Below are 120,000 nucleotides of genomic sequence, written 5' to 3'. Positions count from 1 at the left end.
AGGAATGAAGGGCATCCTCAGTAACTCATGGTAGGTTACTGTATATATACTGTATATATATATACTGTATATATACAGTATATATATATATATATCTACTACTACTACTACTATACCCCTATCCCTACACCTTACCTATAAACTATACTATATATACTACACTATGTTATATACCCCTATCCTTACCCTTATACTATATTATACTACACTACAACCCAAACTATGGAGGAATGAAGGGCATCCTCAGTAACTCATGGTAGGTTACTGTATATATACTGTATATATATACTGTATATATACTGTATATATATATATATATATATATATATATACCCCTTATCTACTACTACTACTACTACTATACCCCTATCCCTACACCTTACCTATAAACTATACTATACTACACTACAACCCAAACTATGGAGGAATGAAGTAACTCAGTAACTCATGGTAGGTTACTGTATTAATCCCCTATACCTTTAATAAATCACTATAAATGCTGTTCAGGTGAAGGGGAACTAAGGATGATATTTTACCAGGATTCCTGTGGGATGGGAGATATTTTTTTAATATTGTGATAATTATTACATTTGTTTTTATTAATAGTGATAATTATATTATATTCTTTTATTAACTCTTATTGTGCCTATCCCGAACTAGTTCGGCTTTTTAAAAAAATCTTTTTTTTGTATTTTTTTGTATTTTTTTTTTTTTGAGCCGGGCCGTCGGCCGTCATCTGTTTACACGGCCCGTGAGAGCGCTGCGCCACCGATATTTACCATCCACTCCAATGCAATCCAGGATCTTTAGAGCTCATTTTCTCTGTTCCAAGCATATCCATGAGGTGTGCAAGGTTTAATCATGGCTAAATCGCCGAAAATAGGGCTTCTAAAATGCTTGGTAGCCAATAGCTAACTTCAAGCTAACTTCATCCTGTCCCTGTTCATGCACAAAGGAAAGTGTTCTGGTGCATCATGGCTGCGCACGGCTTGTGCATATACAACGCTTGTCTATGGTGGATTCTATGGCCATTGGGCGCCCTCTAGTGGTGAAAAGGTGGCACAGAAAGGGTTAATATTGTGATAATTATTATATGTTTTTATCAATATTGTGATAATTATATTATATATGTTTTATTAATATTGTGATCATTATATTATATATTTTTATTAATATTGCGATAATTATTACATCATGAGTTTCTGTTAAAACTCTTTCTCTCTCTGTGACATCACTGTGACATAACAGGAAGAGGCGGTACCATAGCAGACGGATCCAGAGAGACGTCAAGAACAAAAGCCCCCTGATTGGTGGAGACAGCCTGGGCCACACCCCTCCCTACACACACACGCACTCTGGTACACACACACACACACACACACACACACACACACACACACACACACGCTCTGGTACACACACAGACACACACACACACACACACACACACACACACACACACACACACACACACTCTGGTACACACACACAGACACACACACACACACACACACACACACACACACACACACACACACACACACACACACACTCTGGTACACACAGACACACGCGCGCGCGCGCACACACACACACACACACACACACACACTCACACTCACACTCACTCTCACTCTCACACACACTCTCTCTCTCTAATTAATCAGAGGCCTCAGCGAAGCCTCCGTCTAAATTTTCATCCAGGCCGCCGACCACGATCTCTTTCCACCGGCCCGTAATCGGGTAACGCCGCCGCATCGCGCCGCCTAATCCAATACATTCTCACATATTTAGAGATCATTTTCTCTGAACTGTGTTCCTATGGAAGCGAAAAAGTTTTTTTTTGCGGCTAAATAGCCTCAAATCGGGCAAAAAAAAAAGCCTATAGCCATCTGTTAACTCTCTTCATCCGGGTCATGTTCAGTCCACTGGTCAACGGGTCCCCGTATGTTACAGCGGTGGCCTATGGGGGAATGTCTGGCACTTTGGCGGCCTCTTGTGGCCCTTGGCAGTCAACAAGTTAATGGCGAGAGTGTAGTTTTAAATTGATATGTATTTACATTTTTATTTTATTTTTTGCTTTGTCATGATAAATAGGAACATTTTGGAACAAAATGGAGTGAATACACAGTGAATATGTGTTGAAATGATAAAATAAATCGCTATATGGATTACTAGTCTTGCATAGACGTCTCCTGCTAGACACTGCATTGTGCGGTGATGCGCGGTACGGCCACGATACGGTACGGCACGGTCATAGCGAGTTCGATGAGTATAATGAATAAGCTTAAACAAACTAGTTCACATGAACGATATCGATGTAACTAAGAGATTCGATTGGTACATATATACAATTAAAATACATTTTATGTTGAGGGCGAGATTATAGTTCCACAACTTCCTGGTCATTGCGAGTCACCCAAGATGCACTGCTCTCTCTCTCTCTCAATTCTGTTAATTCAATTCAAATATGCTTTATTGGCATGACAAGCATTCTTTCTCTCTCTCTCTCTCTCTCTCTCTCTCACTCTCTGGTTGTAATTGTAACTAAAGGTTTCTCTCTCTCTCTCTAATGGTAACTAAAGGTTTCTCTCTCTCTCTCTAATGGTAACTAAAGGTCTCTCTCTCTCTCTCTCTCTGGTTGTAATTGTAATTAAAGGTCTCTCTCTCTCTCTCTAATGGTAACTAAGGGTCTCTCTCTCTCTCTCTCTCTCTCTGGTTGTAATTGTAACTAAAGGTCTCTCTCTCTCTCTCTCTCTCTCTCTAATGGTAACTAAGGGTCTCTCTCTCTCTCTCTCTCTCTCTCTCTCTCTCTCTCTGGTTGTAATTGTAACTAAAGGTCTCTCTCTCTCTCTCTCTAATGGTAACTAAAGGTCTCTCTCTCTCTCTAATGGTAACTAAGGGTATCTCTCTCTCTAATTGTAACTAAGGGTCTCTCTCTCTCTCTAATGGTAACTAAGGGTCTCTCTCTCTCTCTAATGGTAACTAAAGGTCTCTCTCTCTCTCTCTCTCTCTCTCTCTCTCTCTAATTGTAACTAAAGGTCTCTCTCTCTCTCTCTCTCTCTCTCTAATGGTAACTAAAGGTCTCTCTCTCTCTCTAATGGTAACTAAGGGTCTCTCTCTCTCTAATTGTAACTAAGGGTCTCTCTCTCTCTCTAATGGTAACTAAGGGTCTCTCTCTCTCTCTAATGGTAACTAAAGGTCTCTCTCTCTCTCTCTCTCTCTCTCTCTCTCTCTCTCTCTCTCTCTCTCTCTCTCTCTCTAATGGTAACTAAGGGTCTCTCTCTCTGGTTGTAATGGTAACTAAAGGTCTCTCTCTCTCTCTCTCTCTCTCTCTCTCTCTCTCTAATGGTAACTAAAGGTCTCTCTCTCTCTCTAATGGTAATTAAAGGTCTCTCTCTCTCTCTAATGGTAACTAAAGGTCTCTCTCTCTCTCTAATGGTAACTAAAGGTCTCTCTCTCTCTCTCTAATGGTAACTAAAGGTCTCTCTCTCTCTCTCTCTAATGGTAACTAAAGGTCTCTCTCTCTCTCTCTCTCTAATGGTAACTAAGGGTCTCTCTCTCTGGTTGTAATGGTAACTAAAGGTCTCTCTCTCTCTCTCTCTCTAATGGTAACTAAAGGTCTCTCTCTCTCTCTCTCTCTAATGGTAACTAAGGGTCTCTCTCTCTGGTTGTAATGGTAACTAAAGGTCTCTCTCTCTCTCTAATGGTAACTAAAGGTCTCTCTCTCTCTCTCTCTCTCTCTCTCCAGGTGACATCATCGAGGAAGAGGAGGAAGATGATGAAGATGACATGGAGTCAGACGACCGCACGGTGGAGTTCAAAGGTCAGAGGTCGGCGGGGGTCAAGCTGAGGTCGCGGAGGTCAAGTTCAGGGTCAGACTCTTCAGAGATGGACTACGACCTGGAACTGAAGATGATTGGTCTGTCCCCCAAGACCACGCCCCCCAAGACCACGCCCACCAAGAAGACCCTGAAGATGACCATGTATGCAGACCAGCTAACCAGGTAATTAACACTGATTAATATCAATATAATGACCAGCTAACGAGGTAATTAACACTAATTAATATCAATATAATGACCTGCTAACGAGGTAATTAACACTAATTAATATCAATATAATGACCTGCTAACGAGGTAATTAACACTGATTAATATAAATATAATGACCTGCTAACGAGGTAATTAACACTAATTCATATCAATATAATGACCTAACGAGGTAATTAACACTAATGACCTAACGAGGTAATTAACACTGATTAATATCAATATAATGACCTGCTAACGAGGTAATTAACACTGATTAATATCAATATAATGACCAGCTAACGAGGTAATTAACACTAATTAATATCAATATAATGACCTGCTAACGAGGTAATTAACACCAATTGTAGGCTCCCTAACCATTCAGCTATGGAATGGGACAACCAGGGGCTCTGGTTCCCCAGGTGGCTCCCTAACCATTCAGCTATGGAATGGAACCTGGGACAACCAGGGGCTCTGGTTCCCCAGGCGGCTCCCTAACCATTCAGCTATGGAATGGAACCTGGGACAACCAGGGGCGCTGGTTCCCCAGGCGGGCTCCCTAACCATTCAGCTATGGAATGGAACCTGGGACAACCAGGGGCTCTGGTTCCCCAGGCGGCTCCCTAATCATTCAGCTATGGCCGCCCCTAAAGGACGAAGGTGCGTCGTCTCAAGTGGACTTGTAGTGCGGTATGCTATGTATTCCCGTAGGAATTTTTTGCTAAAATTGTTTTTTTTGCTGTTTTGGCTTCTATAGGGACCAAACCCCTCCCTCATTTCCTGTGGGCGGGTCTCTTCAGTTTTGGCCCTATTCGGCCTTGTTTTCCCAATTTCCCATAGGATTTTTTTGCCCAAATTGATTTCTTTTGCTGTTTTGGCTTCTATAGGGACCAGACTATCAGAAAATGACGGGGGTCACATTTTCAGACCCCTCCCTCATTTCCTGGGGGCGGGTCACTTCAGTTTTGGCCCTATTCTGCCTTGTTTTCCCAAAATTGCTGTTCTGGCTTTCTATAGGGACCAAACTATCAGAAAATGATGGGGATTACATTTTCAGACCCCTCCCTCATTTCCTGGGGGCAGGTCACTTCAGTTTTGGGCTCTATTCAGTTATGTTTTCCCAATTTCCCAGAGGAGTTTTTTGCAAAAATTGTTTTTTTTTGCTGTTTTGGCTTCTATAGGGACCGAACTATCAGAAAACCTATTCACCTATGTATTCCCATAGGAGTATTTTGCTAAAATTGATGTCTTTGCTGTTTTGGCTTCTATAGGGACCAAACTATCACAAAATGACAGGGTTCCAATTGTCAGACCCCTCCCTCATATCCTGGGGGGGAGTACTTTACAGTACTTTATAAACAACTTCACAGTATATTCCGAGGCTATTCAATAGTTTAGGTAGGAACAGTTCAAGTGAGGAGGATGGGGTAGCATTTATACTTATGTTATTATTCTTGTCAAATACAGGATCTATTCTTCATCACTGTTATCTATGTCCTCCCTTAAGGCTCATTCCCACTGGGCCAGATAAACAGATACAAAAATATCTTTCTCCATTCAAGTGGATGGTAAGATACAGATAAAATAAAATATCTGTCTCAGATATTTTTTATCTGTGTCTTACCATCCACTTGAATGGAGAAAGATATTTCTTTATCTGTTAATCTGGCCCAGTGGGAATGGGCCTTTATACTGTTGGCAACAAAGTCTGCAGTCCAGTGCCATAGCACTTGCAGAGACTGACTGTCCCTTGCAACCTGCTTTGCAGCCAAATATGATGAGCTCAAGTATTGCCTTTGGAGCAGGGAGGGCAAGACACCTGACTGGAACATACCCTCTCAATTCTCTTCAATTGGTGGAAGCTCAGAGCTCAGGACAATTGGACATCGGTGTCAGCAGCCTCTTCGATGTGTGCACCTCCTCAAAATCATGTCCCTTGATGAAGGTATCATATATGACAAAGAGCACGAAAGAACTGTCCCTTGAGAAATACTCAAGCAGTCCCTGGCCTAACATGTCAACTTCTCCTTGGTTGATCACACAGTCAGGAGTTCCTTGATGGACATAGTGAGCTTCATCTCTGGATGAAGACTTCGTATTTTTTAATGACTGATCCATATACAACTAATATTACCTATCAAAGACAACTCGACCCTCAACATAGCCAGCCATCATCGTTATGATTCGTTTTGCTGAATGCATCCTGAAGATCTGACAGCTTTTTGTCTTTTTCATGTTCTGAAGCACACCCATGGCATCAACAATAAGAACTTTGACAGAATAATCGTCCTCCGTCAGATCATGCTATGGGACACATGGAAGATCTTCCTACAGGGGCTCTGCCCTGGCATCTTCAATTGAATGCAAAATCTGAACCCCCTCATTTTCTGACAGTTTGGTCCCTAAAGAAGCCAAAACCGAAAAGAAGAAAAATAAAATCTATGGGAATATAGAGCCGAATAGGGCCAAAACTGAAACCCCCCTCCCTGCCTCAGGAAATGGGGGAGGGGTATGAAAATGTCAACCCCGTTATTTTCTGATAGTTTGTTCCCTATGGAAGCCAAAACAGAAAACAGAAAACAAAACATTTTTTGCAAAAAAATCCTATGGGAAATTGGGAATGCATAGCCGAATAGGGCCAAAACTGAAGTGACCCGCCCCCAGGAAATGAGGGAGGGGTCTGAAAATGTGACCCCCGTAATTTTCTGATAGTTTGGTCCCTATAGAAGCCAAAACAGCAAACAAATAAATATTAGCAAAAAATACTATGGGAAATTGGGAATACATAGCCGAATAGGGCCAAAACTGAAGTGACCCGCCCCCAGGAAATAAAGGAGGGGTCTGAAAATTTAGAAGCCAAAACTGCAAAACAATCAATTTTAGCACAAAAATCCTACGGAAGCTGTATTTTGGACATAGCATACCACACTATTGAGCTGTATTTTGGACATAGCATACCACACTATTGAGCTGTATTTTGGACATAGCATACCACACTATTGAGCTGTATTTTGGACATAGCATACCACACTATTGAGCTGTATTTTGGACATAGCATACCACACTATTGAGCTGTATTTTGGACATAGCATACCACACTATTGAGCTGTATTTTGGACATAGCATACCACACTATTGAGCTGTATTTTGGACATAGCATACCACACTATTGAGCTGTATTTTGGACATAGCATACCACACTATTGAGCTGTATTTTGGACATAGCATACCACACTATTCAGTAGCGAAGTGTGATGTCACTTCCGTGAAATGTCGCCCTCTACGGGGTTCATGCTGGTATTGTTTTGTATTCAAATCGCCATTGGGGAATTTGCGATCACCGCATATAAGAACTGTGTTAAAAATATAAACACACCATGCTCTCGGATTGACCCAAATGGATATGAAGCATCGACTAAGGTGGAAATGTACAGATTTACCCAAAGAGTAACACAATAAACGCTAGAAACGAGTTACACAGGCTATATCAGATATGAATGAATATCATAAACTATGCAGAACCCCCCTGCTGACAGAAACGCGCACATGGTGTGTTTATTTTTTTAACACAGTCCTTATATGCGGCGATCGCAGATTCCCCAATGGCGATTTGAATACAAAACAATACCAGCATGAACCCCCTAGAGGGCGACATTACGCACAAATGACGACATGGCTTCGTTTCTCTATTGAGCTGTATTTTGGACATAGCATACCACACTATTGAGCTGTATTTTGGACATAGCATACCACACTATTGAGCTGTATTTTGGACATAGCATACCACACTATTGAGCTGTATTTTTACCACACTATTGAGCCACATGAGACTTCCGCCGAGCGAGCAAGACCTTAATAATCATAATAATAATTATTTATTTTTCAGCAGCTCGGCGAGGAGTGACAGCCGATTGGCCGGTGGGCTGCGCAATAGGATTGGAGGGGGCGGGGACTCAGAGCCCACGGCCAATGAGACGGCTCCTAGCGCAGTGACGGACATCAGGCAGCTGCTGGAGGAGAAGAGACACCGACAGCACCTCCCTGTGGCCAAGACAGGAACTACAGGTTAGATATGCAGCTATACCCATCTGAAAGGACCTTTTATACAGTATTACCTATCTGAAAGGACCTTTATACAGTAATATCTATCTGAAAGGACCTTTATACAGTATTACCTATCTGAAAGGACCTTTATACAGTAATATCTATCTGAAAGGACCTTTATACAGTATTACCTATCTGAAAGGACCTTTATACAGTAATATCTATCTGAAAGGACCTTTATACAGTATTACCTATCTGAAAGGACCTTTATACAGTAATATCTATCTGAAAGGACCTTTATACAGTAATATCTATCTGAAAGGACCTTTATACAGTATTACCTATCTGAAAGGACCTTTATACAGTAATATCTATCTGAAAGGACCTTTATACAGTAATATCTATCTGAAAGGACCTTACAGTAATACCTATCTGAAAGGACCTTTATACAGTATTACCTATCTGAAAGGACCTTTATACAGTAATATCTATCTGAAAGGACCTTTATACAGTAATATCTATCTGAAAGGACCTTTATACAGTAATATATATCTGAAAGGACCTTTATACAGTAATATCTATCTGAAAGGACCTTTATACAGTAATATCTATCTGAAAGGACCTTTATACAGTAATGTCTATCTGAAAGGACCTGTATACAGTAATATCTATCTGAAAGGACCTTACAGTAATACCTATCTGAAAGGACCTTTATACAGTAATATCTATCTGAAAGGACCTTTATACAGTAATATCTATCTGAAAGGACCTTTATACAGTAATATCTATCTGAAAGGACCTTTATACAGTAATACCTATCTGAAAGGACCTTTATACAGTAATATCTATCTGAAAGGACCTTACAGTAATATCTATCTGAAAGGACCTTTATACAGTAATATCTATCTGAAAGGACCTTACAGTAATATCTATCTGAAAGGACCTTTATACAGTAATTTCTATCTGAAAGGACCTTTATACAGTAATATCTATCTGAAAGGACCTTTATACAGTAATATCTATCTGAAAGGACCTTTATACAGTAATTTCTATCTGAAAGGACCTTTATAGCAATATCTATCTACCAAGACAGGTCAGATATACAGCAATATCTATCTGAAAGGATCTTTATCTATCTACCTGGACCTTTATATTTAGAATAAGCTTAGTGAAAAACACTCAGAATGCATGGCAGAACATTACCAAATATGGACAATAATTCTGGTTAATTAAGCTTGATTTGATTTGATCAGATGCTAGGCTTGTTGATTAAATATCATTGATTGATTGACAGATGTCAGTGTGATTGATTGATTGACAGCTGTCAGTGTGATTGATTGATTGCCAGATGTCAGACAGCGGCTGGGGAAGAGGCGGTACCATGAGAGACGCTCCAGCTCCCCGGACACGCCCCCTCCACGGGAGCCAATCAGAGACGTGCACAGCAGACTGGGCGTGGCCAGCCAGGAGTCCAGAGGCCTGCACTCCGATTGGTCCAAAGACAGGAAGACAAGTATGTTGGTTGTTCTGATTGGTTCAAAGGCAGAAAGTATGTGTTCTGATTGGTTCAGAGACAGGAAGTATAAGCAGGAAGTATGTGTTCTGATTGGTCCAGAGACAGGAAGTATGTTGTTGTTTACATGGATTAGAGCCCTGCACGGGCCTGAAATGTGGGGCCCGGAGCGGCCCGGCCCGGCCTGGCCCCGCCCCTGGCCCGTGGAATTAAGGCCTGGCCCGTGGAATTAAGGCCTGGCCCGTGGAATTAAGGCCTGGCCCATGGAATTAAGGCCTGGTCCCTGGCCCATTTGGTGCCGCTATTTAAAGCCCGGCCCGAAGCCCATTAACTCATTATTTAATTATATTTCCATGCGTGGCTTTCACTGCTGCGCGCTGCAGCTACACTCTCAAGGGGAGTCCATACTAGCCTGGCGGGGCCCGACGTTATCTGTGTTCATTCCTTCCACAGTATAAGGTCTGGCCTTTAGCCTATTGGCAGCTTGAAAAGTGGGCGGGAGTACTTGCCTTGACAGACAGACTCCTCTAACCAATCACCATCTCTCAGCCAGTCGGAAGAACGGCAAACAAACACGTCTTTTCGGCCGATAAACTCCACTAGCGCATCCTCCGTGTTGCTTTTTAATTGTTGTAATTGATTCCAACTCTGAAATAACTGCACTTATTGGTTGTTTTATGGTTAGAGCGTTAACTGTTACACTTTTTGCATCGCGAGGGCAGCCATTGTTGTTTTGAAAATGCTGCAGCCTGCAGCATGCATCTACGTCACCGTCTACACATGGACCAATCAGGGAAATCTTTTCACTTGTTGTCAGGAAGACTACGTTTGTTGTGCGGAAGCATAGTGCGGAAGCAGTCACTGATTGGCCCAAATCACAGAATAATCGGTATACTCGCTGCCAATCAACGGAAGTCCAGACGTTATACTGTAACCCGCCAGGCTAAGTCCATACTGCCACCGACCACCGAAATGTGCGTCGGAAAGGTCCGGTTCAACTACAAAATGACATCTCTTGCAACTTCTGAAAAGGATTACTCCTAATTCGAGTTCGGAAAGCTGCACGCACGTCGGCAAACGTGCGTGCGTGAATGTGCTATACAAATAGAGCGATGGTGTTGGCAACGTTCCAACGCTCTTTAGAATGTGCCATACAAATAGAGCGATCGTGTTAGGGTTAGGGTTAGGGTTAGCCCTAACCCTAACCCTAACCCTAACCCTGGTGACTTATCGTTCCACTGAACAAACTCAATGCTGCCCCCCGCAGGTCGTCTGTGGAGTCGCCTGGGAGCCGGCGACATCACTTCCTCTTCCTCCTCCAAGCTGAGCAGCAGGAAGGGGGAGGAGCCAGAGAGGAAGCAGGAAGTAGCAGAAGAACAGGAAGAAGGCGAGGAAGACTCTCGGCTACAGAGGTAATTTAGAGACCTATGACATCACAGTGTTGTGACATCACATTCCGTCCTTGTCCCTTGTATGCCCATATATGGAGATCCCTGATGTCATCAATATTAGGCTCATAGCTTGGAATGCCGAGGGATTTGCACTAAAAAGTGTGCATTTACGCTGATGGTCACTTCCAGCACTTTGTTGGATAGCCGAATCCCACAATGCAACGCGCCTCCACCATTCAACTCGTTGTAAATGAAAACAACATCCATAAAAGAGCTCTCTAACTTGTTTGGTGGCACAGAGTTTAATTGTAAGGTGTTTTAGGGTAGTATTTAGTTTATAAACGTCTTAATTAACATTTTGACAGCCGTATGGAGATGCCCATATTAAAACCGTTTTATACCGGACATCTGAGCAAGGATGTCTCAGCGGCGCCGTAATTTACCGTACTGGGTCATTAAAAACGAAATAAAAGATTTGTATCCGAAAATCGGCGATCGTCTAACCTTCCCTAGTCACCGCTCGTCCATCGATAGCGCATGGCTCCTCTGACATGAAGCGGAAGTGACGTCCGGTCCTTTCCCTGTAATAGCTTCCCAGCTCCCATCCATTTTCTGTTTAGACGATAGCGCTAGCGTAGCTGGAGTGCTGGGGGCTAAGCTAGCGAAAATGTTCATATCGACTGTAGAGTCATACTTGGATTATTTGAGCCCACATTTACGTGAACGGATCGCGCACGCGAAACGCACGGGGAGAAGATGCCTCGGTCGAAACCGCCACTCTAAGCCAATGCAGATTGAGGAATTTCGCTGGGGACTGTGGTGAGAATACAACAGGGATCGCGTGATGGTTATGGGGGATGAAGACTACGTGATATAGCGCTGAAGGTCTTGTAAAATGTATGCGGTTCAGATCATAATATAATAATAGAAATTTCACGGCTAATCTACCAACAAGCCATTCTATTTCGGCTGGCGAAGTGTTAATCATGACAGCCTATTTAAAAATATGCCGCGGTGTCGTCGGAAGGTTCTGAGATCCGTCGTGTCTGGTCTCGGGGCGGGCAGCTCTACGCATGGAATCCCTCTGAAGGCAACCATATGACTGACATATGATTTGTTGTTGTGGCTTAATTAGTCTCGCGTAGCCAGACAACTATGCCACAATCTCTGAATGCTATATAGAGTCTGGAACAGCAGCTCCCGAACGGCGAGTATCGAAAACGGGCATTACCGTTCAATAAAATATATTTTAAAATGTCATTTCTGCTAAGCAGCAAGCTAAACATGCTTATATGATTTTTATTTATATAATGATAAATATGTGTGATGTGAGACGGAAACGGAAGTGACGTGGGGGCTTCACTTCCACTTCATCTTCGCACTCATCATTTCTTCCCCGGTCTGCCAGACTGTATGCTGGGAGCATTTGACCAAATCGCGGAGGCAACCATCTGGCCACGCGAGACTATGGCTTAATTAACAGGTGTTTTGTTGTCTTAAGAGAATATTTGGCTTGTAGCTTTCACAACTTGATGTAAATGTCATTGTAAACAGGATGTGATGTCATTGTAAACAGGATGTGATGTCATCGTAAACAGGATGTGATGTCATTGTAAACAGGATGTGATGTCATCGTAAACAGGATGTGATGTCATTGTAAACAGGATGTGATGTCATCGTAAACAGGATGTGATGTCATTGTAAACAGGATGTGATGTCATCGTAAACAGGATGTGATGTCATTGTAAACAGGATGTGATGTCATCATAAACAGGATGTGATGTCATTGTAAACAGGATGTGATGTCATTGTAAACAGGATGTGATGTCATTGTAAACAGGATGTGGGGAGCCATGATCAGCAGGAAGCAGCAGAGTCATGCTTCCTCCTCGGCTCCGCCCCCCAGCAGGAAGGGGCGGAGCCGACTGGACCTGCTGCCGTCGCTGCAGATCCAGATCAGCAGAGAAGAGGAGAGCAGCGACTCTGACTGATCTACAAGACCTCCTGATGATCTACAAGACCTCCTGATCTACAAGACCTCCTGATCTACAAGACCTCCTGATCTACAAGACCTCCTGATGATCTACAAGACCTCCTGATCTACAAGACCTCCTGATCTACAAGACCTCCACCCACTGATCTGCAAGACCTCCCATCTGGTGTTCTGAATTCCAATACTAAACCCCTTTACCATTTAGAATTATTCATGCTTTAACTATTGAACAAATAGCAGCTATTTTTGAAAAATCATGATTTTGTTTTTGCAAGTCTTTGGATATATCTGAGTAAATATTAGCTCTGGTCCAAAGCGTTAGAGGAGTTCTCCCTAACGCTATTGTCGTCTACCTCCGCACCTCCTTGGCAAAACCGGAAAACCCTCTCGTCTGGTCCGAAAATAACAAACTATTTCGCTACTGACCAAAACAAAGGTCTCTGTGTGGAGTTGAAAGCTTACTCTACTTAGTGGACGCAGTCTGGGCCCCCCACCACATGCTTAAAATACATTTACTCTACTTAGTGGACGCAGTCTGGGCCCCCCACCACACGCTTAAAATACATTTACTCTACTTAGTGGACGCAGTCTGGGCCCCCCACCACACGCTTAAAATACATTTACTCTACTTAGTGGACGCAGTCTGGGCCCCCCACCACCACACGCTTAAAATACATTTACTCTACTTAGTGGACGCAGTCTGGGCCCCCCACCACCACACGCTTAAAATACATTTACTCTACTTAGTGGACGCAGTCTGGGCCCCCCACCACACGCTTAAAATACATTTACTCTACTTAGTGGACGCAGTCTGGGCCCCCCACCACACGCTTAAAATACATTTACTCTACTTAGTGGACGCAGTCTGGGCCCCCCACCACATGCTTAAAATACATTTACTCTACTTAGTGGACGCAGTCTGGGCCCCCCACCACCACACGCTTAAAATACATTTACTCTACTTAGTGGACGCAGTCTGGGCCCCCCACCACACGCTTAAAATACATTTACTCTACTTAGTGGACGCAGTCTGGGCCCCCCACCACACGCTTAAAATACATTTACTCTACTTAGTGGACGCAGTCTGCCCCCCCCCCCCCCCCCCCCCACCACCACACGCTTAAAATGCATTTATAGGGAGAAATGAAAATGAATCCACCGGATGGAGACACTCTTCCTGGGTTGAACACCCAACGAGACGAATGCTCTGTTAATGCGGTCCTCTGACCTGCGCGGCAGCAGTGAGTTGGTGCCGTGATGGCCACCACAAATAGTAACAAACTAGAAGAAATGAAGTCTCCATCCGGTGGAATATTTTTCATTTCGACCTATAAGTGTATTTTAAGCCTGTGGAGGGGGGTCCAGACTGCGTCCATTAAGTAGAGTAAGCTTTCAACTGCTTACCACTGATACCTTTAGTTTTGGTGAAACCGTTTTTGTTGTTTTCGGACCAGACGAGAGGGTTTTCCGGTACGGAGGCAGAGGAACAAAGCGTTAGGGAGAACTCCTCTAAGGCTATGGACCAGAGCTAACTAATTATAGTGTATACTTATCTACTCTGTCAGATGCATATCTGATATATTTATCTACTCTGTCAGAGCTAGATATAGTAAATATTAGCTCTGGTCCATAGCGTTAGGGAGAACTCCTCTAAGGCTATGGACCAAAGCTAACTAAATATAGTGTATACTTATCTACTCTGTCAGATGCATATCTGATATATTTATCTACTCTCTCCCAGCGCTGGGATTTCTGATAAACACGTCTGACGTGAGATTACAATAGCAGTCTGTTAACGACTGTTAACTTTGGCCTTATAATGTGAAGTCAACAAGATGGTCACCAATTCCACTGTAACACAGCCATGCTGGGAGGAGGCGTTAAGTATTGGAATTTAGAGAGAGAGAGAGAGGGGGGGGGAGAGAGAGAGAGAGGGGGGAGAGAGAGAGAGGGGGGGAGAGAGAGAGAGGGGGGGGAGGGAGATAGGGGGAGAGAGAAGGGGGGGGGGGGGGGGGGGGAGTCCTACCCACACTTGTGGTCTTCTTAAAGGACCATCTGTGTTCATACAACCTTTATGTGTTTAAACAGAGAGAGAGAGAGAGAGGGGGGGGGGGGTTCATACAACCTTACTGTGTTAAACTACACTCCTCTTTAACCAGTGTACACAGTTAACAGTGTTAACCCCCGAGATGCCATGGGTTAAAGGAAATTTACGTTTTATTTTTCTATCATATTATTCACCTCTTAATTAATTTGGGTAAGGGTTGTCTATGTTATCTAGACCAAGGGTCTTCAACAGCGTGTCCGGGACCCCCAGGGGGTCCTCCACATCTTTGAGTGATTCCTATATCTTTTATTTTAACCACTTGAACTCTAATGTCCATATTCTGAGAATGTAGCCAAAAATAGAAGATCTACAAGCTCACAACGTCTCGCAGCGTGAGGCGTTGTGAGCTTGTAGATCTTCTATTTTTGGCGAAGAGCTTTAGTGTATTTGGTGAAAAAGAGCAGACTAAGTACAGAGTGAAAGGTCAAGTTTATTAATTAGTATTGTAATTAATAAACTATTCAATTATTAATAAGGTATTCAAGTGGTTAAATATCTGAAAACACAAATTGACATGAATCCAAAATACACTGATGATTGGGCTGTCAAACAATGAAACTATATGGAATCTATGAACAGGTTGTGGGGGTCCCTGCTTCATCTCTCTCAACTAAGGGGTCCTTGGCCTGAGAACGTTGAAGACTCCTGGTCCAGACACTTTGTAAACCACTTCAGAAGAATGTGACAAACAAAACATAATAATGAATAATGCATTTGTTAATTTCAGGCATTGAACTTATAGATCTATTTTGGGGAATTATTTTGAATGTATGAAAAAAAAAATACATGGAAAAGATTACGACAGTGCTTTAGTTATGTTACCATAATTCCATTCTGAAATGTTAAAATCAATCTATCATGTAGAACATCTGTCTTACAGTCACAGTATTATTGTTTTCATACGATTACAATGTAAACAACACAGTAAACTGTAAAAGCAACTACATGTAAACGAGTCGTATTATTAACCCCTGTACTTCCACATTAAAATACTCAATATTCATTTTAACTCAGAGTGTACAAATGTAACCAAATGGACCCTCTGTGTGCACTCTCAGTTCTAAATGGATGTTAAAGTGATCCCTGATTTGTAAGCCATGTAGGCCTTAATATGTTATAATAACCCTCTTTAACCGAAATATACCTTTTAAAACACTTGGAATATATTCCTTTGAGAGAAAAAAAGTTATATGTTCAACCCCTGGGGGGAGCCATTGCACTGTTCGTCGTCGCATGCAGTGATGACGTAGGCAATGCATTTTGGCTGGTCGGGCCCATAGGTTTAATATGGAACGTCAAAACAACGTTCTCTTTACAATATTTAAAACATTGTCTTGAAGCTCAGATTAACTGTAGTTAGTAGTTTGGTGCTTTTCTGTTCTGTTCATGTCAAGTAGGATGTTTTGCCGTGCCTGTAAGTGTTTAATTCAACATCTAAAACCTGTTTACACCGCCATTTTAAATGGGCCGACCAGCCAAAATGCATTGCCCAAGTCATCACTGCATGCGACGAACAGTGCAATGGCTCCTCCCAGGGGTTGAACATATAACTTTTTTTCTCTCAAAGGAATATATTCCAAGTGTTTTAAAAGGTATATTTGGGTTAAAGAGGGTTATTATAACATATTAAGGCCTACATGGCTTACTAATCAGGGATCACTTTAACTGCAAATCATGGAGATGAGTTGGAGCTCAATTCCAACAAGCATCAAGTGTTTTGATCATTTTGTTTTGTTTTATCTTTTCATTTTGTTTTATTTGATAAAGAAAAAAAATATATTTTAGTTTTACATTTTGTTTTGGAGCGATGATGTCATGATGATGTCATCCTGTTGTTTGTTGGTGGTTTCCTCCAGTCACATGACCAAACAGCCAATCAGATCACTTGACAGATGAGTTGAACTTCCTGTTTCAGATTAAAATAACTTCCTGTTTCAGATTAAAATAAAATAAAACGTGTTTTTTTTTCTATAGTTTTGTATCTTTTTGTGATGATTGGACTTCTTGAATTTAATATGATTTGATATGAATTTATATGATTTTCCAAAAGATGAATAATAAGTTGGTGTAAAATGTTTTATATCTTCCTGGAAAAGTGCTACAGCTTGACATGGAGGTTCCTCTGGAGTAATTAAGTGTGCCTGCCATGCAATGCAATGGCAAAACACTTATTAGTGTGGTAGTTCTAGGGAAACTTTATTAGTGTGGTTGCACACTATAGTTCTAGGGAAACTTTATTATTCTTTTTCTTTACTTACTAGAGTAACCAAAAGTTTGGCACGCTCCCACAGTTTTTGCACCACACACTCGCGCCATATGTCAAATCGACCGGCTTAATCGGGAATCGTGTGCTATTACTTTTCTAAGAGAAAAGTTGTATCGTTTAATTGTTATTAATTTATTAGTGAATTAATTTTCCCCATTGACTTATAATGGGAATCGCAAAAACTCACATTCAATATTTTTTTTCTCTCAAACCATAGGGGCTACAGTTTCAAAACTTGGAGAGGAGATTTATAATGATATCAAGGATTACATAAAAAATAATTTCGTCAGTTGGCCTCATGGTGGTGCTATAACAGTCCACTTTACGTTTTGGCCTGTAACTCTTGAACCGTAGGTCGGAAAATTAAAATTCATTTTTCCCTGGATTCCTTGGGTCATGACGCATCTCCTCATATAGGCCACGCCCATTTGCGTCAGGATAGATTTTCCGCCATTTTGAATTTTCTTCAAAACACACTTTTTGCTCCTTTTCCTACATATTTTCTCCAAATGTCACAGAAATCGGTACACATGATCTATGGACTCATGCGATAAACATATTCAAACGATATTTCGATAGTCCATACCGTTCTTCCGTAACAGGGTTCCAAAGTTAGCGGGAGGAGCCCATTTTGTAAGAAGTAGCCATAAATCACAAACGAAACATCCAGTCAACACCAAATTTTAACCACAAGTGGCGGGCGCTATACTGAACATATACCCAAAAGCATTTCCACTTTGACCCATAGGGGGCGCCACAAACGCGCAAAACGTAACCGTTTCATGCCAAAACGTGTTTTTCAGGGGAAACGACCCTCTCAAAACGAAACACAAACGATCTCGGGAGCGACGCGACAACGTAATCGCCTTGCGGAACTTGTGGGAGGAGCCTATTTCTTAAAAACAAGAAACCATATCCTTACTTCAGCAACGCAGGATCCGACCGGCACCTTTTCTAATCGCGCGTCGCACGGCCCCCGCGCTATCCGTCCCGACGTCGTCTCCCTCGGACCCCTGCGTTTTGCTCAGGGTCCCGGCGGCGCATCCCCACGACTCGTTCTTCTTTACTTACTAGAGCGGGGGTCAGCAACCCGCGGCTCTAGAGCCGCATGCGGCTCTTTAGCGCTGCCCTAGTGGCTCCCTGGAGCTTTTTCTAAAATGTATGAAAATGGAAAAAGATATATATATATATATATTATATATTTATTTTTTGTTTTAACGATTTTTTTATCATCACTGTCGGGCAGAAACCTTGCATGTATCTCCAAGTTTCAAATTTGTATGTTTTTTTTTTTTTGCAAAGTAAAGCCCTGCTTCATCATACAAGACTGACGCACAAAAGTAGTGAAAACAGCAGATCTACAAGCACACAACGCCTCACGGTGCGAGGCGTTGTGTGCTTGTAGATTGGCTGTTTTCGTTAGTTTAGTTCATTTTTTAAATGATAAATATAAAACGAAATTTTGGACATACAAGGTTTCCACCCGACAACGACGATATATAAGGCTTTTATAATTTTGTGCGGCTCCAGACTGATTAGTTTTGTTTTTTTTGGTCCAATATGGCTCTTTCAACATTTTGGGTTGCCGACGCCTGTACTAGAGTAACCAAAAGTTTGGCGCGCTACTCCTCCCACAGTTTTTGCACCACACACTCGCGCCATATGTCAAAACGACCGGCTTAATCGGGAATCGTGTGCTATTATTTTGCTAAGAGAAAGGTTCTAAAGTTTAATTGATATTAATTTATTAGTGAATTAATTTCCCCATTGACTTATAATGGGAGCCGAGTTCAAGTATTTTTCTCTCGAAAGGTCTTAACCCTTTCAAAGCCATGGGGAGCCCCTTAATGTTAAAATCGTACTATATCGGACTTCCTAGGGGGGGAGGGGCAGCCAATCGTACTTTCCCGTACTTTCCCGTATTTACCGAAATAAATGATTTTCATCCGAAAATCGGCGATCGTCTAACCTTCCATAGTCACCACTCGTGCATTGATAGCTCATGGCTGGGCTGACATGAAGCAGAAGTGATGTCATTGGCCTTTCCTTTTCCAAGGCATATTCCCCCATTCGGTTACTGTCTGTACCCTGGTGCTTCTACAGCAGCCATGCTAGGGGCTATGCTAGCGAAAATTTTCAGTTCTGCTTTTGAGTCACACATGGATTATTTGCGGGGACATTTACGTGAAGGGATCGCGCACGCGAAACGCACGGGGAGATCGATGATCGGCCAAAACCCCCATTCTATCCCAACGGCGAACCAGATAATCACGGTGAGCTAATGACCTGGGGGGGAAAAAAAAGAAAAAACAACGGCGCTGTCCAAGAAGGAGTGGCGGCGGGCTCATGTTTATAAACATAATATTATGTCTCAGGTCACAATACAATAATAGAAATTTCACGGCTAATCTACCAACCACCATTCTATTTCGGACGGCAAAGTGTTAAGGGCTACAGTTTCACAATTTGGAGAGGAGATTCAACTGAAAAATAATTACATCGATCGGCCAGATGGTGGCGCTATAACAGCCCACTTTACATTTCGGCCTATAACTCTCTAACCGTAGGTCGGAAAATTTTAATTCCTTTTTCCATGGATCCCTTGGGTCATGACGCATCTCCCCATATAGGCCCCGCCCATTTGCGTTAGGATAGATTTTCCGCCATTTTGAATTTTCTTCAAAATACACTTTTTGCTCCTTTTCCTACACATTTTCTCCAAATGTCACAAAAATCTGTAGACATGATCTCTGGACCCATGCGATGAACATATTCAAGCAATATTTCGATAGTCCATACCGTTCGTCCGTAACAGGCTTCCAAAGTTAGCGGGAGGGGCCCGTTTCGCAAGAAATAGCCATAAATCATGAACGAAACGTCCAGTCAACATCAAATTTTAACCACAAGTCGCGGGTGGGATACTCAACAAATCCCCAAAAGCATTTCCACCTCGACCCATAGGGTGCGCCACAACCGCGCAAAACGTAACCGTTTCGTGCCAAAACGCGTTTTTCAGGGGGAACGACCCTCTCAAAACGAAACACAAACAATCTCGGGAGAGACTTGACAACGTAATCATCTTGCAAAATATGTGGGAGGAGCCTAACCGTATCCTTACATCAAGAAAGCAGGATCCCAACGGCACCTTTTCGAATCGCGCGTCGCACGGCCCCGATGGTATCCGTCCCGACGTCCTCTCCCTCGGGCCCCGGCGTTTTCCTCTGGGTCCCGGAGGCGCATCCCCGCCGCTCGCGCCGGGGCGGGGCGGGCAACCACACTCGCAATTTCACAAATTGCACATTTTCTAGTTGTAATCCGCCATACACTTATGTTGCAATGATTTTTTCTCTTCAATGTCTCGCGTTGCCATGGTTACCATAGACTTCCATGTAATTGTGCAAGTGTGTAAAAAGTGCACGCCCATGCCTAGATGATGCACCACGTGTGTAGATGCTGTTCACAGCTTTCAAACAAAAAAATCCGCTTGGAAATCCGTTCAGGCATTCATGATTTATCAGCCATTATGTTTTCTTCAGATGTAAACAAACATGGCTGCCATGTTTGAAAGAATGGGTTGGTATGGGGGTTAAACATGCAATTTCGCGATCACGATCATGCCTAATACATTTCTGGAGGTCCAAAAAAAATTTTTGAAAAAAAAAAATTTGAAAAAAAAAAGTTTTTTTTTTTCAAAAACGGCCCAAACTCGGGAAACTCGGGGTTGGCACAGCACTAGTACCAATACAAACTCGGGAAACTCGGGGTTGGCACCATATGTGTTAAGTCAGTAAGTAAGTAATGTTCTTGCAAATTTTGGCACGTAATAACTGCCACACAATTTACGCCACCGCCGCAATATATACATCAAAACGTGCGGCTCGGCCGGGAATGGTGTGCTATTACTTTTCTTTCCGATCCGCCTTACCATTGCGACGTAATTCGCAAAAAACGACGCCCAAAAACCCCATTGACTTAGAATGGGGGAAAATTTGGCACGTAATAACTGCCGCACTATTTACGCCACCGCCGCAATATATACATCAAAACGTGCGGCTCGGCCGGGAATGGTGTGCTATTAATTTTCTTTCCGATCCGCGTTACCATGGCAATGTAATTCGTAAAAAGCTACGCGCAAAAACCCCCATTGACTTTGAATGGGGAAAAAAAAAAAAAAGGAACTTTGAGCCACATAACTGCCATACTTTTGCCTAGCAACGTCATTTTTTAAACTTTAAAATGCACACACAACTTTCGTCTTTTTCCAGCCAATAGGGATGAGCTGTAATTCATTAAGCCCCACCCCCTCTGTAACAGGGAGTGCCCTTCGCCAAACAGGAAGTGCCTCTACATCTCATGAACCGTTTGTCGTAGAGACGCGTGGATGGTGTCATGTGACTTGATTAAGAGTCCTTAACCTTAATTGGGGCCCTTTTCGCCAAACAGGAAGTGCCCCTCACCAAACAGGAAGTGACCCTTTATCTCATGAACCGTTTGTCGTACAGACGCGTGGGTGGCGTCAAATGACTTGATTAAGAGTCCTTAACCTTAATTGGGTCCTATTTTGCCAAACAGGAAGTGCCCCTCACCAAACAGGAAGTGACCCTTTATCTCATGAACCGTTTGTTGTAGGGACGCGTGAGTGGTGCCATATGACTTGATTGAGAGTCCTTAATCTTAATTGGGGCCTATTTGGCCAAACAGGAAGTGCCCCTCGCCAAACAGGAAGTGACCCTATATCTCATGAACCGTTTGTCGTAAAGACGTGTGGGTGGTGTCATATGACTTGATTAAGAGTCCTTAACCTTAAATGGTGTTTCCTTTGCCAAACAGGAAGTGCCCTTCGCCAAACAGGAAGTGCCTCTATATCTCATGAACCGTTTGTCGTATAGACGATAATGTTAAAGCTAATGCAAAAAATGCTAATGTTGAAAAATCTAAGGCTAATCTAACGCTAATGCTAACTCCAAATATCTAACGCTAATGCTAACACCAACCGCTACACAAGATTGCACACACTTGGCGAGCTGCAGGCACACTTAAAATTTCTTAGAAATGTTCTTTTCTAGTTATTATTATTATTATATTATTATTCATCAGACTCTCCATTTACACACTTGTAATCAATGGGTTTAATAGAAAGATAGGGTGATGGTGCGTTAAGCCCAGATGCTGGACAAACGGCAATACAAGAGAAGAATAGAGTCCACAACATTGGTATATTCAACTCTGTTTCATTTCTTCACCATTTGGATCCGTTTGGATCTTCTTCAGGAATAGTATGACTACCATACTATACTTATACTACTAGTATAGTAGTAGTATAATAGTATGGTAGTATACTATACTTATACTACTAGTATAGTAGTAGTATAATAGTATGACTACCATACTATACTTATACTACTAGTATAGTAGTAGTATAATAGTATGACTACCATACTATACTTATACTACTAGTATAGTAGTAGTATAATAGTATGGTAGTATACTATACTTATACTACTAGTATAGTAGTAGTATAATAGTATGACTACCATACTATACTTATACTACTAGTATAGTAGTAGTATAATAGTATGGTAGTATACTATACTTATACTACTAGTATAGTAGTAGTATAATAGTATGACTACCATACTATACTTAAGTATGACTACCATACTATACTTATACTACTAGTATAGTAGTAGTATAATAGTATGACTACCATACTATACTTATACTACTAGTATAGTAGTAGTATAATAGTATGACTACCATACTATACTTATACTACTAGTAGTATAATAGTATGGTAGTATACTATACTTATACTACTAGTATAGTAGTAGCATAATAGTACGGTATACTATACTTATACTACTAGTATAGTAGTAGTATAATAGTATGGTAGTATACTATACTTATACTACTAGTATAGTAGTAGCATAATAGTATGGTAGTAGTATAGTATAATAGTATGGAGCAAAAAAACAGAGCTGAGTATACCAGTGTTGTGGACTCTATTCTTCTATTTAATAGAACGATCCCTTCTGGAATTATGTCTAGTTGTGGGCGAGCACACATATGTTATCTTCATTATTTATCTTTTAGCGAGCACACGTATGTTATCTTCATTATTGTCTCCACCAGCCGAAGGCAGGGGGAGAGTATGTTTTCGCCCCTGTCCATCTGAGCGTGCGTCCATCCTCCGAGTTTTTTACCAGCTAATCTCCTGCGCCGTTGGCCCGTTGCTGCCAAAATGAGCACACACAATCCCGAACATTCCTATAGCAACCACACTAACCAGAACATTCCTATAGCAACCACACTAACCAGAACATTCCTATACTAACCAGAACATTCCTATAGCAACCACACTAACCAGAACATTCCTATAGCAACCACACTAACCAGAACATTCCTATAGCAACCACACTAACAGAACAGAGCATTCCCTATAGCAACCACACTAACAGAACAGAACATTCCTATAGCAACCACACTAACCAGAACATTCCCTATAGCAACCACACTAACCAGAAGAGAACATTCCCTATAGCAACCACACTAACAGAACAGAACATTCCCTATAGCAACCACACTAACAGAACAGAACATTCCCTATAGCAACCACACTAACAGAACATTCCTATAGCAACCACACTAACCAGAACATTCCTATAGCAACCACACTAACAGAACAGAACATTCCCTATAGCAACCACACTAACAGAACAGAACATTCCCTATAGCAACCACACTAACAGAACAGAACATTCCCTATAGCAACCACACTAACTAGAACATTCCTATAGCAACCACACTAACAGAACAGAGCATTCCCTATAGCAACCACACTAACAGAACAGAACATTCCTATAGCAACCACACTAACCAGAACATTCCCTATAGCAACCACACTAACCAGAAGAGAACATTCCCTATAGCAACCACACTAACCAGAACATTCCCTATAGCAACCACACTAACCAGAAGAGAACATTCCCTATAGCAACCACACTAACAGAACAGAACATTCCCTATAGCAACCACACTAACAGAACAGAACATTCCCTATAGCAACCACACTAACAGAACATTCCTATAGCAACCACACTAACCAGAACATTCCTATAGCAACCACACTAACAGAACAGAACATTCCCTATAGCAACCACACTAACAGAACAGAACATTCCCTATAGCAACCACACTAACAGAACAGAACATTCCCTATAGCAACCACACTAACTAGAACATTCCTATAGCAACCACACTAACAGAACAGAGCATTCCCTATAGCAACCACACTAACAGAACAGAACATTCCTATAGCAACCACACTAACCAGAACATTCCCTATAGCAACCACACTAACCAGAAGAGAACATTCCCTATAGCAACCACACTAACAGAACAGAACATTCCCTATAGCAACCACACTAACAGAACAGAACATTCCCTATAGCAACCACACTAACAGAACATTCCTATAGCAACCACACTAACCAGAACATTCCTATAGCAACCACACTAACAGAACAGAACATTCCCTATAGCAACCACACTAACAGAACAGAACATTCCCTATAGCAACCACACTAACAGAACAGAACATTCCCTATAGCAACCACACTAACCAGAACATTCCTATAGCAACCACACTAACAGAACAGAACATTCCCTATAGCAACCACACTAACAGAACAGAACATTCCCTATAGCAACCACACTAAACAGAACATTCCTATAGCAACCACACTAACCAGAACATTCCTATAGCAACCACACTAACAGAACAGAACATTCCTTATAGCAACCACACTAACAGAACAGAACATTCCTATAGCAACCACACTAACCAGAACATTCCCTATAGCAACCACACTAACCAGAACAGAACATTCCCTATAGCAACCACACTAACCAGAACAGAACATTCCCTATAGCAACCACACTAACCAGAACAGAACATTCCTATAGCAACCACACTAACAGAACAGAACATTCCCTATAGCAACCACACTAACCAGAACATTCCTATAGCAACCACACTAACAGAACAGAACATTCCCTATAGCAACCACACTAACAGAACAGAACATTCCCTATAGCAACCACACTAAACAGAACATTCCTATAGCAACCACACTAACCAGAACATTCCTATAGCAACCACACTAACAGAACAGAACATTCCTTATAGCAACCACACTAACAGAACAGAACATTCCTATAGCAACCACTCTAACCAGAACATTCCCTATAGCAACCACACTAACCAGAACAGAACATTCCCTATAGCAACCACACTAACCAGAACAGAACATTCCCTATAGCAACCACACTAACCAGAACAGAACATTCCTATAGCAACCACACTAACAGAACAGAACATTCCCTATAGCAACCACACTAACAGAACAGAACATTCCCTATAGCAACCACACTAAACAGAACATTCCTATAGCAACCACACTAACCAGAACATTCCTATAGCAACCACACTAACAGAACAGAACATTCCTTATAGCAACCACACTAACAGAACAGAACATTCCTATAGCAACCACACTAACCAGAACATTCCCTATAGCAACCACACTAACCAGAACAGAACATTCCCTATAGCAACCACACTAACCAGAACAGAACATTCCCTATAGCAACCACACTAACCAGAACAGAACATTCCTATAGCAACCACACTAACAGAACAGAACATTCCCTATAGCAACCACACTAACCAGAACATTCCTATAGCAACCACACTAACAGAACAGAACATTCCCTATAGCAACCACACTAACAGAACAGAACATTCCCTATAGCAACCACACTAAACAGAACATTCCTATAGCAACCACACTAACCAGAACATTCCTATAGCAACCACACTAACAGAACAGAACATTCCTTATAGCAACCACACTAACAGAACAGAACATTCCTATAGCAACCACACTAACCAGAACATTCCCTATAGCAACCACACTAACCAGAACAGAACATTCCCTATAGCAACCACACTAACCAGAACAGAACATTCCCTATAGCAACCACACTAACCAGAACAGAACATTCCTATAGCAACCACACTAACAGAACAGAACATTCCCTATAGCAACCACACTAACCAGAACATTCCTATAGCAACCACACTAACAGAACAGAACATTCCCTATAGCAACCACACTAACAGAACAGAACATTCCCTATAGCAACCACACTAAACAGAACATTCCTATAGCAACCACACTAACCAGAACATTCCTATAGCAACCACACTAACAGAACAGAACATTCCTTATAGCAACCACACTAACAGAACAGAACATTCCTATAGCAACCACACTAACCAGAACATTCCCTATAGCAACCACACTAACCAGAACAGAACATTCCCTATAGCAACCACACTAACCAGAACAGAACATTCCCTATAGCAACCACACTAACCAGAACAGAACATTCCTATAGCAACCACACTAACAGAACAGAACATTCCCTATAGCAACCACACTAACCAGAACAGAACATTCCTATAGCAACCACACTAACAGAACAGAACATTTCCTATAGCAACCACACTAACCAGAACAGAACATTCCCTATAGCAACCACACTAAGTAGAACAGAACATTTCCTATAGCAACCACACTAACCAGAACAGAACATTTCCTATAGCAACCACACTAACCAGAACAGAACATTCCCTATAGCAACCACACTAAGTAGAACAGAACATTTCCTATAGCAACCACACTAACCAGAACAGAACATTTCCTATAGCAACCACACTAACCAGAACAGAACATTCCCTATAGCAACCACACTAAGTAGAACAGAACATTTCCTATAGCAACCACACTAACCAGAACAGAACATTCCCTATAGCAACCACACTAACCAGAACAGAACATTCCCTATAGCAACCACACTAACCAGAACAGAACATTCCTATAGCAACCACACTAACAGAACAGAACAGAACATTCCCTATAGCAACCACACTAACCAGAACATTCCTATAGCAACCACACTAACAGAACAGAACATTCCCTATAGCAACCACACTAACAGAACAGAACATTCCCTATAGCAACCACACTAAACAGAACATTCCTTTAGCAACCACACTAACCAGAACATTCCTATAGCAACCACACTAACAGAACAGAACATTCCTTATAGCAACCACACTAACAGAACAGAACATTCCTATAGCAACCACACTAACCAGAACATTCCCTATAGCAACCACACTAACCAGAACAGAACATTCCCTATAGCAACCACACTAACCAGAACAGAACATTCCCTATAGCAACCACACTAACCAGAACAGAACATTCCTATAGCAACCACACTAACAGAACAGAACATTCCCTATAGCAACCACACTAACCAGAACAGAACATTCCTATAGCAACCACACTAACAGAACAGAACATTTCCTATAGCAACCACACTAACCAGAACAGAACATTCCCTATAGCAACCACACTAAGTAGAACAGAACATTTCCTATAGCAACCACACTAACCAGAACAGAACATTTCCTATAGCAACCACACTAACCAGAACAGAACATTCCCTATAGCAACCACACTAACCAGAACAGAACATTCCTATAGCAACCACACTAACCAGAACATTCCTATAGCAACCACACTAACCAGAACATTCCTATAGCAACCACACTAACCAGAACATTCCCTATAGCAACCACACTAACAGAACAGAACATTCCTATAGCAACCACACTAACCAGAACATTCCCTATAGCAACCACACTAACAGAACAGAACATTCCCTATAGCAACCACACTAACAGAACAGAACATTTCCTATAGCAACCACACTAACAGAACAGAACATTTCCTATAGCAACCACACTAACCAGAACAGAACATTTCCTATAGCAACCACACTAACCAGAACAGAACATTCCTATAGCAACCACACTAACCAGAACATTCCTATAGCAACCACACTAACATGAGTCACAAGGAATCCACTGGGAGATTAATTCCATCCTACTATTTACATTCTCTGACTGTGACCTGCTGGGGGCCGTTTCACCAAACCTAAATTAGGGCTAAAGCCTGGCTTTATCAGCTATCCTGACTTTAGTAAGCCTGAGTCAGAGCTGAATCGGTTTCATGAAAGCTAAATTATCTTGGCAGATTAGCCCCGCCAGTTAACCTGGATATGTTAAGCCTGAACTCGGTTTCATGAAGGTTATCCCACCTTAGTTACCATGGAGATTAAAGGTGTATTCAGTGATAATGAAAGTGGCCGGGGGTCATCTTGTCACAAGCGTGGAAATGTTTAGTTTTTTATAGATTTTCTACACCATTATAATGTTCTCGTTTTGATCATTAGACCCAATCACTGAATATCGGTAGGCCTACGTCTCCAGCTTCAGGATATGTATGATACTGATTTACTACGAGACTGTGGCATTTATTTTATGAGTTCAGTAGTTTACAATCTAGGCATTTAGCAGACGTTCTTAATTCAGAGCGACTGTGGTTCTCAAAACTTTTATTTTGACCATCATAACTAAACATCATAACATAACTACGGCCATACTCTACCCTGATTGGTCGAGGACTGGCTGGCCACCTCTGAAAACGGAATCTAGCTATGCTCGCAACACGGGCCATGGTGGAAGTCCTTATATGGTCAGCACACATTCTAGTGAGGAGAATGAATGGAAAATGTACCAATTATATTTTTATTTGAATTAAATACAATCACTGAATATACCTTTAAGCTGTGAAGCTAGCCTGCTTCGGACCAGGCTAACAGCCAAGATTTGTTAATCCAGTGCCATTTTGTTCAAGTTTTGTGAAATAGCTGTTAGTCCAATGACTCCAATTGTTATTACTTTTTCAACAATTAATTCAAAACCTATGTAGACTATGTACAAAATTCCACGCGCCAGACTGGTTCACCGCCCAGTCCCAGCAGAGTAGTTCCGGGGCAGCGGATTGAGTGACCCTATCTTCCCCTGATAGGACTGACCGTGCTACTGGGACGTAAGTCGGGACTTGGTCACCCCGACTGGGTCACCTGTTGGGAGGGTGTATGAAGGATGACAGAGGGGCAAAAAATAAGCAAAAAAAGGGGGAAAAAAAGAAGCGGAAAAAAATCACACACTTGATAAATAAAAATAATCTCAAAGGTCTCCACCTCTGAACTCATGTTTCTCTGCTGTAGTCTTATGTTAACATATAGATCTATAGATCTGTTGTTCTGCTGTAGTCTTATGTTAACATATAGATCTATAGATCTGTTGTTGCTCTGCTGTAGTCTTATGTTAACATATAGATCTGTTGTTGCTCTGCTGTAGTCTTGTGTTAACATATAGATCTGTTGTTGCTCTGCTGTAGTCTTATGTTAACATATAGATCTATAGATCTGTTGTTGCTCTGCTGTAGTCTTGTGTTAACATATAGATCTGTTGTTGCTCTGCTGTAGTCTTGTGTTAACATATAGATCTGTTGTTGCTCTGCTGTATTATGTTAACATATAGATCTGTTGTTGCTCTGCTGTATTATGTTAACATATAGATCTGTTGTTGCTCTGCTGTATTATGTTAACATATAGATCTGTTGTTGCTCTGCTGTATTATGTTAACATACAGATAGAATGTAGTTTTCCTCCTTTACAAATGTCTGCTTCTTGACCATGTGGTCATATTGTTATGCCATGCGGTCTGTAGATATACTCCTGAATCTGTAACCTCCACACTCTCCTATCTAACATGAGGGTCTAGAGCTCTAAAACCTCCACACTCTCCTATGTAACATCAGGGTCTAGAGCTCTACAGTGTTGTTAGCTAAACCCTCCACACTCTCCTATGTAACATCAGGGTCTAGAGCTCTACAGTGTTGTTAGCTAAACCCTCCACACTCTCCTATGTAACATCAGGGTCTAGAGCTCTACAGTGTTGTTAGCTAAGCTGTCGCGCAGCAGTGCATCTACGTAGGTGCTGCTTCTTGCCTTTCCTGGCTTCCTGTCATAACAATATTCTTGTTATTATGTTGTTGCTGCTGCTGCTTGGTTTCCTGAACACACTCCTGTGCTCCTGTTGTCTTTTCCTCCTCTAATGGTGGTGAGCTCTTGGTTTTTCAGTTTCTTCCGGAACCAACCCGTCGTCCTCTGCTTTCTGTGGCGGCTTCCTGTTGCCGCCGGCCGTCTCCATGGCAGCCAGCTCCCAGCGGATGTCGTGTGGGAGTCCGGACGGCTCCAGGCTGTACTGCGTGACGGCCAGCTTGCACAGCGTCTTCAGACTAGGACTTAAGTCCAGGATGTAGAGGTCGCCGGGCGTCTGCCGGCCTCCAAAGAGGACGATGCGCTGGCCCACGGCGCAGCAACACATCCAGGACATGTAGCAGGGACCTTTCCCTTTAGGCTCCACCTTCTTCCAGGAGCTCTCGGGGTTGAACTTCCACAAGTCGTTGAAGTTGTTCCCGCCGAAGATGTACAGCTCTCCGTTGTAGGCGAAGGCTGACTGGCCCCGCCTCCCTTCTGGGAGGAGCCGCGCCGAGGGCGTGGCCAGCCAGCAGTTGGTCTGCGTGTTGAACGCTCGGATGTCGTTGTAGTGGCCATCGTCCCCGCGGCCCCCGAACACGTACATCTTCCTCCCGATGACGGTGGCCGAGTGCCACTCGGAGGCGGGCGCCGGGCAGCCCTGGGTGTTGATGAGCGACCACAGCATGGTGGCCGTGTCCAGCCGGTAGACATCGTTGGTGTATCCTTTCAGCAGGTTGAAGCCTCCGAACACGTACATGTTCCTCTCCAGGACGCAGGCCGAGTGGCCGCAGCGCGCCTCGGGGACCGTCCCGGACACCCGGGGGTTGAACCAGCGGTGGGTGTCCACGTCGAAGGCGTAGAGCACGTTGCACTTGTCCCCGTAGATGGTGAGGCCGTTGTCCACCTCCTCGATCTCCGTGTTCACGATCCCCCCCCAGATGTAGATGGTGTCCTCCAGCAGCACGGCTGTGTGGCACATGCGCATGGGGACGTCCAGGGGGCCCTCGCGCCACGCCGGGGGGCACAGCCTGGTCCAGCGCAACGACACAGTGTTGAAGACGTGGACGTCCATCTTCTTGGTGTGGTTCTCCCCGTAGCAGTGGCCCCCGAAGGAGTAGACCTTCTGCCCCACTGCCACCGCAGCGTGAAGGAACCTCCGCGGGCCTTTCAGGTGCACCGTCCAGCACAGCATGTCATGTGACCTGTCAGCTGACCGTAGACGATTCTTCACTTCAACTCTCTTCTGTCCCGGTCGCACATCCACGACGTTGATATTGGTCACGGCGGCACAGCCGCCACGAGAGGCTCAGCCAATCATGGGGCAGCTGTGGCTCAGGAGGAAGAGCAGACCGTCCGAAGATCCGTGGGTCGGCGGTTCGAATCCCGGCCACTCCTGTCTTCACAAGGCCGGGCAGAGGGATCTGGAGGCCCCAGGCAAAGTCCCTGGGTCGGGACCCATATGCGGGTCTCAGACCAAATTCTAGGGGTCGCGAGTAAATGCCCCTTTATGTTTCGTTTTCTACATTTTGGTTTTTAATTGTGGGCTCACCTGAAAGGCGAGAACACGGTGTTAACTTCATTATTTATTTATCTATCAAGTTCCGCCCGACAGTACAAAGGCAGGGCCCTCAGCCAATGAGGTGCAATTGGAAATTGTCGGAAAAACATCTGGGAGTGGTGTTAGCTGGAGTATTGGTTGAGTTAGCAATCAGCACGCTGCAGAATAGTCATGAGCGAGCCCACACTGTTTTGTAGGAAAAGTATTTCTATAGTTTTAATGTCATTGGCCTGGCTGTCATTGCAGTGCGTACAGTAGAAGCAGGAATGTAATGCATGTTGAGGGGCTGTCATTGCAGTATGTACAGTATGTACAGTATGTACAGTATAATAGTAGTAAAGTAGTAGCAGGAATGTAATGCATGTTGAGAGGCTGTCATTGCAGTACGTATATATAGTATAGTACAGTATAATAGTACAGTATAATAGTACAGTATAATAGTACAGTATAATAGATGTAATGCATGTTGAGCAGGAAACGTGTATTGAATGTGAAAGTGTTTTGTGAATCCTCTTAAAGTAGGTTATAATAGTATACTATAATAGTATAATAGTATACTATTATGAAGTTACAATGGTAACACTTTCACATATTGAATGTGAAAGTGTTTTGTGAATCCTCTTAAAGTAGGTTATTTCTTCCCTCTGCTGTAGTCTTATGTTAACATATAGATCTATAGATCTGTTGTTCTGCTGTATAGTCTTATGTTAACATATAGATCTATAGATCAGGAAACGTGTATTGAATGTGAAAGTGTTTTGTGAATCCTCTTAAAGTAGGGTTAGGGTTAGGGTTAGGGTTTACCCTAACCCTAACCCTTGAATGTGAAAGTGTTTTGTGAATCCTCTTAAAGTATAACAGTAGTAAAGCAGTACAGTAGTAGCAGGAATGTAATGCATGTTGAGGGGCTGTGTATTGTATAAACGTGTATTGAATGTGAAAGTGTTTTGTGAATCCTCTTAAAGTAGGGTTAGGGTTAGGGTTAGGGTTTACCCTAACCCTTTGAATGTGAAAGTGTTTTGTGAATCCTCTTAAAGTAGGGTTAGGGTTAGGGTTAGGGTTTACCCTAACCCTAACCCTTTGAATGTGAAAGTGTTTTGTGAATCCTCTTAAAGTAGGGTTAGGGTTAGGGTTAGGGTTAGGGTTTACCCTAACCCTAACCCTAACCCTTGAATGTGAAAGTGTTTTGTGAATCCTCTTAAAGTATAACAGTAGTAAAGCAGTACAGTAGTAGCAGGAATGTAATGCATGTTGAGGGGCTGTGTATTGTATAAACGTGTATTGAATGTGAAAGTGTTTTGTGAATCCTCTTAAAGTAGGGTTAGGGTTAGGGTTAGGGTTTACCCTAACCCTAACCCTTTGAATGTGAAAGTGTTTTGTGAATCCTCTTAAAGTAGGTTATTTCTTCCCTGATGAAGGCATTAAAGGGATATTTCACTTTCAAAAAAACTTTTGGTAATTTTATTATCTAATCAGGCCTGAACAGTTTTTAATTTGCTTCAGTATTTAGATATTTGATGTAAATGTTATCAGGCTCTCCAGGCCCAGGGCCCCTCCGCTTACACACTTACCATTGTAACTTCAAACTCTATTTTAACCACGATAGATTCATTAAAAACAACCATTATTTGTTCTGTTAACTCATACTACCCTCCTAATGATAGATTCATTAAAAACAACCATTATTTGTTCTGTTAACTCATACTACCCTCCTAATGATAGATTCATTAAAAACAACCATTATTTGTTCTGTTAACTCATACTACCCTCCTAATGATAGATTCATTAAAAACAACCATTATTTGTTCTGTTAACTCATACTACCCTCCTAATGATAGATTCATTAAAAACAACCATTATTTGTTCTGTTAACTCATACTACCCTCCTAATGATAGGTTCATTAAAAACAACCATTATTTGTTCTGTTAACTCATACTACCCTCCTAATGATAGGTTCATTAAAAACAACCATTATTTGTTCTGTTAACTCATACTACCCTCCTAATGATAGATTCATTAAAAACAACCATTATTTGTTCTGTTAACTCATACTACCCTCCTAATGATAGATTCATTAAAAACAACCATTATTTGTTCTGTTAACTCATACTACCCTCCTAATGATAGATTCATTAAAAACAACCATTATTTGTTCTGTTAACTCATACTACCCTCCTAATGATAGATTCATTAAAAACAACCATTATTTGTTCTGTTAACTCATACTACCCTCCTAATGATAGATTCATTAAAAACAACCATTATTTGTTCTGTTAACTCATACTACCCTCCTAATGATAGATTCATTAAAAACAACCATTATTTGTTCTGTTAACTCATACTACCCTCCTAATGATAAATTCATTAAAAACAACCATTATTTGTTCTGTTAACTCATACTACCCTCCTAATACGTTGTTCTGTTAACTCATACTACCCTCCTAATACGTTGTTCTGTTAACTCATACTACCCTCCTAATACGTGAGCTGGCCAACCAATCATCAAGGACCATGATATACGAAAGAAGAAGCTGGCTGTGTGTTTTCAATGATTATTGTAATCTTTTTATTGAAAGAATAATAATGGGTGTTTTTTAATGAATCTATCATGGTTAAAATGGAGTTTGAAGTTACAGTGGGTGTGTGTGTGTGTGTGTGTGTGTGTGTGTGTGTGTGTGTGTGTGTGTGTGTGTGTGTGTGTGTGTGTGTGTGTGTATCCATTGCCTAAACTGTGATCCTAGGCGCTACTCTCCCTCTTCACACCTGGTAAGAGCCCTGAACTGAGCTCTGAGGACTAGCAGTGAACTGAGCTCTAAGGACTAGCAGTGAACTGAGCTCTAAGGACTAGCAGTGAACTGAGCTCTGAGGACTAGCAGTGAACTGAGCTCTGAGGACTAGCAGTGAACTGAGCTCTATAAGGACTAGGAGTGAACTGAGCTCTGAGGACTAGCAGTGAACTGAGCTCTATAAGGACTAGCAGTGAACTGAGCTCTGAGGACTAGCAGTGAACTGAGCTCTGAGGACTAGCAGTGAACTGAGCTCTGAGGACTAGCAGTGAACTGAGCTCTGAGGACTAGCAGTGAACTGAGCTCTGAGGACTAGCAGTGAACTGAGCTCTAAGGACTAGCAGTGAACTGAGCTCTAAGGACTAGCAGTGAACTGAGCTCTGAGGACTAGCAGTGAACTGAGCTCTGAGGACTAGCAGTGAACTGAGCTCTAAGGACTAGCAGTGAACTGAGCTCTGAGGACTAGCAGTGAACTGAGCTCTAAGGACTAGCAGTGAACTGAGCTCTGAGGACTAGCAGTGAACTGAGCTCTAAGGACTAGCAGTGAACTGAGCTCTGAGGACTAGCAGTGAACTGAGCTCTAAGGACTAGCAGTGAACTGAGCTCTGAGGACTAGCAGTGAACTGAGCTCTATAAGGACTAGCAGTGAACTGAGCTCTGAGGACTAGCAGTGAACTGATCTCTGAGGACTAGCAGTGAACTGAGCTCTATAAGGACTAGCAGTGAACTGAGCTCTATAAGGACTAGCAGTGAACTGAGCTCTGAGGACTAGCAGTGAACTGAGCTCTATAAGGACTAGCAGTGAACTGAGCTCTGAGGACTAGCAGTGAACTGAGCTCTGAGGACTAGCAGTGAACTGAGCTCTGAGGACTAGCAGTGAACTGAGCTCTATAAGGACTAGCAGTGAACTGAGCTCTGAGGACTAGCAGTGAACTGAGCTCTGAGGACTAGCAGTGAACTGATCTCTGAGGACTAGCAGTGAACTGAGCTCTAAGGACTAGCAGTGAACTGAGCTCTGAGGACTAGCAGTGAACTGAGCTCTATAAGGACTAGCAGTGAACTGATCTCTGAGGACTAGCAGTGAACTGAGCTCTGAGGACTAGCAGTGAACTGAGCTCTAAGGACTAGCAGTGAACTGAGCTCTGAGGACTAGCAGTGAACTGAGCTCTAAGGACTAGCAGTGAACTGAGCTCTGAGGACTAGCAGTGAACTGAGCTCTAAGGACTAGCAGTGAACTGAGCTCTGAGGACTAGCAGTGAACTGAGCTCTGAGGACTAGCAGTGAACTGAGCTCTAAGGACTAGCAGTGAACTGAGCTCTATAAGGACTAGCAGTGAACTGAGCTCTATAAGGACTAGCAGTGAACTGAGCTCTATAAGGACTAGCAGTGAACTGAGCTCTAAGGACTAGCAGTGAACTGAGCTCTATAAGGACTAGCAGTGAACTGAGCTCTGAGGACTAGCAGTGAACTGATCTCTGAGGACTAGCAGTGAACTGAGCTCTATAAGGACTAGCAGTGAACTGAGCTCTGAGGACTAGCAGTGAACTGAGCTCTATAAGGACTAGCAGTGAACTGAGCTCTGAGGACTAGCAGTGAACTGAGCTCTGAGGACTAGCAGTGAACTGAGCTCTAAGGACTAGCAGTGAACTGAGCTCTAAGGACTAGCAGTGAACTGAGCTCTAAGGACTAGCAGTGAACTGAGCTCTGAGGACTAGCAGTGAACTGAGCTCTAAGGACTAGCAGTGAACTGAGCTCTAAGGACTAGCAGTGAACTGAGCTCTGAGGACTAGCAGTGAACTGAGCTCTAAGGACTAGCAGTGAACTGAGCTCTGAGGACTAGCAGTGAACTGAGCTCTAAGGACTAGCAGTGAACTGAGCTCTGAGGACTAGCAGTGAACTGAGCTCTAAGGACTAGCAGTGAACTGAGCTCTAAGGACTAGCAGTGAACTGAGCTCTGAGGACTAGCAGTGAACTGAGCTCTGAGGACTAGCAGTGAACTGAGCTCTAAGGACTAGCAGTGAACTGAGCTCTGAGGACTAGCAGTGAACTGAGCTCTGAGGACTAGCAGTGAACTGAGCTCTATAAGGACTAGCAGTGAACTGAGCTCTAAGGACTAGCAGTGAACTGAGCTCTATAAGGACTAGCAGTGAACTGAGCTCTATAAGGACTAGCAGTGAACTGAGCTCTGAGGACTAGCAGTGAACTGAGCTCTAAGGACTAGCAGTGAACTGAGCTCTGAGGACTAGCAGTGAACTGAGCTCTGAGGACTAGCAGTGAACTGAGCTCTAAGGACTAGCAGTGAACTGAGCTCTAAGGACTAGCAGTGAACTGAGCTCTAAGGACTAGCAGTGAACTGAGCTCTAAGGACTAGCAGTGAACTGAGCTCTGAGGACTAGCAGTGAACTGAGCTCTGAGGACCAGCATCAAGACTGTCAGTGAGGAGGGTTATGGGAGTTTGGATGGATATGTTGCTGGCTATGGATCTAAGTTTAGCACCACAGCCTAGCTGGGTTTTAAATAGCTTCCATAGGTCTCGTGGTTTGTGGATGTTTTCCTCAACTTTCTCATCCAAGTAGTGTTTTTTGGCAGAAAGGATTAAGGAGGTTGTCCGATTTCTCAGTTTATTAGCCTCTAAACTGACTATTTCTAATTTGGCTTCAAGGTGTTTATTGGGGCCTTTTTTGAGTTTGTGATTATATTTGCGTTTCTCAGAGTATTTTTTGTCTCTGAGTTTCATTGATTCACAGATTTCCGAATTCCACCATGGCTGTGAGCGGGCTTTAACCCTGACCCTACGCAAAGGAGCCACTTCGTCTAGGGTAGTGTTGAAAATGGATTTAAAGCCCAGCCAGGCTTCATCGACCTGAGTGCTAGCTAGTACTGGGGACCAGTCAGATTTCTCCAGTTTGTGATTGAAGGCTTCGCTAGAGTAGGTTTTGAGGTTTCTAGCTTCAACTGTTTTGTGGCCGTCAGCTTTGGACTTATGTATTTTACGGGTGCAGTAAACCAGTAAGACTCCCTAATCGGGAGATAAGCGACCGTTGGTCGCTTATCTCCATAAATAGGCCAAAAAGTAGTTTGTGCAAAATCGTCCTGATGGTGGCGCTAGATGGGACAGATGCGTTGTGATTACATGACTGTAGAGATACTGTGTACTGGTGTGCATGATTTTAGGGCAAAATCTGTAGGAGCAGGGTGACTGTAGAGATACTGTGTAGTGGTTTGTGTGATTTTAGGGCAAATTCTGTAGGAGCAGTGTCCAAAAATGTGTTTTTTAAAAATCAGCCAGATGGTGGCGCTAGATGGGACAGATGCATTTTGATGACATGACTGTGTAGTTATGAACAATAGCTAATGTATACAATTGAAAGTGAAAGAGATGACCTTTTTAACATTCCAGCATTTACAAAAGCAGTTTCTGTTAGCTAAAGGGTGGGCATCTGTATTTATGGTTGCTAATATGTGGCTATTGTTCTGAGGTTTCAGCAGTGATCACCTGACACTCCAGAGTTTCAGCGTGTATAGTTACACTTGTATTAGGCAGGCCTACTTTCAGCAATTTGTGGTATGTTCTTGCAAAAGTCTCATTTCTTCTAGAAGTCTTCAAATCTTGTGTGTTGTCTTCATTGAGTTTGGGAGAAATGCCAATACTAGCATGCAAGATGCAAGCTCTCCTGCTAAAAGTAGACACACCCACAGGCAGATCTTGATAGTGGACCCAGGTCTGTTTATTTAAGCATGGAGGCTCATCCTTCCTGGACTCCCTGGTGTGAAGGGGTGTGTGTGTGTGTGTGTGTGTGTGTGTGTGTGTGTGTGTGTGTGTGTGTGTGTGTGTGTGTGTGTGTGTGTGTGTGTGTGTGTGTGTGTGTGTGTGTGTGTGTGTGAGAGAGAGAGGACAGTGGCAACATTCCTTGCCACTTGGCAGGTCACACATTATGTTTGAGAGAGAGAGAGAGAGAGAGTGTGTGTGTGTGTGTGTGTGTGTGTGTGTGTGTGTGTGTGTGTGTGTGTGTGTGTGTGACACAGAGAGAGCAGCCCCGTTGGGGTGGTCATTTGGTCATTTTTGCACATTTGGTAATTTTTTACACCTGGGGGTCCCCCAGGGACCTGGGGGTCCCCGAAACTCCGGGGGTCCTTGGAGGTTGTAGTTTGGCAGGCAAGGAGTGTGTGTGCAAAATCTGGCATGGATCGGGGCAACGGTTGCAGAGATATGAGCAGGGCAAAAGTGTGACGTGTGACGTGTGACAGAGGGAGTGACGGAGTGACGGAGGGACAGCCGGTGGAGGTTTGGATAGTGTGCAAGTAACTGCGACCTACGGTCGCAATTATACCAGTAACACTCCCTAATCGGGAGATAAGCGACCGTAGGTCACTTATCTCCACAAATAGGGCAAAAATGTGTTTTGCCAAAATCTTCCTGATCCATGTTGATGACATGAGTGTAGACATACTGTGTAGTGATCTTCATGATTTTAGGGCAAAATCTGTAGGAGCAGTGTCCAAAAATGTGTTTTTAAAAATCGGCCTGGAGGTGGCGCTATATGGGAGAGATTCATGTTGATGGGATGAGTGTAGACATACTGTGTACCGATTTGCGTGATTTTAGGGCAAAAATTTTAGGAGCAGTGTCCAAAAATGTGTTTTGCAAGAATCGGCCTCATGGTGGCGCTAGAAGAGGGCCATGTGAGAAATGAGGGGTGGGGTCTCCGCGCCGGCAAGGCGGATGAATAGGTACCGGCCCCGGCTGTCCCGGTCGCTCCTAGCCGGAGTTACGGCATTTTCTGTGAGCTGCAGTGTAGGGGGTCCTCCACTGGGGGCGCCACCACTTTTGCATCCGTTCTGGAGCACCAGGAGTGGGTGGTCCCCGGGAATTCCCTGTGAGCAGGCCCGTGGGGGTGGTCATTTGGTCAGTTTAGCACATTTGGTCATTTTTTACATCTGGGGGTCCCCCAGGGACCTGGGGGTCCCTGGAGCTCTGGGGGTCCTTGGAGGTTGTAGTTTGGCAGGTAGGGAAGGTGTGTGCAAAATTTGGCATGGATCGGGGCAACGGTTGCGGAGATATGAGCAGGGCAAGAGTGTGACGTGTGAGGTGTGACAGACAGACTGACGGACTTACACTTACATCTGGGGGTCCCCCAGGGACCTGGGGGTCCCTGGAGCTCCGGGGGTCCTTGGAGGTTGTAGTTTGGCAGGTAAGGAACGTGTGTGCAAAATGTGGCATGGATCGGGGCAACGGTTGCGGAGATATGAGCAGGGCAAGAGTGTGACGTGTGAGGTGTGACAGACAGACTGACGGACTGACGGACGGACTTACACTTTGTGCAGGGTTTGATAGTAAATGCGACCTATGGTCGCAACCAGTAAGACTCCCTAATCGGGAGATAAGCGACCGTAGGTCACATGTATACACAAAGAGTAGGGAGCAGTGTCCCCAAAAAATGTGGACGGATCCATGTTGATGAGTGTAGACATACTGTGTACCGAGTTGAGTGATTTTAGGGCAAAAATTGGAGGAGCAGTGTCCAAAAATGTGTTTTGCAAGAATCGGCCTCATGGTGGCGCTAGAAGAGGGCCATGTGAGAAATGAGGGGTGGGGTCTCCGCGCCGCCGAGGCGGACGAATAGGTACCGGCCCCGGCTCTCCCGGTGGCTCCTAGGCCAAGTTAGGGCATTTTATGTGCGTTGCAGTGGCAGGGGGTCCTCCACTGGGGGCGCCACCACTTTTGCATCCGTTCTGGAGCACAAGGAGTCGGTGGTCCCCGGGAATTCCCCGTGAGCAGCCCCGTTGGGGTGGTCATTTGGTCATTTTTGCACATTTGGTCATTTTTTACATCTGGGGGTCCCCCGGTCCCTGGAGCTCCGGGGGTCCTTGGAGGTTGTAGTTTGGCAGGCAAGGAGTGTGTGTGCAAAATCTGGCATGGATCGGGGCAACGGTTGCGGAGATATGAGCAGGGCAAAAGTGTGACGTGTGACGTGTGACGGACTGACTGACGCACGGACACCTGGTGGAGCTTTCTGTAGTAAGTGCGACCTACGGTCGCAATCATGGTCGCTTAGGCCACCACATTCAATAGTCCCACTCGCGGAGACTTTAGATTTGTCTGTGGTTACAATGAGATCTATGGTGGTTTGAGAGTTATCTGTAACCCTAGTTGGCTTGGTGATGAGCTGAGTGAGACCCTGTTGATTACATAGCGTATTGAATTTTTTGAATAGAGGAGCTTCTTTACGAAGCATGTCTATGTTCCAATCTCCAATAATTGTGGGCTCGCCTGTAAGGCGAGCACACTTTAGATATTGTCATTATTTATCTATCAGGCAATCAACAGTTCTCCTCAAAACTTCGGTTCCTTTCTACTCCTACATACTTAGTGAGAAAATGAAAATAAAAACATAAATGTGTTCAGCTTACAGTGGCGAAGTGTGCTATTATTTTTTACAGCAATCGGCCAAATGGTGGCGCTGTAGGAAGCCTTAGAAAGTGCGAACTTTGAACAGGTATAGCTCATGCTGTGTTATACATACAGCCATGAAACCTGTATACACTTATGTGTCTCCTCATGCCGAACAACCTTTACCCTCTAACTTTTGACCTCTGACCTTTAGGTCTCCCACAATTCGGAATAATATGAAAAACAGTAAAAATCTATCTCCTCCTGGGTTTTTTTTCGTTACGCGCACGAAACTTTTTTCACATGAACTTTGGACCAATACGGTCAAACTGTCTGGTCGGATTTCTTTTAAAGTGAAATATAATAAATAATTCAATCAATATTGCGGTTTTATGCAAATTATTCTTCGGCCTCTAAATCATACATGCAAAGTTACACGTTCATGGCATTTGGCAAAGATGTGGAGGGTTAGTCAAAGTATCACTGAAACCAATTTTATTCCAATCGGCCAAAGGGGGGCGCTATACGAAGCGTTTGAAAATTCAAACTTCAAACGGGCATAAGTCATGACTCGTTTCGTTTGAAGACATGCAACTTGTTACACGCGTGCTTTGACTCGAGCGGAAGACATCTATGTCGTTGTTAAGTAAGCTCCGCCCTTAGATTTTCCGCCATTTTGAGCAGTTTGTAAAACGCGTAAACCCGCTTATATTCTGTAATTTTTGCTCCACGTGCACAAAACTTTTTTTACGTGAACTTTGGACCGATATCTAAAGATCTGTCAGATCGGATTTCTTTAAAATTGAAACATGCTTTTTTAAATAAATTCAATGAATATTGCAGTTTTATGCAAATTATTCTTCTGCCTCTAAATCATACATGCAAAGTAACATGTTCATGGCATTTGGCAAAGATGTAGAGTGTTAGTCCAAATATCACTAAAACCAATCTTACCCCAATTGGCCAAAGGGGGGCGCTATATCATTTTGAGCAGTTTGTGAAACGCTTAAACCCGTTAGGATTTTTTTTTGCAATTTGCATGAAACATTCTACACACAATCTAAGGACCTTTATCTAATATGCCTATGAAGTGCACACACACAAAAAAAATAATAATAATGAATATAGCTGCAAGCAGCGATAAAGTGGCCAAAGCCAAAAACACCTCAAATCATGAACACAGCCTGCAATGTGTGTGAAATCTTGCAAGCACATTCCCAATAGGTCAAGGAACAGATACCACCCTTCTTACATTGGCCTGTTATAGCGCCACCAGCGGGTCAACTTTTGCACAACACATTTTTGGAACAAAATGGACCAATCTTTGACGTCAGTAACGTCAAAGAGAGCACTGCCTGCGATCTTGACATTTTGTACTTTTATAGCCATTGTTTTCTGGCTTGAAGCGAGCCCACAATTGTTTCGAAGGAACAATATTTTTCTAGTGTATTTTTCAACATTGTCCACCGGTGCAAGGCTCTCCTCCAGTAACTCACAGAAATCATTTTGGTCGGGCGGTCTATAGATGGCACCGATTAGTATGTTTTTAGCTTTCTTAAGAATCACTTCCACCCATACAGTTTCTAAAGAGCTGTGTTGTAGGTCAGGGCGGGGGATATACCGAGTAGTTGTCAATTTCGATCTGAGAGTCAGTGATAGAGGCATCAAGTTTGGTCTCTGAGAAGGTTAGAAAATGGACCTTACCTTCGAGAACCATATGCTTGATTTGTTCAAATTTAGCAAACAAACTGTTAATGTTTAAGTGCATAATATGAATTCCTCTTTTCATGAAGCGACTGGCAAAGTCCATGGCAAGGTCCATGGAAGTGGTGTTGGCATCGGCGTCGGTGGGGGAGGGGGGGGGTTGGGGGAGGGGGGGGGGGTTGGTTGTAGTCTCTGGTGGCTTCAGAGGGGGACAAAGGGACAAAGGGGTCTCCATGTAAAGTTGGGGGATGGGGTGGTGGGGGGTCGTGGTAACCGATTTGACCCAGGTTGAGAAAAGCGCTCGGTCCTTCTATGTTAGCCAGCGTGGAGCAGAGTTAATGTAGACTCTGTTCTGGGGTGCTGGGTCCACGAGGGGTCCGCCGGGTCCATGCAGGGGTCCGCCGGGTGCGTCTGCAGGTCGGGTGGGTCGGGGGGGGCGCCGGGGTCCGGTGTTGCGTGACTTGCGTCGATGATGCTGGTCTCGTGCTGAGCTAGTCATGCAGGGGCGATCGCCGAGGGTTCTCCGGGGGTCCGTGAGCCAGGGGGTCCTTCGACGATCCTTGAGTCCGCGGAGGCGACTGCCGAGTAATCGTCGGGGATCCGCTGGTCAGGACAGCTGGAGTGCACTGACATATTATCTTTATCTTGCTTATTATATTGATGTATTGTCTGCTTATTGTAAATCGCTTTGGATTAAAAGCGTCTGTTAAATGCCTAAATTGTGTATTGCAAAACGTGGCACCAAGCGAAGCATTTCGAGCTTGTGGATTTGATTCCTATTTTATTCTCTTTTTTTTTTTTGCCGTCGGAAACGCGCTCTGGGTCACAGGACCAGATAGGGGAACACATTTCGGTGAAACACGGGTGTTGCAACAAACACGTTGACAGGATGGAGGGGGGCGGGGCGGTGGTGAAGAAGAGGACGCAAACTGACGTTGCGTGACGTAGCCACGTCGAAGCAGCACCACTGTTGCCAGATCTGCTTATTAGAAGCGACTTTGGTCTTGTTTTTCTGTAAAGTCTACAAATGGGTAGTTTCAGGTGGCTTGATTGATCGATTGATTGATCAATCGATTGATTGAAGACTTTAATTATTACTGTTATTATTTGACCCTTTTATTCTTAGGCAAATCTGGGTTGGGATGTGAAGTGATCTGTGGAGATGCCTCTGGTGTTGTAGGCTACATTATGTTGTCAGGTACATGCAGAGTATAGTTGTTTCTAAAGTATAAATTGTTGCTTATGTTGAGCTTGATTCCTAATGTTGTTTAGACCAGTGGTTCTGTTTATCAAGTCAATTAATAATATGTCTATTTGGTGCCAGCCACGGGGACCCCATACAAGATATGTGTTGTTAAAAAAAAAGAAGATAAAATGAAATATTAGCAGATCTACACGTTCACATTGCATCACATCTATTTTCAAACAGCCAATATAGATCTCATAACGCCGGTATTAAACGGTCGCTCATCTCTGGCTTGTTTTCCTAGACCTTGTTTGCTTGTTTCTGTCCAAACTCTGGCAACAGCGGGTCTCTCTGCGGCCGCCATCTTGTTTCCTAACGGAACGGATTGACGCAGCAGCGGCGCGAGACGCCCGACGACACGAGGCTCTTCTAAAGCTTTATTTATGCTTCTATAAACACAACCCTCCGCTAACGGACTGTTTATCTGCTGTTATTTGTTTATTCATGGACCGTTGCTCCGTTCTGCCGGCCTCGAAACAACAACAACAAGAACAACGAGCCGCCGCTCGCCCGGGAGCACACAGAGCTCCATAGCTAAGCTAAGCTAAGTGACGCTAACGCTAAGTGATACTGAGCTAAGCTAAGCTAAGCTAAGCTAAGCTAAGCTAACCCTAGTGGCGGCACGGAGAACTGCAGCCAGCCAGACAGACAGACAGACAGACAGACAGACAGACAGGAGGAAGCAGAAACAAGATGGATGCGGGCAGCAGACAGCAGTAGTTTGTGGTTGTGTTGTTACTCTAATAATAAACCAACTAGAGAGAGTTTATAACAGAGTGTATAACAACATGGAGGACCGCACGGCAGCGTGTAGGGTTATCATTACAGTTTAGTGTTATTACATTAGTGTTTCTATCAAAGCAACATGGAGGACTGCGCAGACGGGCTGACCTTCAACTAGACCAGCGTTTACACTCAGAGAAACAGATTTATTTTAGGATATTATTTATTCAGGGTTCGTGTCATCATGGAGGACGCCTGCAGGGAGTATTCAAGCTCTCTAGAAGACCTGACGTTCAACTCCAAGCCTCACATCAACATGCTGACCATCCTGGCCGAGGAGAACCTGCACCACGCCACGGAGATCGTCCACATTATAGAGGCTCAGATCAATAAGGTTTCTATATGTGTTTATACTGTTAAAAATAACATTATAGCTGTTTATACCGCTGTTTATACCGTTAAATAACCGATAAAACTACTTTATAATGTTAACATCCTGGCCGAGGAGAACCTGCACCACGCCACGGAGATCGTCCACATTATAGAGGCTCAGATCACCAAGGTTTCTATACGACATTATAGCTGTTTAATAAAACTACTTTATAGCTGTTTATTTAGCATCACCAAGGTTTCTATACGACATTATAGCTGTTATTATACTGTTAAATAACCAATAAAACTACTTTATAATGTTAACTTACATTATAGAGGCTCAGATCACCTAGGTTTCTATACGACATTATAGCTGTTTAATAAAACTACTTTATAGCTGTTTATTTAGCATCACCAAGGTTTCTATATAACATTAAAGCTATTTAATAAAACTACTTTATAGCTGTTTATTTAGCATCACCAAGGTTTCTATATAACATTAAAGCTATTTAATAAAACTACTTTATAGCTGTTTATTTAGCATCACCAAGGTTTCTATACGACATTATAGCTGTTTTACTGTTAAATAACAAATAAAACTACTTTATAATGTTAACTTACATTATAGAGGCTCAGATCACCAAGGTTTCTATACGACATTATAGCTGTTTAATAAAACTACTTTATAGCTGTTTATTTAGCATCACCAAGGTTTCTATACGACATTATAGCTGTTTAATAAAACTACTTTATAGCTGTTAATTTAGCATCACCAAGGTTTCTATACGACATTATAGCTGTTTTACTGTTAAATAACCAATACAACTACTTTATAGCTGTTTATTTAGCTAAATGTTAACTTAAATAGAGGCTAAGATCACCAAGGTTTCTATACTGTTAAATAACTAATAAAACCTCATTATAGCCGTTTATACTGTTAAATACGGTTTTATTCTGTTAAATGACGATAAAACCAACAGATATTATGTTATGATATTATTATGATAACCACACCACATTATAGAGGCTCAGACCACCACGGTTTTTATGTTAAACGAGGTTTTTATACTGTAAATTAATCAATAAAACAACATTACAGCTGTTTATTGAGCTAAATGTTAACGTACATTATTGAATCTCTGTTTTAAATGGCCAATAAAAACACCATATAGTCATGATAATAACACTATAGCTGTGTATTTAGTTAAATAGGTGATTAAAGATGGCGTCTCTCGGGTAGTTCGTTTTAAACGTGTTTATGGTCTTTTTAATTCGCTTCATTTCCATCATGTTTTTTGTTTGGATGTTTTGTTGTTGCTCATGCTAACGCTAGCCTTAGCAACGTGTCGGCACTTTGTAGGGTGAATGACGTAGGCTATGTATATGTCGTTACCATGTTATATTTGAATAAGGTTTAATACGGTAATCATATATTTATATCATGCGGAGGTGTGCATGTTGGTTTTAAACACGTTTAGATCAGTGATTCATTCATAGTAGGACGGTCAAGCTGGGTCCCAAAAAAAACTGATCTACAAGCTATCAACCTGTCACCAGGCGATGCGTTGATAGCTTGTAGATCAGTTCTTTTAGGTGTTACTGTGTCATGATTGAGATTTATTATAATTATAACTTCCTGGAACATGACGTCATGCAACCAGCTCAACCTTGCTTTTAGTGAAGTAGACCGGACCAGTGGTTCTCAGCATGTGGGTCAGGACCCCCACAGGGGTCCCCAAATTATTTTGTGGGGGGTCCCCAGATGTTTGGTTAAATGTTAAAGGAGCTATAGTCAACATCTTCTTGAAAAAGGGATGTTAAAATAAAAATAATGTTTCGAAAATATTTTACAAAGAAAATTAAGCTTCATAATGTGTTTCTTTTCAAAAATTACCACAAAAAGCGTAAAATAATGTTGAAATAATCATTTTGGCCGTTGTCAAATATATATGTAATATAGTATATTTACCCCCATTAATTCTGATTTGGGTCCCCATCCAGGGCTTTATTTGGGTCCCCATCCAGAATCAATGGGGGAAAATATACTATTATAAATATATTTCTTTTGTCTTAGGAATGCGACGAAAAAAAAGAAAGAAGAAAAAATAAATAAATATATATATATATATATATATATATTATATATATATATATATATATATATATATTATATATATATATATACATATATATATATATTATATATATATATATACATATATATATATATTGAACTCAAGTCTCCATGATGCGACTAATTAATTGAAAAAAGTCATTTTGGGGGTGAACTACTCCTTTAAGGACTTTAAAGACCTTTTTAGTACTTCGGGTCAAACATTGGTCAAATTGTCAAATATTACAGGCTGAAATTGTGAAAATAGCAGCTCTACATGCTCGCAACGTGAGCATGTAGATCTGCTATTTTCACAATGGAATAGATCAAGTCAAACTAAATGTAATACCAACTCCTACAATTCTAAGTGCTCGTCAGGGTGGTCCCCACCACAGTTAAAATATGATTATTTTGGGGGTCCCTAGTTAAAATATGATTATTTTGGGGGTCTCCAGTTCAAATGTGATTATTTTGGGGGTCCCTAGTTAAAATATGATTATTTTGGGGGTCCCTAGTTAAAATATGATTATTTTGGGGGTCTCCAGTTCAAATGTGATTATTTTGGGGGTCCCCAGTTAAGTTATAATATTGGAAGGACTTTTAGAAGACGTTTTCTCTCTACAAGCGTTCTAAAGGGGAGGGGGGGGGGGGGTTTATTATAGTTATAATATTGGAAGGACTTTTATATCAAAGACGTTTTCTCTCTACAAGCGTTCTAAAGGGGAGGGGGGCGGGGGTTTATTATAGTTATAATATTGGAAGGACTTTTATATCGAAGACGTTTTCTCTCTACAAGCGTTCTAATGGGGAGGGGGGGGGGGACGGTTGCTTGGCCGCAGATCCTACAGTGATTTCTGAAGCAGAAGACAGCATTCTGCTTAGAGAAACAGACATCAACAGTCCAGTTCCCATGCTGATAGGTTAAAAATAAAACAGTTCCCATGCTGATAGGTTAAAAATAAAACAGCATAATGTCAAATAAACATTGCTTTCTATTCAATAACTGTTGTGCAGGTCAAGTTATTGATCTAATTTGGTTTAACGATTTACAGATGAGCAGATACACACAAAGACTGTCAATGTTTTATCATTAACCATAACAGTAAAATATATATATTCACATTTTCTCCTGTACCCCTGCAGTACACAATACCCCCACTTGAGGCAGGAAACACAAGGAAAATCTGAAAACGATCGGATTAAAATGCTTCTTATTAAATGACACAGAAGATACCGGTAATTCTAGAGAGCGTCCCATATTTTGACATCCGTGAGCCTTCAGTAAGCATTTTATTTTAGAGATCTGGACGTACGCTGCAAATTGGCTCACTGAAAATCAAACTAAAGTTCCATATAAAATAATGTGCAGATAATCTGGTCAAACTAAAGACGTTAGGGTTAGGGTTTCTGTGTAAAATAGTGTCCAGCCGTCACAAAGTGAATGTGTTTCCAAAAGCCTCCACTATTTATCATTTAGGCATTTAATTTAGAGCCATTTACAATACGCCAGGACAGCAAGTAGAAATAGGTTAGAGAATATATATATATAATTTTATATATTTTTATAAACATGGTGATAGTTGAATAAATGTGTATTTGTTGGTTTGTTGAATGAGTTTAAATGTTAAGTTGTTGTGACGTGAGAGATGAAATGGGTCATCTCTCTCTCTCTCTCTCTCTCTCTCTCTCTCTCTCTCTCTCTCTCTCTCTCTCTCTCTCTCTCTCTCTCTGTGTCTCTCTTCCATAGCTCGTTAGTACATTTGGTTTAACTTGTAGTCTAAGAGGCGATTGCTGTTTGCGTTTTTCAACTACTAAAGGTATTGATAGCCAGTTGATGACCGACCCGACCACCGCCCACACAATTATATTTGACATAAAGTCACCAGCAAATATTGATTTTGAAATGTCAATGATGGTAAATAAAACATAAGCAAAACACCCAATGTGATAATAAAACATGTGAAATGTGCTTTTTGTCATTTTTTATTTCCCAGTTGCACTTTCTTGGTATTTGAGTATTTCTTGGTATTTGAGTATTTGAGTATTTCTTGGTATTTGAGTGTTTCTTGTTATTCTCTGACTGGTGCCCAGGTCCTCATTCACTTCTGATTGGTTGGCGGTAACCCCAGTGCTTCAAGATGAAGCCAGTTGATTGGTTGGCATTAAACGCCAGTGCTTCTAGAAGAAGCCAGTTGATTGGTTGGCGTTAACGCTAGTGCTTCAAGAAGAAGCCAGTCGATTGGTTGGTGTTAACGTTAAGCAGTGGGTGGAGCTAAAGGCTAAAGCGTGTTGCAGGGGAACAGCGTCTCTTTAAGGGCTGTTCAGGTTTCAGATTTGCTACGAGGTGTTATAGAATAAAGTGATCTGTGTTACATGGAATAATGTGACCTCGGCTGATGAAGTTGATAAAATCAAATTGTCGAAACGACACAGCGGTCAAGCACCGCTTTTTATACCTAATGTACGACGCTGTTGAGTGATCGGGTTAGGGTTAGGGGTAACCCTAACCCTTGAGTGTTGAGTGATCTTATGTTATCTCACAAACGCATCGTGATTAGGCCTGTCGCCATCATCATAATAATTATTATAATAATGATAATGTCACTATCATGTTAACATGTTAACATGTTATGTAAGAGTTAAAAAGGACCACAATTGAAACAAGACAAAAGCTTTCTTGAGGTGTTTGTCCTTTTAGTTGACCTTGTACCAGTGAACTGAACCTTTTCCTATACAAACCTCTAATAACATCTTCAATCAAACATTTTACGGGGACGATTAACCATTTAATTGCTTTTCTGTGGTTGAACATTATAGATGCAAAAAATACATTTCTGTTTGGGTTTTGGCTTTGTTAACAAAGGGACAGATTAGATATCATAATTGAATACCTTTATACTAAAAAGGGGGGGGCAGATCTTCAAGCTATGAGCTTGTAGATCTGACGATATTTACACCATTTCTTTTTAATCTGTGAAAATATGTGAACATCTTTCAGCATGGAAATGATTGCGACCGTCTACGCAATAAGGAGTCATTGAGATGAGGGGGATTATTTAATGAGCGTGACAGAGCCCTAATCGTGATGCGTTGTGATCTGAACCATCTGACAGTGGAGTATTAATTATGTAAATTAGTCGGGGGGGTTAAGTGTTAAAGAGTAGGAGGTGTTACACCTCATCTCGCCACTAGTAGGCGTGACGTCATCTCGCCACGAGTCTTGAATCTGAACGGTTCTTTAGGAGTTTAAAAAGGGCATCTTTAAAGCTGTTAATTAAAGCATCATCCACACCACCAGGGTTTAAATGTTACTCAGCAGGGTTTAAATGGTGTTTAACGTGTTTAAAGTGTCAGCAGGATCTAAATGGTGTTTTTAACACCAAGGACTGGTTGGTTTAAACCACGGTATGACGTACAGAGGGCGAGAGACACTCACTAGAGACACTCTCTCTCTCTGGAGGTAAACCCAAAACATTTCCCTGAACTTTGGAAAGAAGACATTTTCCCCTCTGGCGCCACCTGGTGGACATTTTCCTTCAAGATGGAGTTTTTCTTTTTTTTTTTCTTTTCAAGAAACACTTTATTTTTTGGGGAGGTCGGCTGTTTTTTTTTTTTTTTTTTTTTTTTCACAGCTTTTTCCTTGTCTTTTTTCCTGAAGACTGCTTTTGTTTTCATCATTTTTCCCTCAGTGAAGGTGAAGATCACGTGGAGTTTTTTTTTCATTGTTTTTTTCCTGCACTCTCAAGTGGACAACGCAGAAATGTTTTACTTTTTTGACTTTTTGCTATTTTTTAAATTTTTGGGGGGGGAGGAGGAGGGGCATGGGAGCATTTATTTAAGGGGTAGTTTAGTTTTTAATTATTTTTTTTATTTTTTACATTGACAGAAATGTTTCTTTTTATGTTACTTTCTTTTTCTTTTGTCCAGAATGTTGTTAACTGTGTTGTCTTGTAAACTTGTTGAGTTCTTTCCCCCCCCCTCCAGGCCCCCCCCGCCGAGAAGCTGCCCGTTTTGTACTTAGTGGATTCCATAGTGAAGAACGTTGGAGGAGAATACCTCGGCGTGTTTGCAAAAAACCTAGTCTCTTCATTTATATGTGTCTTTGAAAAGGTACACACACACACACACACACACACACACACACACACACACACACACACACACACCTTCATCAACCCCATAACTTTCCAAGACAAACGTGTCGGCAAGCTATGCGGCGTACCACAAAGCAATGGCTTAACTATTGAAGTTTAAATGTAACTTAACTCTTGTAGTTTAAATGTAACTTAGCTATTATGATTTAAATGTTGTGGCTGTCGTTGCTGTGTTCGAACCTTTTGGTAAATTAGGGTTAGGGTTAACCCTTACCTTACCTTACCTTTTGGTAAATTCACCAAACTATGTGACTAACCCTAACCCTAACCCAACCCTCACCCTAACCCTAACCCGTCACCCCAGCATCAGAGGCAGTAGCAGTAGGTAGATCTGCTACTTAAAGCAGTGTTTCTCAACCTCTGGTCCTGGGGACCTTTGGTGTGCCCCTGAGAAGGGTCAAGTGTGCCCCTTGAAACCGCTTGAAAGCCAGTATTGTATTTATCATTTTAAAAATGATTTAAAGCTATACTGTGTAAGTTGCTAAACTAGTACGGTAATCAGTCGCGGTATTGCTTTTTTCGTCCGTTTTTCGCCCGGAGTCACCGCGGACCACCGGAGCGGCGCCACAAACCACCGCAACCGATACGAATCCATGGAGTGGTAGAACGTAATTTTCTGAGCAGGATTTGGGGAATAAGAGGTTAAGAATCCTTCACCATCGTAAACACTGGTTGCTGAGGGAAGCTACTTCCTGAAGTAGCCGGTAGTGTATCATGTGTGTATGATCTGCGATGTGATTGGCCAACGTATACACAACGTATACAGATGATGCAGATTACGTCATTTTGCCGGGAAATCCCGCCCCTGTCACTGCTAAGAAGAAAACATATAAAGAGAAGGCTTCAGAAGCTGAAAATAACGTAGTGGGTGTTCTAAAACTTTAGCGATTTAACAGTTAGGACAATTTTAAGATTTGTTTTATAAAAAAAGTTACATGGTATAACTTTAAACTAGTGAAAACAGCCGATCTACAAGCACACAACGGCGAGGCGTTGTGTGCTTGTAGAGCTGCTGTTTTCACTACTGTTGTGCGACAGCCTTGTATGATGAAGCAGGGCTTTACTTTGCAAAGAAACGTATACATTTGAAACTTGAAGATACAAGGTTTCTTCCCGACAGTTAGGGCAGTCACGATTAATACATAATCGTCTAATCGCGATTATTTTTCATATTCGCGAATATTTTTCATATTCGCGATTATCGTCAATTATCTAATTTAATTAAAAAAGTAGTGAGTTTTGACAATAAAACCATTCTTAAACAAGTTAAACTTCACGTCAACACTTGCATTCTTGAATGCGACTCCTCCTTGTTGCCACGGGGACCCGTGAACGCTCAATGCTGGTCCTCCTCAGTCAGTCAACACAACGCCCTGCCGTCACACAGCACAGGCAGGCTGGCTGGCTAACTAAAAATGCTTAAAAAGTTTGTTTCAACCGATTCGATCAATTACTTTTTCCAGACGGTCGGAACAGACACATGTACCATACACATCCCCGTCATCCCGGGACTATTCCTTTTGATACGATACAGAAAAAGGCGTTCACTTTTGTTTCAACACAGAGGACTGGAGTCAATGCCTTTACTGCAGCTTAGCTTAGCACTGCTGCTCTGCTGTGGAGGATGATGATGATTACACACAGACGGCGACGATCGTGTCATGATAAACATTATAGGCTACTGTCGCTATTTTTAGCTGTCGGCTATTTTTGCAGTTGTCTGCTATTTTCACAACGCAACGCAACGCGTTGTGAGCATGTAGATCGGCTATTTTCACAACACACCGTGACGCGTTGTGAGCTTGTGGATCGTCTATTTTCACAACGCAACGCGCCGTTGTGAGCTTGTAGATCGCCTATTTTCACAACGCACCGTGACGCGCTGTGAGCTTGTAGATCGGCTATTTTCACAACGCACCGCGACGCGTTGAGCTTGTAGATCGGCTATTTTCAAATGGCTACGGTATAAAATAGGGCTAAAGTTAGCAAGTAAATGTACTTAATAGTTACTTTACAGTTTACACCACTGAACTGATGTTTAAAAAGCTATTAAATTGCTCTTCATTAAGGTACAGTATGAGTATGAGCTCAAAGCCTATTATCATAGTGGCATAAAATGAAGGGGGGGAAGACGATATATTCGTCAATCGCCGATTATTTGTATGACGATTAATCGTCTGGAGAAAGTCCTAATCGTGACAGCCCTACCGACAGTGACGACATTTACACCCCCGTATTATGTTGGTGTGCCCATGGATTCTTGGGACATGAAAAGTGTGCCCATGCAGAAAAAAGGTTGAGAAACACTGACTTAAAGTACCAGTTTTGTATTATGTGGTTTCCACTCCACAGAGACTATATTATGTAATCACATAGTCTTATTTATTATTCTTATCATATTATTATTTCACTACTCATACAACTCTGTGATAAGAGACACCATTACCTGTCAAAGTTGTGATCAATGTTAGAGCACAATTATACTGTGTTAGTGAAAGTGAACTAATATTTTTTGAGATATCTTCAATAGTTGCGGCTTTCATTAGAAATTAAGAAGGCTATTTTGGCGTAATAATAATTGCTTGCTCAGGGTGGGGTCTGCTCTGTACCCGATGTAAAGTGTCTATAGATTGTGCGCTTGTAGATCTGCTGTTTTCACTAGTTTTGTGTGACAGTCTTGTATGATGAAGCAGGGCTTTGCTTTACCAAAAGACGTACACATTTGAAACTTGGAGATACGAGGTTTCTGCCCGACAGTGACGATATTTTAGTGATTATGTTGCGAGGAAAACGTTGAGATAACAGCCATTTTGCTTAGAACTGACTGAAAATAACTTTGTACTTCAAGTTTAAAATGACACTAAATATTTTTTCAAGTGTCCAAATAAATTCCAAATATTATCAAATTACTTCGCGGCACCCCTGGACTGCTGTCACGGCACTCCAGGGTGCCCCGTCACCCACTTTGAAAACCCCTGATATTGACTAGGATATCTAGACTAGATATCTTCTGTGAAAAAAAGACTATCAAGTATCTATATAATAAGTACAGTTTACCAACATAGGTAAAATGGTACCGGATATGCAGCTTGGCAAATAAAAGGTGAATTGACCCCAGTGCATGACAATTTCACGATAAATTAAATCTCAACGATATGATTATCGATTCAAAGGGGTTGACACTAAGGTCTCAGATTATCGATACAAAGGGGTTGACACTAAGGTCTCAGAGGCACTTGCCCATCGGGCAAGTACAGGTCATCTTCTACTTGCCCAAAGGTCAGGCCCACTTGCCCGAAAAGTTAAAAAGGTTAGGTTTAATTACAGCTAGATTTAACACTTATTTATTTACTTTCTGGGGCTGTGCAAAAAGGAATGTCATACCTCAATGCCTCCAAATACCAAATACCTATCAAATAGCTATGATTGAATATGTCTATGGTTTCAGGCGTTAAGAAAGATATCTCGTGTTGTATTTATTTGTCCCCTCTCAAATTAGCACTTGCCCGTTCGGGCAACCTGAAAGCAAAGTTCACCTGTTTTATTGACCTTCCGGGGGCAGGTGGGCAAGCCTTAGTGTCAATGCCTGGAGAGTGTTTCTTTTGTCACGATTAACGATAATGTTGCGTATCGTCCCATCCCTTCCTTGTTGCTAGGAGTCCTCAGGGTTGTTCTGGGTTGTTGTTGCTGGGTTAATAGAGTCCTCAGGGTTGTTGGGTTGTTGTTGGGTTAATAGAGTCCTCAGGGTTGTTCTGGGTTGTTGTTGGGTTAATAGAGTCCTCAGGGTTGTTGGGTTGTTGTTGGGTTAATAGAGTCCTCAGGGTTGTTCTGGGTTGTTGTTGGGTTAATAGAGTCCTCAGGGTTGTTGGGTTGTTGTTGGGTTAATAGAGTCCTCAGGGTTATTCTGGGTTGTTGTTGCTGGGTTAATAGAGTCCTCAGGGTTGTTGCTGGGTTAATAGAGTCCTCGGGTTATTCTGGGTTGTTGCTGGGTTAATAGAGTCCTCAGGGTTATTCTGGGTTGTTGTTGGGTTAATAGAGTCCTCAGGGTTATTCTGGGTTGTTGCTGGGTTAACAGAGTCCTCAGGGTTATTGTTTGGTTAATAGAGTCCTCAGGGTTATTCTGGGTTGTTGCTGGGTTAATAGAGTCCTCGGGGTTATTCTGGGTTATTGTTGGGTTAATAGAGTCCTCAGGGTTATTCTGGGTTGTTGCTGGGTTAATAGAGTCCTCAGGGTTGTTGTAGGGTTAATAGAGTCCTCAGGGTTATTCTGGGTTGTTGCGGGGTTAATAGAGTCCTCAGGGTGTTCTGGGTTGTTGCTGGGTTAATAGAGTCCTCAGGGTTGTTGGGTTGTTGTTGCTGGGTTAATAGAGTCCTCAGGGTTGTTCTGGGTTGTTGCTGGGTTAATAGAGTCCTCAGGGTTGTTGGGTTGTTGTTGGGTTAATAGAGTCCTCAGGGTTGTTGTTGGGTTAATAGAGTCCTCAGGGTTGTTGTTGGGTTAATAGAGTCCTCAGGGTTGTTGTTGGGTTAATAGAGTCCTCAGGGTTGTTCTGGGTTGTTGTTGCTGGGTTAATAGAGTCCTCAGGGTTGTTGGGTTGTTGTGTTTCCAGGTGGATGAGGGAACCAGGAAGTCGCTCTTCAAGCTGCGTTCCACCTGGGACGACGTCTTCCCTCTGAAGAAGCTTTACGCTCTGGACGTCAGGGTGAACTCTGTGGACCCTGCCTGGCCAATCAAACCTCTGCCTCCCACCGTCAACGCTAGCAGTATCCATGTTAACCCACGCTTCCTTATGCAGGTCAGCACCTTATTTACCTACCTAACCCTATATATACTGTATACTGTACCTACCTACCTACCTACCTACCTACCTACCTAGCAGTATCCATGTTAACCCACGCTTCCTTATGCAGGTCAGCACCTTATTTACCTACCTAACCCTATATATACTGTATACTGTACCTACCTACCTACCTACCTACCTACCTACCTAGCAGTATCCATGTTAACCCACGCTTCCTTATGCAGGTCAGCACCTTATTTACCTACCTAACCCTATATATACTGTATACTGTACCTACCTACCTACCTACCTACCTACCTAGCAGTATCCATGTTAACCCACGCTTCCTTATGCAGGTCAGCACCTTATTTACCTACCTAACCCTATATATACTGTATACTGTACCTACCTACCTACCTACCTACCTACCTACCTACCTAGCAGTATCCATGTTAACCCACGCTTCCTTATGCAGGTCAGCACCTTATTTACCTACCTAACCCTATATATACTGTATACTGTACCTACCTACCTACCTACCTACCTAGCAGTATCCATGTTAACCCACGCTTCCTTATGCAGGTCAGCACCTTATTTACCTACCTAACCCTATATATACTGTATACTGTACCTACCTACCTACCTACCTACCTAGCAGTATCCATGTTAACCCACGCTTCCTTATGCAGGTCAGCACCTTATTTACCTACCTAACCCTATATATACTGTATACTGTACCTACCTACCTACCTACCTACCTACCTACCTAGCAGTATCCATGTTAACCCACGCTTCCTTATGCAGGTCAGCACCTTATTTACCTACCTAACCCTATATATACTGTATACTGTACCTACCTACCTACCTACCTACCTACCTAGCAGTATCCATGTTAACCCACGCTTCCTTATGCAGGTCAGCACCTTATTTACCTACCTAACCCTATATATACTGTATACTGTACCTACCTACCTATCTACCTACCTACCTACCTACCTAGCAGTATCCATGTTAACCCACGCTTCCTTATGCAGGTCAGCACCTTATTTACCTACCTAACCCTATATATACTGTATACTGTACCTACCTACCTACCTACCTACCTACCTAGCAGTATCCATGTTAACCCACGCTTCCTTATGCAGGTCAGCACCTTATTTACCTACCTAACCCTATATATACTGTATACTGTACCTACCTACCTACCTAGCAGTATCCATGTTAACCCACGCTTCCTTATGCAGGTCAGCACCTTATTTACCTACCTAACCCTATATATACTGTATACTGTACGTACGTACCTACCTACCTACCTACCTACCTACCTACCTACCTACCTAGCAGTATCCATGTTAACCCACGCTTCCTTATGCAGGTCAGCACCTTATTTACCTACCTGGGTTAGGGCTAACCCTAACCCTAACCCTAACCCTATATATACTGTATACTGTACGTACCTACCTCTGCCTGGCCAATCAAACCCCTGCCCTGTCATCAATTAAGGAAAAACTGTGCTGTGATTGGCCAGGCTGTCTCTAGTAACCTGTGATGTGATTGGGCAGTCTCTAGTAACCTGTGCTGTGAGTGGGCAGTCTCTAGTAACCTGTGATGTGATTGGGCAGTCTCTAGTAACCTGTGCTGTGAGTGGGCAGTCTCTAGTAACCTGTGCTGTGATTGGGCAGTCTCTAGTAACCTGTGATGTGATTGGGCAGTCTCTAGTAACCTGTGCTGTGAGTGGGCAGTCTCTAGTAACCTGTGCTGTGATTGGGCAGTCTCTAGTAACCTGTGCTGTGATTGGCCAGGCAGAGGAGTTGTCTCCGAGGGCCAGCCCGCCGCGGCCCGTGGCCCCTCCCCCTCCCGCAGTGACGGTTTCCATGGCGACGGCCAGCGAGGCCAGCCTCACCCAGGAGCAGCTGATCAGACAGCAGCTGTTGGCCAAACAGAAACAACTTCTGGAACTGCAGCAGAAGAAGATTGAACTGGAGTTAGAGCAGACTAAAGCTCAACTGGTTAGTAACCCTGTATACCTACTGTATCTATATACCTACCCTATCTATATACCTATCTATATACCTACCCTATCTATGTACCTACCCTATCTATATACCTACCCTATCTATATACCTATCTACCTTACCTATATACTTACCTGATGAAACAACTCCTGGAACTGCAGCAGAAGAGGATAGAGCTGGAGTTAGAGCAGACTAAAGCTCAACTGGTTAGTAACCCTGTATACCTGTCTACCTATATACTTACCCTACCTACCTATATACCTATCTATATACCTACCCTATCTACCTATATAGGCTACCTACCTATATACCTATCTATATACCTACCCTACCTACCTATATACCTATCTATATACCTACCCTACCTACCTATATAGGCTACCTATCTATCTACTGTACCTACCTGATGAAACAACGGTTGGAACTGGAGCAGAAGAGGATCAATGCATCACATGCATAGAACAGTAATCTAAGATAAATGTAGGAAGACCAAGCACATTATTTAGTAAAACCAAACTAGATAATTTGCATTCCATGGTCATTGAGGGCATCCAGTGCTACGGTAAGTTCTATGAAGAGGTGAGTGTTCAGACCACGGTGAGAGCTAGGCAGTGAGTCTGTTGTTACTTGAAGAGGTGAGTGTTCAGACCACGGTGAGAGCTAGGCAGTGAGTCTGTTGTTACTTGAAGAGGTGAGTGTTCAGACCACGGTGCAAGCTAGGCAGTGAGTCTGTTGTTACTTGAAGAGGTGAGTGTTCAGACCACGGTGCAAGCTAGGCAGTGAGTCTGTTGTTACTTGAAGAGGTGAGTGTTCAGACCACGGTGCAAGCTAGGCAGTGAGTCTGTTGTTACTTGAAGAGGTGAGTGTTCAGACCACGGTGCAAGCTAGGCAGTGAGTCTGTTGTTACTTGAAGAGGTGAGTGTTCAGACCACGGTGCAGGCTAGGCAGTGAGTCTGTTGTTACTTGAAGAGGTGAGTGTTCAGACCACGGTGAGAGCTAGGCAGTGAGTCTGTTGTTACTTGAAGAGGTGAGTGTTCAGATCACGGTGCAAGCTAGGCAGTGAGTCTGTTGTTACTTGAAGAGGTGAGTGTTCAGACCACGGTGCAAGCTAGGCAGTGAGTCTGTTGTTACTTGAAGAGGTGAGTCTTCAGACCACGGTGAGAGCTAGGCAGTGAGTCTGTTGTTACTTGAAGAGGTGAGTGTTCAGATCACGGTGAGAGCTAGCAGTGAGAGTGTTCAGATCACGGTGAGAGCTAGGCAGTGAGTCTGTTGTTACTTGTGCAAGCAGAGCGCGCACATACTGCGACCGGCTGGGTATGTATGTACGGTATGCATGCATGCATGCATGTATGTATGTATGTATGTATGTATACATGCATACATGCATACCGTACATACATACATGCATGCATGCATGCATGTACGTATGTATGTAGGTATGTATGTATGTACGGTATGTTGGTGTCCTCTCTTGTTTAAGACCGTAGCCCAATCAGGGACCAGCATCTCTGGCAACGTCTTCATTAACAGCCAATGAGGGACCAGTATTCCTGGTGATGCCAGTGGTGATAATATATCATTTATTTTCCAGTGGTGATTGCACCTCATGGAGCACAAGCAGGCCATACAAGTTGGCACCTCCACAGAGTTTAGTTTATCACATGCAGTCTGTAGTTCTAAGTTCAACATGGAGTTTATCACATATAGTAAGTAGTTCAACAAGGAGTTTATCACATACAGTAAGTAGTTCAACAGGGAGTTTATCACATACAGTAAGTAGTTCAACTGGGAGTTTATCACATACAGTAAGTAGTTCAACATGGAGTTTATCACATACAGTAAGTAGTTCAACTGGGAGTTTATCACATACAGTAAGTAGTTCAACATGGAGTTTATCACATACAGTAAGTAGTTCAACAGGGAGTTTATCACATACAGTAAGTAGTTCAACAGGGAGTTTATCACATACAGTAAGTAGTTCAACTGGGAGTTTATCACATACAGTAAGTAGTTCAACATGGAGTTTATCACATACAGTAAGTAGTTCAACTGGGAGTTTATCACATACAGTAAGTAGTTCAACATGGAGTTTATCACATACAGTAAGTAGTTCAACAGAGTTTATCACATACAGTAAGTAGTTCAACAGGGAGTGTATCACATACAGTAAGTAGTTCAACTGGGAGTTTATCACATACAGTAAGTAGTTCAACATGGAGTTTATCACATACAGTAAGTAGTTCAACATGGAGTTTATCACATACAGTAAGTAGTTCAACATGGAGTTTATCACATACAGTAAGTAGTTCAACAAGGAGTTTATCACATACAGTAAGTAGTTCAACGGAGAGTTTATCACATACAGTAAGTAGTTCAACTGGGAGTTTATCACATACAGTAAGTAGTTCAACATGGAGTTTATCACATACAGTAAGTAGTTCAACAGGGAGTTTATCACATACAGTTAGTAGTTCAACATGGAGTTTATCACATACAGTAAGTAGTTCAACAAGGAGTTTATCACATACAGTAAGTAGTTCAACAGGGAGTTTATCACATACAGTAAGTAGTTCAACAGAGAGTTTATCACATACAGTAAGTAGTTCAACAGAGAGTTTATCACATACAGTAAGTAGTTCAACAGAGAGTTTATCACATACAGTAAGTAGTTCAACAGAGAGTTTATCGCATACAGTAAGTAGTTCAACAGAGAGTTTATCACATACAGTAAGTAGTTCAACTGGGAGTTTATCACATACAGTAAGTAGTTCAACATGGAGTTTATCACATACAGTAAGTAGTTCAACAGAGAGTTTACCACATACAGTAAGTAGTTCAACTGGGAGTTTATCACATACAGTAAGTAGTTCAACATGGAGTTTATCACATACAGTAAGTAGTTCAACATGGAGTTTATCACATACAGTAAGTAGTTCAACATGGAGTTTATCACATACAGTAAGTAGTTCAACAGAGTTTATCACATACAGTAAGTAGTTCAACAGAGTTTATCACATACAGTAAGTAGTTCAACTGGGAGTTTATCACATACAGTAAGTAGTTCAACATGGAGTTTATCACATACAGTAAGTAGTTCAACATGGAGTTTATCACATACAGTAAGTAGTTCAACAGGGAGTTTATCACATACAGTAAGTAGTTCAACAGAGTTTATCAGATACAGTAAGTAGTTCAACAGAGAGTTTATCATATACAGTAAGTAGTTCAACAGGGAGTTTATCACATACAGTAAGTAGTTCAACAGAGAGTTTATCACATACAGTAAGTAGTTCAACAGAGAGTTTATCACATACAGTAAGTAGTTCAACAAGGAGTTTATCACATACAGTAAGTAGTTCAACAGAGAGTTTATCACATACAGTAAGTAGTTCAACAGAGAGTTTATCACATACAGTAAGTAGTTCAACAGAGAGTTTATCACATACAGTAAGTAGTTCAACAAGGAGTTTATCACATACAGTAAGTAGTTCAACAGAGAGTTTATCACATACAGTAAGTAGTTCAACAAGGAGTTTATCACATACAGTAAGTAGTTCAACAGAGAGTTTATCACATACAGTAAGTAGTTCAACAGAGAGTTTATCACATACAGTAAGTAGTTCAACAGAGAGTTTATCACATACAGTAAGTAGTTCAACAGAGAGTTTATCACATACAGTAAGTAGTTCAACAGAGAGTTTATCACATACAGTAAGTAGTTCAACAAGGAGTTTATCACATACAGTAAGTAGTTCAACAGAGAGTTTACCACATACAGTAAGTAGTTCAACAAGGAGTTTATCATATACAGTAAGTAGTTCAACAGAGAGTTTATCACATACAGAGAGTTTATCACATACAGTAAGTAGTTCAACAGAGAGTTTACCACATACAGTAAGTAGTTCAACAAGGAGTTTATCACATACAGTAACTAGTTCAACAGAGAGTTTATCACATACAGTAAGTAGTTCAACAGAGTTTATCACATACAGTAAGTAGTTCAACAGAGAGTTTATCACATACAGTAAGTAGTTCAACAGAGAGTTTATCACATACAGTAAGTAGTTCAACAGAGTTTATCACATACAGTAAGTAGTTCAACAGAGAGTTTATCACATACAGTAAGTAGTTCTTTAATTAGAATGGGTCAGGAGCTTTGACTGACAGTTTGAGGAAGGATTTTCATTGGTTCAATATGATGTTTAAATAATAATTAATCTTCTCCTTCCAGGCTGGGAACTTTGTGTTGAGCCCCCCCTCCCCCTCCCCCCAGAGCGTAGCCCCGCCCCCCACCAGAGACCCCAGACTCAACCGGACCTCCGACTCTGGTTCCGTTTCCGGCTCCGGTTCCCGCTCCAGAGACCAGGTTTCTGCTCCCTCCCAGAGAGCCAAAGAGGCCGCCGCCCCCCGACCCAAAGACCACGCCCCCCCGCCTGCAGCCCCTCGGTAAGGATGACCCTAATTACTCTAAGTACTCTAATTACTACTCTAAGTACTCTAATTACTACTTTAACCCTAACCGGATCCTTAAAAAAGTCTTAAATTGTCTTAAATAAAAAAATGGGAATTTAAGGTCTTAAAAAGCCTTAAATCTGACCGTAGGGTTATATATAGGTATGTTATATATATATATATATTACATTTGAAGATGATGTTTTTAAGACTCATGGGAAAATAAAAGTCATAAACATTTGATTAGTTTATTTGGTGTTATTAATATTAGACAACGAGAGTCGGCTAACAGGCTGCAGCGAGCAGCAGTCAGTGGGAAGAGGAGCTTGTTTGTTATTCTCAGCTCCGCCCGTTTTTTCAGTACTGTGGTGGTGTGGGTCAGTGTTGTTTTTGGCGGGCATTTTAGATTTAGTCTTAGTCATAGTCTTTTTGGACGAAATGCTTCTTAGTTTTAGTCAGATTTTAGTCATTTATATCGCTGATAGTTTTAGTCTAGTTTTAGTCGACTAAAACTCAAAAGGTTTTAGTCAAGTTTTAGTCGACGAACCCACACAAAGGTTTTAGTCCAGTTTTAGTCAATCGTTTTAGTCAAAATGAAAAATGGGTCTTTAAATAAATAAATGAAACACAGTCAATACGGCAGTGGTTCTAAACCTTTTCTGGCTGCGACCCCCAAAATAATCATATTTTAACTGGGGACCCCCCACCCTGACGAGCACTAGGAGATGAGGCACAACATTTTGTATAACACGGTTCTATTGTGAAAATAGCAGATCTACATGCTCACAACCCCTCACGTTGCGAGGCATTGTGAGCATGTAGATCAGCTATCTAACATATAATTAGAGAGAGAGGTCAGTCAGTCAGTCAGTCACAAAATGCATTATCTATTCACTCGCTTCAGCGACTGATCTCAAATTTAACATGGCATTGGTCATTAGCATTATACACACGGTGACGGAGCCCGAATTTCATTTTTCCCAAATTCTAGCGATTAATTAGCGTTTCTTCACTCTACAGCTCTACAGCCTGTTGTCAGGGTTACGGTCTGTTCCTCCAGGCCATGGGATCTGTAGCCCCGGGCCCACACACACCTCTCACAGTTGCAGTCCCTCTCTCTCTCTCTCTCTCTCTCTCTCTCTGCATGGGTCACGCATGCAATGGGTGATGTGTGTCTCATCTTCCAACGGGTATAGAAAACTTATGTGGAGCAAATACATCCTCATACTTCTATTCACCTAATTTTGCTGTTAAATCATTTGTATCCATCATAAATATACACTCCTCCATGGGCTGCTCCTTACATTATGATGCTCCCACATATTCTCACGCACGCACCATGCAGTTACAGTTACTTTCCCCAAAACCCACACTCTGCACATATTTTGCAGCACATGAACGGGTAAGGTCTAGTTTTCACAATTTCAGCCTCTAATATTTGACAATTTGACCTTTGTCAATTTAATTTGTCATTTCAGAGGTTAAAAAAGTCCTTACGTTGTCACTTTAGACATGTACATAAACCCTCAATACACTGTATGTTGTTTTGTTTAAGTTGAGTGAGAAAACAATGTTGCACATTAAGTTAATCATTTGGGGACCCCCAAAAATCATTTTGGGACCTCTCTGGGGTCTTGACCCACAGATTGACAAACGCTGAGTCCTGTTGTGCCCAGAGGCGTCAATTGGGTATGGCAAGCTATGGCAGCTGCCATACCTTAGCTATAGGGGGGAAATAATAAAATGTACTGTAATCGTGCCTGTTGCTAAGGTATGGCAACATGACTGGTGTCACACCAGTCATGTTGCCATACCTTAGCTTTTTCTGAACTGACGCCACTGGTTGTGCCCGGCTGCAGCGTTTACTGTGCTGTGTCGAGCGCACACACTGCATAGTAAACACTGATGGAGCAGTAGAGGACTTCTTAAAAAGTTTTAGATTAAGACAATTTGCTTGCATTGCGATGCAGCCGCGTGCCATTCTGCATCGATGCTGTGACGGTACATAATTGTTACTTTTAGCCTACGTTTGTTGTTGTTTTTCCTCCTGAAGGAACGTGGCTAAATCGTTAGCATGCTTGCGCTTTAGCCCCGTTCCTTTAAAGGACCTACACCATGAATTTTCACTTTTTCTATTTTAAAACCTTTTTTTGGGGTCCCACTGGCACCTTCTATCCTCACAAAGTCCTATTTCTGACCGTTGTGTCTTTCTCTGGTTTTGGGAAGACAGAGATGAAAAGCTTTCCACGGGTTCTCAGAACATTGCTGTTCTGAGAGTTGATCCGTGTGACGTCACACGGATTTTTTTTTTCAAAACTTTTTTTTTTCAAAACATTTTTTTTTCAAAAAAAATGTTTTTCAAAACATTTTTTTTTTCAAAACATTTTTTTTTCAAAAAACTTTTTTTTCAAAAACTTATTTTTTTCAAAAAACTTTTTTTCAAAATCTTTTCTTTTTTTTCAAAAACTTTTTTTTTTTTTTCAAAACTTTTTTTTCAAAAACTTTTTTTTCAAAAAACTTTTTTTTCAAAAACTTTTTTTTTTCAAAAAACTTTTCTTTTTTTCAAAAAAACTTTTCTTTTTTTCAAAAAAACTTCTTTTTTTTCAAAAACTTTTTCTTTTTTTTCTCAAACATTTTTTTTTCAAAACTTTTTTTTTTTTACTTTTTTTTATACATAAATACAATGCAGGTGGGGTTGATTGTCTAATGTAGATTAACTTTCTGTAATGTCTGGTCTAGCAACGGTCGCCCTGTGTCATTTGACAGTAGGCCTATAACATACAACATAGGCCTACAGTAGGCTATAATCAGAGCTGCAACATTATCCTATTTTTGTATTGGCCCAATATTAACATTATTTGTTGTCAACGTGGGGTCCGGGGAGGAGTGAAGAGGAGGGGAGGGGGGAGGGGTGGAAAAACCCCACTAGATGAGCCCCTGAGCAAACAGAGGCCGTTTTGGTATTGCAGCTGGAGAGCCTCATTATAGTAGAGCTAGAACAAACAAAAAAAGAATGGTCAGAGTGTTTGTTGAGGGTTAAAACCTGTCTAAAGGTGGTTGCACACTGCTGCGTTTTTCGTTGCGAAATGCGTTTTTCAGGGCAAGGAGAGAGAGAGAGATAGAGAGAGCAAGGGACCGAGTGGTGCGCGAAACTGGCGGCAGTGTGCAAACGTGAGTGATATAACGTGAGGTTGAATTTTTTATTTGCGTGCCACGAAATTCAGTCCGATATTCGGCCCAAAAAACGCAGCAGTGTGCAACCAGCTTAAGACTCAATTTTGAGCATATATTTATACAAAAAATATAGTTTTAAAAGCATGGTGTAGGCCCTTTAACCTTGGAGGAGACTGGAGAGGAATAAAATGATTACAGTCAGGCAGTTTTCAAAGCAGAGAATCTACCAATCATGCGGTTTACAACAGTTTGTGCCGGGCGCTACTTTCTATCAACGGCTGCGTTGCCTCTCCACTCCAGTCACTGCTATGCCTGCTTGCTTTCTATACGCTAGATGCGCTGCGGTCTGGGGACAGCTGGAGTTAGAGCAGACTGCTCAGTCTTTGATCCAAAATATGACGGAACGGACGGCAGAAAATGGTCATGCATTTTGACTTCGTCCACACACTAACATTTTCGTTTAGTCTCGTCTAGTCAACGAAAACACACATTCGTCTCGTCATATTTTCGTCACCAGACTAGAGATTTTAGCTCGTTAACGTTACGTCATAAACGTGAAAAAAATGGGCGTCAACAAAGTCATTTTCGTTATCGTCTCGTCAACAAAAACAACACTGGTGTGGGTGGATGCTCCTTTTGCCATGTTTAGAACGGCAGCACTCAGACAGACAGACAGACAGTCACAGCACACTGACAGACAGAGAGACAGACAGACAGACAGACAGACAGACAGACAGACAGACAGACAGACAGACAGACAGACAGACAGACAGACAGACAGACAGTCACAGCACACAGACAGACAGACAGACAGACAGACAGACAGACAGACAGAGACAGTCACAGCACACTGACAGACAGACAGAGACAGTCACAGCACACTGACAGACAGACAAACAGACAGTCACAGCACACAGACAGACAGACAGACAGACAGACAGACAGACAGTCACAGAGACTGAGAGAACACAAGTAAACACACTTGGCGTTGTGTTGTGGAGTGGAGATGTCGGTCTACCGAGCTGTTTTACGTTCTACACGCTCATCAATACGTCGCGTCTCCCCTCTCCTCTCCCGACTTGAGTATCGTTCACTCAGTAACCTCAGACAGTAATATAATAATAATAATAATATCGTTCACTCAGTAACCTCAGACAGTAATATAATAATAATAATAATATCGTTCACTCAGTAACCTCAGACAGTAATATAATAATACTTTTACTCCTGAGATTAATAAGAGAAGTTACCTTCCCAGCTGTGATGCCTGTCAAGTCCCTAACGAGGCTATTAAATGTTGCCACAGCCCTGCGGCCCCCCGCTCCAACAAAGACCAGCAGGGACCCCCCCGCTCCAACAAAGACCAGCAGGGACCCCCCAGCACCACCCGACCCCCCGGGAAGAGAGAGCCGCCGACGGAGAGACGAGTGACGGACAAGCAGAAGGGTGGAGGTAGGACACCACCCTTATCTTTTATGATTCATTATAATTATAAACCATGCACAATAAGTAAGACTTGACTTGGGTCCATTATATCTCTAATACCATGTGTTAGGGTTAGGGTTATTATAAGGTCCATTATATCTCTAATACCATGTGGGATTGTTTTATATCAGTTTTATATCTCTAATACCATGTGGGATTGTTTTATATCAGTTTTATGGTTGATTAGTCGCCTTTACAACGAGGTACAGCTTGTAAGCATCGGGCATTTGTGGAATGAGCAACACAGCCTGACGTGTGGGTAGCGCCAAAACATGTGCCTAAATGGCCTGTAATACTGTTCTGTTGGTGTTCACCTTTGTTGCTTGAAGATTGCACTCATATGGTACATACTTTATTAATGTTACACTCAGTGTCAGGACCTTTATTAATGTAACACTCAGTGTCAGGAGGACCTTTATTAATGTAACACTCAGTGTCAGGAGGACTTTTATTAATGTAACTCTCAGTGTCAGGACCTTTATTAATGTAACACTCAGTAGGACCTTTATTAATGTTACACTCAGTGTGAGGACCTTTATTAATGTAACACTCAGTGTCAGGAGGACCTTTATTAATGTAACACCCAGTGTCAGGACCTTTATTAATGTAACACCCAGTGTCAGGGTGGAAGATCCATACAGCTTGGCTCCTCCCCCTCATGCTGGTCACCAACCTGTGGCTCCTCCCCCTCATGTTGGTCACCAACCTGTGGCTCCTCCCCCTCAGGCATCCCATTCCTCAAGCAGGATTTGTCAGCCAACGTTGTTCTGTTGGTCAGTCTAGCACGTCCAGCTTGCCCAAGCTGATCCCACAAGCGTTCAGACCTTGATGGGTTAATGCTTTTGGTCCATAGGAGGCAGCATTCAGACCTTGATGGGTTAATGTTTTTGGTCCGTAGGAGGCAGCATTCAGACCTTGATGGGTTAATGTTTTTGGTCCGTAGGAGGCAGTGTTCAGACCTTGATGGGTTAATGTTTTTGGTCCGTAGGAGGCAGTGTTCAGACCTTGATGGGTTAATGTTTTTGGTCCGTAGGAGGCAGCATTCAGACCTTGATGGGTTAATGTTTTTGGTCCGTAGGAGGCAGCATTCAGACCTTGATGGGTTAATGTTTTTGGTCCGTAGGAGGCAGCATTCAGACCTTGATGGGTTAATGTTTTTGGTCCGTAGGAGGCAGCGTTCAGACCTTGATGGGTTAATGTTTTTGGTCCGTAGGAGGCAGCATTCAGACCTTGATGGGTTAATGTTTTTGGTCCGTAGGAGGCAGCATTCAGACCTTGATGGGTTAATGTTTTTGGTCCGTAGGAGGCAGTGTTCAGACCTTGATGGGTTAATGTTTTTGGTCCATAGGAGGCAGTGTTCAGACCTTGATGGGTTAATGTTTTTGGTCCATAGGAGGCAGCATTCAGACCTTGATGGGTTAATGCTTTTGGTCCGTAGGAGGCAGCATTCAGACCTTGATGGGTTAATGTTTTTGGTCCGTAGGAGGCAGCATTCAGACCTTGATGGGTTAATGCTTTTGGTCCGTAGGAGGCAGCATTCAGACCTTGATGGGTTAATGCTTTTGGTCCGTAGGAGGCAGTGTTCAGACCTTGATGGGTTAATGTTTTTGGTCCGTAGGAGGCAGCATTCAGACCTTGATGGGTTAATGTTTTTGGTCCGTAGGAGGCGGAGCGGCGAGGAGGGAGGTTCTGGCAGAACATCAACACCTCAACAAATCCAAGTCCAAGTCTCCTTCGCCCATCGTCCCTAAAGCCAGGAGCACTGACCTCATCCCCCCCCCTAAAGGCAGGAGCAGTGACCCCGCCCCTTCCTCTAAGAAAGACCCTCGCCTCCTCCTCGCCCGCAAGCGCCTCTCGGAGAAGACGGCCGGAAACGAGGAGCAGAAGGAGAAGAAGAGATTCCCAGACCGGTACGTCTGTCACTGGCATTAGGCTTTCAGACCTCGTCACTTAGGGTTGGGTTGGGGTTTAGTGGCCTTGACACAAAGGGTTGGGTTAGGGTTTAGTGGCCTTGACACTAAGGGTTGGGTTAGGGTTTAGTGGCCTTGACACAAGGGGTTGGGTTAGGGTTTAGTGTCCTTGACACAAAGGGTTGGGTTAGGGTTTAGTGGCCTTGACACTGGGGGTTGGGTTAGGGTTTAGTGGCCTTGACACTAAGGGTTGGGTTAGGGTTTAGTGGCCTTGACACTAAGGGTTGGGTTAGGGTTTAGTGGCCTTGACACTAAGGGTTGGGTTAGGGTTTAGTGGCCTTGACACAAGGGGTTGGGTTAGGGTTTAGTGGCCTTGACACAAAGGGTTGGGTTAGGGTTTAGTGGCCTTGACACAAGGGGTTGGGTTAGGGTTTAGTGGCCTTGACACAAAGGGTTGGGTTAGGGTTTAGTGGCCTTGACACTAAGGGTTGGGTTAGGGTTTAGTGGCCTTGACACTAAGGGTTGGGTTAGGGTTTAGTGGCCTTGACACAAGGGGTTGGGTTAGGGTTTAGTGGCCTTGACACAAAGGGTTGGGTTAGGGTTTAGTGGCCTTGACACAAGGGGTTGGGTTAGGGTTTAGTGGCCTTGACACAAAGGGTTGGGTTAGGGTTTAGTGGCCTTGACACTAAGGGTTGGGTTAGGGTTTAGTGGCCTTGACACTAAGGGTTGGGTTAGGGTTTAGTGGCCTTGACACAAGGGGTTGGGTTAGGGTTTAGTGGCCTTGACACAAAGGGTTGGGTTAGGGTTTAGTGGCCTTGACACTGGGGGTTGGGTTAGGGTTTAGTGGCATTGACACAAAGGGTTGGGTTAGAGTTAAGGTTTAGTGACGTTGACACAAAGGGTTGGGTTAGAGTTAAGGTTTAGTGACGTTGACACAAAGGGTTGCCCACCTGTAGGGTTAGGGTTAGGGTTAGGGGTACTAAAGCCCACCTGCCCCTGGCAGGTAAATACAATTTCAGGGCAGGTGAAGTTTGCTTTCAGGTTGCTCGACTGCCGGGCAAGTGCTCATTTGAGAGAGAACGCAACCGTCTATGAGGGTTACCCTCATGACCTAACCCTAACCTAACCCTAACACCATATATCTGTCTGAACACCTGAACGTCTATAAACACAACACCAGATATTTGTCTGAACACCTGAACCTCTATAAACACAACACCAGATATCTGTCTGAACACCTGAACGTCTATGAACACAACACCCTATGTCTGTCTAAACACCTGAACGTCTATGAACACAACACCATATATCTGTCTGAACACCTGAACCTCTATAAACACAACACCAGATATCTGTCTGAACACCTGAACGTCTATGAACACAACACCAGATGTCTGTCTAAACACCTGAACGTCTATAAACACAACACCAGATGTCTGTCTAAACACCTGAACGTCTATGAACACAACACCAGATGTCTGTCTGAACACCTGAACGTCTATGAACACAACACCAGATGTCTGTCTAAACACCTGAACGTCTATAAACACAACACCAGATGTCTGTCTAAACACCTGAACGTCTATGAACACAACACCAGATGTCTGTCTTAACACCTGAACGTCTATAAACACAACACCAGATATCTGTCTAAACACCTGAACGGCTATAAACACAACACCAGATACCTGTCTGAACACCTGAACATCTATAAACACAACACCAGATGTCTGTCTAAACACCTGAACATCTATAAACACAACACCAGATATCTGTCTGAACACCTGAACATCTATAAACACAACACCACATATCTGTCTAAACACCTGAACATCTATAAACACAACACCAGATATCTGTCTGAACACCTGAACATCTATAAACACAACACCAGATGTCTGTCTAAACACCTGAACATCTATAAACACAACACCAGATGTCTGTCTGAACACCTGAACCTCTATAAACACAACACCAGATGTCTGTCTGAACACCTGAACATCTATAAACACAACACCCTATGTCTGTCTAAACACCTGAACCTCTATAAACACAACACCAGATATCTGTCTGAACACCTGAACATCTATAAACACAACACCCTATGTCTGTCTGAACGCCTGAACCTCTATAAACACAACACCAGATATCTGTCTAAACACCTGAACATATATAAACACAACACCAGATGTCTGTCTGAACACCTGAACGTCTATGAACACAACACCAGATGTCTGTCTAAACACCTGAACGTCTATAAACACAACACCAGATGTCTGTCTAAACACCTGAACGTCTATGAACACAACACCAGATGTCTGTCTTAACACCTGAACGTCTATAAACACAACACCAGATATCTGTCTAAACACCTGAACGGCTATAAACACAACACCAGATACCTGTCTGAACACCTGAACATCTATAAACACAACACCAGATGTCTGTCTAAACACCTGAACATCTATAAACACAACACCAGATATCTGTCTGAACACCTGAACATCTATAAACACAACACCACATATCTGTCTAAACACCTGAACATCTATAAACACAACACCAGATATCTGTCTGAACACCTGAACATCTATAAACACAACACCAGATGTCTGTCTAAACACCTGAACATCTATAAACACAACACCAGATGTCTGTCTGAACACCTGAACCTCTATAAACACAACACCAGATGTCTGTCTGAACACCTGAACATCTATAAACACAACACCCTATGTCTGTCTAAACACCTGAACCTCTATAAACACAACACCAGATATCTGTCTGAACACCTGAACATCTATAAACACAACACCCTATGTCTGTCTGAACGCCTGAACCTCTATAAACACAACACCAGATATCTGTCTAAACACCTGAACATATATAAACACAACACCAGATGTCTGTCTGAACACCTGAACCTCTATAAACACAACACCAGATATCTGTCTAAACACCTGAACATATATAAACACAACACCAGATGTCTGTCTGAACACCTGAACCTCTATAAACACAAATCACAAATGCATGTAATAATTAGTGATTATTAGGGCTGGGACTTTAACTGATTAATTGCGATTACTTAATTACAGAAAATTACCGTGATTAAAAAAAACAACGCATTTTAATCGCACTTCGTTTTTGCACCACAGAATCTTCATTTTTGGGCATACTGATCATAGCGATGCACCAACCAAGAAGAGACAACAAACGCAAAGGGAGAAGTAGCCGATCAGAGCGCTTTGCTTGGCCCAGTGGATGCGAAATTTAGATTTAAAAAAATCACTCGTTGATTCACTCATACAACAAGATGTGTTTTACTTGAAAAAAATGCTTCTCAGGTCAAATATTGATGTGCGATTAAAATGCGATGAATTAATCACAGAGCCTGTAATTAATTAGATACAAAATGTTAATCGCATATCAGCCCTAGTGATTATATATAAATTATTAATTAATTATGAATAAAACATTCATCACAGGAAGGAGAGAGAGGAGGCTAAAAAGCTGGCCAATGGCTCGCTGGGAAAACGCGAGCAACGAGGCCAATCGGGCGAGAGGGGCGGAGAGCAACGTGGCCAATCGGGAGAGAGGGGCGTAGAGCAACGTGGCCAATCGGGAGAGAGGGGTGTAGAGCAACGTGGCCAATCAGGAGAGAGGGGTATAGAGCAACGTGGCCACTCAGGAGAGAGGGGCGGAGAGTTGAAGACGGGCGGAGGAAACGCCCGGACCAACGCCCGCAAACGCTCCCGCTCCCCGACCCCGCCCCCTCTAGGCTCCTCCCCCAAGAGGAAGGAGCGCCGGAGAAGCCCCTCCCTCTCGCCGGGAGGAGGGAAAACCCGGAGAGCGGAGGAGCAGAGGAAGACCGGAACGCCCCGCAAGAGGAGCAAACGACCTTTGAACCCCGAGGAGAGAGACTCCTCCCCTCGCCTTCATCACTCCTCCTCTTCCTCCTCCTCCGACACCAAGGAGCCGCCGACGACACACCTCAGGAGGAGCCAATGGGAAGAGAGCAAACAGTAAGTAAATATTACTAATAATATGAATATTACTACTACTACTTAGGGTTGTTCGATTAATCGATTTTTAATCGTAACCCGGTTTTTTTCCTTTGGAAGATTTAAAAAAATGGAAATCGTAAAATCGATTTTCACTTTAATTAGGGAAATTCTTACTCATTGGAGCCTTGCACGCGCAAAAAGTACACAGCCCCGTCCTCCTAAAGCAGGACGACAAGGTCCGACACCAAATTAATACTACTTTCTATCTGATGTGTAATTTCTTTGATGCGCGTTTAGCGCACGTCAGACTGAGCAGAGTTCACCGCACTGCGCTCACTCGCGATGGTTCAAGCAGCAAACAGAACAAAACGCTGCTGAGCTGGTAAACTTACTTACTTGTTGTAGTTTGAAAGAAGCTTATTAATTCTGTGTTACCCACCTACTGACTGTAGTCTTCTCCTACTGTCCCTGTCACTGTGTTAATTTTGCGTCGGGAAGCGAAGCGCTTCGCCTCCGTTTACAATCAGTCAACATCTCCGTGCATGAGTGGTGCAGGGCAGGGGCGTAGCCAGGAATTACATTTTGGTAGGCGAAATGCCTACCAAAATGCCTCACCAGCCTCCAAGAGCTGGCTTGTTTTGGCTGTTTTGTCACTCACTATTGATAATGAAACACTAAGGACGCTAAGTTGTATGTGATTGTTGCACAACTAAAGTTATTATTATTAATACCCTTAGTGTTTTATTGCATTTTGCTATTTGGCTATATAAAAAAAATCAAAAAATGAAACAATAATGAAAAAAAAAAAATCATTTCCTTGCATTTTTTAAATGAAAACAAAATAGTTGAAACAATGTATTATTCTTTTAACAAAAAATCGAAATCGAAATCGAAAATCGGGATTTCAGAGAAAATAATCGAGATTTTATTTTTTGGCCATATCGAACAACCCTACTACTACTATTACTAATAATATGAATATTACTACTACTACTACTACTACTACTACTACTACTATTACTACTACTATTACTACTACTACTACTACTACTATTACTACTACTACTACTACTACTATTACTACTACTACTACTACTACTACTACTACTACTACTACTACTACTACTACTACTATTACTACTACTACTACTATTACTACTACTACTACTACTACTACTACTATTACTACTACTACTACTATTACTACTACTACTACTACTACTACTATTACTACTACTACTATTACTACTACTACTACTACTACTACTACTACTATTACTACTACTACTACTATTACTACTACTACTACTACTACTACTACTACTATTACTACTACTACTACTACTACTACTACTATTACTACTACTACTACTACTACTATTACTACTACTACTACTACTACTACTACTACTACTACTACTACTACTACTACTACTACTACTACTAACACCTGAGGGGGATCAACTGGGAGGAGAGTAAACAGTAAGTAAATATTACTAATAATATGAATATTACTACTACTACTACTATTACTACTACTACTACTACTACTACTACTAATACTACTAACACCTGAGGAGGATCAACTGGGAGGAGAGTAAACAGTAAGTTAATATTATTATTACTACTACTACTAGTACTACTACTAACACCTCAGGAGGAGCCAATGGGAAGAGAGCAAACAGTAAGTAAATATTACTAATAATATGAATATTACTACTACTACTACTACTACTACTACTACTATTACTACTACTACTACTACTACTACTACTACTATTACTACTACTACTACTACTACTACTACTACTACTACTACTACTACTACTACTAACACCTCAGGAGGAGCGGATGGGAAGAGAGCAAACAGTAAGTTAATGTTACTACTACTACTACTACTACTACTACTACTAACACTCCAGGAGGAGTGGCTGGGAGGAGAGTAAACAGTAAGTTAATGTTGTTACTACTACTACTACTACTACTACTACTACTACTACTACTACTCCTACTACTACTAACACTAACACTCCAGGAGGAGTAACTGGGAAGAGAGCAAACAGTAAGTTAATATTACTAATAATAATAATAAGTAGCAGTTTGCTGCCCTTCTGGCTGCTCACAGCTACGGTGCAGAAGTGATCCCTCTAATATGGCCATATGTGGTGATCTGTATCTGTCAGTCCGACCTCTCCAAGTGCCCACATGCCCCTAGTGCCCAAGGTGTCCACCTCTCCAAGTGCCCACATGCCCCTAGTGCCCAAGGTGTCCACCTCTCCAAGTGCCCACATGCCCCTAGTGCCCATGTGCCACCTCTCCAAGTTCCCACATGCCCCTAGTGCCCATGTGCCACCTCTCCAAGTGCCCACATGCCCCTAGTGCCCATGTGCCACCTCTCCAAGTGCCCACATGCCCCTAGTGCCCATGTGCCACCTCTCCAAGTTCCCACATGCCCCTAGTGCCCATGTGCCACCTCTCCAAGTTCCCACATGCCCCTAGTGCCCATGTGCCACCTCTCCAAGTGCCCACATGCCCCTAGTGCCCATGTGCCACCTCTCCAAGTGCCCACATGCCCCTAGTGCCCATGTGCCACCTCTCCAAGTTCCCACATGCCCCTAGTGCCCAGGTGCCCACATGTCCCTAGTGCCCAGATGCCCATCTCTCCAAGTGCCCACGTGTCCATAGTAGCCAGTTGTCCAGGTGCCCACCTCTCCCAAGTGCCCATGTCCCTAGTGCCCAAGTGCCCACCTCTCCAAGTGCCCACATGTCCATATATATCTCTCGATGACCACACATGAAGCTAGATAGCATTTTTAGGTTTTAGACGTTTTCTTACTGCTGTGTGGTCTACCTATGTTATTGTTTTTCTAGGTTGATATTCCTATGCATTGTTGTATTGTTGTTGATGTACTGACATATTATCTTGCTTATCATAGTGATGTATTTCCTGCTTATTGTAAGTCACTTTGGATTAAAAGTGTCTGCTAAATGCCTAAACTGTTATGAATCATTTCTGTCTTCATTTTGTTTGACTCTCTCTCTCTCTCTCTCTCTCTCTCTCTCTCTCTCTCTCTCTCTCTCTCTCTCTCTCAGCCTGAAGCAGTCAGAAGAGGCTCATGGGAAATGCGGTCCTCAGAGGCAGCTCCTCCAGAAGTCCTACAGCACCCCTCCCCCAGCGCGCCCCGCCCCCCGGACCCCCAAACACCGTCTGAGCGTCGACGCCAACCTGCAGATACCTGATGTACTTAACTCTGCTAGCAAGAGAGACCTACTGAGGAGGGTATGTAGCCTACACACACACACACACACACACACACACACACACACACACACTCTGCTAGCAAGAGAGACCTACTGAGGAGGGTATGTAGGCTACACACACACACACACACACACACACACACACACACACACACACACACTCTGCTAGCAAGGGAGACCTACTGAGGAGGGTATGTAGGCTACACACACACACACACACACACACACACACACACACGCACACACACTCTGCTAGCAAGAGAGACCTGCTGAGGAGGGTATGTAGCCTACACACACACACACACACACACACACACACACACACACACACACACACACACACACTCTGCTAGCAAGAGAGACCTACTGAGGAGGGTATGTAGCCTACACACACACACACACACACACACACACACACACACACACACACACACACACACACTCTGCTAGCAAGAGAGACCTACTGAGGAGGGTGTGTAGGCCTTACAGTTATACTATGTGATGTTAAATTAAAGGTACACTATGTAATTAAAGGTATAATATGTAATTAAAGGCACACTATGTAATTAAAGGTATAATATGTAATTAAAGGTACACTATGTAATTAAATGTATAATATGTAATTAAAGGTATACTATGTGATGTTTAATTAAAGGTACTAGAAGCTCGGCGACCTGGCCAACTCGGAACAATGTAAATAGGGAATGAATGCCCCGCCCTTTAGGACCCGTTTTGACCATCTGTCTGCCTGTGTCCATTTATGCCCATATATGGAGATATCTGTATCTGTCTGTCTGTCTGTCGGCGTCCATTTTATGTTCATATATGGAGATCACTGCAGTTATAGTTCTGGGTCCATTTTATGCCCAGATATGGAGATATCTGTCTATCTGCGTTTATTTTTTTCCCATATATGGAGTATCTGTCTGTGCCTCCAACTGTGTTGCAGACACAGTGCCGGTTCCCCCTTTAATGCAAACCTCATTATACCTGTTGTCATAGGACCCGTTTTGAACATCTGTTTGCCTGTGTCCATTTATGCCCATATATGGAGATATCTGTCTGTCTGCGTCCATTTTATGCCCATATATGGAGATCTTTGACCATCTGTTTGCCTCTGTCCATTTATGTCCATATATGGAGATATCTGTATCTGTCTGTCTGCAATCCATTTTATGCCCATATATGGGGGCATTCATTTTATGCCCATATATGGAGAACGCGCGTGCCCGTGGGACGAACGGTTCTCGAGATACGCGGATTACATACATACATACACACTCACAGAGATTTTTTTGTTGACTCATGTGGCGTACGTGATGTCAGAGCCTTTTATGAAGTGATGTCACAATGAGTCAGAGCTTTCGCCGATTTCCTCCGGAACAGCCTGATGTCAACAATCAACCCCGCATAAGGAGATTCCGAACGTTGCGCGCCGGTTCGGGAAAACCGCGCGTCGGGTCGGGTCGAGACCCGGCACTGCACTCCGTGCCGCGGCGGGGAACGCGCGTGCCGAATCTGAAGCCGGTGGGACGAACGGTTCTCGAGATACGCGGATTACAGACACACAGACAGACAGACAGACAGACAGACACGCAGAGACTTCTCGCATTTATAGATAGATATGTGATGTTTAATTAAAGGTATACTTTGTGATGTTTAATTAAAGGTATAATATGTAATTAAAGGTATATGTGATGTTTTCCAGGTCAGTAAGCATCTAGAGAGAGAATGATTTAAAGGTATACTATGTAATGAAAGGTATACTATTAAAGGTATACTATTAAAGGTATACTATGTATTTAAAGGTATATGTGATGTTTAATTAAAGGTATATGTGATGTATTCCAGGCCAGTAAGCGTCTAGAGAGCAGGGAGATAATTAATGGTATACTATTAAAGGTATACTACGTAATTAAAGGTATATTATGTGATGTTTAATTAAAGGTATATTATGTGTTTTCCAGGCCAGTAAGCGTCTAGAGAGCGGGGAGATCTCCCAGGAAGACTTCCTGAATGTGGCCCATCAGATCAAGCAGCTCTTCCAATACCGCGAGGAGAAGAAGATGATCACCACGCCCCCCTCCCCTGGGCAGGGCGACGCCCACCTCCTCTACTACCAGCACAAGTCCAAGCTGAGGAGGACCACCGTGGCCCCGGGACCCCCGGGGCCCCCCCACCCTGGGGGCGAGGGAGAGGAGGAGCCAGACGGAACAGGTGAGCCTTTCTCACCTTGCCTTGTTGAGAAATCGCTGAATAGGAATATGAATATGTATGTATGTATATGTATATGCATATAACATGTATGTATGTAATAATATGTATATGTATAATATGAATATGAATATGAATATGAATATGTATGTATGTATATGCATATAATATGTATGTATGTAATAATATGTATAATATGAATATGAATATGAATATGTATGTATGTATATGTATATGCATATAATATGTATGTATGTAATAATATGTATATGTATAATATGAATATGAATAGGAATAGGAATATGTATGTATGTATATGTATATGCCAATAACATGTATGTATGTAATAATATGTATATGTATAATATGAATATGAATAGGAATAGGAATATGAATATGAATATGAATATGTATGTATGTATATGTATATGCATATAATATATATGTATGTAATAATATGTATATGTATAATATATATGAACATGAATATGCCACACGATCCATATTAATACAGTCAATATGCCGCACGATCCATATTAACTCATTGAATGCCCTTTTCAAGATGGCCGCCAAGTACCAGGATGCCACGTTCCTAAATTTCTAGTGCACGGATCAATTTTTAGTGCACGGATCGTGCACGCCCATGCACCATATATGCACCATATGTGTAGTACTTTTTAACAGCTTTCAAACAAAAAAATCTGCTTGTAAATCCGTTCAGGCATTCATGAGATACAAGCCTTCAAAGTCAGACAAAACAGCCATTTTTGACATTTTGAAAGATGTGTTTGTTATGGGGCTAAACATGCAATTTCGCAATTGCGATCATGCCTACCTAATACATTTGAGGCATTTTTAGAAATTCTTTTATAAAAAAAGTTTTTGAAAAAAATGGCTTCCAACTCGGGAAACTCGGGCTGTGGCAGCCTAGGACTACTGTAATAACTCGGGAAACTCGGGCCTTGGCAGTCAATGAGTTAATACAGTCCAACTAAATGCTGTTCATGTGCTCTGTCCTGATCCTTAATACAGTCCAACTAAATGCTGTTCATGTGCTCTGTCCTGATCCATATTAATACAGTCCAACTAAATGCTGTTCATGTGCTCTGTCCTGATCCATATTAATACAGTCCAACTAAATGCTGTTCATGTGCTCTGTCCTGATCCTTAATACAGTCCAACTAAATGCTGTTCATGTGCTCTGTCCTGATCCATATTAATACAGTCCAACTAAATGCTGTTCATGTGCTCTGTCCTGATCCTTAATACAGTCCAACTAAATGCTGTTCATGTGCTCTGTCCTGATCCTTAATACAGTCCAACTAAATGCTGTTCATGTGCTCTGTCCTGATCCATATTAATACAGTCCAACTAAATGCTGTTCATGTGCTCTGTCCTGATCCTTAATACAGTCCAACTAAATGCTGTTCATGTGCTCTGTCCTGATCCATATTAATACAGTCCAACTAAATGCTGTTCATGTGCTCGGTCCTGCAGCAGACAGGAGCAGCAAGGAGAGGGAGGAGCCTAACCCTGCTCCTATGATCGAAGACTACAACCACGGAAAGGACTTCCCTTCTCGGAAAGCCTTGCAAGGCCTTCGCTTCAGACGCAAGGCCCATGTTCCAGACACCGGTTAGTTAAACCTCTACTAGTACTAGTTATACAGTATATAAGGCCCATGTTCCAGGTTAGTTAAACCTCTACTAGTACTAGTTATACATGTTCCAGACACCGGTTAGTTAAACCTCTACTAGTACTAGTTATACATGTTCCCAGAGATGGGCGAAAATACATTGAAAAGTATTTTGATACAAAATACAAATACTGGGTCAAAAAATGTATCAAAATACAAAATATAAATACAGGCCAGAGAAATGTATTTAAGATTCAAATACGTATTTTGTATTTTGAAAATACATAAATACTTTTTATAAAAATTGATGCAATGATTAGTACTTTTATAGATTGACTGCCAAGTTTTAAATTAACTGCCTGTCAGAAATTTGAAGAATAAAGTGCCTTCCAGACGATACGCGGTCACCGCCTCCTAGTAATTCATTTTCAATGGGAGGCAGGCGGCTATTTTGGTCGTGCGGAGAAGTTTTGGGGCGGCGAGGCGAGCGGGCGCGGTCCCGTGAATTCCCCGCGAGTGTGCTCGTTTGAGCATGCATATGCGGGCGGCAGTGTTGGGAAAGTTCACTTTAAAAACGAACTAGTTCAAGTTCAGAACTTCTAAAATGAACTAGTTCATTTTTAGTTCATAATTCCCCATTATGAACTAAAGTTCATGGTTCCCCAAAATGAACTACATAGTTCTTTTTTAGTTCTTTTTTTAACCATATTTTTTTATACTTTTGGCTATTCAAAAAAAAAGAAAAAAGAAAAAAAAAAGGAAAATATATATAAAGGTCTATATATATATAAATGTTTAGACGTTGCTGCATGCTATTATTTGTCAAAATTATTGACACAGCCCATATAGAGCCACACACAGCAATAATTTCATCCAACTTAACATTGAGGTGCCCACAATATTTATGTGCCCACTGCCTAGTTCCCAGTCTTCCTGCACCCTTATTGTGAAGGGCTGAATGTAATAACCATGTTATTGTCTCATTGTGTGAAATATCATAATATTCAAAACAAATATTTGACTCCAATTGATTCCCCACACAGTATTGACTTGATATAGCAATACAAATATATATATATTACACAGCAGTTGTGGGAAAACTAAGACATTGTTCAAAAAACACAATTCCGATTTTGGTCATTTTGGAAATAGGGCAAAAAATATATTTTTCTTCAATCTACTGTCTTGACACTCTAACCAAAATTGTTCTATAGACCATAATCTACAAATTGGAAGTGAAAGAAACTTTAACACACATTTGAAATAAAAACAAAAAATTACATGTACAAGGAACCCCACTAGAAAAAAAACAAAAAATTACATGTACAAGGAACCCCACTAGAAGGCAGACGTTTCTCGTGCACAGCATGTTTCCGCGTTGGTTAAAGTAGCTGATCTACAAGCTCACGTTGTCTCGTGGATGCGACGCGTTGTGAGCTTGCAGATCAGCTATTTTCGCCGTGCAACACACATAGGACAAAGTATAGTCAGTCAGGCTTGCGAGACGAGGAGGAGATTCACAGTGCAGCAGCAGAGTGCAGACAGCACCGCATATCAACGGAGGAACGTTCACGAGGAGCTGCGTGCAGTGCCTACTATTGGAGCATGTGAATGAAAAGAGAGACGAGAGGAGCAGAGGACAGACGACCGCGGAGGCGCGGACCGCCGCATGAACGGCCGACGAACGCCGACGAACGTCGTTCACGGGCGTCAGAATGACCGCGTTCGACAATATCGTTCATCAAGCGAAAACAATTACGTTCAGTTCACGTTCGCCCAAAATATGAGCGTGTTCATGAACGATCGTTCTTTGAACGCGTTCGGGTACAACACTGGCGGGCGGTGAGAGATGGATTGTGTTCATCTTTGTGAAATACCGCGTGCGGTAACCGCTGACCCAAGCGGCGGCCATAGCGGTGACCGCGTATCGTGTGGAAGGCACTTAAATTGACCATACTATGGTCTTAGTCTTGAGCAGGCAGCCTAAATGTTTACCACTGTGTGCCAGTGTGTGAGAGCTCAGGCCAGAAGTGCCTTCCACACGATATGCGGTCAACGCTACGGCTGCCGCTTGGGTTACCGCACTGCGGTGAGGTACAAACACACTTGCTCAGTGAGTAAACGCCACAAGGTATTTCACAAAGATGAACACAATCCATCTCTCACTGCCCATGTACGCATGCACAAACGAGCACGCTCACGGGGATTTTCACGGGACTGCGCCTGCTCGCCTCGCTGCCTCAAAACTTGGCTGCGCGGCAGAAATAGCCGCCCGCCTCTCATTGAAAATGAATTACTAGGAGGCGGTGACCGCGTATCGTCTGGAACCCACTTTACCATTATCTTCTAAAGGAAAAGGCCTCTGCGCCAGTACTTCATAGAGTGCAAAACCCGCTCTGCCAGCCTTGTAATAACTAAAACTGCACTCTGTTGAGGTGCCAACTTGCAACTTGTGCACAAGTAGGCCATGTATGGCCTGCTTGCACGCCAGCAGAGCGCGCCATGATGTGCGCTCACCACTGGCATGACCACTGGCGATGCCAATGATATCACCACTGACATCACCAGTAATGCTGGTCCCTCATTGGCTGTTAATGATGACATTGCCAGAAATGCTGGTCCCGCACACATACCTACCTACCTTCTAACCTACATACATACATACGCAGATGGATGCAGTACTTGTGCGCAAGTAATTCGAAATTGTAATCATAATGCACGATACATTTGAAGCAAACCAAAGTCAAGTGCTATGGCTGTATCACACACAAACCACCAGCAAATAAGATTGAAAGAAAATGTGTCTTTCCCCCTACAGTTTAAACCTTTGTGAATGTTTAAAATGTGTCCCTTTGAGAATAAAATTACATAAAAAAGTATTTTGTATTTCAAATACAGAAAATACTAGACCTGAAAGTATTTTGATACAAATTACATCCAATTTTTTCCGTCCCAGCCAAATACAAATTACAAAATACAAAAAAGTATTTCAAATACGTATTTCAAATACATGTATTTCAAATACTGCCCATCTCTGCGTATGTTCCCCCCTGTCAGAGCGGCAGCGCTACGAGGATCGAGGCGGAGGGTTAGATAGATATATAGATATATTATAATATAATAAAATAGATATATTTATATATATTTCAGCGGAGCGGGAGTGGACCTCCCCTCTATCAGAGCGGCAGCGCTACGAGGATCGAGGCGGAGGGTTAGATAGATATATAGATATATATATATATATGATATATAAATAGATATATTATATATATTTTATATATATTTATATATATTTATATATATATATTTCAGCGGAGCGGGAGTGGACCTCCCCCCTGTCGGAGCGCCAGCGCTACGAGGATCGAGGCGGAGGGTTAGATAGATATATACTGTATATAGATATATAGATATATATATATATATGATAGATAAATAGATATATTATATATATTTATATATATTTCAGCAGAGAGAGAGTGGACCTCCCCTCTATCAGAACGGCAGCGCTACGAGGATCTAGGGGGAGGGTTAGATAGATATATACTGTATATAGATAGATTATATATACTAGCCCTTACCCGTTCAAAGATATGAGCTCCAAAATGATGTGCAGTGTGTGGGTTATGGGATGTGCACTGTGCATACAGTATATGAGGGATGGAAAGTAACTTTAACTGGTGCTTGCATGATAATATGTAGGAGCATCAATGTAAGAAATACCCGTTTCGTTTAATGGCTACCCCCCCCCCCCCCAGCCCGCCCACCCGCCTGCCCGCACACACACACACACACACACACACACACACACACACACACACACACACACACACAGAGAGAGCTGGTTAAACATGTTGCCTCATGCTAGATGCAGAATAGATGTGCCTCAAGCTAGATGCAGAATAGATAGTAGATACACCATAAAAATGCTAATATACAGTATACGATTTGTGAAAGTGACAAACGGGCTTCACAGTTATGTTAGGTGTGTTCATATGCTAATGGTGATGCGATTTCAGATCAATTGCTCCAGCCACTGAGGAGAAACGCTGTTTCAGACAGACAGACAGACAGACAGACAGACAGACAGACAGACAGACAGACAGACAGACAGACAGACAGACAGACAGACAGACAGACAGACAGACAGACAGACAGACAGACAGACAGACAGACAGACAGACAGACAGACAGACACTCACTCACTCACTCAGACATTTGCAAAATTATAGTATAGATATTATATGTATTACAGCAGAGAGAGAGTGGACCTCCCCTCTATCAGAACGGCAGCGCTACGAGGATCTAGGGGGAGGGTTAGATAGATATATACTGTATATAGATAGATTATATATATATTATATGTATTGCAGCAGAGAGAGAGTGGACCTCCCCTCTATCGGAGCGCCAGCGCTACGAGGATCGAGGGGGAGGGTTAGATAGATATATACTGTATATAGATAGATTATATATATATTATATGTATTGCAGCAGAGAGAGAGTGGACCTCTCCTCTATCGGAGCGCCAGCGCTACGAGGATCGAGGGGGAGGGTTAGATAGATATATACTGTATATAGATAGATTATATATATATTATATGTATTACAGCAGAGAGAGAGTGGACCTCTCCTCTATCGGAGCGCCAGCGCTACGAGGATCGAGGGGGAGGGTTAGATAGATATATACTGTATATAGATAGATTATATATATATATATTATATGTATTACAGCAGAGAGAGAGTGGACCTCCCCTCTATCGGAGCGCCAGCGCTACGAGGATCGAGGGGGAGGGTTAGATAGATATATACTGTATATAGATAGATTATATATATATTATATGTATTGTATATAGATATTTTATATATATATTATATGTATTACAGCAGAGAGAGAGTGGACCTCCCCTCTATCGGAGCGCCAGCGCTACGAGGATCGAGGAGGAGGGAGTGACGTTCGCAGCGGCTACGACGCTCCCCGCAGTCGGAGGTTACCGCCCCCCCAGCACGCCCCGCCCCCTCCCCCGCCCCCTCCCCCCAGGCGCTCCCCCAGCCCCGCCCCTTCAGGCCCCGCCCCCCCTCTGGCCTTCCAGCGGGAGCGTCTCTCTCCTCTGATGCAGACGGACTCGGCCGGAGGTTCGAGTCCCGTCCCTCGCTTTGAGAGCCCAAACAGCCAGCATTCTGACGAGATGGACCTTCCTCCCCCTCCCCCTCCTCAAGCTCATCTTCATCTTCCTCGATCCATCCTCAAGGTAACCTTTAGTTAACCCTTTAACTATTAACTTATCATTAACTTACCATTAACTTACCATTAACTTATCATTAACTTATTAACTCATCTTCATCTTCCTCGATCCATCCTCAAGGTAACCTTTAGTTAACCCTTTAACTATTAACTTATTATTAACTTACCATTAACTTATCATTAACTTATTATTAACTTATTAACTCATCTTCATCTTCCTCGATCCATCCTCAAGGTAACCTTTAGTTAACTCTTTAACTATTAACTTATTATTAACTTACCATTAACTTATCATTAACTTATTATTAACTTATTAACTCATCTTCATCTTCCTCGATCCATCCTCAAGGTAACCTTTAGTTAACCCTTTAACTATTAACTTATTATTAACTTACCATTAACTTATCATTAACTTATTATTAACTTATTAACTCATCTTCATCTTCCTCGATCCATCCTCAAGGTAACCTTTAGTTAACCCTTTAACTATTAACTTATCATTAACTTATCATTAACTTATTATTAACTCATCTTCATCTTCCTCGATCCATCCACAAGGTAACCTTTAGTTAACCCTTTAACTATTAACTTATTATTAACTTACCATTAACTTACCATTAACTTATCATTAACTTATCATTAACTCATCTTCATCTTCCTCGATCCATCCACAAGGTAACCTTTAATTAACCCTTTAACTATTAACTTATCATTAACTTACCATTAACTTATCATTAACTTATCATTAACTCATCTTCATCTTCCTCGATCCATCCTGAAGGTAATGTTTAGTTAACATCTAGTTAACATTTAGTTAACTCTTTAACTATTAACTTATTATTAACTTACCATTAACTTACCATTAACTTATCATTAACTTATTATTAACTCATCTTCATCTTCCTCGATCCATCCCCAAGGTAACCTTTAGTTAACCCTTTAACTATTAACTTATTATTAACTTACCATTAACTTATTATTAACTTATCATTAACTCATCTTCATCTTCCTCGATCCATCCACAAGGTAACCTTTAGTTAACCCTTTAACTATTAACGTATCATTAACTTACCATTAACTTACCATTAACTTATCATTAACTTATTATTAACTCATCTTCATCTTCCTCGATCCATCCGCAAGGTAACCTTTAGTTAACCCTTTAACTATTAAAGACGGGGTGAAATCAAAAACATGTTTTTCACACTTTTAGAGCATATCTGTAGTGATAATATGGCCATACCTAACACTAGATGCCAAAAAAATAGAAAATAAAACATTTTTGTGTATATTTATATCAAAAGTTCCTAAATAGGGTTAGGTTTAGGCTTAATTACTTCCTGTGAACAGAAATTCAAAAAGTGATGACATAGAGAGAGTTTTTGAATATAAATGAACCTTTGATTACATTCACCTGTTTGTTTCCCATTGCTGGCTCCCATTACTCCCATTACTCAGATTTTAAATCCCATTGCCTGAAGGGCTGGTCCCCTCGGATTGGTTCAGAAACACACAGGCTTCCTTTTCAAACTAAAACTTCAAAATAAAATACCCAAAATAGTCATTTCATTGGGTCTTATGCTTTAAAGGTAACATTTAGTTAACTATGAATAGACCTGAATGCAGATTAACTTATGCTTTAAAGGGATATTCCACTTTCAAAAGAACTTTTGGTCATTTTATTGTCTAATCAGGCTTTTATGAACACCCTGAACAGTTTTTAATTTGCTTCATTCAATATTTAGATATTTGATGTAAATGTTAACAGGCCCAGGGCCTCTCCCCACACACACCCATTGTAACTTCAAACTCCATTTTAACCATGATAGATTCATTAAAAACATCCATTATTTTTTCTGTTGACTCATAATACCCTCCTAATACTTGAGCAGGACGTGTTTTTTCAATAACTCTTTTCAATTATTTTTAATAACTTTTGGGGAAAATGGAAAAAATGTAATACAATAAAGAAATATTAAAGATAATTGAAATAGGTGGCCTGCGGGCCAACTGTCTGGCCCTCACCAACCCCTGTTTTTTGGGGGGAGGGTTAGGGTTAGGGTTAGGCTAACTGGTTTGCTGGTTTGGAAATCTTGGCATCAAACAGAAAAATGCACTAAATGGGATTGTTAGGTGTGTGGGGCAGACATTCAGCTGTCTGAGTCTCATATATGACGAGCAGGTGCTTAGGAAGGCATCTGCTATTAGAGCGGATAGCTTGCATCCTCTCATCTGCTATTAGAGCGGATAGCTTGCATCCTCTCATCTGCTATTAGAGCGGAGAGCTTGCATCCTCTCAAATCTTTATATGAGCTATTGCCTTCTGGTCAATGGTTGGAGGCCCCTGTAGTTAAAAATAATAGGTATAAATTTTCATTTGTCCCTACCTCTATCCGTGCGATCAATAACTGAACCAGGAGGAGGTAGTTGTTAGTTCTTATGGTTGGGTTGTTGTAACACTTATTTATATGTTAACTGGATCTTGTGATCATGTCTATGTCCATGTGTCCTGTGTATGTTTCACTGTGGTTTGAGAGCTTTTATCATTTGCTGTAATACAAATTGCCCAGCTTGGGACATAATAAACTTAACTAACTAACTAACTAACCCTAACCCTAACCCTGGGGGGAGGGCTTGTGAAAGTTACAAGTATGGTGAGTGCGATATGAAATGTAAGCTTACCCTAATCACAGTAATCCTTTATCAAATGACAGTCACTTTCAGAGCACTGCAGAGGGAAGGTGTTTGTGTGTCCTTGTCCAGCTGATGCTAGTTAGCAGTTGAGCCGCTTGTTAATGCATCAAAGGAAGGCCATTATGTCTCTGCACTGTCAACGGTGATCAGTTAGTGGCTGCTATTATACAGATGATCAGTTAGTGGCTGCTATTATACAGATGATCAGTTAGTGGCTGCTATTATACAGATGATCAGTTAGTGGCTGCTATTATACAGATGATCAGTTAGTGGCTGCTATTATACAGATGATCAGTTAGTGGCTGCTATTATACAGATGATCAGTTAGTGGCTGCTATTATACAGATGATCAGTTAGTGGCTGCTATTATACAGATGATCAGTTAGTGGCTGCTATTATACAGATGCATACTTTTCAAGCAGATTTTAACAACCAAATATGGTTTCAAACAGGATTCCAGAGAATCCCAGGGCTAAATTATTAGTACCACAACCAATAATTATTATAATAATGGTGGTTTAAGAGCAGCAACAATACTAGTATATTTGAATGCTGCCGTCGCCCCCTGTAATGCTGTGGCCCTGGGCTGGTTGTATTTGCCCCGTGTTGCTTAGTTTTACTCTTGAGCCGTTTTAGTATAACAAATTGATTGCTGTTTTTATGCCTTGTTTTTAACCCTGTACTGAAGCACTTTGAGATTCTTCTGAATGTAAATAAAATGCATTATTTAATATTATTATTAATTCAATGGCTAGGGTAACCCTAACCCTGGACTTCATTCAGTGTAATTCAACTAATTGGGGAACCCAAGCTGCAGCACGTTAACACTTGTGTTTTTTTTTTTTTTTTTTTTTTTTTATGTTTTTTGGACCTCCAGAAATGTATTAGGCATGATCGTGATCGCGAAATTGCATGTTTAACCCCCATACCAACCCATTCTTTCAAACATGGCAGCCATGTTTGTTTACATTTGAAGAAAACATAATGGCTGCTATATCATGAATGCCTGAACGGGGGAGAGTGTTTTCTGCTGGTGTTTCAGTCCGAGTGTATCAAAGGGTGCGTTCGGAAATGCGCACCGGTTCTGGTTAGGGTTAGGGGTTAGTGTAGTGCATACATGGGCAACTGGCGGCTCGGGGGCCACATGCGGCCCTCACCTTTGCTTAATGCGGCCCGCAGGTTAATACCGGAATAATGATATATTATTGATTTCAGCTGTTACAATTCCAAACATGGCCTGCTTTAATTCCTTCAGTCTATATTAGTAGCTTAATGACTAGTAATAGTAGTATTAAAATGCATTTTTTGTATGTCCAATGTATTTGTATTTAGGTTCATAAAGTTAACATGAGTATATAACTAACTGTTTGAAATTAAATAAAAAAATTTACATTTCAGGATTCCAGTTAAAAAATAACAAAGAATTATTCAGGATTCCAATTCAAAAGAAGCAAAAATAGCCGATCTACAAGCTCAAAACGCATCGCAGCGCGATGCGTTTTGAGCTTGTAGATCTGCTATTTTTGCTTGCTTTTGTATGAATGACAAAATACGACATCGCAATATGCAATGTGGCCCTCTGGAGTGAAGGTGGAAATATAGTGGCCCTCACCATCATCAAAGTCGCCCATCCCTGGTGTAGTGAGTGCCTAACCCTAATCCTAAACCTCAGTAAAACTATGCCTAAACCCAACCCTAACCCTAGCCTCAGTAAAACTATGCCTAAAACTAACCCTAACCAGAACCGGTGCGCATTTCCGAACGCACCCTTTCATACACTCGGATTGAAACACCAGCAGAAAACACTCTCCCGCCTGAACGGATTTCCAAGCGGATTTTTTAGTTTGAAAGCTGTGAACAGCGTGCACACACACGTGGTGCATGATCTAGGCATGGGCGTGCACACACGTGGTGCATGATCTAGGCATGGGCGTGCACGATCCGTGCACTAAAAATGACATGGAAGTCTATTGGAGACCATGGCATCTTGGACCTTCAAAGAGATTTAATTGATTCTTCTTTATTGTCCAGGTGCGAGGCTCCTCCCCCCCGGGGCCACACCCCCCCGTCCCCCACACGCCCCTCCCCCCCGCCCCCCCTCCCCCCCAGTACCAGCCCCGCCCCCAGCGCTACAACAACAACGAGGGTCACTATGACGACGGACCGCCCATCCCCCACCACGGGCCAATGAGAGGCTTCGACGGACCGCCGCCCCACCCTCCCATTGGACAGCAGCAGCAGCAGCCCCACCCCCAGCGCTTTGACGAGCACTTTGACGGGCCAATGAGACGCTTGCAGGCCTTCCAGCAGCCACGCCTAGACGGCCCTGGACCAATCAGCTTCGACGGGTCCGCCCCCATGGGGCCTGGGCCAATCAGGTTCGACGGACCGGGCCAGCCTGGGCCAATCAGGTTCGACGGGCCCAATCAGCCTGGGCCAATCAGGTTCGACGGGCCCAGTCAGCCTGGACCAATCAGGTTCGACGGACCTGGCCAGCCTGGACCAATGAGGTTCGACGGACCTGGCCAGCCTGGACCAATGAGGTTCGACGGACCTGGCCAGCCTGGGCCAATGAGGTTCGACGGGCCCAATCAGCTTGGACCAATCAGATTTGATGGGCCGGGGCAGCCCGGACCAATCAGGTTTGATGGGCCGGGTCAGCCCGGACCAATCAGGTTTGATGTTCCAATGAGGTTCGACATATCCAACCATCCACAGCAGGTAGGAACTCATTAATATTCATTATAGTTAATTAATATTCATTATAGTTAATTAATATTCATTATAGTTAATTAATATTCATAGTATATTAGTCCTAGTATTAGTTAACTTAGTTAGGGTTAGGTTTTGGGGTTAGGTTTAGGCATAGTTTTACTGAGGTTGGGTTTAGGTTTAGGCATAGTATTTTTCACCAGATTGGGCCTAATGAGATGTTGGACCAGTGAATGCCAGCAGAACAGTGGACCAAAGTGGGTTTATTCACACTTATTGATTTGTGGAACAAATATTTATTCAACTTCAGTTGTATAAATATTGCTATAACAACATAATGTATGTTTCCTGTAATGTTATTTTTATATTATATTTGTGTTTTATTCTTTGAAGGAAAACCTCCACTCATCAATTCTCACATGACCCTCTTCTAGCGCCACCATGAGGCCGATTCTTGCGAAACACATTTTTGGACACTGCTCCTACAAATTTTTACCTAAAATCATGCAAATCGTTACACACTTGCTCTACACTCATGTCATCAACATGGATCTGTCTCATTTAGCGCCACCTTCAGGACAATTTTTTTAAACACATTTTTGGACACTACTCCTACAGATTTTGCCCTAAAATCACGCAAATCGGTACACAGTATGTCTACACTCATGTCTTCAACATGGATCTGTCCCATATAGCGCCACCATCAGGCCGATTTTTTCAAACACATGTTTGGACACTGCTCCTACACATTTTGCCCTAAAATCACGCTGCGACCTGACGGTGGCTTCTCTCCCTTAGGGAGTCTTACTGGTAATAATAACCATACAGTGATGTCTTAATATCCTCTTGGTTTTGTTCAGCCCTTCCATCAGCCAATGGCCATGCACTTTGAACAAGCTCCGCCCAGATACCCCTCTGGCCCGCCCCACTCCTTACACCCCCCCATGGGTGGGCCTATGGGTGGCCCACCCATGGGTGGGCCTATGAGTGGCCCACCCATGGGTGGGCCCATGGGTGGCCCAATGGGTGGTCCGCCCATGGGTGGGCCCATGGGCGGACCAATCGGTGGGCCTATGGGTGGGCCCGGACAGGCCCCCTTCAGCTCCATGCCTGCACCCCAGTACTCCGCTGGTCCCCTGGGACCCCCGGCCTTCTACAACCCCGGACCCCCCCAACAGGTAATCAATAACTAACTTTATACACCCTGGACCCCCCAACAGGTAATCAATAACTAACTTTATACTAAAAATAATAGTGGAAATAGCAGATCTGACCCAATGCTCATATCTCCGCATCAGTATGACATCACACTGCTGACATCAGTATGACACCACACCGTACACAAATGACCCTTATATAAGACCGGCATTATCTACCGACAGATTAGTAACAAGATGTCAAAATCGTCTAGGAAGGATGGTGTGAGTCATGCTGGCACCCTTCGCGGCAGGAGGAAGCTGGTGCAATCGACCCCTTGGCTTGTCGGGACCCCTGCCTACTAACGGGGTGGCAGGCTATCACCTCAGAATAGAACCCGTACGGGGTGGCCGACACCAGCCCATTGACAAGAGAGAGGCCTTGATGTCCCTTTACTCTTTGATGGGGTGGCCAGTTGACTAAGAGTTTCCGTTCGGGCCTTCTCGATATTGTACAGATTTCCACAGGAAATCTGGGGGTGGCTGTTACAAAGACCCTCACTCACCTTCACGTCATGTGGCTAGTCGTTAGGTAGCCATAGTTACACGTTGAAGGTTGAATCTCCAGATATGGAGATAACCAACACATCCCTCCATATATGGAGATAACCGACGAATCTCACTAAGTCTGACCTCACAAGCCCCATATTTGGACACGAACAACATACAACTCCATATATAGAGACATAGCTGCTGACATCAGTATGACATCACACTGCTGACATCAGTATGACATCACACCGTACACAAATGACCCTTATATAAGACCGGCATTATCTACCGACAGATTGTGGAGATAAGCGACCAACGGTCGCTTATCTCCCGATTAGGGAGTCTTACTGGTTATTATGTAATAATTATAACAGGCCCACCAACAGGTAGCTGTCTGTCTGTCACCGTGGTAACATGTGGTTGTCATGGTAACATGTGGTTGTCATGGTAACGTGTGGTTGTCATGGTAACGTGTGGTTGTCATGGTAACGTGTGGTTGTCATGGTAACGTGTGGTTGTCATGGTAACGTGTGGTCGTCATGGTAACGTGTGGTCGTCATGGTAACGTGTGGTCGTCATGGTAACAAGTGGTCGTCATGGTAACATGTGGTTGTCATGGTAACATGTGGTTGTGGAACATGTGGTTGTCATGGTAACATGTGGTTGTCATGGTAACATGTGGTTGTCATGGTAACGTGGTTGTGTTTCAGGTCTCCATGATACCCAACATGACTCAGGTTGTCATGGTAACATGAGGTTGTCATGGTAACATGTGGTTGTGGAACATGTGGTTGTCATGGTAACATGTGGTTGTGTTTCAGGTCTCCATGATACCCAACATGACTCAGGCCTTCCTGCCTCAAAACACTGTGCCTTTCACCCAGACAGGTATTATTATTGTTATTATTATTGTTATTGTTATTAAGCCACTTTGGTAACTACTACTTTCTGTATCTAAGTGGTGTTTTAACTGGTGTGTTTTAGTGGCGCCCCCTCTGGCTGCAGAGAGTCACTTCGGTCAGATGGACGTGAACGAGCTCCTGACGAAACTGATCTCTACTGGAATCATCCCTGCTGCCACGCCCCCAACACACCCCTCTAGTGGTCAGTACTGGTATTACACCCTAACACCCCTCTACTGCTCAGTATTGGTAATACTAGAAAAGTGTGCCTGCAGCTCACTAAATTTGTGCATTAGCATTTGTAGAATTAGCATGTTAGCATTAGCATTAAATAATTTTAACATTAGCATTTTAGCATTAGCATTAAATAATTTTAGCATTAGCATTAAATAATTTTAACATTAGCATTTTAGCAATAGCATTTTTAGCATTAGCATTAACGGAAGTAGAGGTTAGCATTAGCGGGTAGCCGTTAGGTCTGTGGGACCAACCACCGAGTTTGAGACCAGTAACATGTTGGGAAGTGGAGTTATGGCTGTTTAAAGCCCAGCCAATAGGAAGACAGAGGGGGTGGGGCTTAAGCAATTACAGATCATTCCTATTGGCCATGTAATTACACCCACCAAATGTCGAGACAGTACAATGCTGCAAACTGGAGTTATGGATGTTTAAAGCTCAGCCAATAGGAAGAGAGAGGGCAGGGCTTCCGCAATTATAGCTCATTCCTATAGGCTGTGTAAATACATACAGTCAGTTTCGAGATGGTACCATGCTGCAAACTGGGGTTATAGCTGTTTAAAGCTCAGCCATTTGGAAGATAGGGGCGGGGCTTCCAAGGAGGGGGGGGGCTTAAGTAATAAGTCCCTATTGGCCGTTTAAGTCCAGACACCAAGTTTCAAGATGGTGCCATGCTGTGAACTGGAGTTATGGATGTTTAAAGCCCAGCCAATAGGAATACAGTGGGGGTGGGGCTTAATCAACCACAGCTTGTCCCTTTTGTCCGGAAAAAGTCCAAAGTCGTGTGCGCGTTTTAAAGTTTAAATCACGTTGCTTGGCAAAAGTATGGCAGAGTAATGTGGCGCCAAAGTTTCTGTTTTCTTTTCTCGGAGTCCCCCATTAAAAGTCAATGGGGTTTTTGGGCGTCATTTTTTGCGAATTAAGTCGCCACCAGGGGCATAGTTCCCCCGATTTAAAACGAATCCAACACGGAACTAAAACCTCCTATGTTTGGCCGCTACGAATCCAACACGGAACTTAAACTTCCTATGTTTTGCCGCTAGTTGCGCTGTTTTCTCCCCGCGAGGTACCAAAAAGAATGTGTCTACATTGGACCCCATTCGTTTTCCCCTTTGATTTTCTATTAAACTTTATCATAAATACTTAATGGTTCCTGTCACTAGTGAAAAACTGCCTTTCAATCACCATGATATGCGTTTTGTGCAATTATGGTCCCATTTATGTTAGAATTGATGATAAAGTTGCGGGGGGCGTGGCCAACTAAACTGATACCAGCCGGCTGTGTTCTTCTTGTAGAACCTCCGGCTCCAGTTGAGGAAGAAGAGGAAGAGGAGGAGCCTGAGGAGGAAGACGTTCCTGACATCACTTCCTTTAACCTGGACGACCTTAAACAGTTAGTATGACATCACTTCCTTTAACCTGGACGACCTTAAACAGTTAGTATGACATCACTTCCTTTAACCTGGACGACCTTAAACAGTTAGTATGACATCACTTCCTTTAACCTGGACGACCTTAAACAGTTAGTATGACATCACTTCCTTTAACCTGGACGACCTTAAACAGTTAGTATGACATCACTTCCTTTAACCTGGACGACCTTAGTCTCGTGTGGCCAGACTGTTGCCTCCGCGATTTGGTCAAATGCTCCCGGCATACAGTCTGGCGCACCGGGGAAGAAACGGCGAGTGCGAGATGAAGCGGAAGTGAAGCCCCCACGTCACTTCCGTTTCAGTCTCACATCACACATATTTATCATTATATAAATAAAAATCATATAAGCATGTTTAGCTTGCTGCTTAGCAGAAATGAAATTTTAAAATATATTGTTTAGAACGTTAATGCCCGTTTTCGATACTCGCCGTTCGGGAGCTGCTGTTCCAGACTCTATATAGCATTCAGAGATTGTGGAATAGTTGTCTGGCTACGGGAGACTAGGACAACCTTAAACAGTTAGTATGACATCACTTCCTTTAACCTGGACGACCTTAAACAGTTAGTATGACATCACTTCCTTTAACCTTGGACGACCTTAAACAGTTAGTATGACATCACTTCCTTTAACCTGGACGACCTTAAATAGTTAGTATGACATCACTTCCTTTAACCTGGACGACCTTAAATAGTTAGTATGACATCACTTCCTTTAACCTGGACGACCTTAAACAGTTAGTATGACATCACTTCCTTTAACCTGGACGACCTTAAACAGTTAGTCTGACATCACTTCCTGTTAGTATGACATCACTTCCTGTTAGTATGACATCACTTCCTTTAACATGGACGACCTTAAACAGTTAGTATGACATCACGTCCTGTTAGTATGACATCACTTCCTTTAACCTGGACGACCTTAAACAGTTAGTATGACATCACTTCCTGTTAGTATGATATCACTTCCTTTAACCTGGAAGACCTTAAACAGTTAGTATGACATCACTTCCTGTTAGTATGACATCACTTCCTTTAACCTGGATGACCTTAACATCACGTCCTGTTAGTATGATATCACTTCCTTTAACCTGGAAGACCTTAAACAGTTAGTATGACATCACTTCCTGTTAGTATGACATCACTTCCTTTAACCTGGAAGACCTTAAACAGTTAGTATGACATCACTTCCTGTTAGTATGACATCACTTCCTTTAACCTGGATGACCTCAAACAGTTAGTATGACATCACTTCCTGTTACACTACTATAACATGTGTATATATATATATATTACAGGAGATATGAGTGCATAGTGGTGAAGCTCTACACTGGCATCCAGTGCTACTATAACATGTATATATATATATGTATATTACAGACGGTATGAATGCATCGTGGTGAAGCTCTACACTGGCATCCAGTGCTACTCTTGTGGGATGCGGTTCACAGCGTCTCAGACTGACGTCTATGCAGACCATCTGGACTGGCATTACAGACACAACCGCTCTGAGAAGGACGTCAGCCGCAAGGTCACACACCGACGCTGGTACTACAGTCTGACGGTACGCACACACATAAACAATACATTACACGCACACACACACACACACACACACACACACACACACACACACACACACACACACACGCACGCATAGAAATAGTCATCTAAGAAAAGCATAGAGTCTGTAGTTCTAATGGAAGCTAGGGAGTAGGGATGGGTACCGAAATAAATAAACTAGTTGTGAGGCCTGCAGATTGAAGCCTCTGTAATGTCAATAAACTAGTTGTGAGGCCTGCAGATTGAAGCCTCTGTAATGTCCATAAACTAGTTGTGAGAGGTCTGCAGATTGAAGCCTCTGTAATGTCCATAAACTAGTTGTGAGAGGTCTGCAGATTGAAGCCTCTGTAATGTCCATAAACTAGTTGTGAGAGGTCTGCAGATTGAAGCCTCTGTAATGTCGATAAACTAGTTGTGAGGCCTGCAGATTGAAGCCTCTGTAATGTCCATAAACTACTTGTGAGAGGCCTGCAGATTGAAGCCTCTGTAATGTCCATAAACTAGTTGTGAGGCCTGCAGATTGAAGCCTCTGTAATGTCCATAAACTAGTTGTGAGAGGCCTGTAGATTGAAGCCTCTGTAATGTCCATAAACTAGTTGTGAGAGGTCTGCAGATTGAAGCCTCTGTAATGTCCATAAACTAGTTGTGAGGCCTGCAGATTGAAGCCTCTGTAATGTCCATAAACTAGTCGTGTGTATATATATGTATATGTATATGTTGTAATGTATATGTGTATATGTTGTATCAGGACTGGATAGAGTTTGAGGAGGTTGCTGACCTTGAGGAACGCTCCAAGAGTATATACATATATATGTATATGTTGTAATGTGTATATGTTGTAATGTGTATATGTTGTATCAGGACTGGATAGAGTTTGAGGAAGTAGCTGACCTCGAGGAACGCTCCAAGAGTCACTTCTTTGAGAAGGTCAACGAGGAGGAAGTCCAGAAGAACCAGGAAGCTTCCAAACAGAAGGACGTCGTGACCTCCGTCAAGGCTGCACAGGATGTAGTGGATGAGGTACCTTAAACCTAACCCTAACCCTAAACCTAACCCTAAACCTAAACCTAACCCTAACCCTTATTATACTGTATTCCATCACCTCCATCACCTCCGTCAAGGCTGCACAGGATGTAGTGGATGAGGTACCTTAAACCTAACCCTAACCCTAAACCTAAACCTAACCATATACTGTATACCATCACCTCCATCACCTCCGTCAAGGCTGCACAGGATGTAGTGGACGAGGTGATGTTATTATCATTATTATCATTCAGGCCCAACCCCAGTAATAATGGTGGTATAAGAGAAGCAACAACACTAGTATATCGTCGTTGTCGGGTGGAAAACCTCAAAATGTGTATGTTCTTTCGCAAGGTAAAGCCCTGCTTGATCAAACAAGGCCGTCGCACAAAAGTAGTGAAAACAGCAGATCTACAAGCACACAGCGCGTGCGAGGCGCTGTGTGCTTGTAGATCTGCTGTTTTCACTAGTTTAAATCATTTTTAAAATTATAAATGCAAAAGAAACGGTTTTGGACATACACGATTTTCACCCGACAACGACGATAGCTGAACTGTCGCTGGAGTAGCGGGAACGCCACCGTCGCCCCCTGCAATGTTGTGGCCCTCGGCTTGGTAGCCTAGACATGATTCAATGTTGTGGCCCTCGGCTTGGTACCCTAGACATGATTCAATGTTGTGGCCCTGGGCTTGGTACCCTAGACATAATTCAATGTTGTGGCCCTCGGCTTGGTACCCTAGACATAATTCAATGTTGTGGCCCTCGGCTTGGTACCCTAGACATGATTCAATGTTGTGGCCCTCAGCTTGGTACCCTAGACATAATTCAATGTTGTGGCCCTCGGCTTGGTACCCTAGACATGATTCAATGTTGTGGCCCTCGGCTTGGTACCCTAGACATAATTCAATGTTGTGGCCCTCGGCTTGGTACCCTAGACATGATTCAATGTTGTGGCCCTCAGCTTGGTACCCTAGACATAATTCAATGTTGTGGCCCTCGGCTTGGTACCCTAGACATGATTCAATGTTGTGGCCCTGGGCTTGGTACCCTAGACATGATTCAATGTTGTGGCCCTCGGCTTGGTACCCTAGACATGATTCAATGTTGTGGCCCTCGGCTTGGTACCCTAGACATGATTCAATGTTGTGGCCCTCGGCTTGGTACCCTAGACATGATTCAATGTTGTGGCCCTCAGCTTGGTACCCTAGACATGATTCAATGTTGTGGCCCTGGGCTTGGTACCCTAGACATGATTCAATGTTTTGGCCCTCGGCTTGGTACCCTAGACATAATTCAATGTTGTGGCCCTCGGCTTGGTACCCTAGACATAATTCAATGTTGTGGCCCTTGGCTTGGTACCCTAGACATGATTCAATGTTGTGGCCCTCGGCTTGGTACCCTAGACATAATTCAATGTTGTAGCCCTGGGCTTGGTACCCTAGACATGATTCAATGTTGTGGCCCTCAGCTTGGTACCCTAGACATGATTCAATGTTTTGACCCTCAGCTTGGTACCCTAGACATAATTCAATGTTGTAGCCCTCGGCTTGGTACCCTAGACATGATTCAATGTTGTGGCCCTGGGCTTGGTACCCTAGACATGATTCAATGTTGTGACCCTCAGCTTGGTACCCTAGACATGATTCAATGTTGTGGCCCTCGGCTTGGTACCCTAGACATGATTCAATGTTGTGGCCCTCGGCTTGGTACCCTAGACATGATTCAATGTTGTGGCCCTCGGCTTGGTACCCTAGACATGATTCAATGTTGTGACCAGAGCCCTGGGTGTCGCAGGTTCGATTCCAGGCCAGCAACGTGTGGAAGTGTCCATGAGCAACACACTACCCTCAACACTGAGTTGATCATATTCTGTATTGAGCTCTGTGTTCAGGAAGTATCCAAGATGTATAACTCTGTGTGTGTGTGTGTGTGTGTGTGTGTGTGTGTGTGTGTGTGTGTGTGTGTGTGTGTGTGTGTGTGTGTGTGTGTGTGGGTGTGTGTGTAGAGCTGTGAGATCTGTTCAGAACCCTTTGAGATGTACTGGGAGGAAGAGGAGGAAGAATGGCATCTGAAGAACGCTATCAGAGTGGATGACAAGGTAACCTACTGACCTACTAACCTACTAACTAACCTACTAACTAACCTACTAACTAACCTACTAACTAACCTACTAACTAACCTACCAACCATATCACTATACCATACTATACTTTACCATAACACTGTTTATACACACATCTGAAGAACACCATCAGAGTGGACGACAAGGTAACCTAATGACTAACTAATCTACTAACAATTATACCATAACACTATATATACACTCATTATTATATATATACACATCTGAAGAACGCCATCAGAGTGGACGACAAGGTAACCTAATGACTAACTAATCTACTAACAATTATACCATAACACTATATATACACTCATTATTATATATATACACATCTGAAGAACGCCATCAGAGTGGACGACAAGGTAACCTAATGACTAACTAATCTACTAACAATTATACCATAACACTATATATACACTCATTATTATATATATACACATCTGAAGAACACCATCAGAGTGGACGACAAGGTAACCTAATGACTAACTAATCTACTAACAATTATACCATAACACTATATATACACTCATTATTATATATATACACATCTGAAGAACGCCATCAGAGTGGACGACAAGGTAACCTAATGACTAACTAATCTACTAACAATTATACCATAACACTATATATACACTCATTATTATATATATACACATCTGAAGAACACCATCAGAGTGGACGACAAGGTAACCTAATGACTAACTAATCTACTAACAATTATACCATAACACTATATATACACTCATTATTATATATATACACATCTGAAGAACACCATCAGAGTGGACGACAAGGTAACCTAATGACTAACTAATCTACTAACAATTATACCATAACACTATATATACACTCATTATTATATATATACACATCTGAAGAACGCCATCAGAGTGGACGACAAGGTAACCTAATGACTAACTAATCTACTAACAATTATACCATAACACTATATATACACTCATTATTATATATATACACATCTGAAGAACGCCATCAGAGTGGACGAAAAGGTAACCTAATGACTAACTAATCTACTAACAATTATACCATAACACTATATATACACTCATTATTATATATATACACATCTGAAGAACGCCATCAGAGTGGACGACAAGGTAACCTAATGACTAACTAATCTACTAACAATTATACCATAACACTATATATACACTCATTATAATATATATACACATCTGAAGAACACCATCAGAGTGGACGACAAGGTAACCTAATGACTAACTAATCTACTAACAATTATACCATAACACTATATATACACTCATTATAATATATATACACATCTGAAGAACACCATCAGAGTGGACGACAAGGTAACCTAATGACTAACTAATCTACTAACAATTATACCATAACACTATATATACACTCATTATTATATATATACACATCTGAAGAACGCCATCAGAGTGGACGACAAGGTAACCTAATGACTAACTAATCTACTAACAATTATACCATAACACTATATATACACTCATTATTATATATATACACATCTGAAGAACGCCATCAGAGTGGACGACAAGGTAACCTAATGACTAACTAATCTACTAACAATTATACCATAACACTATATATACACTCATTATTATATATATACACATCTGAAGAACACCATCAGAGTGGACGACAAGGTAACCTAATGACTAACTAATCTACTAACAATTATACCATAACACTATATATACACTCATTATTATATATATACACATCTGAAGAACGCCATCAGAGTGGACGACAAGGTAACCTAATGACTAACTAATCTACTAACAATTATACCATAACACTATATATACACTCATTATTATATATATACACATCTGAAGAACGCCATCAGAGTGGACGACAAGGTAACCTAATGACTAACTAATCTACTAACAATTATACCATAACACTATATATACACTCATTATAATATATATACACATCTGAAGAACACCATCAGAGTGGACGACAAGGTAACCTAATGACTAACTAATCTACTAACAATTATACCATAACACTATATATACACTCATTATTATATATATACACATCTGAAGAACACCATCAGAGTGGACGACAAGGTAACCTAATGACTAACTAATCTACTAACAATTATACCATAACACTATATATACACTCATTATAATATATATACACATCTGAAGAACACCATCAGAGTGGACGACAAGGTAACTAACCTACTAACTATATAGCATAGCACCAGGGGTGAGATGCTGTGGGCTCGGTTGGGCTCGGCGAGCCCACACATATCAAGCTGTACGCACGCACACCCGTCACGCACGTCGTCAAGTTGTGTGACGGCTCGACGGCTCGGTCAACACTTCAATCCCCTGCCTGTCCTGTCTGCTTTGCATAACAATACTCTGGTAGGCAGGCTCATTTACACTTGTATATGCAGCCAGCATAGGCCTATACGTTCGCCTGGCATTCTTTGCAGACTTTTAGCTCCTTTCAGAACCTGTCGTCTCCCTCCGCTATGCAGCTCCTCACTCTTCATGTCATGAGTTTAAATCACACAGAGCTGCATAGCAGAGGGACTCAGGAGAGGTTCTGAAAGGAGCTAGCAGACTTTACTGTGTGGTGAGTCTATAAAGGCCCAACTCCAATCTGTTGACTTGCTGACTCACTGACTTTACTGTGTGGTTAGTCTATAAAGGCCGAACTCCAATCTGTTGACTTGCTGACTCACTGACTTTACTGTGTGGTGAGTCTATAAAGGCCCAATTCCAATCTGTTGACTTGCTGACTCACTGACTTTACTCTGTGGTGAGTCTATAAAGGCCCAACTCCAATCTGTTGACTTGCTGACTCACTGACTTTACTGTGTGGTGAGTCTATAAAGGCCCAATTCCAATCTGTTGACTTGCTGACTCACTGACTTTACTCTGTGGTGAGTCTATAAAGGCCCAACTCCAATCTGTTGACTTGCTGACTCACTGACTTTACTGTGTGGTTAGTCTATAAAGGCCCAACTCCAATCCGTTGACTTGCTGACTCACTGACTTTACTGTGTGGTGAGTCTATAAAGGCCCAATTCCAATCTGTTGACTTGCTGACTCACTGACTTTACTGTGTGGTTAGTCTATAAAGGCCCAACTCCAATCCGTTGACTTGCTGACTCACTGACTTTACTGTGTGGTGAGTCTATAAAGGCCCAATTCCAATCTGTTGACTTGCTGACTCACTGACTTTACTGTGTGGTGAGTCTATAAAGGCCCAACTCCAATCCGTTGACTTGCTGACTCACTGACTTTACTGTGTGGTGAGTCTATAAAGGCCCAATTCCAATCTGTTGACTTGCTGACTCACTGACTTTACTCTGTGGTTAGTCTATAAAGGCCCAACTCCAATCCGTTGACTTGCTGACTCACTGACTTTACTCTGTGGTGAGTCTATAAAGGCCCAACTCCAATCTGTTGACTTGCTGACTCACTGACTTTACTGTGTGGTGAGTCTATAAAGGCCCAATTCCAATCTGTTGACTTGCTGACTCACTGACTTTACTGTGTGGTGAGTCTATAAAGGCCCAACTCCAATCCGTTGACTTGCTGACTCACTGACTTTACTGTGTGGTGAGTCTATAAAAGCCCAACTCCAATCCGTTGACTTGCTGACTCACTGACTTTACTGTGTGGTGAGTCTATAAAGGCCCAATTCCAATCCGTTGACTTGCTGACTCACTGACTTTACTGTGTGGTGAGTCTATAAAGGCCCAACTCCAATCCGTTGACTTGCTGACTCACTGACTTTACTGTGTGGTGAGTCTATAAAGGCCCAACTCCAATCCGTTGACTTGCTGACTCACTGACTTTACTGTGTGGTGAGTCTATAAAAGCCCAACTCCAATCCGTTGACTTGCTGACTCACTGACTTTACTGTGTGGTGAGTCTATAAAGGCCCAATTCCAATCTGTTGACTTGCTGACTCACTGACTTTACTGTGTGGTGAGTCTATAAAAGCCCAACTCCAATCCGTTGACTTGTTGACTCACTGACTTGGCCAAAGTCAACGTGCGGGTTCACGTTGTGGCTTAAGGACTTGAGGGTTGTTCCAATGTAAATGGGTAAGTCCGTGAGGGTGCGGGAACGCCCCTTTTTGTTGACTTTCCTTAAGTCCGTACATTTGCAGCCTTTGGCAAAGGAATTACCCACAGTTCATATCGTTACTAGGGGAATCAGCTGAAAACTCCAAATGTCAATCATTTAAACATGGAGATGAGTCATGAATCGCGGTTAGAGCGTCAACAAGCAGTAAGTAGTACTGTAGTTAACCCTAACCCTGTAACTAACTAACTAACTCTACTGTTCTATCTACGGATAGAGTGTCAACAAGCAGTACGCAGTACTGTAGTTAACCCTAACCCTGTAACAGTAGTGCTTCCCCACTGTTCTCAAAGGGAGACAGGATGGAAGATATATATTTAGTTAAAAATAAGGGGGAACATGATAAGACATGTGCAAGGTAAATGCAGAATCTATGACTGTAAAGATTTTTAAATGTGATGTAAAGTGTCATGAATAAAACATTCATTAAAGCAGTGTTTCTTGACCTTTTCAGGCCACGACCCCCTAAGTTTTTCGCTTGGTTTGCCAGACGGCTTTTCATCCCACAATTTTTAAATAGTGTACACTTAAAGTTTGTGACAACCCTCCACATGGATTACATGTAAAATTAGTACCATGAACCCATAAAGGGTTAGGGTTAGGGTTAGATTAAATTGGTACCATGAACCCATAAAACGTATTTTACTAAATACCACACACCAAATACCTTGAATGCACATCAACAAATGACATAGAAATGGACCAAACACAGTAATAATAAAGCAGTTCAAAAGGACAACACTCCGAGTCATTGTTTCAACAAAAAGAAACACCTTTGTCAGGATTTATTAAACAAAAATAGTTCAGTTCGGTTTGCTTTCACACAGTTCAGTTTGTTTCACTCTCAACTCAAAATAACAACTTCCCCAAAGGACCAACAAAGAAAATAAAGAAAATGGGATGCTCAAACAAACTCCCCCCCACTCAGCTGTTTGCTCTCCTGTTAAGTTATAAGCCTCTTCACAAGACCGACGCTCCTCAGCGTTCCACACTCTCCACTGTACAGTACCTCGGTGCCGTGGCGTTGTTATAAGGCGGATCCACCGGAATGAAAGGCCGGGTCCCGATCCACCGTTTACCGCCGACGTCTGTGTAACGTAGCCTGTAGCCTCCAGACGATCCAGATAATGTAGCTCCTCTTTAAAACCCTGCCGACGCGGACTTTAACACGCGGTCAGCTAAAGGCTCAGACGCTACTACTATAGTATCCCTGCTGTGTGGAAGGACCGGGGAAGGAACATATACAGAACTGACAGACGGAACGCCGCCGCTTCTGCCGTTGTTTGCGAGACACAGAGCACCAGAGCAGTGAATGACTTCCTGATTTCAAGATGACGCGCGTTGCAGCGCTGCGGAGATGAAAGGGATGCGATTGGCTGGCTAGAGTTGTGAATGGGAGTAACGTTTTGTGAATGAAGCGACATTGCGTTAAGGGCGGACCGTCACAACACACACACGCACGTACACACGCACGCACGCACGCACGCACACACACACACACACACAGAGCAGTGTGTAACTTGATGTGTTGTGTGTCCACAGACGTACCATCCTTCCTGTTATGAAGATTATAAGAATGTAAGTATGAATTATAATAATAATGTTATTACAAATCTACTATTAATGTTTAATTGTTCATGATACAACTTAATTATAATATACAATATGTGACCATATTTGACATCGTTTTCTATACGTGTTCGTTAGGGTCAGGGTTGTGTAAACGTGTTATTAACTTAATTAATAATATTAATCTTAACTTAATTAATAGTATTAATCTTAACTTAATTAATAATATTAACCTTAACTTAATTAATAATCTTAACTTAATGTTTTCCAGACGTGTTCGTTCGGCGAGGCCACGCCCTCTCCCAGCTCGCCGTCCAATCAGCATCCTCTGTCCGCCTTCAAACAGGAAGAGGAAACCCCGCCCACTTCCTGTCAGTTCGCCCTCAAACAGGAAGAGGAAGTGGAGGAGGAAGGGGGCGGAGCCAAGGAGATCAAACAGGAAGTAGAGGAGGAAGTGGAGGAGGCGGGACAAACACTCTAACACTTCCTGTTTCCTACTTCCTGTTTCCTGTGTGCCATCTGAGTTTGTTTTCTTTGAAGAAGAAAAAGAAGAATATTTTTTTAATTCCTCAGAAAGACGAAGAAATAAACGAGAATAAATAAAATACATTCTAGTATTTTGGAGCCGCATTTTCAGGTCTGTGTTTTGTAAATAAAAAAAAAAGAGAACAAAATTAAACAAAGTTTGTTTTTTCGAGGCTTGAATGTAAAACATTTAATTTATGTATTAAAGTGTTTTTTGTGGTCGTCTTGTGTAACTTCTTGGTGTCTCACACACACACTCACACAGACACACTTTTCACACGCACACACACACTCACACACAGACTGAACTCATTTCAGTGTTTTTTGGCTCTTGCATTTTTTTTTTTTTTGCTCAATAAAAACGAGTTTTCACAAAGTGTTTTGTGTGGGTGGCGTTTTAAGTTTACTTTTTGTTCAATTTAATAAAGTTCAGTGGATTGAATATTCTCTGTATTTTGGTGTGTTTTTTTGGTTGTCTGCCTTCTCTCTGTTGATTGAAAAGCTTTTACCTTAGGCCAAGGGTCTTCAACGTTTTCAGTCCTTTAACCACTTAGGGTTAGGGTTAGTGGTTAACCCTAACCACTTGAACATTGTTTGATAGGGTTAGGGTTAGTAACCACTTGAACATAGGGTTAGGGTTAGGTTAGTAACCACTTGAACATTGTTAGATAGGGTTAGGGTTAGATTAGATATCTAACCCTAACCACTTGAACATTGTTTGATAGGGTTAGGGTTAGTAACCACTTGAACTTAGGGTTAGGGTTAGGTTCGTAACCACTTGAACATTGTTAGATAGGGTTAGGGTTAGATTAGATATCTAACCCTAACCACTTGAACATTGTTTGATAGGGTTAGGGTTAGTAACCACTTGAACATAGGGTTAGGGTTAGGTTCGTAACCACTTGAACATTGTTAGATAGGGTTAGGGTTAGATTAGATATCTAACCCTAACCACTTGAACATTGTTTGATAAGGTTAGGGTTAGTAACCACTTGAACATAGGGTTAGGGTTAGGTTAGTAACCACTTGAACATTGTTAGATAGGGTTAGGGTTAGATTAGATATCTAACCCTAACCACTTGAACATTGTTTGATAGGGTTAGGGTTAGTAACCACTTGAACTTAGGGTTAGGGTTAGGTTCGTAACCACTTGAACATTGTTAGATAGGGTTAGGGTTAGATTAGATATCTAACCCTAACCACTTGAACATTGTTTGATAGGGTTAGGGTTAGTAACCACTTGAACATAGGGTTAGGGTTAGGTTCGTAACCACTTGAACATTGTTAGATAGGGTTAGGGTTAGATTAGATATCTAACCCTAACCACTTGAACATTGTTTGACAGCACAATAATCAGTGTATTTTGGATTCATGTCAATTTGTGTTTTCAGATATTTAACCACTTGAACCGTCAATACTTGATAAACTTGACCTTTCACACTGTACTTAGTCTGCTCTTTTTCCCCTCTACAACAGAAATAGCCGATCTACAAGCTCAAAGCGCCTCGCAGCTCGAGGCATTGTGAGCTTGTAGATCTGCTAATTTTGGCTAAAGTTCTCCGAATATGGACGCTTAGGGTTCAAGTGGTTAAAATAAAAAAGGAGGGAAAAAAAAGTTTCTATCACACAGATTGAGGACCCCCTAGGGGTCCCGGACCCCCTGTTGAAGACCTATGCCTGGCTTATGAATTGTTGTTTAGGCTTTTAACCCAATCTGTTGAACAATGGCAGATCTACAAGCTCTCAGTTTGACACCATTCTAAATCCTCCTAGATCAGTGGTTCTCCAATGTTTTCATGTCAAGGACCCCCAGAATTACATGTATTTGGCCCTGGACCCCCCATCTCAAAATATGCAAATATTTGCTTTTAAAAGAATATATTCAAAAATGTTTTTTCTTTTCTCAAAAATAGCAGTCAATGTCAATGGCGAAAAATTAATTAACCAATAAATCAATGTCCATATATGGAGTTCTGTCAGTCCTTGTCCCTTTTATGCCCATATATGGAGATCCCTGATGTCATTATTATTAGGCCCAAATCCTGGAATACCCAAATATGGATATACTATGTCAAGTCTCATGGTGGTTTCCTTCGTTGTGTTTGTATTATTTTAGTTGGTTTAGTATTAATAATAGTTTATAGTTAATAATTAGTATCATTAAAAAGGCCCTTTTATAAGGTTTCCAGCGTTGTTAGCCATAATTAGGAATAATTATATTATATAGTATTGTTAACATATATTGTACAATTGTCTTAATATATTAAGTTGACTTGGTTGTAGCCTTTGCAACACATCTAGCTTTAAAGACAGTTCCCTTTGCAACACATCTAGCTTTAGGCGACATTCACACAGGCACGTTTTATGACGATTAAAATGAATCCTATAACGTATTGTTGGAAAATACACAACGGTTGGGCATGTGTGAAGACGCATCCGTATTCTTTTTCGAATAAAAGAAACGAATGCAAATCCACAAAAAAACGGTGGTTTCGATGCGCTACCGCAAACGCTTCCCTGTTGGTGTGAATCCATCCGTCTCAAATACAGGCAATGAAACATTGTGGTAGGCTATATAGAGCCATGTGCGGGTTAAATCCATAGTTATTTATAAAAGGTTAAATCCCCCCGTCTGTTCTCATTAGATTTCTGACGATTCTGGCCGCCTCCTCCCCTCATTGATTTCTGATCACCGCTCCCTCGATCGCACATGGTGTATTATTTGTGAGGAGTTGTTGCTCACAGTTAGATAAAAGGAAAGTGCCACAGGAGTCACTTGTATAGCTGTATATCATATATAGGCTATAGGCATAATAGGCTTATAATATATAGGCCGATGTGTGGGTCTCTTGCTCGCGCGCGCGGCTCTCTGGTTTATTGCTGGTAGATTTTGCGAGTCCCTCCGGCCGCCGCTGGTTTTATTTTTTGATCGCCCGTTTACGACCGACGACCGCAGATAAATAGGCTACCGCCTGCTCAATTTTGCGGCAGTCCTGCGGGTACATTGTGAGTTGAACTTGAAGAATTAATAAACACAGGGAGATGAAGGAGGCATTATTATGCAGCTTGGATACATACATGTCCCATGGACAGACGTGGACGATTCCTTGTTTGTTTCGGATGACAAAGTGCAGTGCGAGCGCAAACGTATCAATTAAATATGCAAGAATGTAGCAACTTCACCCCTCCCATTCGCAAGACTAAACCGAATTATATTATGAGAATGTGGCCTTAAAGACAGTTCCCTTTGCAACACATCTAGCTTTAAAGGCAGTTCCCTTTGCAACACATCTAGCTTTAAAGACAGTTCCCTTTGCAACACATCTAGCTTTAGAGACAGTTCCCTTTGCAACACATCTAGCTTTAAAGGCAGTTCCCTTTGCAACACATCTAGCTTTAAAGACAGTTCCCTTTGCAACACATCTAGCTTTAAAGGCAGTTCCCTTTGCAACACATCTAGCTTTAAAGACAGTTCCCTTTGCAACACATCTAGCTTTAAAGACAGTTCCCTTTGCAACACATCTAGCTTTAAAGACAGTTCCCTTTGCAACACATCTAGCTTTAAAGACAGTTCCCTTTGCAACACATCTAGCTTTAAAGACAGTTCCCTTTTCAGCATTTTCTTTAATGGCATAAACCCATTTCCCCCCCACCACATTTCTACCCACAGGTAAGGAGGTTCAAGTGTGTCATTTTCTTTAAGTGAGTCGACCTCTTCCTTCATAGCGCGTTGCCATTCGGGTGACAGCAGGGCTTCTCAGCAGCAGGGTCTGGGGAACTCCGCAAATCTCTATAGGTCTGGGGAACTCCGCATGGGGAACTCCTCATATCTCTATAGGTCTGGGGAACTCCTCATATCTCTATAGGTCTGGGGAACTCCGCATGGGGAACTCCGCATATCTCTATAGGTCTGGGGAACTCCGCATGGGGAACTCCTCATATCTCTATAGGTCTGGGGAACTCCTCATATCTCTATAGGTCTGGGGAACTCCGCATGGGGAACTCCTCATATCTCTATAGGTCTGGGGAACTCCTCATATCTCTATAGGTCTGGGGAACTCCTCATATCTCTATAGGTCTGGGGAACTCCGCATATCTCTATAGGTCTGGGGAACTCCGCATATCTCTATAGGTCTGGGGAACTCCGCATGGGGAACTCCGCATATCTCTATAGGTCTGGGGAACTCCTCATATCTCTATAGGTCTGGGGAACTCCTCATATCTCTATAGGTCTGGGGAACTCCGCATGGGGAACTCCGCATGGGGAACTCCTCATATCTCTATAGGTCTGGGGAACTCCGCATGGGGAACTCCTCATATCTCTATAGGTCTGGGGAACTCCGCATGGGGAACTCCTCATATCTCTATAGGTCTGGGGAACTCCGCATGGGGAACTCCTCATATCTCTATGGGTCTGGGGAACTCCGCATGGGGAACTCCTCATATCTCTATAGGTCTGGGGAACTCCGCATGGGGAACTCCTCATATCTCTATAGGTCTGGGGAACTCCGCATGGGGAACTCCTCATATCTCTATAGGTCTGGGGAACTCCGCATGGGGAACTCCTCATATCTCTATAGGTCTGGGGAACTCCGCATGGGGAACTCCTCATATCTCTATAGGTCTGGGGAACTCCGCATGGGGAACTCCTCATATCTCTATAGGTCTGGGGAACTCCGCATATTGCCCTGTAACAATAACCAACACTTGCATTTGTCACATCTTTATCGTCAAAGTCTGATTTGTAATCCTGCAAGTATTTTGGGGCTCTTTTTGATTCTCTTTTTGAATAGTGTTGGTTTTGGTTATGACTAGATTTTGGATCTGCACTGTCTTTATTCTCATGATGAGTTACAGTTTCTGTAATTTCACCATTTTGTGACCCATCTGCCTGTTAGGGTTAGGGTTAGCCCTAACCCTAACCCTAACCCATTTTGTGACCCATCTGCCTGTTCATCATTTTCTTCTAGGCTTCTCTTCCATTTGATGCAGGGTTAGGGTTAGGGTTAGGGTATAAGGGTATATATATACATTTTGTGACCCATCTGCCTGTTCATCATTTTCTTCTAGGCTTCTCTTCCATTTGATGCAGGGTTAGGGTTAGTTAGTTACTCTGCTTCAGCCTCACTTCCATTTTTAGGCTTTTTGTATTCCTGGCCTTCTGTCTCATAGTCATCAGTTTGAGTTTGTTCTTCCACACTATTATTATTATAAATATATTATTAATAATATTAATATATTATTATATTATTATCTTTGATGAATTTCAACAGCCAGTATACTGTATACTTGGTTGTTTTGACACCTTTTCTGTGTGTGGATTGTAGACCAGAAATGCTGGACTGTTCCTACTGTACCCCACAAATATCCCTTTCTCACAACGGGAATCCAATTTCTGGTGGTCATGTTTGTATGCGTAACAATCAGACCCAAAAACCCACATTTTTGCAAGATTTGGGTTTCTTCCTGTTAACATGAAGTATGGCGTATTCTCAACTCTGTCGTTGTAACATCTGTTACGAATATGAGCAGCACTCTGAACTTGAAACCACATTAAACTAAGCATAATCAGAAGTCAATACTGGAGATGTGGCGTAACGGCATGGATTTCTACACAGAGAGGGCAATTCTTTCAACATAAGATGCTGCATTCAAGTTCAGGAGAGTTTGGACAAGACAATTCTCTTGAATGCTGCCTTCAGGTATGGCATGGAAAGAGGGGGCATTTGCATTTCTTTCACCATAGTGAAAACGTCATTCATGGTCTGGAGAGGACACTTTTTACAGACAGGTAAAAGGGCAGGGGCTCAAGCCTCCTTTGATGTCTATGTGTGTACGTGCCTGGTGTGGACAGCCGGTGATCATGGAATAAACAGTAGATAAATGTAGGTGTGAAAATGATGTCCCAGACCCTTTAAAGGTGTCACCTTGTCCCTTACTGGCCTTACAGTGTGGAAATATTTAGTTTTTTATAGATTTTTTACACCATTATAATGTTCTGGTTTTGATCATTACACCCAATCACTGAATATCGGTAGGCCTACGTCTCCAGCTTCAGTATATGTATGATACTGATTTACTACGAGACTGGCATTTTATAAATTCAGTAGTTTACTATCTAGGCATTTAGCAGACATTCTTAATTCAGAGCGACTGTGGTTCTCAAAACTTTTATTTTGACCATCATAACTAAACAATGTTAACATCATAACATAACTACGGCCATACTTTACCCTGATTGGTCGGGGACTGGCTGGCCACCTCTGAAAACTGAATCTATCTATGCTCGTAACACGGGCCATGGTGGAAGTCCTTATATGGTCAGCACACATTCTAGTGAGGAGAATGAATAGAAAATGTACCAATTATATTTTTATTTGAATGAAATACAATCACTGAATATACATTTAATTTACACTCTTCATCCACAGTGCCTTAAACAGGTAAACAAACACAGAACGCAGAGACAGCGCAGCGTCTCAGTAAACTATAGGATCATAGAACGCAGAGAGACTCCCAAAAAATCTGCTTTAAGTGGGATGTGAGGGGACAAACTAGGGGTTTTTAATTATTCTGAATCCATTGCAAGCATTTGTTTTGCATGAGAAACATTCCTTGGGCAAGAAATGGCCCCTCAAAACGATGGTTTAGTGATTTTCACAGTCTTTTGGGGTCCGATTTTAGCCCAAGGAATGTTTCTCATGCAAAACAAATGCTTGAAATGGATTCAGAATAATTAAAAACCCCTAGTTTGACCCCTCACATCCCACTTAAAGCAGATTTTTTGGGAGTCATATTTTCCTTTATAGTGTAGTGTATAGTAAGTGAAGGTAGGTAGGTCGTTTTCAAAACTTTCCCCTGATGGGATTCCTTGGGACTTTTTTTTCCCTCACTAAGGACATAATGAGGATACATAATCAGTTGAGTTTGCTACTATTGCAATTTGTTTTAGGTTTTTTCATATAACGACTGGACTATTAGAAAGCTAACAGAGCAGCAGAGTGGTATGGTAGAATGTACAGACAGGATAAATACAAACCTAGCAGTTCATATAACGACTGGACTAATACAGCAGGGCTTAGGCACCGTGCCAACATGGGCACAGCCAGGAGAGGATTTCTATGTTTAATCAAACATTGTTTTAAATGTGGTCAATTAAACTGGGGAGGGAGTCTAATGTCCTGTCAATCAAAACATTAAAATGTATGTTGACATGAAACACTGACTATCTATAAAATAAAAACATTAAAATGTATGTTGACAATGACATGGCACACTGAATATGTAGACAATAAAAACATGGCACTTCATTTCAAGCAGCTTGATGAGCCCTGCTGTCGTCTCAGTAAACTGTATATATATATATATATATATATATATATATATATATATATATATACAGTAAACTATTAGGATCACAACAATATTATCTGAATAAGAATCATGTGTAAATCTGTGCTTTTCAGGATAAAAAAATAAATTAAAAAAAAAAATGTCCAAAGTAGCAGATCTACAAGCTACAGATCTACAAACTGTAGATCTACAAGCTGTAGATCTACAAGCTGTAGATCTGCTGTGTTGCTGTAGTGCGATCACAAGGGGGCGCTAATTTACAGAAAAAAACACCATGGACACTAAACTATTCCAGAGTTTAAACTTTTAGATTGTAATTAAAGAAAAGGAAAGTTTACATTTTTTTCATTTATTGCTTTCTATTGTTTTAGCCATTTTCATTTCAGTGGGGGGGGGGGGGCGTACAAGTGGCTAAATATGTGTTTTTTAGACAAAATAAGCAGCAGATTTATTTCTTTATTACTATTTACAGTAACACTGCTGCATCTGTCCATGACAGATTGCAGTGCATCTTGGGAATGGGCTTATTGTGTCTAAAAATACATTTAGCCACTTGTACGCATGACCCCACCCACTGAAATCAACATTATTAAAATGGCTAAAACAATAGAAAACATTTTAATTCTCATCTTTTCTTTTCTCTGATTATAATCTAAAATATGAACTCCTGTAAAACAAAACAAACAATGTTGTCCTTTAACACTGAGGTCTTCATCTCCACAGCCTGTACACAGTAGGCTTTACACTGTAGGGTTAGGGCTATCTAAACTGTAGCGTACAGTACTAGGGTACACTGTGTAGGGTACAGCACTAGGGTTAGGGTTAGGTGTACCCTACAGTGTATTCTGTACCCTATATAAACTGTAGCGTACAGTACTATACAGTGTACCCTACAGTGTACACTGTAGGGTACAGCACTAGGGTTAGGGTTAGGTGTACCCTACAGTGTATTATTCTGTACCCTGTCTAAACGCTGATTCATCTTCATCTCCACAGCCTGTAGAAAACCAAGGCGATGGCAAGACAGGAGAACACGGTCGCTGCAAGGAGACAAAACATGTTTCATTATTATAGTAAATATCATTATATAAGACTGAAACAGTAGAGTATTAATACCTGCTAGGTATCGTATGGTCTCTAGTTTCAGAGACTCCAGTAAGGTCTTCAGTGTATAGAGTATGGTATGGTAGGGTAAGGTTAGGGTACCTGCTAAATATCGGATGGTCTCTAGTTTCAGTGTACAGGTATGGAGTATGGTATGGATATGGTAGGGTTAGGGTTAGGGTATAGAGCAGGGGTGCCAAACTGCCATTTCGCGGGCATTTTGCGGCCCGCGAAGAGGTCCAATGCGGCCCGCGACGGACCCCCGGCGGCCATCTTTTTAAAAAAAAACTTTTTTTTTTTTTTTTTCAAAAATATTTTTTGGACCTCCAAAAATGTAGTAGGCATGATCGCAATCGCGAAATTGCATGTTTAACCCCCATACCACACCACATTTGAAGAAAACATAATGGCTTCTATCTCATGAATGCCTGAACGGATTTCCAAGCGGATTTTTTTGTTTGAAAGCTGTGAACAGCGTGCACACACATGGTGCATGATCTAGGCATGGGCATGAATGATCTGTGCACTATGAATTACATGGAAGTCTATGGAGACTGAGGCATCCTGGTACTTGGCAGCCATTTTGAAAAAGCAGCGAATGCGTTAATAGTAGAAAAGAATATGGAAGCTGGATGTGTGTGCTCGTGCGCTGGCTGCGGCCCAGCTCAAGTCACCTTTTGACCAATGTGGCCCTCAACCCAAAATGAGTTTGACACCCCTGGTATAGAGTATGGTATGGATATGGTATGGTAGGGTTAGGGTTAGGGTTAGGGTATAGAGTATGGTATGGATATGGTATGGTAGGGTTAGGGTATAGAGTATGGTATGGTATGGTAGGGTTAGGGTTAGGGTATAGAGTATGGTATGGATATGGTATGGTAGGGTTAGGGTATAGAGTATAGTATGGTATGGTAGGGTTAGGGTATAGAGTATGGTATGGATATGATATGGTATGGTAGGGTTAGGGTTAGGGTATAGAGTATGGTATGGGTATGGTAGGGTATGGTATGGTAGGGTTAAGGTATAGAGTATGGTATGGATATGGTATGGTAGGGTTAGGGTTAGGGTTAGGGTTAGGGTATAGAGTATGGTATGTTAGGGTTAGGGTATAGAGTATGGTATGGATATGGTATGGTAGGGTTAGGGTTAGGGTATAGAGTATGGTATGGATATGGTATGGTAGGGTTAGGGTTAGGGTATAGAGTATGGTATGGTATGGTAGGGGTAGGGTTAGGGTATAGAGTATGGTATGGTATGGTAGGGGTAGGGTTAGGGTATAGAGTATGGTATGGATATGGTATGGTATGGTATGGTAGGGTTAAGGTATAGAGTATGGTATGGATATGGTATGGTAGGGTTAGGGTACCTGCTAGATACCGGATGGTCTCTAGTTTCAGTGTAGAGAGTATGGTATGGATATGGTATGGTATGGTATGGTAGGGTTAAGGTATAGAGTAAGGTATGGTATGGTATGGTAGGGTTAAGGTATAGAGTAAGGTATGGTATGGTATGGTAGGGTTAGGGTACCTGCTAGATACCGGATGGTCTCTAGTTTCAGTGTAGAGAGTATGGTATGGTAGGGTTAAGGTATAGAGCAGGGGTCCTCAATAGGCGGACCGCGGTCCAGGTCCGGACCGCGAGGCACCGCTGACCGGACCCAGGACGAATTATAGTAAAAAAAATAAAAATCTCTCCACGTTTTTGTTTCCACTTCTCGTTGTATTCATTCACTTTCATTGCATGCACTGAGAGTGTGTGTGAGAGAGAGAGAGAGAACGACGTGCTGATTGGCTGATGCCAGGCAACAGACTATTATGGGCTGTCATCTCTATGACAACGATGCACTGATAGGCTGTTACCACAGACCGCGGAAGTTTACGCAGCAGTAGAGCAGCAGCAGCAGCAGCAGCTTCAGTCACCAACAATGCAACTAGTTATAATCAGTGGGGTTTCATTCACGCAAAACATCATCAACGTGAATACGTTTGCAGGATTGTAATCTTATCTCCAGAGTTTGTCGCGACGTGCCACGGCCCGACTGCCCGTGACGGCTGCCTCTCTTTCTGCATGGATATATGCAGCGATCCGCACGCTTCGTCTCTGACATAGTCTGACGCGCGACACCTTGTTTTCATATCGATATTCACGTTGCAAGTCTTGCGACACAAGCATAAATTATTCGAAGATTATCCCAGTTTGTTAAAAGAAACCAGAGCACTAGCGCAAAATATCTCTGCTCCACTTTGAACATTCTGTTCTCCCTGCTTTAATGGGTTGTTTCTCTTCAATCAAGTAAGGCCGCCAAATGATTTTGGAGGAGTCCCCAGCCCAGATGACAGTGAAGTCATAATTTAAGGACCCTTTTAATAAAGAAAGAAACGGAAAAAGACCGTTACTCCATCAACAAACTACAAAAAAAAAAAAAACATTACTCATTGTAAAAAAAAAATAAGAAAGGGATCCCTAATTATGTAAGATGAAAAATAATGAGGGCAAGTGGTCATGACCTGAGGGCAAGTAGAACATGACCTGTACTTTCCAGACGGACAAGTGCCTCTGAGACCATGGTGTCAACCCCTGGTTGGTACTTTTTTGTATCTTAGCCTACTATTTAAGATTGACCGACATTATAAAAATGGCAAATATATATATATATATAATTGTTTTATTTTTTCCCTGGACCCGGACCTGTTTCAAAAGAATATTTGTGGACCTTCAAGATTTGTATTTGAGGACCCCTGGTATAGAGTAAGGTATGGTAGGGTAAGGTTAGGGTACCTGCTAGATATCGTGTGGTCTCTAGTTTCAGTGTAGAGAGTATGGTATGGTATGGTATGGTATGGTATGGTATGGTAAGGTTAGGGTACCTGCTAGATATCGGATGGTCTCTAGTTTCAGTGTAGAGAGTATAGTATGGTATGGTATGGTAGGGTTAGGGTATAGAGTAAGGTATGGTAGGGTAAGGTTAGGGTACCTGCTAGATATCGGATGGTCTCTAGTTTCAGTGTAGAGAGTATGGTATGGTATGGTATGGTATGGTATGGTATGGTATGGTATGGTATGGTATGGTATGGTATGGTAAGGTTAGGGTACCTGCTAGATATCGGATGGTCTCTAGTTTCAGAGTATAGAGTATAGTATGGTATGGTATGGTAGGGTTAGGGTATAGAGTAAGGTATGGTAGGTTTAGGTTTAGGTTTAGGGTTAGGGTACCTGCTAGATATCGGATGGTCTCTAGTTTCAGAGACTCCAGAAGGGTCTTCAGCGAGGCCACCTGAAGGTCGATTTTCTTGCTGGTCTCTGTGTTGTCAAGGTCAATGTCTGCTCTCTGGAGGGCAAAGGTCAAACACTACTAAACATAGACTCCATTAGAGGTCATTAGAGGTCATGTGAGTTCAGTGTAAGAAATAAAATACAAAACAATCTCTTTTGTTAAAAAGCTGAAACTCTACTTTGTGATAAGGATCACTACAATTCAGTAACAGTGTTAAATAGCTCTATATTGTGACAGTAATCATTGCTATAGAGTGTTCAGTAACAGTGTTAAATAGCTCTATATTGTGACAGTAATCATTGCTATAGAGTGTTCAGTAACAGTGTTAAATAGCTCTATATTGTGACAGTAATCATTGCTATAGTGTTCAGTAACAGTGTTAAACAGCTCTATATTGTGACAGTAATCATTGCTATAGAGTGTTCAGTAACAGTGTTAAATAGCTCTATATTGTGACAGTAATCATTGCTATAGAGTGTTCAGTAACAGTGTTAAATAGCTCTATATTGTGACAGTACTCATTGCTATAGAGTGTTCAGTAACAGTGTTAAATAGCTCTATATTGTGACAGTACTCATTGCTATAGAGTGTTCAGTAACAGTGTTAAATAGCTCTATATTGTGACAGTAATCATAGAGGGTTCAGTAACAGTGTTAAATAGCTCTATATTGTGACAGTAATCATTGCTATAGAGTGTTCAGTAACAGTGTTAAATAGCTCTATATTGTGACAGTAATCATTGCTATAGAGTGTTCAGTAACAGTGTTAAACAGCTCTATATTGTGACAGTAATCATTGATATAGAGTGTGTTCAGTAACAGTGTTAAATAGCTCTATATTGTGACAGTAATCATTGCTATTGAGTGTTCAGTAACAGTGTTAAATAGCTCTATATTGTGACAGTAATCATTGCTATAGTGTTCAGTAACAGTGTTAAATAGCTCTATATTGTGACAGTAATCATTGCTATAGTGTTCAGTAACAGTGTTAAACAGCTCTATATTGTGACAGTAATCATTGCTATAGAGTGTTCAGTAACAGTGTTAAATAGCTCTATATTGTGACAGTAATCATAGAGTGTTCAGTAACAGTGTTAAATAGCTCTATATTGTGACAGTAATCATTGCTATAGAGTGTTCAGTAACAGTGTTAAATAGCTCTATATTGTGACAGTAATCATTGCTATAGAGTGTTCAGTAACAGAGTGTTCAATATATCAACCACACTGATTACCTTGTGATGGAACTCAGTGCTCGCCTCCATTAACTTCTTCTCCTGTTCAGTGAACTGGAAGAAACACACACACACACACGCACGCACGCACGCACACACACACACACACACACACACACACACACACACACACACACACACACACACGCGCACACACACACATGCACACACACAAATGAGTACTTTTCACCATCAGTTGATGCTTCGTTGTCTTATTGATAACAAACTGTCTCTCCTTGGTAAAACAGAATCCATTCTTTTTGGGAGCAGACATTCTCTGAGTGAGATAAATGTAGACCATGTCAAGGTCAAAGTTGCTGACATCACAGTAATCTCTAGCAAGGAAGAGATTAGCCTACATATTTAGACTGTATTCTTGACAAATACCTGTCTGGGGACAGCATGGCAACAATGGTGATCAAAAACCAACTAACCATCCTCTCAGTATCCTCATATCTGCCCTCCATCCTCTCAGTACCCTCATAGCTGCCCTCCATCCCCTCAGTACCCTCATATCTGCCCTCCATCCTCTCAGTACCCTCATATCTGCCCTCCATCCCCTCAGTACCCTCATATCTGCCCTCCATCCTCTCAGTACCCTCATATCTGCCCTCCATCCCCTCAGTACCCTCATATCTGCCCTCCATCCTCTCAGTACCCTCATATCTGCCCTCCATCCTCTCAGTACCCTCATATCTGCCCTCCATCCTCAGTACCCTCATATCTGCCCTCCATCCTCTCAGTACCCTCATATCTGCCCTCCATCCTCTCAGTACCCTCATATCTGCCCTCCATCCTCTCAGTACCCTCATATCTGCCCTCCATCCTCTCAGTACCCTCAT

The 120,000-nt window shown here is 42.2% G+C and overlaps 4 protein-coding genes across 8 annotated transcripts in view; 2 read left to right on the top strand and 2 right to left on the bottom strand.

Moving 5' to 3' along the window:
* Positions 1-14,886, top strand: part of ncbp3 (nuclear cap binding subunit 3) — a gene marked incomplete at its 5' end in the record, with an annotated part of 58,995 nt that extends 44,109 nt beyond the window's left edge. The window contains 7 exons of one of the 2 annotated variants that reach the window (XM_080748914.1): positions 1-30; positions 1,249-1,358; positions 3,752-4,007; positions 7,924-8,099; positions 9,427-9,591; positions 10,859-11,003; positions 12,823-14,886. The exon at positions 1-30 is cut by the window's left edge and continues 70 nt beyond it. In XM_080748914.1, the coding sequence (XP_080605040.1) occupies positions 1-30; positions 1,249-1,358; positions 3,752-4,007; positions 7,924-8,099; positions 9,427-9,591; positions 10,859-11,003; positions 12,823-12,973 (1,033 nt within the window). In that variant the 3' untranslated portion in view covers positions 12,974-14,886. Of the gene's footprint in view, positions 31-1,248; positions 1,359-3,751; positions 4,008-7,920; positions 8,100-9,426; positions 9,592-10,858; positions 11,004-12,822 lie in introns of both variants that reach the window. The other variant, XM_080748913.1, reaches the window with a different exon arrangement.
* Positions 14,887-30,447: 15,561 nt separating this feature from the next.
* LOC308304975 (kelch domain-containing protein 3-like) lies at positions 30,448-31,569 on the bottom strand (the record flags this gene model as incomplete). The annotated part of the gene is made up of 1 exon (XM_080749598.1): positions 30,448-31,569. The coding sequence occupies one exon, from the start codon at positions 31,567-31,569 to the stop codon at positions 30,448-30,450; it is 1,122 nt and encodes a 373-aa protein (XP_080605724.1).
* Positions 31,570-44,432: 12,863 nt separating this feature from the next.
* pcf11 (PCF11 cleavage and polyadenylation factor subunit) lies at positions 44,433-106,582 on the top strand. 4 transcript variants are annotated; one of them, XM_080749647.1, is made up of 23 exons: positions 44,433-45,180; positions 51,256-51,381; positions 56,032-56,217; positions 58,005-58,211; positions 62,449-62,663; positions 67,150-67,295; positions 68,992-69,238; positions 72,727-73,263; positions 76,339-76,525; positions 78,474-78,723; positions 80,218-80,355; positions 85,238-85,602; positions 90,321-90,667; positions 90,701-91,010; positions 91,862-92,179; positions 93,511-93,577; positions 93,674-93,793; positions 95,125-95,221; positions 96,640-96,823; positions 97,684-97,842; positions 99,851-99,943; positions 105,643-105,678; positions 105,941-106,582. In XM_080749647.1, exons 1-23 carry the CDS (start codon positions 45,031-45,033, stop codon positions 106,148-106,150), a joined length of 4,695 nt encoding a protein of 1,564 aa, XP_080605773.1. In that variant the 5' UTR covers positions 44,433-45,030; the 3' UTR covers positions 106,151-106,582. The 4 variants fall into 4 exon arrangements, with proteins under 4 accessions (XP_080605773.1, XP_080605772.1, XP_080605771.1 ...); XM_080749646.1 differs by having other exon boundaries at positions 80,221-80,355; positions 90,321-91,010; XM_080749645.1 differs by having other exon boundaries at positions 90,321-91,010.
* A 7,491-nt stretch (positions 106,583-114,073) lies between these two features.
* Positions 114,074-120,000, bottom strand: part of ccdc90b (coiled-coil domain containing 90B) — a 17,632-nt gene continuing 11,705 nt past the window's right edge. The window contains exons 7-9 of the mRNA XM_080748421.1: positions 119,159-119,212; positions 117,865-117,979; positions 114,074-114,587 (exon numbers count right to left, since the gene is read on the bottom strand). Of these exons, the coding sequence (XP_080604547.1) occupies positions 114,532-114,587; positions 117,865-117,979; positions 119,159-119,212 (225 nt within the window). The 3' untranslated portion in view covers positions 114,074-114,531. The remainder of the gene's footprint in view (positions 114,588-117,864; positions 117,980-119,158; positions 119,213-120,000) is intronic.

This window comes from Nannobrachium achirus (genome assembly GCF_963921795.1).
Source record: "Nannobrachium achirus genome assembly, chromosome: 19".
In the NCBI taxonomy this organism is placed as follows: Eukaryota; Metazoa; Chordata; class Actinopteri; order Myctophiformes; family Myctophidae; genus Nannobrachium; species Nannobrachium achirus.
Note: the sequence above shows the minus strand (reverse complement) of the source record. Positions and strands in the feature narration are given on the sequence as shown.

Bases quoted from the DNA above. Each gene is read 5' to 3' on its own strand.
- pcf11 (XM_080749645.1), top strand. From the start codon at position 45,031: ATGGAGGACGCCTGCAGGGAGTATTCAAGCTCTCTAGAAGACCTGACG. The intron at 58,212-62,448 runs GTTAGTAACCCT...TTCTCCTTCCAG, and splicing joins AGCAGACTAAAGCTCAACTG to GCTGGGAACTTTGTGTTGAG. The intron at 95,222-96,639 runs GTTAGTATGACA...TGTATATTACAG, and splicing joins AACCTGGACGACCTTAAACA to ACGGTATGAATGCATCGTGG.